Below are 144,179 nucleotides of genomic sequence, written 5' to 3'. Positions count from 1 at the left end.
AATGTAAGTACAAAGGCTTCAAGTAACACAAAATCTGGAAGAATGCCCATGACCCACTTTTACCTACAAACGTAAGGGAAAAGTTGTACCATGCTGTAGGATGCATAATCAATGAATAAAATGTTGGGCGAGGGAAAACTTCTGCATATAAACATTAAAACCAGGTAATTCACCCAACTTTTTGTTCACTGACTATCTGTCCTGTTGACATTATAGTTTTATCTAAGGCTACAAAATGTATTACCACAGCTGTGTACAATCAGAATGCAGTCATTTGCACCTAGTAATGTTTCTCTGTTAACAGACAGTTGCACACGTTGTGGTCAGCCTAAATCTTAATCTTTAATATGAAGCTAAAAGTAAAGCGACTGATTTATCTAAATGGCTTGGTTATTTAAGTACAGCATTGTGTGCTGCTGTTAGCAAGTTGTTGATGTGATTGCTATGTAATAATAGGCTGGTGTTGACAAAAGAGCTGAAGGAGACCATTCCCAGATGCCAGTAAGAGACATAAAATAAGCTTTAGCCTGGTACTGCAGTCATGCAATCAGAAACACAAGGTACCACCAAAGGCGATTTAATGATTTTTGTTAATCTGCATGTTGAACCTCATGCACAGATAAAAAGTACTCAAAAGCAAAACAAAAAAATAATGTGATTTGAGAGATTTTCCCAGTATGGCTGAGGAATGGTTTTTGGGTTTCCAGCCATGCTGACAATCCCACTTTAAAACATAATATTTCAGTGACTGACCAAACTGTTCTTGTCTTATGTGCATTAAAATGTCTGACTGAATATTAAGTTGGAATCATCAGTCCAGTAAAACCTAGAGTCCTCTCTTATTCTCAATTCATATATACCTTATAGTGTCATATGAAATTAGTGTCTCTTTTCTAAACCCATCAGACATACTAATGGAAGGTACAGGTATATTAACTAGTGTCATTATGTCTTCATCCATTGAAGGTGCTGCCAGCAAGGAGAACACAGCATCTCCAACTGACTGATCATGTGAGACTAGCTACCCAGTCAATTCAACTCTCAGCAGCCACGATATCATTCCCATTCTGTGCTAGTCAGCCAATGCCATGTTCTGGTCTAACCAATGCTTCCCAGTGTGACATATTCACGGACTCGATCAATTAGCAGTGTGCTGTTCTTACTGCTGTGCAAGTCAATCATGTCTGTGGGTGAAACTTCTAGAGATGCAGTTATGCTTCTGTGCCTACAGATTGGTATACTCATTCAGCTAAGCAAACTAACTATAACAGTGGTTTTCGCCACCCCGCATGAACTTTGCTACACTTGTATTAGTGTACTGCAGCTGTGCTGTATTTGGTGTCCACAGCACATCAGTTTGCTCTTATACGTGTGTAATAAATAACTGTTGCCACAGAGGAGCAAGTGACAATTACTATAGGAGCACTTGATGTGTAATATTTACTTGCAGAAAGACCATGGCCTTGAACTTCACACCAATTATATTTTCTCATATATTTTGTTATTTTTTAATTCTCTGCAACCCAGTTTAAAAAATGTCTACAGAAAGTAAATTCTGTCAAACCATCACAACACTAAGATGTGATTGTAATTTTAAGCATTTGCCACACCAAATTGTTTTGATAGCTAGGACTACATTCCATTTGCATTTATTAAGGAAGGGACATTAGGTTATAACCCTCCATTGATGATGAGGTCATTAGAGGTGGAGCAGAAGCTCAGATTGAGAAAGGACAAGAAAAAAAATCAGTCATGTCCTTTCCATAGGCGACATACTACTGTTTGCCTTAAGTGGTTTACATAAATCTGGATGTCATACAGAAACTCAAACTGCCATCCTCCCAAACATGAGCCCAACACCTCTGCACCACGCTTGTCCATTCATGTTTAGTTGTAGAAAATGGTGTATGAAAGTACAAAGGAATAGATACTTCCCACAAAGTCTTTAAGGTACATAGGAACAAATGAAACATTAGAGTATTAAGTACTATCAATGACAGGCTCATTATACATAGAGTACAAGCTTGGCAAGTATTAGGCAGAAATCCTAAAAGACGTATTCAATGGAGCAGACTTGACATTCACCTTAAGTGATTTAAAAGAACCTGAATTTGGATATCCTCTGTTCTCTCAGTGCTTAACTGTTGTGTCATCTAGCTTGTTTTACGATGTAAACCTATTAATGACACAGTGGTTGGTATGAATTTTGAGTCTAGAATGTGAGAATCCACATCAAGAATGAAATGGGCAACTGTATATAAGCGTACTTCAAAAAAGTAAGTTACACATCAATCCACACTAATACTGTTGTGCAACAAAAGTGAACCATTGTAAGAACAGAGTACACATTCTGGGTTTCCTGCAGTCACAATTCTGTTGCAGTATGGATAACCAGTGGATTACAGTGTGGGAGTGAAATGGCAAGATAGCTGGAAATTTACTCAAAAGATGAAGTATGTCTGAGAGTATGATTCTTGTGGGCAAAGCGTCTAAACTGCACACCAACTCACTGTAAAATTCTGGCATATGTGGAAAAAACACAACGTTGCATCCAGCCATAGTGAAATGGTGCCATCAATTTGACCAAGGTATGCTATTCAAAAGGAAGGTCATTGACATCAACCACAGACTGCAATAGCCAGGCAATTGAGGAACTGATTCCCAGTGACTGCAGAATTTCTAATGATGAGGATATTCACACAGCACTTCTTGAATGGCTCCATACCCAAATAGGGTATTTCTATCATTGAGAAATTGAAAGAGTGGTAGAGTACACACAGGTTAACAAAGAAAAACAGGAACTTTAGAAACATCCCATAAAAATAGGAAACAAAATTATTGACAGCAACTGAACCACACCAACTTGAATTTTAAAACTCAGAAACCAAATTATTGCTGTTTGGAAAAAAAAAAGTCCAATGATCCCATGTGACAAAATGCATACCACATTGTGACCTTTCTGATGTGTAAAGGGTGTTTTTGAACATCATTAAGGTTGCTGTTGCCCAGTAACAGTAGTTCTACTTACTTATTTTACTAATAAGACGAAAATGTGCCTCGTCTGACATCCATAACTTATCCAGAAATACATTGTCCTCGTTTACATTTGTCATAACTTGCTCGCAGAATTCTAACCACAACTGGTAATCGTTCCCCGTCAGTAGTTGCATGATGTGCAGTTTGCATAGATGAAATTTTATAACAGGGAATTCAGTTGACACTCTCTCGGGATACACTGCCTGCTTGCTTAACAAACTCAATGCCATGACCTCCATAAGACAAACACATACAGCTTCTATATTCTGTGGAGCATGAGAGCTTCTCAGTTGTCCTGTCGGTTTGTGTTAAAAAACAGTTCCAGTGTCTCCAAAATTTTTAGTCCAAGTTTTTATCGTATGTAAGATGGAATCCAACCAATATGCCCAAAGTTGAAAAACATTGGAACTCCCTCTGGGCACTTTCCAAACTATCATTTTCTAGTAAGAGCACACTTTAACTGTTGAACTGATTGAAGATTACTAAATGGTGAGACTATTTACAGCTTACAGTCCCTGTTCTGCAGTGATACCTATTGTATACGGCTGGCATTATGCATTTCAAAAGTTCCCATTTTTCTGTAACCCTTGGTATAAAAACAACAATATGTAAAGGATAGGTTGCTAATCACCAAATAGAGTAAACATTATTGAAACAGGCATAACAAAAAAGACTGCTAAAATATGAAGCTGGGGTGGGTGATGTGCATGAGGAGATGGCTCGGTGTGGGGAGGGATAACAGGGCACGGGTGGCGGACGATGCTGTGCTGCCTGAGGGAGCCCATGCATGGATGTGGTGAGGAGATGATAGAGCTGCTAGGTAGAGAGTTGGGATACTTGGGGGGGGGGGGGGGGGGGCAGTGTCTGTAGGAGAGAAGAGAAGTGGAAAGTAGTAGCAGCACTGGTGGAATTGAATGTGTTTGCAGGGTGGAGTGGAAAGAGGGAAGGGGTTAGGTGGATTGATAGCAGGGACTAGTGAAGGTGGGGGCCTGGAGGATTACAAGAATAAAGAATATGTTGTAGGGAGATTTCCCACCAGCAGAATTTAAAAAAAGCTAGTGTTGGTAGAAAAAATCTAAATGAGACAGGCTGCAAAGTAGTCATTAAAATGATGCACTTCATGTTGGGCAGTATGTTCAGCAACTTGGTGGTCCAGCTATTTTTGGCCACAGTTTGGCAGCTGCCATACATGTGGACAGATGGCCTGTTAGCTGTCATGCCCACATAGAAAGCAACACTGTAGCTGCAGCTTAGTTTTTAGGTCACATGGCAGCTTTCACAGACAGCCCTGCCTTGGGGTAAGAGATGTCTGTGACATGACTGAAGTAGATAGTAATGAGAAGATGACATGACAGCTTTTGCACCTAGGTCTATTGCAGGGATATGAGGCATGAGGCAAGGGGTTGGAATCATTGGTGGAGTAGGGATGGACAAGGATATTGCATAGATATGGTGGATAGTGGAATACCACTGTAGGATGGGTGGGAAGGATAATCCTTATTTCAGGGGATGATGATAGTCAAAACCCTGGTACTGAATGTGATTCTGTTGCTCCAACCCTTTGTGGTAGTGAGTCACAAGAAGAGTGCTCCTTTGTGGCAATACGGTGGGCATCTGGGTGGTGGGTACGTGACTAGAGACACAAGACGCAGAAGATCTGGAAAAGATTGGGTGTGTGAGACCCTCTGTGTATTTGGAGACTGCTGGTCTTTACAGGTGAGATGACCACAGATGGCTATGCTATATGGAAGAGACTTCTTGGAATGGAATGGGTGGCAGTTATTGAAGTGGATGTATTGCTGGTGGTTGAAAGGTTTGATGTGGACGTGTAGCCATCCTGAAGGTGAAGGTCAAATTTGAGGAAAGTAGCTCATAGGGTTGCAGAGGTCTAGGTGAAGTGAATGGGGGAGATGATGCTCAGCTTCTGGAAGAATCTGGATAGGGTGTCCTTGTCCTTTGTCCAGATCACAAAGATGTTATCAGTCAATCTAAACCAGGCAAGGGGTTGTGATTTTGGATGGGTAGAATGGGTTCCTCTAAGTGACCCATGAAAAGGTTGGCATGGTTGGTATCATGCATTTGCTCATTTCTGTAACACGGATTTGTTTGTAAGTGATGCCTTCAAAGGAAAAATAATTTTCAATAAGGATTTAGTTCATCATTGACATCGGGGATATTAGTGTAGACAGAAGTGGCATCAACAGTAACAAGCAGGATATTGGGTGGTAAAGGAAGAGGAACTGTGGAGAGTCGTTAGAGAAAATGGTTGACATCTTTTGGGTAATAAGGTAAGTTACAGGTAACAGACTGAAAGTATTGGTCCACAGTGTAAGTAGACTGTGAAGGGGACTGGAGGCATGGGCCAGGGGGATGACATGCTCTGTCATAGCCACTTACTGCATCCCCACAAAGAGAATCTCTGCTTTCGTGGACTAGTACCGCCAGCCTATTACCCATAACCTACCTGCCTGTATAAAAGAAACCATTCGTTGCCTCCACTGACTCTCCACAGTTCCTGTTCCTTTACCACCCAGCACTCTGCTCATTATATATTCCAAAATGGTGAAAAAATGTAATTTATTCTTCAAGGAAAGCATCTTCAAAGGCAGCAGACAGTCATTATTAAATAGTCTGTCACTTGTGGAGTAACAGCAATTTGAGTGTACGAGGAAGGTTTGAAAAGTTCTCGGAATCACCATAAGAGGTCAGCAATAGCACAACAAGTTGTTCACATGATATTTATTGGACTGTTGCCTGTAAAAATGTGCCATGTCAGAGCTCTTGGAAGAGAGAGGTGGCAATGATGTGGCTCTGTTGTTGTTCCCACATAGTGACTTGCGAAGATAGAAAAAAAGATATTGAGATTCGAGCAGTGATCAAGTACTTCATAAAGAAAGGTATGACAGTGAAGGACATTCATACTGATTTCCAGAATACACTGAAGGACTCTGCTCCTTCATATTCAACTGCTGCCAAGTGGAGAAGTGAATTTAAATTCAGTCGGGAGAGCTTAGCTGATGATCCGCACAGTGGTCAGCCAAGATGTGTCACTACTCCAGAAATCACTGCAAAAGTGCACAAAATGGTCATAGAGGATCGCCGATTGAAAGTGGGTGAAATTGATCATGCTTGCCATATGTCATCTGAAGGGGTCTGTCACATTTTAACTGAAGAACTAAAAATGAAAAAATTATATGAAAGATGGGTGCCACAACTCTTGACGCTGGATCAAAAACATGTGCTGTCACCATGACAAAATAACACAAACTAAAGTATGAATTGTTGCAACACCCACAATATTCACATGATATGGCTCCATCAGACTTTTATCTCTTCCCAAAAATGAAAATTTTTCCTGGTAGATGAAGATTCACTTCAATCAAAGAACTGATAGCCAGAGTTGACAACTATTTTGCAGGCCTGGTGGAACCTCATTTTTGAGATGGGATCAAGGCACTGTAACATTGTTGGACCAAGTGCATTAATGCACCAGGTGACTACACTGAAAAATAAAAAGAAGTTTCAGTGATGAAAGTACTTTTTTTTCTATTCCGTTCCAAGAACTTTTCAAACCATCCCCATACAATATTTGAGAAATGAGACTTATAAGCACATAAGTGTTTTCAAAGACTCTCTCTGTCCCGATTAGTCTACAACTGACAAAAGATTTTTTTTTTCTTTTTTTATTGCCTTAGTGTTGTTTCCTGAATATAATCGCATCATGTGAGGTAACAGTTTGAGAGCTTCTGATCCTACAGTAAAGTGTGGTAATATTAGATCAATATTTGTGATGGTAGTATCTGTTCCCGAAAAAACAATTACCATAGATGACCAAGCAGCTTTGCTAGAAATGAAATGATAATTAAATGGACACCTTAGCTGCAAACAGGTGCTGATTTACTTCATTGGGAACATCTTGAAAATGTGTGCCCCAACTGGGACTCGAACCTGGGATCTCCTGCTTACATGGCAGATGCTCTATCCATCTGAGCCACCGAGGGCACAGAGGATAGTGCGCCTGCAGGGACTTATCCCTTGCACACTCCCCGTGAGACCCAAATTCCCAACATGTCCACATCACCATATTCATAGTGCGACTAATAGATGTTTGCCCATCATACTCATTACTCATGGCAGATTAATCTACTAAGTCCTGGGATAACCATGCAGCCTTGCTAGAAATGAAATGATAATTAAATGGACACCCAAACTGCAAACAGGCGTTGATGTACTTCATTGGGGACATGTTGAAAATGTGTGCCCCAATCGGGACTCGAACCCGGGATCTCCTGCTTACATGGCTTTATTACCACAAGACTGATTATAAAACACACGCTACACACACTCAACATCACTGTGACTGACATCCTAACAGCGGCTAATTACGGTCATATCGAAAGGCTCCATGGTGAACTAAGAAAAGAAACATATTCGCACCTGAGACCATGCTAGTTAAAATGGCGCACTGTAGACGGCAGCTAGTCGCTTACTCCCTGCGTCGCAATGTGGCTGGACGCACGTATACTGACCAAGCAAATTGTTAGCATTCCAGATACATCGGCTGGTGAGTGCGTGTTACATACCGTATAGCTGTGTGCAACCCATGGACCCTTACATCACTCCCCCCAGAGAAAAAGAGCAACCACAGGTGGCTCAAAACGACCTTATGGGCATTATGAAGCCGTTTCGCCATTTGCAGCATCAGAAGACATTGCAACATGTGTTTCATTTGCAGACACAGTAACGTTCAGTACAGAGAAGTGTGGCTTCAGGATGACAGTTTCATACATGACAAATGCTATTGACAAAAGTCAAATTAATAAAAGCAATAAACACACAATACTGACAATCAAGTATACATTAAGTATAATTGAAGAACTTAATTCTATTTGCTGCTTCAATGAAGTTTAAGTCATTGGTTTGGTTTGGTTGTTTGGGGGGAAGAGACCAAACAGTGAGGTCATTGGTCTCATTAGATTAGGAAAGGATGGGAAAGGAAGTCGGCCATGCCCTTTCAAAGGAACCATCCCGGCATTTGCCTGGAGCGATTTAGGGAAATCACAGAAAACCTAAATCAGGATGGCCAGACGCGGGATTGAACCGTCGTCCTCCCAAATGCGAGTCCAGTGTGCTAACCACTGCGCTACCTCGCTCGGTTTTAAGTCATTGTTGGAAGAAATCAAATTTTCATGGATATCCTTAATTAAATTATTGTCTTCAGAAAAACTTGATAAGGAATGCTTTCCATATGTTAATATGTATGAATCATTGTAATAAACAGATAACATTCTCGTTAATGGCAAATGTCCAGTTTCGTGAAATGTAGTTGGCAATACATTAGGCATATCAAATAGTTCACATGATAAATCACAATGTGTGGCATTAAAGATTAGTCCACTATTATTCAATTTGAGTGTAAAGGGTAGCTCAGGGGTATCATAATTTTTACATGTAAATGTGGAGTTAAATGAGAAAATTACACCTTCAGAATATTGTTTAAGAAATGGATGATAAAAATGCATTAAAATTCTAGGGCAGTCATCTCTTGGGGGATGGTTCATAAACAATTCTTTCTCACAGCTGCACACTCTACTATCTAAGAATACTACCAATTCAGGGCAAATTAACTTTTGACTACGTTTTCACATATGCAAATCATTTTCATTTAGGGACACAAAATATCTTCAATCCTTGCTGATCAATAGATAATCATTCAGTATGTACTTCATGTGAATACCTGCCTGTCTCCATTTCACAGGGTAAGTATAAATCTTATGCATTTCAAAATTATGCTTTGGTATAGCAATGGGTATCGAAACAATAACAGTTAATTCGTCTTCAATTATTAAAGAGTGTGTGGTGGTTAACTTATAGTAATCATAAAAATTGTAAGAGTAACTGGATAAATCACAGTATAGGTTTCATTTAGCTTTCACTTAATTGATAGCAGGATCTGTAAAAATTGTTCTGGATTTAGTAGTACACTGCTCAAACAATAATTTGAACAACTTTCTAAGGCTGTTCTTAAGTTAAAGCCAACTTAAGAATCCATTGTTTTATAAAAACTTTAGCTATAGTCTCAGTGCTCTGATCAGGTATTGGTATCATAAGGTATGTAGAGAAATGATCTAACATTGTCAACGTGTATTTGTTTCCATCTTTAGTCTTAGGCAATGGTCCTACAACATCTAGTCCTACTCGTTTAAATGGATCACTTGTCTCTGGCAGTTCTTGCAATGGTGCTCTACTTTTTCCTACATTATTCCGCCTGTTACAGGAACCACATTGTGAAACAAAATCAAAAATGTCAGCTTTGCGGCTTGGCCACCAAAACATTTTAGCTATTTTAATGGTTGTTCTATTTTACTGCTATGTCCTGACAGTAAAGAATCATGTTGTTCTCTCAAGATTTGCTCTTTCATGCTTTCTGGAATAACGAGGCAGTTTACATTTTTCTAGTGATTTTGTACAATGATCCATCTACTTCAAGAAAACGTTGATCATTTTTCCATAATTTGCACTGGGGATCTTCTTCTTCTCATCTTATTGTAACACAAACATTGACTTTTCGACTCATTGCATCAACATTCACATGTTGTTTACAGGTAAATGAATAACTTTAAATTGGTACTCACTCAGTCTGAATGCCCATCTTGTTAGTCTGGAGCTTGGATCCTTTAAGGTCAATAACCATTTAAGTGCGGCATGATCTGTAATAACTGTAAATTCTATTCCTGTTAAGAAACATCTGTTACGTGTTATACCAAAAACCAAAGCACAAAGCTCCTTCTCAGTAGTAGTAGAATTACATTCTGCTTTGTTTAATAGTCTGGAAGCAAATGAGATTGGACGTTCATGACCATCAACTTCTTGAGACAAGATTGCACCTGTGGCAAAATTGGATGCATCTGTTGATAGAATAAATCTGGATAGGCTAACACTGGGGCTGTGGTTAGAGCAGTTTTAAGTTCTTCCATTGCCTTTTTGCACTCTGTTGACCAATTAAATATGGTTCCTTTCTTTAGTAGCTGTGTCATTGGACGTGCTATATTCGCATAACCGGCTATAAATAGTCCGTAGAAATTTGACAATCCCAAAAATTATTGTAGTTGTTTCAAATTTCCGTGGTTCAGGAAAATTCGCTACATCTCCAATTAATTTTGGATCAGGTCAAACACCTTCACTGGTTATAATATGGCCAAGATAGTTAACTTTACTTTGTGGAAAATGACATTTATCTATTGATAAACACAGGTTTGTGCTTCTTATATGCTCAAAAACAGCTTGTAGTCTCTCAGTATGCTGCTTCATATTTTCACCAAAAATTATTACATCATCAAGGTAAACAAGTGCTTGTGTTGGGGTGAGCCCTCGTAAAACTGAATCCATCAGGCGTTGAAATATAGCTGGAGCATTACGATGTGCAAATAGCATACGAAGACACTTGTGTACAAGTGTTGCTGTTACAAATGAAGTTTTTGCTTGATCATTTGGATGCATTGTTAACTGGTGATAACCACTTGTTAAATCACATTCTGAAAAAAAAATCGACATCTGCCCAAGTGATCCAAGGTTGCCACAAAATTTTGTAAGGGGTAAATATTGGGTGTGGTCACAGCATTCAAAGATCGATAAACAACACAAAAACGAAACTGTGGTTCTCCAGAAACTGATTTCTTCTTTACAATTACAACAGGCAAACACTACGGTGGGTCTGAAGGCTCTATTGGTTTTATAATTCTGGTTTCTAATTGTTCTTTAACCGTGTCTTCTACCAACTCTCTTTGACTGAATGGTATTCGGTAAGGTTTCTGTGTGATTGGAGCTGCGTTCCCTGTATGAATACGATGCTGAACTAAATGAGTGACAGGTAAATTTGCACATTCTCAGAATAAATCTGCATACTCCAACAAAACAAGCACCAAAATCTTCTGTTCGTCAGCTGTCAAACGTTCTGTCTTCAGTTCATTATTAACTTCGTCTCCTCATTGCAATTTTGGGATACTGTTACAAAAATCTGTGTTTATAACTACAGCATTTGTTACCTCATCTGGGATCTGTATTATGTCACTTTTACTTACATTCAACACTTCAGCAACTTTCATTCCTTGTGGCAAAACATCATCCTCACTGCTCATATTCGTTATTGTAACCAAGACTTTTGCAACATTCTGTCTCACCATTGCAGCGGCACCTACGCTTCTAGCAACATAACAATGCATTGTATCCAGTAACTCACTCTCCTCGGATCGCTGAATTAATAACAAAGTTCCTTCCTTTCATCGGGGTGACTTAACTTCAACGTAGATTGTCTTTCCTGCTCCCTTGGGAATTTGCTGAGGCTGATCAATTTGAACATTGACTCTGACGGTTTGAACTGATGCATCGTTTGGGTGGTCCATACCCACAATATCAGTTTTGCTGCTCCTTTGAGTATGATCTGAAGAATGATTTCCTAGGTTGTAGTTGCTACGGCCTAGTCTGAACTTATTTTCTGTGACAAATATCTATGCCTCATTAGCGGACAAGAAATCAAATCCAAGTACACCATCATAACGCATTTCGTTATTTGAAACTACACTCATGCTCATAAATTAAGGATAATGCTGATACATGGCGAAACAACACTGTGGTGGGCAGTTTGAGGGTTTAAATCACCTCGGGCTATGACCATGTGATGTGCTTAACCTGTGGTCATCGCACGGTGGTGCTGGCTCCACTCCACATATGCAGAGGTGTGTTGGTGCATGTCAGAGTATGGTGCAGCGACTAAGTCTGCAGACGTTTTCCGATGTGCTAATGGTGACTGTGTGTTGAAAAGGCTCAAATAACACATATTGCTGACGTTATGAGGGGTAGAATACTAGGGCGACTGGAGGCTGGTCAAACACAGCAGGTCGTAGCACGGACCCTCCGTATGCCACAAAGTGTGATCTCAAGATTATGGCAACAATTCCAGCAGACAGGAAATTTGTCCAGGTGCTCCAGTATGGGACGTAAACAGTGTAAAACACCACAAGAAGACTGATATCTCACCATCAGTGCCCGCAGACAGCCACGGAATACTATAGATAGCCTTGCTCGGGACCTTACCGCAACCACTGTAACAGTTATCTCCAGACACACAGCCTACAGACGACTGAACAGACATGGTTTATTCACCCGGAGACCTGCAAGATGCATTCCACTGGTCCCTGGTCACAGGAGAGCCTGTAAAGCCTGGTGTCAAGAACACAGTAGACGATCATTGGAACAATGGTCCCAGGTTATATTCATGGACGAGTCCAGGTATAGTCTGAAAAGTGATTCTTGCCGGGTTTTCATCTGATGTGAACCAGGAACCAGATACCAACCCCTTAATGTCCTTGAAAGGGACCTGTATGGAGGTCATGGTTTTATGGTGTGGGGTGGGATTATGATTGGTGCATGTGCACCCCTGGCAGTCTCTGACAGAGGAACTGTAACAGGTCAGGTGCATCGGGACTTCATTTTGCACTAGTATGTCTGCCTTATCAGGGGTGCAGTGGGTCCCACCTTCCTCCGATGGATGGTAACACATTGCCTCACCGAGCTGCCATCGTGGAGGAGTACCTTGAAACAGAAGATATTAGGCAAGCGGAGTGGCCTGCCTGTTCTCCAGACCTAAACCCAATCGAGCTCGTCTGGAATGTTCAGTCGACATATCGCTGCACGTCTTAAAACCCCTAGGACACTTCATTAGCTCTGACAGGCACTGGTGCAAGAATGGGAAGCTATACACCAGCAGCTGCTCAACCAACTGATCCAGAGTATGCCAACTCGTTGTGCGGCCTGTGTACATGGTGATCATATCCCATGTTGATGTCGGGGTACATGCGCAGGAAACAGTGGCACATGTTTCAGGACGGTTTTCTGAACTTAAATAGCATGGACTTACAGATCTGTGTCGTGTGTGTTCCCTACGTGCCTATGCTACTAGCGCTAGTTTTGTGTAGTGCCACGTAGTGGGGTACCACATTCTGCAACTATCCTTAATTTATGCGCACGAGTGTACTTGCACTCTTTCTGTGTATTTATCTTTATCTTTATCTTTATATTCACCTTCAACTTGATCTTGGCCAAGAATTAATTCTACGACAACTTCTCCATAGTTACGTAACTTTCCCCTGTTTAACCCTCGCACTTTTAATAGTGTCAGTTTCAATATATCTCGTTTATCTATGCCACATCAGATTAATAAGGTCAGTGCTCCTGTGTCAGTAAGTAGTTTGATGTTTCTCCCACAATATACAGCACCTACCATGAAGTCATTTTCGGTCTGATTTTCACTGGAACTAACAGGAATCACTGCCTCTGGCAAGGGGCAGACGGAGTGGTGGCCTTACATCCCCGTACTCGTTTAAAGATCTGGTAGATTGTCTGTTATTCGCATTACCTTTCTTCTTGTTGCGACAATCTCTTGAAAGATGAGCCTACATCCCGAATTTATAGAAAATTTGGTTCTCTTTACAGTCCTTACACTTGTGACCCAGCTTATTGCATCTGTAACATTGTACTGTTGTGTTGAAAACTCCGTTCTTGTTTCTGAATCTCATTCAATCGTCTTAGTTCTTCAACGAAACCAACCGCTGATTCTACTGCTTCCTGGAATGTTTTACATCATGCCAATCTCTGTGCAATCCATGAATGAGTGTGTCCAAGGCTCTCTGGTAGGCTTTGAACAACTGAAGGTGATTTTCATTTTCATCTTCTACTAAATCGTATGTTTGAGTGTTGATGTTTCGAATTCTGTCAGCAAATTGCTCAACAGATTTGTCTCATCGAATTCGCTAACTGTAAAGCTGCTCTCTGTAAAATCTGATCACAGTTTTACTTTTAAATCTCTGAATGACAATCGTTCCAAACTCATTGTAATCTTCTGTTCACACAAGCAGGCTCTACGCTAATGAAATCTTGTACTGCTCCCTGAATTCTTAATTTGCCAACCACCAGCTTTTCGGAATCTGTTCAGGATCCTAACAGGGCAGTACCTTCAGGTTTATGAAGAAACGCTTTCACATCATCTTCAGGTTTCCCGCTAAACACTGGTAGTGATGGCAATAATGAAAAATTCTTTATTGTAGTTGTACCTGTACTGCATGAACTATCATCTGACAAGTCTTTTGGGATGTTACGCTCGCTTCTTTATGCTTTTAACTGTCCCTATTGCAGATCATTAATAACAGTTTGTAGATCGACAATGTTACTCTGACTGGATTGTGACATTTCATCTAATTTAATGCCAATGAGTCACTCAAATGCAAAATAAAAATCCATCACCGCCTTTCGTATTCTAACCAAACTGAAGTAGACCAACCTGATTTCCAGTGTTGGATGTCCCCATGTAGTTGTAAGAGTTCATGCTGCTGCTGCTCAAAGTTAACATTGTGCTGCACCTCTTCTGTAGATTTTCCATAATTATCGCATGCTGACACCACTTCTTTAAGGGGGTTGTTTGTGTTGTTACCCCCGGATGATAATTACACGAAAAATTTGTCAGGATTTGTAAGTGGTGAGTCCTTGAGGTACAGCAATACGCGAACACCAAGAAGTAAGTTTAAACAGTTTTACTAAGAAAAGGCTTACTATGAAACATACACACTACGTGCAACCATCATCACTGTGCCTACAGCGGCTAATTACGGTTGTATCGAATGGCTCCATGGTGAGCTAAGAAAAAGAGACATATTCGCGCCGGAGGCCATGCTAGTTAAAATGGCGCGATGCGGACGGTGGTCAGTCACTTACTCCCTGCGTCACACTGCGGCCGGACGAACATGTACTTTCCAAGCAAATTGTCAGCATTCCAGATAGGTCAGCTGACAAGCGCGTATTATGTTCCGTACAGCTGCGTCAACCCGTAGACCCTTACAATTACAACATTTGTAGCTAGTGATTATGCTTTTGTTTTAAAACTTTGTGGATTAACATGTCTTGATCAAGTGGTTCAAATGAGAACAAAATGTAAAGACAGTAAATTAAATAAACAGGAACATTTAAAGGGAGGTGAAAAAAAATGGTTCAAATGGCTCTGAGCACTATGGGACTTAACTTCTGAGGTCATCAGTCCCCTAGAACTTAGAACTACTTAAACCTAACTAAGGACATCACACACATTCCTGCCCGAGGCAGGATTCGAACCTGCAACCGTAGCGGTCACGCGGTTCCAGACTGTAGCACCTACAACCACTTGGCCACTCCGGTCAGCAAAAGGAGGTGATAAAAAGTGTTAGATATGGACGTTAAAAATGTATTTCCGCAAAAGATCTACTTCTTTATGAAATACAACAGAACCAGACAATAAATATAAGGAAAAATGTGTGGCGGCATGAGGAAAGCAATACATTTTAATAAGCATATATATTGGAAAACTTGAAACTACAAACATACCTATTACGCTGCAGTTATTAGAAGATTTGACGTGTTGTCTTCAGTCCAAACACTGGTTCGATGCAGCTCTATCCTGTGCAAGCCTCACCATCTCCGAGTAACTACTGTAAACTACATCCTCCTGTATCTGCTTACTGTACTCATCTCTCCGTCTGCCTCTATGATTTTTATGCTCCACACTTCTCTCCAGTACTAAGTTGGTGATCCCCTGATGACTCAGAATGTGTCCTACCAACCAATCCCTTCTTCCAGTCACGATGTACCACAAATTTCTCTTCTTCCTAATTTTATTCAGTACCTCCTTCTTACTTATGTGCTCTGCCCATCTAATCTTCAGCATTCTTCTGCAGCACCACATTTCAAAAGCTTCTATTCTCTTCTTGTCCAAATTGTTTATTGTCCATGTTTCACTACCATTAAAATACTTTCAAAGGACATGTTGACACTTAAATTTAACTTCTATGTTAACAAATTTCCCTTTCTCAGAAACGATTTTATTGCATTACCAGTCTACATTTTATATCCTCCCTACTTCGACTATCATCGGTTATTTTGCTTAACAAATTGCAAAACTCATTTGCTACTTTAAGTGATTCATTTCCTAATCTAATCCCCTAAGAATCACCTGATTTAGTTCAACTACCTTTGCATTTGTTGATGTTCATCTTATATCCTTCTTTCAAGACACTGTCCACTTTCTTCAACTGCTCTTCCAAGTCCTTTGCTGTCTCTGACAAAATTACAATATCAGCAACAAATCTCAAATTTTTATTTCTTCTCCCTGGATTTTAATTCCTACTCCAAATTTTTCTTTTGTTTTCTTTAGTGCTTGCTCAATATGCAAATTGAATGACAGGGGGGATAGGCTACAACCTTGTCTCGCTACCTTCTCAACCATTGCGTCCTTTTGTGCCCCTCAACTGTCATAACCACTGTTTGGTTTCTATACAAACTGTTAATAACCTTTTGTTCCCTGTATTTTACCCCTGCCACCTTTAGAATTTCAAGAGAGTGTTCTAATCGACATTGCCAAAAACTTTTTCTAAGTCTACAAATGCTATAAACGTAGGTTTGTCTTTCCTTAACCTATCTTCTATGTGAAGTCATAGGGTCAGTGTTGCCTTGATTGTTCCTACATTTCTCCAGAATTCAAATTGATCTTCCCCGAGTTCAGCTTCTACCAGTTTTTTCAGTCTTTTATAAAGAATTCGTGTTAGTATTTTGCAGCTCTGACTTATTAAACTGGTAGTTCAGTAATTTACACACCTGTCAGCACCTGCTTTCTTTGGAATCAGGATTATTGCATTCTTCTTGAAGTCTGAGGGTAACTCGCCCATCCCACACGTCTTGCTCTCCAGATGGAACAGTTTTGTCATGGCTGACTCTCCCTAGGCTATCAGTAGTTCTAACAGAATGTTGTCTACTCCCGGGGCCTCGTTTTGGCTTAAGTCTTTCAGTGCTTTGTAACATTATTCATGCAGTATCATATTCCCTTCTCATCTTTCTCTACATCCTCTTCCATTTCCATAACATTGCCTTCAAGTACATCTTCCTTGTTTAGACTCTCCATATACTCCTTCCACCTTTCCGCTTTTCCTTCTTTGCTTAGAACTGGTTTTCCATCTGAGCTCTTGATATTCATACAGTTGGTTCTCTTTTCTCCAAAGGTCTCTTTAATTTTCCTGTAGGCAATATCTATCTTACCCCTAGTCATACATGGTTCTACATCCTCACATTTCTCCTCCAGCCCTTCCTGCTTGGCCATTTGCACTTGCTGTCAATCTCATTTTTTAGACATTTTTATTCCTTTCATTTATTGCATTTTTATATTTTCTCCTTTCATCCATTGAATTCAATATCTGTTTTGTTATCCAAGGATTTCTACAAGCCCTTATCTTTTTACCTACATGATCCTCTGCTGCCTTCACTATTTCACCTCTTAAAGCAATCCATTCTTCTTCTATTGAATTCCTTTCACCTGTTCTTCTCAATCGTTCCCTAATGCTCCCTCTGAGACCCCCCACAATTCTGGTCCTTTCTTTTGTGACGGCTCCCAAACCCAAGGTCCTCGGTGGTACTTTTGGGGCAGCCACCACAAATCGTATAAACATGGGTAGTGACCAGGATGCAGCTATGTCTGCTGGCCGAAAAACAATTAATGACAATAATTGCTCCAGCTGGAATGAAGAGATGACTTATCTTTATTTCTGACGAAACACGCACCAGCAATACAAGTCCAAGTAATATCCAAGAGTAATCTGTATACTGAGCCTAGTCGAATACAATAACAAATATCACACTGCAGTGGCTCCACTATAAATTCCACGAAAGGCTAGCAATAGACAATCGACAATAGACTGTCCGTCTCGGGGCCAGTGCTCCTCCTCACATGCAAAAGACAGAGGGCACTGCGGACCCAAGCTCAGCCATGGCACGACCTCTTCCGTCGGTGGTAATGCCCTGAGACGCCGACGGCCGCGACAGAAACTGTGGCCAGCAATGTCACGGTCAGCGCGCGTGTGCGTGAGTTGGTTGGTTGGTTGAGTCCGTGGATACAACACTTTCAGTTGATCCAGGTTACGTCTCCTTAAATTCCTGCCTATTTGCAATTTCTTCAGTTTTAATCTGCAGTTCATAATCAATAAATTGTGGTCAGAGTTCACAACTTCTGCTGGAAATCTCTTAATATTTAAAACCTGGTTCCTAAATCTCTGTCTAACTATTATATAATCAATCCAAAACCTTTCAGTATCTCCAGGTCTCTTCCACATGTACAATCTTCTCTCATGATTCTTAAGTCAAGTGTTAACTCTGTCTGAACAGGCCTTGGAAAGCCAAACAGCACCAACCGGCTGCCTTGTCATTCTCACCCCAGAGGTGTCATTGGATGTGGGTATGGAGGGCATGTGGTCAGCACACCGCTCTCCCAAGCCAATCCTTAGCTATGTTTAAATTATGCTTCGTACAAAATTCTACCAAGCGGCTTCCTCTTTCATTTCTATCCCCCAGTTCATATTCACCTACTACTGTTATTCCTTTTCTCTCTCTCTCTCTCTCTCTCTCTCTCTCTCTCTCTCTCTCTCTCTCTCTCTAACCCCCCCTCCCACCCACTATCAAATTCGTCCCCTACAACTATTAAATTTTTGCCTCCCTTAACTATCTGAATAATTTCTTTTATCTCATAACACATTTCCTCTCATCTGCAGAGCTAGTTGACTTATAAACTTGTACTACTGTGGTGGGTGTTGGCTTCATTTCTATCATGGCTACAATAATGTGTTGATTATGCCGTTCATAGTAGCTTAACTGCGCCCTTATTTTTTTTTAACAATGTTAAAATCCATCCTCATTATTAAACCTACTCCTGCATTACTCCTATTTGATGATGTATTTATAATCCTGTATTCTCCTGACCATAAGTCCTGTTTCTCCTGCCACCGAAATTCGTAATTCCCACTATATCTAACTTTAACCTATTCATTTCCCGTTTTATATTTTCTAGCCTACTTTCCCAATAAACGGATCTGACATTCCACACTGCAAACTGTAGAACGGGTTCACATAATGAGGTAGTATTAAGTAAAAAAAATTTTAATTAATGCCAAGTCACCAATGATATGGGACGAAAACATCAAAATTGTGGAAATGGGAGTGATGTCACCATGGTAACTGAAGTCGCTCAAGATACTCAGAAGACACTGAAAAACAACATGCTGCTTCAGCACTTCACTTCTTTTATAAAACTGGTAGCCAGCACCATGGCCAATTATTCTTGAAATGTGCTAACGAAAAACTAAATTCACTATCACTGTACTGCACTGTCATTTCATCACCTACATGTTCCAAACATTGCAGTCCCACTGACTGTATGATGGTTTTGAAAGCCACGTTCATCAGGATGTTCACAGAGTAAGTGCAAGGCTTGTCATGGGAAGATCACTCCTTCAGGAGTGGATCAGACTGCGCAGCTGCAGTCTCCATTGCAATCATACCTTAACAACATTTTTCTTGAATAACCTGCATTGCAGTGCAGTTGATTCCATTTCTACATGTTGTTAACTATTCACTGCAGAAAGAATGATATACACATGTGAGTGAGTAATTCCTATCCACAACCTTTTACACATTACAATACCAGAAATTCTTCTACAGAATAGGAGTTGTCAATGAGAAAATTTTGTCAGTTTGTTACCCAATTTTACTTTGCTGTCTGTCAAACATTTATATCACTGAGTAAATGATAAAAACTTTTTGTTGCGGCACTGTGGAGCCTTTTGTGCTAAAGACAACCTTAATGTGGAGTAATGAATGTAACTTTTCCTTCCAGCACTGTAATTCTGTACCTCACGATTCCTCTTGAACTGCTGTGGATTATTTACAACAAACTTCATGATGGAATAAGTACACTATGAAACAGTAGTAAGAATGCCCAACTCCTTAAACAGATGTCTACAAGATGATTGCACGTGTGTAACACACATTATTCTCACTGTACATTTTTGCAGAATGAAGACTTCATTCTTAAAGATTAGTAACCAGATTTGTCTCTCCCCAAGACCTGTAATGGTTCTAAGCTCAAATGTGGCTGAACTACGTTGTTTTAGGAGTTCTGAAATGTGTTTCCCCACCCCCACCCCAATTTGAATTCTTATCAATATCGACACCTAAGAAGTTGCTAGCCTCTTTATTATTTCCTCAGCATGTGTTACACTTATCATTGGTGTAATACTTCTACATAGGCAGAACTGAATATGTCAGGTCTTTTTAAAACTAACATTGAGACCATTTGCAGAAAACCAATCAATAATACTTTTAATAACTTTGTTTGCCGTTTCTTCTGTGTCTGTATGTATGCTTGGATTGATTGCAATACTAGTGTCATCTGCAAAAAGAACTAATTCTGCTTGTTGTATACTAGATGGAAGATTGTTTACATATATGAGTAACACTAAGATTGGACCTCGGGGAACCCGATACATGATTTCTCCCATCAGAAGTATGTCCCTGGACTATATTGCTCAAATTACTAAGTACAACTTTCCCCATTCTTTTGATTCACACAGTGGTTCACAGCCTTATTTGAGTGGTCACAAAAAATACCAACTGGTGCTATTTTATTATTTAATGCTTGTAAAATCTGGTGAGTGGATATGTATATGGCACTCTCGGTACAGCAACCCTTCTGAAACCAAAACTGTGATTTGCTAAGAATACTGTTGTTGCTAATGTGAGATACTATTCTAAAATGTATCATCTTCTTCTCAAAATTTCTGGAGAATGATTTCAGCAGTGAAGAGTGTCAGTAATCATCTTTTTATAGTGTGCAACTACTGCAGGACCCCTACTTGTTCTTGCCAAAAGATACATTTCCGTTTTCCTTTCACGGGATACTTTAATCCGCCTAATGACACATGGTTCTGACTAGCTTCTCTCTCTTGTCACCTTTCTTAGAAGGATTTAATAACAGTATATTTCAGCCTCTCTGGAAAAATGCCTTGAGTTAGTGATGCATTGTGTATATTAGATAAGACTGAGCTTATTACATGGGAACAAAGTTTTAGTGCTCTATTGGAAACACCATCAAAACCCCATGAGCTTTTATTTTTGAGAGAAAATATAATTTTCTTAATTTCAGAAAGAGAAGCTGGTGATACATTCATATGAATGAATTTTATGAGAGTTACATTTTAACATACTGCTGTGATTTTGCTCTTGAACTGTTTGTCCCTATGCTTTCTAATATATTTCAGAAATGATCATTAAATGCATTTGCTACCTGTGACTCATCATTTATAGCCCTTCCACTCAGTTCCGTAGTGCTGTTGTGTTGTTCTGTGATTGGTTGTCCTGTCTCTCACTTCACTATATTCCATATTGCCTTAAGTTTGTTGTTGGAAGAACTTATTTCTCATACTATGTACATGTTTTGATTTTTTTAGTAACCTGTTTTAATAATTCTGAGTATTTTTTATAGTGTGCAACTACCGCAGGACCCCTACTTGTTCTTGCCAAAGATAAATTTCCCTTTTCCTTTCACATGGTACTTAAATCATCCCAATGATCCATGGTTTTTTACCTGGCTGTTTAGTGCCCTTTCTGACTAGCTTACGCGGAAAGTTATTTTCAAATAATGATATAAACTTATTATGGAATAGATTAAATTTTACGTTAGCATTCGGTTCATTATAAATTATAACCCATGTCATCTCCTGTAAACTACTCTTAAAAACATTCGTCCTGGATCCATGAATTATTCTAATTGATTTCCACTGAGGAGTTTCCTTACTGTGTGCTGCTATGCTATTTATCGTAACCAACTGTGCATCATGATCAGAGAGAGATTTGTTATTGAGCAACCAGTTATTTTCTTACTTTGAACTTCATCAAAGAAAACATTATCAATTAAGGCCATACAGTCTTTATCCATTCATGTTGAAAAGTTAAATACTGATGGCAAATTGTAGGATCCAAATAAGGTTTCCAGATCATTTTTCCATTGGAATCCTTCAGAAAATCTACACTGAAGTCTCCAAAGACTGCGTGCTGCTGTCTGACAGATTGCACAGTAAGGAATCCAGAGTCCTCATAAATAGTTCAAAATTTGCCAGTGGGGATCTATATACAGTTACAATTAAAAGTGAATTATTTTTCACCATTAATTCACATTTACACACTTCTAAGTGCTCATCACTACAAAATCAACTTGTCTCAGTGTTTCTGAACTTGTGTTCTGCCTTGATCTACGTAACAAGTCCGCTTTATCCTATGTTATTTCTGCATGAGTAATCGTCTAATCTTTTATATGTAACTTATCTACCCCTATGGATATGAGGATGTCTATCTTTTCAGAGCTCTCCAAATTTTCCAAACAGACAAGAAGCTCATCTACCTTACTAATCAAACCTCAACTATTTTGATGAAATAAGCTAACCTTACTTTTCTGTGCATTACTGTGCATTTTGAGGGGCTCTTCTGTTATTTTCACTTCCTTCAAAACAGGGTGCCTGAATCCCGATTCTAACCCGAAAAAAAATGGCCCCTCTGATACCCATAACTACAGGGATCTTGCTATGTGTAATGGTGACCCCCACATATTATCTGCAAGAAGCTCAGTCAACCTATCTTCCCCTCTCCTATTCACGTGTAGGCCATGTCTAGTATATACGCATCTCCCAATTGTAATAACAAGCACTGCATTCACATGAGATTTCATTTCAGCCAGCAGCAGCCTGTTTAACTCAGTGTTCACACAGCTCACAGGGTATTTACACAGGGCTGCTCATGGTGCTGCATGACCTTCACAAAACTCACATTTGTGTGTGTAGTTCCTACTATGTCATCCAGGTCACCCCTAATGGGGAAAAAAGAAAGAAATTAATTTAGAAATCTTCAGAATGTAAACATATTTGCAAATTGATTTGTGATGTGAATGTATAATGATTATTTCTGCAAAATGATCCATAGAACATGTTACTACGTAATTGACTGACTGCTTTGTAACCTTATGATAATAAAACACCAAAAATCCAAGTCATTTTGTTACAGCATACACACACAGATATTTCATAGCTTTTGAAATAATTTTTTCTTTTATACATTCAGGAAATCAAGTTGCACCAATATTATACCCATGCTACACACTTACATAGACTAAAGGTGTTTGTCACTGGTTAATCACGGAGCATATGTTTGTATTCACCATAGTCTTCTCCCTCACCCCAACCCCCTCTGCTTGATAATGTTCTCGTAGCTTTCAATTCTAATTTTCTTCCTTTTATTGCAATTCCCCACTTTAGTCTGTAATTAACCTTTCATATTAGTTCAAATAAAGATGCTGCACAAGCAATACACATAATGAGTCCTTCCAATTACCACCAAATTACAATATTTACCCAAAATTTAGATCTAATTCGATAATGAGTCATGCAAACAAGTATGGCAGGGATTCCAGACAGCCTCTGTTCTGACAGTAGCCTTGTCCTCTCACACATCACTTCCGGTGAGAATTATTTTCTCATTTTTTCATTTTTACAGTTTTTTTAACATACTTCTATATTAGCCATATTTTTCTTACAGTCATCTGTCTCATTTCTCAGGCCCTCTGAATGTGTCTTGCTTTTTCTTCCATCTCCTGAACAATCTTTTTAACTGTAAAAGCTTCAGATTGGTTGTCTTCCTTGAGTATCTCATTATTCTATGGGATATGCACCCTATGAACCCAAACCCACCTATGGACAAAAAAAATATTTTATGTCGAAGGCAGCATACAATCCTAGACTTTCTTGTACGGTTTTTCAGTTATACATGGATCACAAGGTGATAAATGAAATCTCCCCCCTATAAAATTCATATGACATTTCTTGCTCTGAACAGCTGCACATATGTACAAGGAGTCTTGAGTCATGGACAAAAACAATGAGAAAAAAAGGTCCAGCAATATTTTTCATTGTGGTTGTCTGCAGCTCAACGACTCCTCAACACAATGAGTACTAATCTACCCTAAGTTGTTATTCCATCCTGAATTTCTTATATGTAACATGAAAACATGCACCCAAATTCATCAACATCTTGCCTTCATTTTGGTAATTTACTCATTGTACAACTGTCATCTGCATTTAATTACTTGGGAGTCTGTATGTACTAAACTTTCATATTTCTCAATACAAGCGTTTTGACTGCAAACATTTAGTAGTAGAGAATAGTGAACAAAGAATTGTGAAGCATCAAGACTCTGATGAGCTGTGCACTAGATGTTCATTTTGAAACACTCTGCGTAATACCTTAAACAATGGGAACGTCATCACAATAACTTTTTGCAATTTTGTTGCCCACCAGCATCGTCAAATTCAGGTTTACATCGGATTCATTGGGATCTCAGATATTCCAATTCTTGTGAAGAATGCTGTGAGATGTCATTGCCCCAGTCAGGCTAATAGCAATCTGGCTGGAAAAAAAACCACAAGTCCTACAATAATACTGTCCTCTTCAGCTGCGTCAAGTAAAAGTGAATCCCAAGTCTGTACAATATGGTCATTTATATAAAAATGTGAGAAGTAACAGAAACACATCAACATTTCCACTTCACATAGTACAACAGATAACGGACACACTATATACACATCGCAATTAAGTTCTTTTCCTCTCAAATAACTAACACGTATATTGTACGACAGACCAGTTATACTACTGCTTTGCACTATTCGAAGGAAGGGGAAGAAAGGTAAACATCGGCATAAATGTTTTGTATGATTGAAAATGAACATAAATATAATCCCAAAAAAGTCACTGCTCATCCTTCTTTATTCCAATTTAAAGTAAAAACATGAAAATACATATTATAACAATTAATACAAACTGTTGGTTCACTGAGATCCATTAGCATGTAGTTCATTAATGAATATTAAGTGGTACCACTAAAACATGGTAATTATTCAGGAGCAAAGCTTCAATTAAGCTTTTGAAGCTTACATTGCTGGGATAAAAATTGTTAGATTTATTTCTGTCACATCTTAGCCAAAATGAAGTACACAACTATAATTGTTATATAAACTAAGCTCTGAAAGAATGTTACAAGCCCTTAGCAGATGAATAGTTGATATCAAATAATGCATAATGAGGACACCAAATTACACAACAAAGACGTGTTTGAAAATGTCCAAGGACAGAAAGTGTATGAAGTGACCTCACATGTAGTTGCTGCTTCCTTCATTTGCTTCTGCTGGGGCAAGTCTAAAACCCTTTCAGAAACAGCCATCCTGCAATTAGTCTGAAGTGATTTATTAAAACATAAATCAAAATGCCTGTCTTGTAGTTAAATTTCTTCCAATTAGAAGCCTAGAATTAATGATGTGCTGCAGGGTGTTCAACAAAGAGTCCATTCCTTTTCATGCACAATATTACAATGACCAACCCAGCTGTGTTCTTCAGATATTGCGTGTCCAAGAGTTATGAAAGTTTCTTTAGTATTGCTAAACTATGAAATGCACTAACTGTAATAAGAAACATATTGTGGTGAATATCCAACCAATAAGGTACGAATCCTTCCAATGTCATAGTTATTCTCGTTATATGGCAAATAAATCACTCAGTGCTAGAATGTTTTCCTGGCCTGAGCTTTGTGTAATCATGCTCTTGATTTTCAGCATGCTATTAAAGGAAGTATATCAAATTGAATAATAATTTTACAGTTTTTCTTTTTTTCGATAAACAAACCACACTAGCATCCCGGAATATTATTTAAAGTAGAGATGCTACCGGCACAGCCAACTGTAAGCCCCACAACCAGAACATTTGCAGCTCCGGTTGTTTCCAGTGTAGTGCAATAACTGTTGCAAGGGACATCATCAACGAGAGCACTGCAAAGAAAATAAGAGAGGAAGTCCTACATGCTGACTCACAAAGTTAATAAGAGGAAGGTTTATCATCTCCTCTACAATCTCGGGTGCAGAGGAAAGATCAGCTTTACTGTACAGCTCCTATTTCACCTTCTACAGGCACGCGGCTGTCCTGAAAAAGATATGTATAGGGAATTTTGCTACTTGCAGTGCCTAAAGAAGACAGCTGAGTCAGCCATCAAACTACCGCGCATAAAATGGAATTAACAGCTCAGCTGAATACCCAAAAGAACATCACTAATCAATGACACCATGAAGCCCCGAGACAATCACAAAATCCTAGAACCTTCAACTCTGGGCTACCTTGATAGTTTGGAGCTGTGTACTGATAGATAATGCACAAGAGATACATGCAAAATTAATATGGCCATATTACAAATGAGGACGTAAACAGCTCATCTGTGAGATGGAATACCACTTTATTGACAGTGTATGGCTGCAACCCTGCTTCAAACTTAATCAGTTACCCCTGCACTTATCCAAAATACACAAAGATTATGAAACAGAAAGAGATTATACATATTGCCTCTGCCTGACATTCTGATTAACATAAATCTTAATCCTGGATGAGAGACAACGAGCAAAATGATACAATATTATATTTTACAGTTCTTTGAATCGAAGCACAAAGAGCATCACATGCTCAATGAAATCTTTCATCTAAACATTTTGTCAGACATCCGGTGTGGTTGGAAAGTTTTAAGAATGGATCTGCTACTGCTTACTGGTTTGGCTGGCAGGAACACAGAGGGTGGGAAGTGAGTCATTGCCTTGTTCTTGAATGCTCTCCGACACGAAACTCGTTTCCTTTACTCAGTTTTTGTGGCAGCTGGTTGAGTGTGGATCTGTTAGGGCTTGTTGCTGGATTCTGTCTGCATGAAAATGGATGTAAAAACGGAGCAACGAGTTTGTATGAAATTTAGTTTTAAAACCGGGAAATCGGCTTCTGAGACTTATGAACTATTAAAAACAGCTTTTGGAGATAATTGTATGAGCCAATTAAATGTTTTTGTCTGGTTCAACAGATTTAAAATGGCCGCAAATCATTTGAAGATGAACCACAGTCCGTTGAAGATGAACCACAGTCTGGCCGTCCTTCCACCTCAAAAGCGAATGAAAATGTTGTGAAAGTTCACGACTTAGTGCGCTCTGATCATAGATTACAATTAGGGAGATGGCTGATGAACTTAATTTAAATTTCTATACAGTTCAGTCAATTTTAACTAAAGATCTGACCATACGTTGAGTGTCCGCAAAATTCATTCTAAAAGTGTTGTCAAGTGACCAGAGACAATACCAACTTGAAGTGTTCCAAGAACTGATTAATCGGACTAAAAATGACCCAGATTTGTTAAATAGGGAATCACAGGTGACGAATAGTGGGTATATGGATACAGTCCTGAAACCAAAGTGCAGTCTTCACAGTGGAAGACTTCAGGTACACCACAACCGAAAAAAGCACGGCAAAGTCACTCGAAGGTGAAGACAATGTTGGTGATATTTTTTGATTCTACTGGTATTGTGCATCATGAATTTATTCCTGGAGGACAGACAATTAACAAGGAATACTACAAATGTGTTCTTGAGCGTTTGCGTGAAAAGGTGCGAAAGAAAAGGCCTACACTGTGGAAAGACAGGAGTTGAGTGCTACGCCATGACAAGGTTCCAGCTCATCGTGACTTCTCCATCGTTGAACTTTTGACCAAATTCAAAATTCCTGTTTTTCCAGTCGTCATATTCCCCTGATTTGGCCCCTACCGACTTCTACCTGTTTCCTAAACTGAAATTTCCACTTAAAAGGGAAGCGATTTGACTCAATTGAAGGCATCCGGGCAAATACAGAGAGCATCCTTAACAAACTTCAGGAAAAAAGGAGATGCATCACAGTACCACCATTGTATAATTACACGGCAATTCTTAAAACTTTCCAACTTCACCTCATATTAGAGAAATTGGATAGGAGGGTGCAGCAGGTTCTGCAAAGATCCAGTAGTGTCTTATTTCAGCTAGGTTGAATTATATGGCTAATTGATTACCTCAACATTTTCAATGGTAAATTTTGCTCTCTGTAGTAAATATTTCTAGTGGACACTAAATGAATGTCCTCTCTTCGTAAGACACTATGTGTTTATACCTTGTTGACCATTTAACAATTCACTCACTCTGGTCATTTCATAATTTTTCACATTATACATATGGAGTTAATTGAAACATTAGCTCATGATGCGTAAATCATGATGAGTTAATCACAATGGAATGACACAGACATCAGTGTTGTTTTCACAATCTCTCTGAATTCTATGATACAGGATTTATGTCTGTTCGAAAACTAGACAAAGTGTGGCATAGTGTAAGTGTCTGCTAGGGACCAGTAAGATTTTGTATAATGAGCTTGTAATAGCTCTAGTCATACCACACGTTCGGTTTCAGATGTGCTTATGTCAATTCAGTAACATCACCATATGTTTTATATTTCTTAATCATGAATATCATACTAAAAATACAAACAATCACAATCTAACAGTCTTTCAAGAAGTATCCTCCTCATTATTAATGATCAGAATTCCTAAAATGTACCGCAGTACATTCTCACCAAATCTGAATTTCACACACCATGAAAAAAAGAAGACACTTCATTTACTTAGTAACAGCAACAGCAAAGTGCTACATCATTTACTGTATATTAAAATAATTGTTTGTTGCAAATTAAAATATGGATTGAAAGCTTTATCCAAGAGCAGTACAACTCCTTACTCTTTTAATATTTGTCTTCACTATGAGACAAGCTCTGTGACTGCTGCCTGATGCAGGCAAAACAACCTTGGGTGAACTGTCATCACCTATGACCAAGTATATGTTCCATCACTGCAGTACTTTAAGCCATCCAATAACTCGACACTTTCTGGATCAGCACAACAAAAGTTCTGCAGCACTGATGGTTGCAGACCACAGTCACTTAGGTTCTCCTGACCAAAAGCACTAGGTGCTTTTGTTGGTGTAACAGGACAAGTCGATATCGCACTCTTACTGGGTGAAACTTCCGATGAGGTATTTATTCCTGCAACAGTTACAACCATGTTTAAGTGCAATACTCATATACTATTTCAAATCATTTCAGGCACATGAAACTTCATGAGCTCTGTGAATGAAGTAGTAACAAATACTGAAAAGAATTTACTATTTCTTCATCTTAACAATTTTTTAATATATTTTTCCCATGTGGAAGTTTCTTTCTATTTTCTTAACAAAGTAAAAGTGATTAATCATTATTGCATATCAAGAAATAAACACTGTTTAAAAATCAAAGGGAGATTATTAATCACTCTCCAGACATTGAACCCCAAATGTTAAATCATTGACTAAATGATTACCTAGCCACACAGCTAATGAATTCACAAACATTATGGCCAATGACACTTTTGACTTGAAAATTACGAGAACAATAGTTGCACTGTACATTGAGAATTTCTGCTTCTATCTCAACATCAGTTTTACCTTGAGTAACATGGCTAACAGGTGACATAGCAAGCATTAATATTGTTGGTCATTCTGTGCACGTGACACCCAAGTAACAGTTTACGATTCCTCACACAGGTTACACACTGCAACAGCTAAAGTCAGGTGCTGAGATGGTAGTTCTCATAACAATTTCAAAATTTCTTGCACTTGGGTTTTCTGGGAACTAGGCCATTGTCAAGACATATTTTTGTGCTTGCATTTCAGCTCCTACTGCAAGAGCGACCCTCTGAGGTACCACAATTGTAGGTAGCCTAGTCGATTTCCAATGTAAGCTACCTGAAACTGCCAAACTTTTTATTTGTAGATGCATAACAGTCAAGCCATGACATTATCCGAATACTGCCAAAGATAAAAGAGGGGTGAGAATGCATGAATTACAGAAGCGTCTGGTTGGTTGGTTGTTTGGGGGAAGAGACCAAACAGCGAGGTCATCTGTCTCATCGGATTAGGGAAGGACGGGGAAGGAGGTCGGCCGTGCCCTTTCAAAGGAACCATCCCGGCATTTGCCTGGAGCAATTTAGGAAAATCACAAAAAACCTAAATCAGGATGGCCGGACGCGGGATTGAACCGTCGTCCTCCCGAATACGAGTCCAGTGCGCTAACCACTGCGCCACCTCTCTCGGTACTGAAGCGTCTCTGGCAGAAAATTAGGTGGTGTGTGCTGCTTTTAGTACTAAGACCCCAACTTGTTTAATTTCTGTCTGCCTCCTTTTCTGTTAATGTATCTATGAAAATAATCAATGTTTGATGATATAATTTGGTTACCAAAAAAATCTGCCCACCAAGTGGAAACACGAGAAAAGATGATGTTATTTCTCCTTATGTAACCCCTTGCCAGTCTTTGTTAACACCTATCTTATTCAAACTGTCATCAGTTTTCATCCTTTACTATTGGGTTTCTGAGTTTCTACAAGCAGTCAATACATTCTAGCATATTAATGATTGGACTCTGAGAAAACTTAAGTGCTAGAGAATTAAATCTGATGATCCCTTGGTCCCAACATGTGATCTGCTAGTGCCGGTTTATCTGTGTTGCTTTTCTTAGTACTCCCTATGTACACTTGATTGCATGTGCAATAGGTTTTACATGCTCTTAATCTGACAAGTGGAGACACATACACTTTGCTGCATTCAAATATTTACACCTCTCCCTTGTTGGTTTACAGTCTCTGTCAATAACACATCATATTACCTCAAGGAAAAGTTTTCCCACTCATTCATTAAAAAAAAATCACAGATCACATCAGCAGAGTGCTAAGAAGACACAATATTGACACTGTATTTAAACCAACAAGACAAGTGTGTGAATATCTAAATACTGCAAAGAACTTTGTGACATGCCATGGCAGTAATATACAAATTCCCTAGCACATGCGGTTTAGGGTACATAGGGAACTAGTAAAAGAAATGTTAATATTTGGCTCAAGGAACACCAGACTAGCTGACTGGACATTGCAAATAAACTGGCAGTGGTGCATCACTCACTGGGACCAGAGACCAACAAATTAAGTTTTCTGATACTAAAAAAGTCCAATCACAAAAGCATGCCTTAGACCATGGTCTAGTTCCCAGAACAGCAATGTCACAATGTATCTAAACACCAACAGGGAAAGTCTACATTTGTATGATTTATGGCATTTTTGGAAACATGTTCTTACCCAGTATATCATGCCATAAATACATCTACTTCATCAAGGCCAACTCAAGAACTATGTGAAGAAGGAGTCTGTTGATGACCATCTGTCATTTCTCCATGTGAAACGCATGAAGCTATGATAAAGGACAGGGTCTCCAATCATTTCTCTGTCACAGCCATGCCATTTTCACACACTATCCACCGGCAACAATGACAACATCTCAATAATCAAAAATTTCCCTTGGACCAGCAAATGTATTCTACAACCAGGGGTAAAATACAAAGCTACTAGAATGATAGGCAGTGGCAAGCCTGTATGGCAAGAAGCAGTGACATTACACTGCTGTACCCATTAGTTTAGGTTTTAAATCACCTTCACTGATCACAAATTCGAAAACGATATGTCTGCTCTATATCTGAGGGTGGTAACGTCAATAACCCTGCAATGTTAATATCAACACATAGTATCACAAATGGGGAAAACGCGCGCGCAGGTACAGTTTTTTACACACACACACACACACGAGGAATAAATTGTTACCTTGCTCCAGTACACTTTCTTCAGGCTGCTCAGTTTTGGCTGCCATTGTAAATGCTCTCGTCTGTTCAATGTGGGCAAATGTGACAGAAAATTCTTCATGTGTGTGCTGAAGAATGCTACATAGGTCATGCAAAACATGGGGAAGTATTGGACCCCTGAGTTCCACTGAATGGTATGTACTTCCTTCCAGTTTCACTACACTCTGACGAACCTGTAACGTAGAAAACATTTGCCAACTTAATGATGGCAAATTTTGGATGCAGCCTCACATGAAGCCACTCAAAAGTTATTGTACAGTTTCATGGCAACCAGAAACAATGAATATTCTCATATTTGCAATAAATCTACGAATAAAACATAATAAATATGCAAAACACTGTAAATGAAAATAAAGTCCAATCTCACAAAAGATGTAAATAATTAACATGTTTCACCAGCATCATACGGTACTGTTAGCAGTACTTTGGGGATCACATAGTTCCCATTGATCTGTGTCCTGAATGAATATTTACTTGGTTCACTAACCCAATATGTTAATATTTTCTAATGTATTTTTACCTTATAACATTTTCCCTCATTCATAAAGTCTTCACTTCTTAAATGATTTAATTTGATTATATGTCCCATTAACATACTCTTTGATTACAACTTACAACAAACAGCACATCTGACTTCCACAGGAATGCAAAAAATGCCAAATGCTCACTATTGACTATAAAAAACAACTGCGAAGCCAACTCCAAAGGTTATAAATTACCTCCTCAATTTCAAGAGACATATTTAAAATATGCTGTGAGTGTAAAGAAATGCTACTTTCAGTAATGATACAGCACTAATATTATACATTGCCTACTCAATGTACACAAGTTTCTTCATCAGTAGAAACCACAGAAGGAGCAGTTGACCACAGCTTAAAAACTTAAAGACTACCAGCCACCAGGCCATCTACACCCTAACCTCGAAGTGTGCATTGGTAACACCCACCATTGATAGTCATGGGAAGTTATGATGGCAGAACAGCTGATTTGCATGGCAAATGGCATAGCAAGATTTTTGTTTTTATCAAGGGAAAATTTTAAATATTTAATGTAGCCGCTGCCTTAACATACAGGGAGTTATAACACAGTTAAAATGAGTTTTTGGAGAAAAACAATTTGTTTACAGGGGTCACTCACGCACGCACGCACGCACGCGCACACAATGCATAGTTTAACAAGATGAATTTTCATCATCTGCTTTTTCCAAGTAGTGAGGCATCTGTTATACATGAAGGAATCAAAACATTAGGACCACTACTTAATGCAAGGGCACTTCAAAAAGTAACTTGCACATTATTATGGCAGGACAAGTAACTTTTACTGAACGCTGCACTACACTTCGAAGGGACTCGGACACATTACACTACCTTCCAACAAAGCCATCAAGTCTCTGTAAACAATGGATAATTCTACCAATCATTCAGTTCCTCAATAATAGGAATCTGCTCCTTGTTCATGGAGCCACTGTGTGAATGTACTCATCGTTAGGAAATCTTTTTATCACCATATATTCTTTCAGCCTGCCAAAAATTACACAGTGCAAGAACGGGGCTTCCCAATCAGCATTACCCACATCTGAGTGCCCTTGGCCAAACTGTTGGCACCATTTCACTATGTCTGGACACGACATTGCAGTTGTTACATATACCGCCAAATTTCATGGTGAAACTGCAAGGCAATTTAGAAATTTTACTCCAAAGAACTGTACTTCAACTTTGGAGTAGGTTCCCAGTTGCTGTGCCACATCAATTGCACACAGTGATGCACCTGCTATCCACACCTCAGAACTGGCTGCAGGAAACCTGAAACATGAACTCTCTTCTGACAATGTGCCACTCTCATTGTACAATGTATGTGCCCCCCAAATGTCTGCCCACTGGTCATGTAATTCTTGTAAATTAAGAGCCAGTAGTCCATGGGTGCACAGCTGGCATATGTAAACATCCCAGTTGTGTTCCACGAGGTTCATGTCAGACAAATTGGGTGACCACAAATTCATTATCATGCTCCTCAAACCACTATAGCACCATCCTGATCTTGTGACTTCCTGCTGGAATATGCCATCACTATTAGAGAAAATATTAAGCATGGAATCAAATAACTCCACAATAATGTTCACATAATCTACAAATTTCATGTCTTTATCACCACAAATCCCATGGAAGCCTACATGAAAGACCTCAGTAAAACAATCCGGACCCTCAATGGTCAGCATCCAATTGTAATGGATGTTTCGAGCAGCCGTCAGCCTGGATGATGATGTTTCCAGACACAGTAACAAGAAACATGATACATCCAACAACTGACACATTTCCATTGATATACAGTCATAATAATAGTCTCATGTCCAATACAATTGTAACTGACAGTGTTGCTGGGTCAACATGAGAACCCACAGAGGTTGTCTACCGCAGGGACCCATGTTCAACAATATTTGCTGAATATTGTGCTCTGAAACACCACCACTGTAGTCTAAGATCAAATCTGCCACTGATCCCCATCTATCATTATTTACATAGCGGGCAAGTCTCCAAATTCCACTTTCTGTGATCTGGACATCCCACATCCTGTCATCTACTCTTTGTTTTGCTGTCCTTCAACCACATTCCATAAATGCTTATGACAACAGCACACAAACAGCTGACCAGATTCACTGTTTCCTAGATGCTCTTCCCCATATACTTGGCCATAACAATCTGCCCTTTGTCAAAGATGGTTATGTCAGGGGATTCCCCATTTGTTTCTGCTTCTCTTATATACTTTCCTTACTGAGGTATGTGCTTTCAAAGCCACCAGGCAGCATTCACTCTTACTGTGTTTATGTTTTCGTTTAGTGTATAAAACAGAAAACAATTGAAAATGAAATTATCAGCTTCCAAACTAACATAAATTTTTAGCTACACTACAGTGCCACATGTCACCTCAACCAACATTTCACCTATGCATTAGTTGGCTTCACCCATGAACAACCAAATCATAACCTACCAACCTAACCCAGACCTCAGGCTACACTACAGATCTACCTGACACCACAATGTAGATTTTACCTTTGAGAAGAAATCATTAACAATATTTCAACACAGATGGTGCAGATGTGCAGTATATAACAAAAGAAAAGGCTGTAAGCAGCAAAAGCTGTGGATCGAAGGTAGGGCAAGATAGCAAGAGTAATTCCTATCACTTTGTTACCACAATCAAGATTTGTATTTCAGAAGACATTGTGGCAAAACAGGACTTCGAAGGATAACACATCCACAAAATGTGATAGCGGCATAAAGATGTATCTACAGTGCAGTCGCTGTAATAAGATCCCCAACAGCTTGCAGTGCTATTGCCAGCTAACAATCTCTGCACTCAGCACAGCTGACACTGAGTCCATGCCATCACTGCTCCGTTATGCTCTATTTTGTTTTCATAGCATTCAGTCTTGACTGCATATCCTTGTTGTCTGCCACTAGCGAAGTGAGCTTTTTTGCAGATGTCAGTTCTGATAATGTCTGTGCAAAATGATGGCATCTCATATGGGATGCCACAGGGGAGTATTTTCTGAGAATGTGTACAGTAGATAATATTGTCTGCTGGGTTACTGGGTGGTCACAAACAGTCTGAAAAGCTTGTAGGGTTGGTTGTGCTGAGAGGTAATTGTTAACAAATTTGAGACAGAGTGCCATTTCTGAGTTAATAAGATTGAAGTTAGATTGAAGCTAGCCAATCAGGCCATTGCATCATCTCTTTCGTTTCTATGTTTTTCACTAATTCTGAAAGTTCTGGTATTTGCATATTCTGTTCTGATTTTATATTGTTTTCCTTCAACCAGACCAAAATTTCATCCTTCTTTGTGGGTGCAGTCAATGCCTTACTTAACTGAACAGAACAGCATTATCTATTACAACAAAACAACCTGATATTTGGCTGTAAGAAAGTAACATTTCAGCAGTCATTTCTTCTTGTTAATCTACAGATTTTTCTTTTTTCTTTTTTACTAAAAAAGTAACACAGTGGCAGGCATAAAAGAGTTCATTGCACCAGCAGGAAGAAGAATAAGTTGCCTGTCCTCTGTAAGCACATCCATTGAGTGGTGGAGGGGGGGAGGGGGGAGGGGGGGAGAGAGGTGGGGGAGGGGAGGGGGAGGAGAGGGAGGGGGAGAGGCAGGGGGAGGGAGGGGGAGAGGCAGGGGGAGGGAGGGGGAGAGGCAGGGGGAGGGAGGGGGAGAGGCAGGGGGAGGGAGGGAGGGAGGGAGGGAGGGAGGAGAGAGGGAGGGAGGGAGGGAGAGAGGGAGGGAGGGAGGGAGAGAGGGAGGGAGGGAGGGAGGGAGGGAGGGAGGGAGGGAGGGAGGGAGAGAGGGAGGGAGGGAGGGAGGGAGAGAGGGAGGGAGGGAGAGAGGGAGGGAGGGAGAGAGGGAGAGAGAGAGAGAGAATATGTGTGTTTTTGGGGTGGGGGGAGGTGTGAGTTGGGGGAAGCTGCCCAATGCCTCTTCTACACTGTGAGCGTCTGTCTTTCCTGCTATCGCAGATTATGTTAAGTTCAAGGCTTCACATTACATTATATTACTATTAACTTCTAAATTCTTTAGCTCTGTCATTTTCTTTTTTATAATGTTAAACACATGAAGAGTGGCAGTATGACTGATAGCAACAAAATAAATGCAAACAGTGGTTATATTACCACAGACTGACCTTAATTGGCCGAAGAGTTCCTCCTTGAAATGCAACAGGTGCAATAAGTGTGGGAGGAACACCAGCTAATGGTCCAGATGCTGCTACTGTAGACTTGCAGTTCATAAGGAAATTGAAGAATGCCTGAGCCTCCACACCTTCCACATAAATAAGAGACTCAGGTGTACGATCCACTTCACGCTCCTTGTTATGAACAGTCTTAACCTGGAAAAACAATAATTACTGAACAAAACACTCTTTGGAAAGAAATAAGAATAAAAAATTTCATTTTTACATGTCAAACTTGCAGGCAGCAGTAGCAGAAAATAATGTTGGGAACACACTATTCAGGGTAGAAACACACTGAAAAATTGTCAATCAGTGAAACAAAGCTATAAGATAAATTGTTAAGCACAAAGCAACAAGAATCGTTCATTGCACTTTATTGGCTCTTCCTCCAATGTGTTATCTACCTCCAGCTAGTCCATCTGCAACGAAGTAAAAGTTATTTTCTTAGTTAATATTTAGCTCTTTTCAGACATTACACTGCTTACTGCCACACGACAGCAAAATATGAGATGAAAATAAAATATTAAAATGATGAATACGGATCTTTATCTGAATGTGATTTTCCTTTTACTGGCCTGTTCACTGGCCACAACAAGCCCATTGGTACCCACCAACTGCCATGTAATCCTCTGCCAATGGCATCATCGGATGCGGTTTGGAGGGGTGTAGAATCAGCATATTGCTCTCCATGCCATTGTCAGTTTTTGTGACCTGGAGCTGCTACTTCTCAATGAAGGAGCTCCTCAATTGGCCTCACGGGACTGAATCTATCCCATTCCAGTCCTCCAAGGAAAAGTCACTGGCAGTACCAGGAATCAAACAACACAGGTCCCATGCATGTCAGTCACTCAGTCATGGAGGCAGATACTGATATCGGAACAAGAAACAAACTGCAGTGCCTTCAAAGTAATGAAAAGCAAATCTTGCAGTATTATTTCTACCTCAATCTTTGGAATCAGTGATACAACAATACTTATGACAACCATAATAAAAAATATAATTGCAATGCTTCTTATACATAACTCTATTTGAAGTTACCCTGGTTTACCAAAAATATAGCCCAGGCCTCTTGTCACTGCAGGTTGTTGCAGGAGTGATGTGACAGAATGATTATTTGAAGCATGAAAGTCTAGTAAACAAGCGCTCTAAAATGCATACCTTAAGAGCTATGAGCACTACATCTTCAATATCATGAAACAAATCCCTTCTACTGCAATCTCTTTGCTTTTTTTGTGTTTTGAGGGGTGGTTGTACAGAGAAAAACAAGAAACAATGTTCAGTAAATATGGACTCTAAATTGCATGCCTTAAGAGCTTCAAGCACTTTTTCATCTTCATTGGTGTGAAACACATCTTTTCTACTGAGCAAGTATTCATAGCTCTTAAGGTACACATTTTAGAGCCCATGTGTAACAGATTTTTTTTATATGTACGTCCTTACTGCCTCCTCCCAAAACATGTAAGCAAATGGCTTGCAATACAAGAGAATTTTTTCACAGTATTGAAGTGAAGAAGTACTCACAGCTCTAGGTATGTATATTAGATTCACTGTTTACTACACTTTCTTCAAATGATCATTCCTATCATATACTGACCATTCCTCCTGAGACACACTGTATTTACAGAACTTCCTCACAATATTATTAATTATTTATCTTCTTTATTTATAGTTTTAAAGAACCACTGTAATTTTGGCACATAATTATGCAACATGCCACTACAACCAACGAACAACACTAAAGACAGTGAATAATAACAGTAAAATAATGTGATTCTGTAAGATGTTAATTTCAAATTAATAATGATGAACAGGTGATGTCAAATATGAAAAACTTGGCCCACTGTTAGAAATCATCAAAGTATTTGTCCAATATGGCAACGGAAAACCTATAACTGAATGGTTATAAATGCTAACAAACACAAGTCCTTATTGAAAAAGCTATATTTTCCAAATGGTATTTCAGCAAGTTACAATAACAACAGTCATACTAAATAATATTATACATTTAGCCAAAGCCTTCTTCAGAAAAGAAAAAAAAAAAAAAAAAAAACACGTTCACAGAAGCAAGCACACATTACCACCATCCTGGCAAATCAGACTGGAATTCCAGAAAGGAAAGGCTGATTGTTGAGGACTGCACCACACAAGATTTTAACATCTGAGAGCTTGAAGATGGAAGACTGGGTAATAAACAAGACACGAGATTACCAATAAAACATCGTGCAACAGTTAACAAGAGGGAAAGCTGAGTGCATTGTATGAGGTAGAGGTGAGGCCAGGGAAAAATAGACAGGTCAGAAAATAAAGAGAGCTCAGCAGTACCAGTATTAGATGTGATAAAATAAATAAATGTCACTCAGTATTATCCTGTTCTTGAATATATCAGTCAACTACTTTGACATAGCTGTGACTTCCTAAAATCATGTCCTGAAATGAGGTCCATTTCCAATCTTCCCACCACACTTAGAATAGCTTTCTAGCACTCCCACTCCTCCCACCAAATATCTGCAATATCCTGGTCAGACCTAGACTGCTTCTGCATTCAATTTCCCTACCATATGGCTCCTACCTCTGCGAGTATCCCATGTGCCCTATTCATACTCCTACCACCACCTATACCAGTCCTGTAACTGGCAAAACATATACTATCACTGATACAGCCATCTATGATATGACAGGATGTATACTAGTTATTATGTAAACATTGTTTTGCCTTTTCACTGGTGTGTCTACCACCAAGTTATCAATTAGGGTGAATGGACAGACAGAGGTTGTTTACCGTCAATACACAACATACTGTTCCAGCTTGTACTCCACAACATGACAGCCATGACCTCAGTGACTGTTTCACCACAAGTGTCATCTGAATTCTTCCCCCAAGACACCAGTGTCTCTTACACCATAGGTGGAAACTGCCATTACAGCATGTCCTCACTTCTCACCAGCCACCTGGCCTTAATTTCTTCAGTCTCAGCATTTCTTCTCAGTAACAATTCCTTTCATTTTTATGTATCTTTTATGTCCTGGCTTATCTATTTTTCACTGCCCCTCACCTCTACCACATAAAACGCACTCAGCTTTCTGCTCTTATTAACTCTTGCACGATGTTATGCCAGTGAGCTCTGTCTTGTTTATTTCCCTATCTTCCACCTTCAAGCTCTCAGGTTTTCAAGTCACATCTAATGCAGTCCCCAACAACCAACTGTCCTCATCCCATCTGGTAAGTTTCCCGTGACCTGGGGTTCTGGGTACAACTTTTCCAAACTCTCCCACTGCCAGAAGAATGAAGCATTCATTCCAAGAGCTTGCATATTTCCTTATCCTTTAAATATGTTTTCACCTGCCCCTGCCTAGTTGGTAGACTTTTTATCAATCCATTTACATGAAGTTTCTATCAGGGAATTGGAGTTATAACAGAAGTGTTTAGTGAATCCTCTTTGAAATAAATATAAATCCTGATCAGTAATTAATACATACTCCCATCATTTACTCAATTACTTTATTGTTGTAACAATGTTATGAAAAGGAAAGTTGCCACTCACCATATAGTGGAGTTGCTGAGTGTTCCAAATAGAGCTTTCGGCCCATAACGCCTTCATCAAAAATCCCCCCCCCCCCCCCCCCCCACACACACACACTAAAGGCTACTGTAGCTATATTGCAAGCAGCAACACCAGTGCACGATGAGAGTGGAGGACTGGGTGGGGGTATGGAGGAGGCTGGGGCAGGCAGTGGAGGGATAGTAGGGTACGGTTAGGGGATAGTGCAGTACAGACAGCTAGGGCGCATGCAGGAACAAGGTGGAGAAGGTAGTGCAGCTTGTGCAGTCGGGAGGTTAGACAGAGGGCAGGGGAGAGAGGGCAGCGGAAGAGGACAGAAGTAAAAAGACTGGGTGCAACGGTGGAATAAAACTACCCATCTCCGGATGCCACCCCTCCTTCCACAATGACTTCCACCTGTTCAGATTCCACCAATCCTAAGCCCTCGCCAACATAGTCCTGCAAAACCATATAAACCTAGCCCAAACCTCCTTGCAGTACCTTCACTTCATCTGCAAAATTCTCCTGCTATGCAATCTGAAATTTCTGGAACCCACAACAACACACACTGAAACTCTTGCCATCCAGGAACTAGAGCAACATGGACAACGCCACCTGAAAAAGCTCTCCACCCTGCTCACTTCCTATTCCCGCCTTGCAGTACCACAACAACCTCCATACCTCCTCCACGCCGCCTCAGCTGACAAACCCTGTCTCGCAGACCTACTACATTTACTCCACCCTCCAAACTCACTCCCACGACCACACAATATTCTGAACCTGAAAGGACCTAAAACGGTGTCATGAATCCTTCCTCCAGAAGCCTTAGCCCCACAGAAATATTAGTCCTTTCCGAAGACCTCGCCTTTTGCCCCACTCCCAAATTCAATCATGCAGGACTTGTTAGATCATCTCACCTCACATTCTCTCCTCCTTGTCGTTACAGTAGAAATACTTTTTCCACCACCAACCCTACCAATCAGACTCAACCAAAGACCAATGTTGAACTCTGCCTAACTCAGTTCACTCCTTCATCAAACCGTGATCCACCCCCACTGCCCCCAAACCACCCCATTAACTTTCTAGAATTTCTTAACCTCAAACGTTGTCTCACCATCATTCCCCAAGTCCCTCAACATGTAAACTAACCTTACATCTGCAGAAAGAATTGCAGTCCACCATCTAAAAACTGATCCCGACCTTATAATTTTACCTGCAGACAATGATTCCACCACTGTTGTTTAGAACCGCATGCACTACCTGGCAGAAGGACTCTGCCAGCTGTAATATACATCTACAAACCTTGCCGCAGTGACCCCATTCCAGAAATCCAGAAGGATCTCCTGTCACTCCTCGATTTCTTACACCCATCCCAGAACCTCACACTGGAGTTCATCTCTCTGCTCACCCCTACCACTCCCCACACTCCAATCTTCTACATGCTTCCTGAAATCCATAAACCCAACCACCCATTATGCCCCATTGTGGCCAGTTACTGTGCCCCCACTAAGAGAATTTCTTCTCTTGTTCCTCCACCGACTCTACACAGTTCCTGTCCCTTTACCACCTGGTGCCCTGCTTGTCACTATTGATGCCACCTCCATTTCTCCAATGTCCATGGCCTTATTGAACACTACCTTTCCCAACGCTCGACGGATTCCAAACCAACGACCTCCTTCCTAGTCGCCATGACCAACTATATCCATATTCACAATTACTTCTCCTTTGAAGGCATTACCTACAAACAAATCCAAGGTACAGCTATGGGCACCAGCATGGCACCATCCTATACCAACCTATTCATGGACCATCTAGAGGAATCCTTCATATACACCCAGAATCCTAAACCCCTCACCTGGTTTAAATTCACTGATGGCATCATTGCGATCTGGAACATGGGCGAAGACACACTATCCACATTCCTCCAGAACCTCAACAACTTCTCCCCCATTTGCTTCACCTGGTCCTACTCAACCCAACAAGCCACCTTCCTGGATGTTGACCTCCGCCTCAAAGATGGCTACATCAGTACCTCTGCCCATATCAAACCTATTAACCACCAGGAATACCTCTGCTTCGACAGCTGCAACCCATTCCATACCAAGAAATCCCTTCCATACAGATTAGCCACCCACGGTTGCCGCATCTGCAGTGACGAGTGTTCTTTCTCAAAATATACCGAGGATCTCACTGAAGCCTTCACAGATCATAATTATCCTACCAACCTACAAAAACAAATCTCCTGTGCCTTACCTTTCCAGTCTTCCACCACCTTCCAAAGTCCCACCGTCCGGCCACAGAGCAGTATTCCCCAAGTAACTCAGCACCACCCAGGACTGGAGCAACTGAATTACATTTTCTGCCAGGGTTCCAACTACCTCTCACTGTGCCCTGGAATGAGAAATGTCCTGTCCACTATCCTTCCCACCCCTCCCACAGTTGTACTCCACCATCCATCGAACCTACACAATATACTCGTCCATCCATACACAACCCCTGCTTCCAGCCCCTTACCTCATGGTTCACACCCCTGTAATAGACCTAGATGCAAGACCTGTCCCATACACCACCACCACCACCACCCCACCACCACCACCACCACCACCACCACCACCACCACCACCACCACCTACTCCAGTCTGATCACAAACATCACCCAACCCATCAAAGGAAGGGCTACCTGTGACACCAGTCATGTGATCTACAAGCTAAGATGCAACAACTGTGCTGCATTCTTTGTTGGCATGAAAACTAACAAGCTGTCTGTCCACATGAGTGGCCACCGACAAACTGTGGCCAAGAAACAAGTGGACCACCCAATTGTTGAGCACACTGCCAAACATGAAATCCTTCATTTCGATAACTGCTTCACAAACTGTGCCATATGGATCCTTTCCACCAACACCAGCTTTTCAGAACTGCATAGGTGGGAACTTTCGCTGCAATATATCCTATGTTCCTATAACTCTCCTGGCCTCAACCTTCATTAGTTGTCGTCCTCATCCATCCACCATCCCTGTTCCCATTCCAGCACTATACAGCCCTCATTCCACTATCACACCCAGTCTTTTTACTTCTCTCCTTTTCTGCTACCACCTCTCCCCACCTGTCTCCGTCTAACCTCCCGACTGCACATAGCTGCCCTACCCTCTCCACCTTGCCCCTATGTGTTTCCTAACAGCACGGCACTGTCCACCACCCCAACTCTAGTATCCCTCCCCCTGCCTGCTCCAGCCTCCTCCTTACCCCCCACCCAGTAGCCACACCCATCATGCACTGGTGCCGCTGCTCGCAGTGTGGCTACAGTTAACTTAGACAGGAATCGTGAGCGCAAATTGCGCGCGTGTGTGCATGTCTGTCATCTATTTTTGATGAAGGCCCTACGGGCCAAAGCTTTATTTGGAACTGCCTTTTTGTTGTGCCTATCTGCAAATCAGCATCTCCACTATATGGTGAGCAGCAATTTTCATTTTTATAATATTGTTACATTCCACTGTGGATTTTCCATTGTTTAATTATGTTGCTGTAATATGTCCATACTGGAATTGTCAAAGCTACATCAGGGAAATTTTACTTAATACTTTATTCAGTATTCAATACATGTGAGGAGGGTAATTGTGACTTTTTGTGGGTGCTAGATGAGTAGCAAAGAGTACTTGGAAAGAAACTTACTACTGCAGACGCAGACATCCATTCAAACATAGGTACATCGTTTTAAAATCACCAGAGGATTTCAAAAGGCTGGTTTGTCTATTTGGAACTGAACAAGAGCAGGTTTGTATTGCATCATAGTCATTGGAACTGTGCTACACAAGAATTAGAACATTTTCTCATGTTATTAAAAAAAAATGTGGTGTGTGGCTTTCCCTTTGCTACGTTGCTTAATGAAGCGCTTGCTCAAAAGGATGAGTACCATAGCCAAAAAACAGGGATACACAACACTGCACGAACAGTCCTGTATGTTGCGACATTTCCCATACAACCGATTGCCATACTTAGTGCATGAGCTCTCAAAGATGAGAGAAATTTGCCATATCTTGCGTGTCACCTTTTGTAAATGACTCTGTGGAACCAGCAGAACATTGCTGCAATTGTAGGCAGCCTATGAAATTCTAGGGAGCCAAATTGTTTGTGAGGCAGCTGTGAATGAACCCACAAAGAAAGACAACTTTAAGAGTTGAATCATTTATCTAACAACATCAAAAGGGAAGACTGTTTACAGAGCTCCACCAGCTCAACAGACAGCAATTCTGGTACAATGAGCAGAGAGTGCTCACCTGGGAAAATTATTCAAGTGTACTGGAAGAAAAAACAGCACCCAGAATTTTGCCACCGATTTTCAGTGAGCTACAAATTATTAGCAAGTTTTGAAATTTGCCATAATCTCCCATATTCCCTCCCTCTATTCAAAAACATACTATGTAGTGATACTATAGGGAGAATAGAAATTTACGTCAGCAGTCTTGAGACACCAGTAGAGAGATAATACATTGAAGTATCTGTTTTCAATAGACATAGTGTATATCCTGATAAAAACTACTGTAACATGATCGAAGCATGAGTTATTTTAATAGTTTTAAGTATTTTGTATGGTGGCAAAATAGCACAATCTAAAAGATTCTAATGTATACTGAATGAGCCACCATTTGTCAAAACTGGGCTGAAAACTATGGGTTACATAAAATGAGACTGAAAGTGGTAGGTGGAGCCTCCTGTGTACATACATATCATCACACAAAAATAAACCACTGTGGATACACTTGTAGACACGTCACCTACCTTGGACCCTTTTAGATCCATAGAAACCAACAACTTTCATTTCATTGTTTCATGAAATAATAATAACTGAAAAGTAAATGTTCAGATTTCTACCTGTTTACTGTTTAGTTTCCGAATTTCTTCTTTCCCCATGCCCATACTGTGCAACCAGTCTTCTCCATCTTCATCATCAAAATCATCTAAATCCTCTTCTTCTTGTTCCTCAGCATTTTTTGTTTGTTCTCCCTGATTATCTTCTCCTGCTGAATCCTGGGTCTCGTAACCCATATCTGAATTTGTACCCTCTGAAGAAGAACGTTTGCTTCCACTTGTATTGCTTTTCTTCAGTGGCATTGTAAATACCACATCTGTGCAAAATTTCAAAGTATGGTATGAAAATGCTGAAATGTCAGCAACAAAGAACAACCCAAGATAACAATTTCAATAAATTATGGGCAATTGCTGTTCAATAATTACCTTCCAGAGGCTAAAGTTTTAGTACTGCTGACAAACAAATTCAAAATCAAAAGTGACCTGAAGTGAGAAAGCAGGTAATTCTGAAATTAAAATTACTTTTACACGTGCCTATTAGCAACACTAAACATTTCCCCCAGGCCAACAATTCCGTTTGATAATTTACTAGTTTTTTTTATTAAATGTTTTTGACATGAATACAATTTTAAGCTCAAAATGAGAAAGGGTGTTTAAGACAACTAATGATGTCATATTCGAGAAGTACTGCATATATACAAATGTGTATGACCTCTTCTTACTACTGAACTAAAACTTCTGAAGATTAATGAAATGCTCACAGATGCTGACTCGACTCGAAAGGTTAAAACTTATTTCAGACAAGATCCTCACCTTTTGAAGGTAATGAACTACCAAATGAAATAATGGAAACACCTAGTAGGAATATCAATGTAAATGTCTTAATTGTGCCTGTCTTCTTTACAGGAACAAGAAAATGAGCCAGATGAGAATGTTGTGCCTTTGGTTAACAATTGTAAGACAGTTATTGTCATTCAGGTCAATGTATTTAACACAATGGACTGGAAACAAAACTCTTCAAAAGAATCCTTCTATTACAAGTTTTAGCAAAATTTTGTACCAAAAACCTGATTAATGGAATACAAATGTGCTGCTTGTCTTTTAGTTTCAACAGTTTAATAAATGTGAAGGTGTTAATTCTAACAATACCAAGCACATCATCATACAATTTTTCCACTATAACACGACCGTGCGGTTTCACTGTTGTATGTCTGTTAGTTATTGTTCAGTGCTGTATTGAGTAGTAAGTTGTGTCGCACTGTTTGTGAATTTCGAGATAGCAGAGCTAAGGAGCAACATGCCTGCATTAAATTTTGTGTGAAACTTAAGAAAACCTATACAGAAAAACACCAAATGAAGCAGGAAGCCTATGGTGATTAGTTCATAAGCCATAGTAGTTGTTACAAGTGGTTTACGTATTTTAAAAATGCACAGATGGAAGTTAAGGATGACTCTCATTCAAGACGCTCTACGGCATCTACCGACAGTGCTCATGTCAGGACTGTCAACAAAGTTGTGCATGCCATTAGAAGACTGACTGTCGAGAAATTGCAGAAGAATGTAACACTTCAGTTGAGTCATTCATTAAATCCTGACAAAGCATCTTGGAATGCATCGTGTTGTCACCAGGTTTTTCCCATGGCTCATGATTCAAGACCAGAGAGACCTTCGCCTTACAATCTGTGAAGAGCTTTTGGACTGTGCAAATGAGAACATGTTCCTTAAGAGAATCATAAGAAGAGACATAGGCCTACACTTATGATATTGAGACCAAGGTTGTCTTCACAATAGGTCAGGAAAGATTTTCGAAGACCAAGAAAAGCTCGTCACATCAGGTCAAGTGTCAAAGCCATGCTGATAGAGTTCTTTGATTTTGAAGGATTAGTTCAGCATGACTTCGTGACACAGGGACAAACTATTAATTGACAGTACTGTTGGGACGTGGTGCGACATCTTTGAGAAAATTTGAGAAGAAAACAAAATGAAAAGTGGTGAGCCATTTTATGGCTCTTGCATCACAATAATGCACCCGTACATTCACTCCTGTCAATGTGCGACTATTGCATATAAAATGAAATCACTGTGCTGCCTTGCACTCCGTACTCTCCACACCTGGTCCTTAGGGATTTTTTTTTTATTTCCACAGCTGAACACCCCATTGAAAGGATGAAGATTTGCAATGCTACATGAGATGAAAGAAAACTCACAGATGATCCAGCACGAGGAGTACCAAGACTGCTTCTGGAAGTGGAAACACCATTGGGAGCAGTGTATCGAGTGTGGAGAAGAGTATTTCAAAGGAGACCATGCACAATAAGTAAAAGGTAAGAAAAATTTTGTGCACAAAGATCTGGAATTTGTTGAACACACCTCGCATTTGTTACCTTCTGTGAAGGATTGTATTCTACTTGGTAAACTAAAATACTGTGACCCTAATGGCATAGCTCTTGCATGGATGATGACTACACGAGAGAAAGCAGAGGGGTCTCAGGTTTTGTCACAGGCACTATCTCTGAATGAGCAACATAACAAGAGACGTTGCACAAGGATTAGTACTGAACCCCTCTCTCAAGCTTAAACTACATGAATAATCTTCTGATCATTTTCAAGGGCAATTCAAGAAGTGTAATGTATGCAGGTCACACAGGCATATTAATGAAGTGTCAAACATAAACTTAGGTGACACAGCTAATATTTATGTGTAAATTTCATGAAAATTCACATTATGTGATTCCTTTTGACACCAGAATATACATTAATGGTCATACCTAAACAAAACACACTGCATAAAATTTCTAGGAATACAGCTGGACTCCAAGACAAAATACAGTCAATACATACGTAAACTAATCAAGAAACTCAGTTCAGCAAGTTTTGCCCTTAGATGCATCTTTCACTGTGTTGAGGCAGAGACAAAAGTGTTGAGTTATTCTGCATATTGCAACCTTCTGTTGTCTTATGGAATTATCATCTAGGGCAGTGCATCTAAAGTGCATTTAAATTCCCAGCTCATCACTCCAAATGAACATTAAAGCGCTTAAACATTTGTTAATAGTGGAAGGCTGTTAAAAGTTCTGCAGAAAGCAGAGGCAATTGCAACAGCAATTCAGGTAAAAAGTTAATGAAATAACTCGCCAAAATGATTTCATTCTCCATGTACAAAAATAATGTGTTTTCTTTCTTTTTCATGCCCATGCAGTAACACAGTCGGAAAAGATGTGAATTGTTTACAGTTTTTCTTTTTTTTTTCTTCAACTGAAAGAAATTTTATGCTGGCTTACAGGAATCTACTGCAAAGATAAAAGTTAAGAGAGCTACTAAATCAATTGAAACAGAAAAAAAGAGGAGGATTTACTGATCTGAAACTAGGCAAATTGCCCGACTCCCTGTTCCTGTCCTGGGGAGGTGATACTGCAATCCAATAGCAAAAATGTTGTGCAAAATAGGTAAGTATAGGTCTTGCAGGAAGCTCTTAGTTCTTACACTGATTTCCAAATACTTTTGCTACCATGTGGTTTTGTCACTGACAACAATAACCAGTTTAGTTGAAATGCTAATCACACGAACGTAATACAAGACACAAAAATAGCTTTCATGTAGGTTTTGCCTACTTGTGTAAGGTTCAGCATGGAGTTATGTACTCTTCATGCGAAGATTCAACAAGATGCTATCTAATCCAAAACAAGAAATTCAAGATGTTTAGCAACGTGAAAGAAAATTAGAATCATACCTCACCTGCCACTCCGTCTGCAAATTATCTGAATCTAGACTCAAAGATTGAAAAGTTCTATCAGAAACATGGCAAATAGTTTGAGACTGCTGGGCAAGTAGTAGTGGGCTGTAAGGAGTTTACAACCCATGGTTTTTTATCACCATACTGCATTTTTTTATGATATAGGCCTATGTTTAGTTTTGGTAAAATAAGAGAGACATCAAGATAGATTGTTAGACATGTATATTCTTTTTTTATCTTGCAGAATGTTTAAGATGAGTTTTATGACAACAGGCCATCAGAAAGAAACAACATAGTGCTTGCACTGAAGAGAAATGACATTTCTTTGGTTAAAGTGCACTTCTGAAAGGAATAGTACCACAAAATGAGAAACAATGCCACTAAAAATATAATGAAGTTTGCAGTGTAGGAATCAGTAAATCACAATCTTGGTAAAGAAGTAACTTAGAGAAATCTTTCAATGTAAGCATAAGAAAGGTTTTCTTTTTTCCAGTGAACAGCCGACATCAGGTGCATTAGTTCATTATCTGAGGTATGAGGTGTCAAACAATAATGTCATTTCCTCTAAAATAAAAACAAGATCATTTACATGACAACCATACATTAATCTTTCTTAACTCTTACCAAAAGCCTCTGAACTGTCAAATAAAGCTTTTACAACAGAATATAGGTACTTACCTTCTTCTTTTAGCAACTGCCTAAAACCTCTTGTTGTTGGTGTAACAAAAGCATGTGTATTGCTGAAACCACCTATTCCAGCTGCACGAAAAAGGCACGTGAAGGTGTTTGTACAAACGTAAAAATATGGACACTGGCATGCCCGAACAAGCTGGAAGCAGAAAAGAGCTATATTAATGTTTATCAAGAAAGTTCTTAATACATTATGATGTTAATTGTGAAATCATTATTTTTTAGTAGGCAACATTATTAACAACAAGAAAACAAGCATTTTTGTGGAGAATGTTTACGGTATAAAGTCAAGTGCCAGCATGCCAGTCAGGAACTATGGAGAAGAGATGGCTGATAGAAGACATCAGCCAATTGCATGCTGACTGACCCCTCTCCAGGACGACAACGTGACAGCAGCAGCCCCTTTGTAAAGAGGACATAAGTGCCGCGGCCCAGTTTAGCTACAAGACTAATAACTTGTATAGCAGCAACTTAGGATTGTCTACACTGAAGACGATTGCTTGCTTTGTATGTCACCCTTTGCTTGTGTCACTCCTGTAGTAGTCAAAAGTTAAATATTGTCTCTTTTCATTTTGATATATAACTCATTAACATTTGAATTATTTATCTAGAACACCGAGTATGTAAGATTCCTAGACTCCGCATATTTGACAACGAGCATAGAGGCATAATATTTGATGACTAGACTGGATTTAACATTTGGCGACAAGGTGTAAGAAAACCCCACTGCTTGGCTGCCACACTTGTTTGTCACTGCTGAAATTTTCTTTGCTTGTGTGCTTATTTTTATGGCTAGCATTGTCTATTTATTGCATTCGCCTATTCCACAATGAACAACCCACCTCTCCCACCCCCAGCACAGGCACCACAGCTGCAAGTGATAAGTGCAACACAGCTAACACGGATGTTTCAGATTCAGACGTGGCAGATAGCTACGCTATTAAACACGGTACAGCTCCTAGTGAACGCTGTGTGCCCAACGGAACAACAAGTAATACCTGTAGCTCCAAGTGCTATACTGCCTTTTCGCCAGTTTAATGAAAAAAAAAAAGAGGAATGGCTTGAGTGGTTGCAACAGTATTAAGCCCACATCATTGCTCACAACATACCAAGTACTGTGAAATTACATTACTTTTTGTCAATGTTATGAAGTGCAGTCTTTTGCCTCATTCAGAAATTGTTCCCTAATGCAACTCTGAGGAATCTTTCCTATGATCAGGTTGTAGATTCGCTAACTAACTGTTATGACCCACAAGTGAATGTGTGGCAACTAGGTACCAATTCTTTCGTTGGAAACTTATTGCGAGTGGGTAACAGATTTGCAGTGTACGAACAAGGAAATGCCAATTCAAATGTGCTTGTGGTGCATTATATTCAGATGCTATATTGCGTGATGCGATCATGTACAATGTAACTGGTGTCAGACACGTAGCGCAAATTCTAGATCAGTATGATTCAGGTGCCGCGTCAGCCAATAAATAAGAGCAGGCACTAATTTATCAGGTTGAGTCGTCCCTTGCTTGTGACCGGCTTATCAGGCAGCAACAGCCCACGGCCACCAAGCCTTGTAAACAGTTCTCTACACAGGCGAACAGAATTAAGTCATGCCATCGGTGCTATTCATGGCACAAACATCAAAACTGCCCATTCAGAGAAGCGCAGTGGCAAGAAATGTCACATGCAATCTGTATGTTTGCAACGGAACAAACAAAAATTCTGCTCACTAACATAATTCTCGTCACAGGCCCCATGTAATCAATGCAGTGTATTCAAAGCCTGCTACAGGCTTAAGCAAAAGTAGCAAGAAAACACTTTCTTCAGTGCTACTCCAGTCCAACAAACTTTTTGTTCATTTGCGTATTAATGGAAAAGTATGGAGTTTCAGTTGGACACGGGTGCCTCTGTTACACTGCTGAATCGTACCACATATTAACTGGTAAGACTCCAAACGCCTGTCTAAAACTAGCAAGCACCTGACAGCTCATAATGGACAAGACATTCCCGATCTCAGAAACGGTATTTTACCTGCCATGTATTGCTCGTATATGCTAACTGTGACTTTCACTGTGCTACAATCACGCAATTGTGAGAACATATTTGGTCTTGATTCATTTGATTCTTTTGGCTTTAAACTTCAAGATAATGTGTTGTCAGTGACTGCAGTCAATGCTAAAGACAGAGTACCTAGATTGCTGAAAGATTCCCTTAACTCTTTTCTGAAGGTTTAGGCAAGACTAACCATTATGTTGCACATATTACTATGAAAAACAATGCAAAGTTGAAATTTTGCCAGGTCAGAACTATTCCCATTGCATTACAGGACAAAGTCGCTGCTGAACTTAAAGAATTGCAACATAGGGGAGCTGTTGTGCCCATCCAGGCTAGCCAATGGGCAAATCTCCTGGTTTTGCTCCCCAAACCTTCAAGTTGCATTCGCCTCTGTGTTAGCTTTAAGTCTACAGCCAACCCACAAACTGTGATTGCCATGCACAGAGGATCTCGTGCACAAATTAGGCATTGGTCGCTACTTTTCAAAAATTGATTTGCACGACACATATCTTTAAATACCACTAGAAGGCGGCTCTCAAAATGAGTGTGTTGCAAACACTCATTTGGGCTTGTTTAAATATTTGTGCTTGCCTTTTGGCAGTGCTTCAGCATCCACCATTTTCCAATGGTATTTGGAAAAGCTGACTGCCCAAGTACTGAAGTGTTCAAACTGTTTGGACAATACTCTCGTAGCAGGTTGTACACCTGAATAACATATTGAAAATCTGCATGCTCCGTTTCATGTGTTATCTGATGCAAGACTAAAGTGTAGACTTGGTCAGGTCATAAACAGTCAAGGTGTACATCCTCTTCCGTCACATCTGTTAGCCACAGGAGACCTGCCAGTTCCTCACGATGTCACAGAATTGCAGCCAATCTTAGGGAAAATGAATTATTATATTTGGTTCATACCGAATGCGGCACAAATTGCAGCTCCATTGCATTGCTAGGTGCATTGCTCAGTGATCAATGCTTGGTTCACATCGATCCTCACAAACCAGTTGTGTTGCAGGTTGACAATTCCTCCTATGGAATTGGTGCAGTGGTTTTGCACAAGTTTGGTGATAAAGACAGCCCTATTGCTTTTGCATCAAAAGTGTTGTCCAAAGCTCAGTGTAAATATTTACAAATCGAGAAACAGGCATTGGCTATTTTGTTTGGTGTCACCAAATTCCACCACTACTTGTATCACAGAAAATCCTACGTAGTAATGGATGACAAGCCATCACAGTCCTTGTTTCATCTGATGAAGCCGGTTCCTGTACAAACTGGCCAAAAATTGCAAAGATGCGCTTTGTTGTTGTCTCAATACCGGCATGAGATTGTGTTTCGTCCGACAGTTCAACATGGCAATGTGGGCACACTTTCACATCTTCTGATTGGCTCTGATACAGACTCTGACGCTTTTACTGCATCCTGTGATCACATCGATGCTCACAATTCTGAATTTCTTCAATCCTTTCCTCTGAACTACAGGAAAATTGCACAGGCCAAGGAAGTTGATTCATATTTGAACATTTTGCTAAAATACATCCACACATTTTGGCCTAACTTATTGCATAGTATAAAGAACCCTATAGTTCGCTGATACTTTGCACGTTGGCATAGCATCCATATACACCAAGATGTGATTCTTGTTAAAAATGACAGTGGACATTCATGTATGTTGATCCCCCAAAGCTTTGCAAAAAGAAGTTTTGCAATTGTTTCACCAAGGACACTGAGGGATTGTTCATATGAAACATTAGCACATCGACACAGTACTTGGTAGGGTATGGACACCCAAATAGAACAGATGATGTTACAGTGTCACACATGTCCAGAAAATCAGTCCGCTCCGCCACAAAAATTCTCTGCTTGGCAAGTCACAATCACCATGGCAACATTGCACATAGACTTCGCGGGACCTTTTTGAAACACTCGTTGGATGGATGTGGTACACTCCCACAGTAAGTTTCCTTTTGCTGTCCCAATGAATTCAACACCATATAGCACAGGTGGTGGTGGTGGTGGTGGTGGTGGTGGTGGTGGTGGTTAGTGTTTAACGTCCCATCGACAACGAGGTCATTAGAGACGGAGCGCAAGCTCGGGTTAGGGAAGGATTGAGAAGGAAATCGGCCGTGCCCTTTCAACAGGAACCATCCCAGCATTTGCCTAAAACGATTTAGGGAAATCACGGAAAACCTAAATCAGGATGGCTCAAGATGGGATTGAACCATCGTCCTCCCAAATGCGAGTCCAGTAAGCTAACCACTGCGCCACCACGCTCGGTCATATAGCACAGTTCAGGTGTTGCCTATTTTTTGCCTCGAAGGTTTGCCTGAACTCATAGTTTCAGACAACTGCCCTCAGTTCACACCACATAAAACTGTATCATTCTATGAATGGAATGGCATACGGCATCTACCTAACGCACCGCTCCATCCACAGTCAAACAGCAAAGCAGAACCGTTTTGTCAGAACCTTCAAGCAACAGTTGGCCAAACTTTGCACCAAATACACCAGGGATCAAGCAACTGTTTCTCCCCTCCTATCATTTGCATCCATTAGATGAACCATCACTGGCAAAATTGCTTCACGGCCGCCGCTATTGGACACTGCTTCAGCTGCTCCGACCTCCTCAGCAACCGGCACTGAAGGAAGACCGTAAGTATTGCTTTGCGCCGCATGATATCGTGTTTTTCAGGGTTTTTAGTGGCAGCAGACAGTGCGCGCGAGGCGAGATCCTTCATCAACTTGGCGCACGCATATATCTCATTTCAAGTCCCAACAATTGGCAGCACAGATACCACAATAAAATTTGCCACTGACATGTGTACGGTGATCCTTCTGTATCTCTTTCCCCAAATTCACGGATCCCGAGGACAGTGCGCCACAACAGCCACCAGAGTGTGGCAGCACGCCACCGCGGGATGGACCCATGGAGATGGAGCCTTCACCTCCTCTCATCCTACTGATGGAGCTGGACTCACCCACACTGTAGCAGCCGACGCCTTCTACATCTTATTATGGGTCACAGGAGGTGGAAGCGTGCCCTTCTGGGCATATTCTGGGGGACATTTCCACCAGAGTGAAGGCCGGATGGTGGGGTACAACTGGAACTCTGATGTCCCCTGAAGCCACACCTTCAAGTTGAAGCGTCGATGCTCCTGCCTTCCCCCACTGTTGTCAAGCTCCCTATATGACGACGGTCCACCACTCTGTGGGGGAAGAATGTTATGTCGTAAAGTCAAGCACCAGAACTCAGTCGGGAACGATACAGAAGAGATGGCTGTCAGAATCGTACACTGGTCGACCCCTATCCAGGAAAACAATGCAACAGCAGCGGCGCCTATGTGAAGAGGACATAAGCGCCACGCCTGACTGGCCACGGCCCAGTTCAATAGTAGCTTCAAGACCAGTTACTTGTATAGCAGTGACTTAGGATTGTCCATACTGATGATTATTGCTCATTTTGTATGTTGCCTTTGCTGGCAACACTTCTGTGTAACAGTAGAAGTTAAGTATTGTCTCTTTTCATTTTGTAATAAAACTGCTTAACACAATTTGTTTCAATTGTTTATCTAGTGAACCAAGTAAGTAGGAATTCTAGACTCTACATATTTGACAATGAGCATAGACACATCATATTTGATGACTAGGCTGTATTTAACAGAATGCATCAAGCAAATGAATACAATTAACAGCAGTGATGTTGAATATCTTCACTCATTAGCTCCCTGACTGTTATTTAATACAATTCCACAACTATTCTACGTGGGAAGACTTCCACATGCTAATAAATTACTCCAAGACAGTCAAAGACACAAATAAAAATTACCTTACTTCAGACTAACTAGTGTTAAAATCCTTTACTTAAGTACTGCATGATGTTTTGATACAAAAACATGAACAAGATAATGCCCAAGATTAGAATGTGTACAGACATGATCAAAGTAATGTATTGGACAATGGAATCACAGTACTAATTTAACAGCCGTTCCTCTTCGCAATTCATTCACTGAAATGGAAATAGAAGTAAATGGACAGGCATAAACATCATGCTGCTAGAACCCGAATCTTATTTCCTAGACAAGCCTTTCACAAAAATCTTCAACCACAATTTAAGAAGAGAAAAAAAAGATAGACTAATATACCTGAAAAAGGGAGCGCAGACTCTCACCCCACTCATAATGCAGAGAATCCCGAAGCTTAGTGTCAGAAGCAAAGGGACTGTTAGCAGTATCGCTGACTCGCCCTGTCGAGCGAGGGAACAACTGTAACCATGGCAGATATGGATGCATCCACACTAGACAGCATTGGTGAAATCTAGCACTTGGACTAGTGTCGAGCCGCTGATAAGCATCTGTTGACTTATTTGGGCTGACACTCATACATCTCACAAACCTGAAAGCAACATTTATACCAGTTTCAGTACTATCAGACACAGTTAAATACAAAATAGGGCCCTGTGCAAAAACTGTGATTACACATACTTAAACATGAATTACAGACATTTCATACAATACTGATTTACAACAAAGCAATGTCTGCAAACCAGCCCAATACAACAAGGCAATCATTACCAGATTAACACAAAAAGGCTGAAGAAAAGACTTCTACAATACCATTGTTAACATATGACAATTAAGGCTGTGCACAATGACAATGCATCTCATCTCAGTGCAAAATGAGATTAAGCTTTAACTCAATGTGCGTATTCCAGCAACTTCACTTTTGTTCCCACACAAAACCTTCATAGGTGTTGATCATAACAGACACCTTCAACGCACAAGGAGGAGGAAAGAAACACAAAAAATAGCATGAGACTCGGTTTTTAAGAACGTTTGAATTATAATTGTTTCAGCCAATTTTACTAGGCTGATAGCAAGCATTGAGCTTTTGTAAACTGATCAATCACCATGTGCAGGCATTACCTATTTATTGATTGATCAGTAGTTGACATAAACATGGACACTGAATACTTGCAAGTGTTTGTGCTCTGCTTATAAAATGAAGGCAGAAGAAACAGTCAATAAAATACTGAATACCACCAGTTACAAGTGCAAGACAAGTAAAATGTCAATTCAGTAGGTTATATAATTGCAAGAAATGTAGAAGGTCAAATCAATAAGTCCTTCAGAATTTTGGGAGTACACCACTGTGTCCATCAACAATTTTTATATCTTACTTGCAATTATTTCACCTCATATTATGTACATTGGAATGTCATTCATGATAGTATTTCAAGTACTGACAGACTTATTTGCCATGAGGTAATTTAATTTAAGAGAAAATATTCAGTGTGTTTCACAAAATTAGACTTTATTCATTAGAAATTAGAAACAAAAGTTCATAAAAGTCAATCCCTCATTCCCATCTTCCGATGTTCCTACAACATGCAACTCAATAGTATTAACCTACTGAAACAGCAACTGATGAGTGAGATCCATGTAAGTGATTAATTTGTTTGGCTCAGCATCAGAAATTAAGTACTTGGACTGGATGCTGTTCCTGAAACTGTGCTCCACATTTATGAATCAATATATACCCAACCTTAAGGCTCCTCTCTGTCTGAAGATTCAGCCATAATTGACTGTTCCACCAGCTTTGTCAGGTCTACAAAAATGTTTCTAGTAGTATGTCTTCATTTATGGCAGGCAAATTGAAAAGCCGTTGATTGAAGTACATATACTTTTTGTGTTTCTTTGCAGGTTGCCCCGATTTTATATCCCTCTGGTCATTATATTGCTTTCTGAAGCTTTTCTCAAATTCTGGAAGCAATTTTGTGGTTTACTTATTGTAAGAAACAAAATACATATTATGTCTTGAATTGCGCACAATTTCAACATTTGCAAAAATTAGTAATTTGATATTTTAACTTATTTACAGACATTTGGCTGCAAGGAACAGCTTCCAGGCACTTCACTTCAAATATTTTCCTAGATCTAAAAATGTCAGAGAAATAAGAGATGCATGCAATACGTTATGGAAATTCCTCTAATGTATTTATATGTCAAAAAAAATTACCAAACATTGGATAACTGCAGCATAGGGATTTTATGAACGAACTCATTTCCTAAATTCCTTGGAGCTATAAACGGAAAGCAAATACGCATAAAGAAACCAAACAACATGGGATCACTGTACTACAACTACAATCAATATTGTTCAATGGTACTAACGATGATTGTGGATAGTAACTATTGTTTTTCAATGGTTGGTATAAGAGCATATGATAGTTGCAGTTATTCAGAAATATTTAAAAACATGAATTTTTGGAAACAACTTTCACACAACAATTTAAAGAATCCTGACTGAAATTGTTTACCAGTAGACACAAGTGGAACAGCAATGCCTTTAGTTTTTGTTGGTGAAGAAAGAAATTTGACATCTGCAATGAATCTTCAATTATAGACTATGGGCAGCTCACAGGATGTGAAAGTGTGCTTTTGGCATTAAATATTTTATGGACTATAAGATGCAACAGACTATTACGACATACCTTAATTTTAAGCAACCTTTTAAAAAATCATCTTTTTATCAGTTTTATTATTAGTCTGCAAAGCCAGACTAAAAAAAATTCTTAGTTTATAAAACCAAACTGACCTATAAAATCGCTGAAAACTGTCATCTGAAATTTCTTCTTCTTCTTCTCCTTCTTCTTCCCCATCATTGTCCTCTTCTCACCCAAGACAGTCTTTGCTGCCATCAAAAGCGATACTTATGATGCACTTCTCAAAAGATTTAACAATAATGTCTCCTCTCACTCTAGACCATTACTATTTTATCCACCGTCACACTTGTTTGACTGTAGATTGTTTCAGAGCTCCCTTCGCCAGGAATTCATGTTGGGTTTCATCCATCATCCATTTTTTTCCATTCCTTTCTCGTATACACTGTAAATGGTTTATTTTTCGAGACATCCGGAGGTTGCAATTGTGAAGTAAGTCCTCCCAGAAGGACAGCAAGCTCTGTATGTCCCTGTCTCAAGTTTTCTTTCGCATAATTTTTCAGATGACTACTAAACTGATCTAGTACAAAAAGAGAACTCTTCTTCAATAAAACACATCTCCTTCTCTCCACTCTTTCTTAAGCCATAATTTCATACTAGTCTCATCCATCCAACCTTTGTCATGCACATGAACAACAACACCTAGCAGTATTTAGATGGTTTTTGGATTCTTTTGCACTTGAAAATGATCACTGGATTAAGCTTAGTACCATAAGCACAACAAGGCCTTCATTGGAATTGGACAAAGCGCGCGCGCCCACACACACACACACACACACACACACACACACACACACACGGCCACAGTGTCTGGCTGCTGAGTCTGGCTTCAGCACACTGTTGTCCATTTCCAATGGAGGCCTTGTTGGCCGAAAGCATGTTTTCTGACAGACTTTTTGTTGTGCCTATCTGCAATATGGTCAGCAACAACTACCCTTTTCATAACACTGAAATTCTGTCCTAAATTTTCCTTTTTTGTTTTCCTAGTTGCAGTTTTAGCACCTCTCATGGCAACATTTCTGTCACTCGGCACAACAAATGACATTGGAGTTTTGTCCAAATTTTCAATCTGGCTTAGTTCCACACTGGTTTTCTTTCAATGTTGAATAATAAGGTGATTGAAAGATACTCTTGTAGCATTTTTTGAGATATTTTGGTTTTGGTTTGCATGCTAAGTCCATGACACTTCAGAAACCTGTAGTACCAACCAACTCCAACCTTACATTCGGTTAAGTTCCACTGTACCATTAGCTAATGAGCACATATTTGAATCAATTTTTTATTAATTCCGATGTCATTTTGATGGTGACCTTGAATCTATTTCAATATGTCATCTGGTTTTGGCCATTTTGCTTTCAGTTCTCTGTTTACACATTTAGACTACCTCATTTTTTTCCACTTCTTCTTCATCAGCCCGCCAAAACGCGAATGGTTTTTCTGTTGATGGAGGGCCGATACTGTTAAGCTGGTCTGTTCCCATGTTGTTCTGCATTTGCTATTACTTTCAATTTATAACCCGCATCATATGAATACCTTTTATTCTTTTTTCCATTACAAAACTAGCTACCAACAGAAATATTGTAGTGTTACTTATAACACAAATCACTTTCAGTTCACTTTCACTGGCAGTGTATACTGCAATGGTGCATCATAGGCTAGACAGTCTTATGGGTTTGTGATGGTGGGACGAGAGGGAGACTGCATTAGCAAGCTTGTGGACACTGAAAACTTATGCTCAACGCATCGTTGTACTGTTGCTGTCAGTTGAATCCAATTTTGCCAGATAGAGAGAGGTTTCCCACGACACTGAATATATGGACACCTTTAACATTGGCAGAAATTTTAAACCAGGCACTGGACATTTTTATATTAATTTTGAGTATAAAACGCTTCTGAATTTTGGAGGAAATTTTTTGAAGGAAAAAGTGTCTTGTAGTCTGTAAAATATGGTATTACAAGTCACTGGAAATATCGTACTGACCTCTTGACAGAAATCCTGATTTTTACTTTGCAATACAACATGATGGTTAGCAAATAAAAGGCAAAGACAACATTTCTGCAAAAACACTATTTCTTGGATATTGCTGCAACAAATGAACGTGGCTCTCAATAATCATAAATATTTTAATAAGTCCTTTACTATGCTAGAAGTATCCGTTTCTTGGCAATATGGCCAGATTAGTCGCTTTCATTAGTAACATTTTATGATCTATGTTTAAATGTGCAATTACAGTATTTCAACATCCCGTGAGTACATATAAAATAAATTGGTTTGTCAAAAAATTCTGTATATATACGCCATTCATATACACTGTTGCTATGGTTAGAAAAAAATGTACTTACCTGTTTGCATTTTTCCACCAGAAGTTACATCTGTCTGTATGGCATCAAAGCTTCACAGATTCCCAGTCATAATCTCTCTTATACTTGATAATCACTACAACATTTGAAATTTTTGCCATACAGCACTGATCGATATTCTACCACATAAATTAATCCTTCAGAACTCATATTTCCCATTTTTAGAAAGAGTCACATTGTACACTAAGCAGCCAAGGAAAAACAACAAATGTTCATTACAGCATGCACCAGCCAACAGCAGACATTTTTTTGTATTGCTACTGTTTTCTTTTTTAAACAGCTAATTTTTCAATTGGCTATGTGCGTATCTCCACAGAACATCACTGTTGTCAAAACAATTCTGGTATCAGCTGATCAAAAAAACGTTCATGTGTGTCTAGCCTAAATCTGAGCAGCAGTATGATTTTCATGTTTTGTTTACCCACTGTTTTGCCTGGGGTAAGAGAGTCCTGAAAATTTCTGTACAGGTGAATAATGTCTAGCAGTCATGAAGCATGGAGTCACTTTAAACTGTAAATTGTCCTACAACTGACTTTCTGATGAGAGGAGCACATCAGAAGAATTCGTGGATGGATACAGATTCATTAATAAGAGTACAATGACGATTAATCTCACTAGAACTGAAATACTGCATAACTCTATCATGCATATCAGGTTTTCTAGCATTATACTTTTTACATCTAGCTGTTTCTCAGAGTGACGTGTTACATGAAGCATATCATACTCCTCTACCTGACATTAAATACAAAGCCATTATATGTCAATATCATCATTATTATCATCATCATCATCACTGTTACTATTACTATTATCATTACTATTATTACTTTTAGTGGCAGCAGCTGTAGTAGTACCAGTACTGCCAGTATCAAATTTATTAATTCATTGTCAGTATTATTTACACACACTGCCACTTCAGACACATCATTTTAATAGTTTTTGTCATGTTAAAATTGTTATTTCTTAGGTAACTAAGAAGTAAAATGTTATTGTATGTATGAAACTCTGATCTGATATAAGAAAGGGCCTGATGACACTAATCACATCAGGTTAAATAAATAAATACACAAATAACTCACTAAGAAACCACAGCAGGATTACAATTTTAAAAAAGGAAGCACGTCCTCTCAGTTGGGTACAAATTATTATTATTATTTCTTTCCTTTCTCAAACGTTATGTCTGGTTAAAAATGGAAAGTGACGCGGACCTCGATCAAGTGCGACTTCCTTTTAACTGTACGGTATATGTTACATTGCATTTAGGAACTTTCGAGTAATTGAACATGTATCAATAATTAAAGATTTCTGTAGTTGTATACATACATTTGGATGTAGCTGTATTGCGTTGATGTACTGGTGGATATTGTGTGGTATGACTCCTGTAGTTGATAGTATAATTGGTATAATCTCAACTTTATCCTGATGCCACATGTCCTTGACTTCCTCAGCCAGTTGGATGTATTTTTCAATTTTTTCTCCTGTTTTCTTCTGTATATTTGTTGCATTAGGTATGGATATTTCAATTAGTTGTGTTAATTTCTTCTTTTTATTGGCGAGTATGATGTCAGGTTTGTTATGTGGTGGTATTTTATATGTTATAATGGTTCTGCTCCAGTATAACTTGTATTCATCATTCTCCAGTACATTTTGTGGTGCATACTTGTATGTGGGAATGTGTTGTTTTATTACTTTATGTTGTATGGCAAGTTGTTGATGTATTATTTTTGCTACATTGTCATGTCTTCTGGTGTATTCTGTATTTGCTAGAATTGTACATCCGCTTGTGATGTGATCTACTGTTTCTATTTGTTGTTTGCAAAGTCTGCATTTATCTGTTGTATTGGGATATTTTATAATATGCTTGCTGTAATATTTGGTGTTTATTGCTTGATCTTGTATTGCCATGATAAATCCTTCCATCTCACTGTATATATTGCCTGTTCTTAGCCATGTGTTTGATGCGTCTTGATCGATGTATCGCTGTGTTAGATGATACGGATGCTTGCCATGTAGTGTTTTCTTTTTCCAATTTACTTTCTTCGTATCTGTTGATGTTAAGTGATCTAAAGGGTTGTAGAAGTGGTTATGAAATTGCAATGGTGTAGCCGATGAATTTATATGAGTGAGTGCTTTGTGTATTTTGCTAGTTTCTGCTCATTCTATAAAGAATTTTCTTAAATTGTCTACCTGTCCATAATGTAGGTTTTTTATGTTGATAAATCCCCTTCCTCCTTCCTTTCTGCTTAATGTGAATCTTTCTGTTGCTGAATGTATGTGATGTATTCTGTATTTGTGGCATTGTGATTGTGTAGGTGTATTGAGTGCTTCTAGGTCTGTGTTACTCCATTTCACTACTCCAAATGAGTAGGTCAATATTGGTATAGCATAAGTATTTATAGCTTTTGTCTTGTTTCTTGCTGTCAATTTTGTTTTCAGTATTGTTGTTAGTCTTTGTCTATATTTTTCTTTTAGTTCTTGTTTAATATTTGTATTATTTATTCCTATTTTTTGTCTGTATCCTAGATATTTATAGGCATCTGTTCTTCCATCGCTTCTATGCAGTCGCTGTGGTTATCCAATATGTAATCTTCTTTTTAAGTGTTTTTCCCTTGACTATGCTATTTTTCTTACATTTGTCTGTTCCAAAAGCCATATTTATATCATTGCTGAATACTTCTGTTATCTTTAGTAATTGGCTGAGTTGTTGATTTGTTGCTGCCAGTAGTTTTAGATCATCCATGTATAGCAAATGTGTGATTTTGTGTTGGTATGTTCCAGTAATATTGTATCCATAATTCGTATTATTTAGCATGTTGGATAGTGGGTTCAGAGCAAGGCAGAACCAGAAAGGACTTAATGAGTCTCCTTTGTATATTCCACACTTAATCTGTATTGGCTGTGATGTGATATTATTTGAATTTGTTTGGATATTAAGTGGGGTTTTCCAGTTTTTCATTACTATGTTTAGGAACTGTATCAATTTAGGACCTACTTTGCATATATCCAATATTTGTAGTAACCATGAGTGGGGTACATTATTGAAAGCTGTACCTTCTATTTTCACTTTTTTTGTATCTTCTAAGTCGTTTGACCAATGCTTGTAATTTCTGCTTCTTTTCATCTAATTGCTCTATAGCTTCTTGTTGTGAGATTTTACCTAACCTTTTTCATTTTTTGTCTGATATTTCATTTCTTATAAATTGTGTTAGCTGCCGATGTCTTTTCTCAGTTTTTCTATTCTGATCTGTCTCCTGTGTTGCTATGTTGGTTTTGTGGGTTTCTTCTGTGTGTTGATTGGTTCTGATCTCTGCCTAGTGTGTATATTTAGTGTAGTGAGTGCTCCTATATCAACCAGTAGCTGTAACTCTTCCATAGTTGCATTTTCATTTATTTTGTTGTGTATGATTGTGTTTACAGTTGTTGTTGTTGTTGTTTCGACTTGTGGATTATTTGGTGGTCTATGCAAGAATGGTCTAATGTCTGCATTTGTGTCTTTGTATTCTATATGTCAGCTGAAATTTTTCTTCTGTATCTAACATGTGTGTCACTTTGTGTCCTATTTGTGCTTGTTCTGGTGGCTGTTTTAAGATTTCGTTTTCCACTGATTGTTTAATTGATACATGTTGTTCTTTGTTTGTGTACTCTGGGATGTTTTAGTCCTTGCTGTATTTTCTTCTTCTTCTTCTTCTTCTTCTTCTTCTTCTTGCACATTATTTTGTTCCAGTATTTGTTGTACTTGTTGTTTGATGTTTTCTAATTCTGACTGGGATATCCTGTTATTTTTTATTATTACATGGATCTGATCAGCTAGTGATTGTTCTGTTAAAAATTTTCATTCTGAGTATCTGGTAATAAATGTTGTGTATACTTGTGATCTGTATCCAGTTGTGTTGGTTCATAAGTTTGTTGCTCAGTAATAACAGAACATGATGTGTCAGTCAACTTCACCTGACCATCTCATCCTCCGTCCTTGTTTTCCTTCTAGAGTGGTTGCAGGAAGCATATCCTGCAAAACACCTCTATTTGGATTTAAATCATTTTCCATGTGGCTAGCAGTGCAGTTACCATTGTGGACGGGCATAGGGTTCAAGCATAGTCCCCGACCATGACAGCACTTGTCCGAGGCTTCATTAAATCTGTCCTGAACCAACTAATCACACTAAAAGGGGGGGTTCGCCATATTAATGGTTTGTTCTTTTCATCCCCTTTTACGGCTGGCACAACATACCGGAGGCCTATTCTTTTCCCGGGCCTCCACAGGGTTTTTTATTATTATTATTATTATTATTATTATTATTATTATTTTAAAAGTTAATACTAACATTTTAGTGTCTCAAGAACACATGAAATTGAGAATCAAATACCAACCACATTCTAAAAGGAAAATGCTGCAGACAAGCCCAAGGAGAAAGACTCAGAAAACATGACTTTTGTCATGATGACAGCTGAAGGAATACATTATGGAGAACTACCGGTATTTACTTAATCTTTAAACATTAATCAAAAATTAAAACTTTACCAAAATAAAATTGTCCCAGGCACTTGAGGGAGCAAGGTTAGCTTTGATGTTTGAAAAAATTACTGAAAGACAGTAAACTTGATTAATTCTTGAAGAATGCTAAACTTGTCTCAGTCATACAAGGCAATGTCCACTCAATGTGTTTCAAGAAATGGAGTGTGAAGCTGGACCACACATAAGATAAGAATAAACACCTCGAAGGGAACGCTAATGCTTCACAGGAGTGTCACAGAGCTTCTGAATGGAATAATTAAAATTTATACCAGGACAGCATTCCCCAGAAAAATAATTCTCACACTGAGGTGACAAAATTGATGAGATAGCGATATGCACATGTGCAGATGGTGGTAGTATTGCGTGCACTAAGTGTAAAAGGGCAGTGCATTGGCAGAAGTGTCATTTGTACTGAGGTGATTCACGTGAAAAGTTTCTGACTTGATTATGACCACAGAACAGGAATTAACAGATTTTGATTGTGAAATGGTAGTTGGAGCCAGATGCATGGGACATTCCATTTCAGAAATCATTAGGGAATTCAATATTCTGAGATGCACAGTGTCATGAGTGTGCTGAAAATATAGAGTTTTGAAAACTAATGAGTCACTACTTTTCACCATGAATAAAGCAGTAACCAATGGCCTTCACCTGAACAACTGAGAACAGTGGTGTTTGTCTAAAATTGTCACTGCTAACAGACAAGCAACATTGTGTGAAATAACAAAAAACAATGTCGGACCTCTGATGAATGTATCCTGTAGGACAGTGTGGTGAGGTCTGGCATTCATGACCTATGGTAGGAGATGAGCAATGCGAGTGCCTTTGCCAACAGCACAACATCGCGTGCAGCGTGTCTCCTGGGCTTGTAGCCCTGTCGGCAGGACCCTAGACGACTGGAAAACTGTGGGCTGGTGAGATGAACCCTGATTTCAGTTGGTAAGAGCTGATGGTAGGGTTCGAGTGTGGAGCAGATCCCACAATGCCATGGACCCAAGTTGTCAATAAGACTGCAAGTTGGAGGTGGTTCCATAATGGGGTAGGCTGTGTTTACACGGAACGTATCAATCACTGATTGAAAATGATTATGTTCAGCTATTTGCAGACCATTCAAGTTCCCAAGCAACAATAGAATTTTTATGGATGGCAATGTGCTGTTTGAAGAACATTCTGGACATGAATCCCTTTGGACATTTATGACACATAATCAAGAGTTCAGTTTGTGCACAAAGTTCTGCACCAGGACCACTATTGCAATTACAGACAGTTATAAGACAGTAAGTCTTAAATATTTCTGCAGGGGCTTCCAATGACTTGTTGAGTCTATGCCACACTGAGTTGCCGCTCTACACTGGGCAAAAGGTGGTCTGGTACGACATTAGGAGGTATCCCAAGACTTTTGGCACATCAGTGTAAATACCATACCGTATTTACTCGAATCTAAGCCGCACTCGAATCTAAGCCGCACCCAAATCTAAGCCGCACCCAAATCTAAGCCGCACCCAAATCTAAGCCGCACCCAAATCTAAGCCGCACCCAAATCTAAGCCGCACCCAAATCTAAGCCGCACCCAAATCTAAGCCGCACCCAAATCTAAGCCGCACCCAAATCTAAGCCGCACCCAAATCTAAGCCGCACCCAAATCTAAGCCGCACCCAAATCTAAGCCGCACCCAAATCTAAGCCGCACCCAAATCTAAGCCGCACCCAAATCTAAGCCGCACCCAAATCTAAGCCGCACCCAAATCTAAGCCGCACCCAAATCTAAGCCGCACCCAAATCTAAGCCGCACCCAAATCTAAGCCGCACCCAAATCTAAGCCGCACCCAAATCTAAGCCGCACCCAAATCTAAGCCGCACCCAAATCTAAGCCGCACCCAAATCTAAGCCGCACCCAAATCTAAGCCGCACCCAAATCTAAGCCGCACCCAAATCTAAGCCGCACCCAAATCTAAGCCGCACCCAAATCTAAGCCGCACCCAAATCTAAGCCGCACCCAAATCTAAGCCGCACCTGAAAAATGAGACTTGAAATCAAGGAAAAAAAATTTTCCTGACTCTAAGCCGCACCTGACATTTGAGACTTGAAATTCAAGGGGGAGAAAAGTTTCAGGCCGCTTCTCCAAATGGAAACAAAGTTGGTCCATTGTAATATGAGACACAATTTAGGTCGAATGAATGACGATACAGCTACAGTAGTTTGGTTCGAGTCGTAAGCTTAGCAGTTAAGCTTTACCAGGTAGCCATTGCTAAGTGTCAGGCACTCCATCTGTATTTATACAGGTACCGGGTACCCTATAAACATGACATGATATGTATATTCTTCCATGTTTGCTGTTATCTCACTCTAGTTTCGTAGCTTATTAGGCAGACAGGATTTAAATGACGTAGCAGCAAACACGAAACAATACATCGCAAAATGTTTATATTTGTATTATTCTTATGGTGAAGAGAATACTGCATGTGATTCACAATTCATAAAAGTTCCTATTAGCAACCATCTCTTCTCACAGGTAGGAAAAAATTCAGAACATAGAGTTGGCCATATTGACAAACATCACAAACAGTCTTGCCAGTCGGATTTTCGTAGTACATTGAAATGCTGCTAAATTCGAAGATGAACAGTACGGAATTTGTATTTACTTCATTGGATAATGTATGAAAATGCAGTGGTCAAAACTCGGGGCAGAGAAAAAACCTCGTCTTCCACCTTTTTTTTAAATTTATTTACTGACACAGAGGATTTGGTGCTAGTATCTATCTTTGTGCCTACAAAGCATGCCTGTGTAGCGCTACATATATTCAACGGCAGAAGTTAGTTGTGGCGGCACACACCAACATTTTTCAGAACTTCCACTTGCTTTGCACTCTATTCTAAGCCACAGGCGGTTTTTGGATTACAAAAACCGGAAAAAAAGTGCAGCTTAGATTCGAGTAAATATGGTATTTTTTTGTATGGAGACCTCTGTTTTTAAGCAGAGTAGTTAGGAGGCCCATTCCACCTTTCAAAAATCATTGTGACAGTCTCACATACAGTTACCACACCTGAAGTACAGTATAATATCCTATTACATTCCCAAATTAACATTTTACAGCGTTCTTACTGGTACTTTCAACTGATCAAATTCGGACTCACTTTTGTGTTAATATAATTATAAATTTCCTGCCATTTACACTTAATTAAACCATGTTCATGGAGAAAAATTGTAATTGACATAAAATAACTCTGGAATGGCATGGGTCTTTCAAGCAGTGTTTACAAATATTATGTGCTTAACTTTGCCAAGCAATGAGTTCCCTAGTTCTGGATCAGTAGAAGTTGTTACAAGTTGCATCACTACTGCTTTACCTCTAGTTTCACTGACCTAACAAGAACTATTTCAAGGCTACTATAAATGACTCATTAGTTTTCAAACCCCTATATTTTCCAAAGTATGACATGTACAAATGTGACTGATGCTTGAATAGAACTGTGAAGCATTTGCACTCTACAAGTATACTATGAGTGCTCCTCTGCTCAAATACAACATACGGCATTACGGTAGTCATGTTTGTTCCATACCTCATGCAGTAACATCCTGTCAATCACCACAGCAGCACTGATGTATCTATGATGGAAATGGGAGATGCTCTGTCGACAGCTAATTTTAAGTGAACAATAACTGAACTGCAGCAGACAGCGCATTTATAGCTCCACACTTAAACTTGTGTCCTAACCTAATCACAAACTTGTGATGTGCAATGTATTTAAGCTAATGGCAATGATCAATTTATGGCAGAACTAAAACCATCATTGGTTAAATCTGCAATCAAACTCAAGACAGAAAATTTTCATAATATGTTTGTTTGCATGGCCATCTTATGCAGCAAAACTTCAGTTTCAGCAGTAACAGCAAACTGCCATTTCTCCTTGTCATTGATTGCCTGAAACTATCCTCACACTAGATACACGGAATTCCGCATTACATACCAATGGGCAGTCCTGGTTGGCACTTGGTTAAAGATTACAGGCTACACAAAAGCAGATTCCAAACAAAACAAAAACAAAAAAGATAGGAAGAACAGTAAGAACAAATAAAACAGTCAATATGATAATGAAAACAAGGCAACAAAGTATTAGAAATAATAAACAGTACACTTAAACCAATTAAACCAAACCAATTAAAAATGATATGATGATCAAAGTCTTTTGATTAGATTTCAGAAAATAAAAAAATTTGCTGCCTTTGACAAAATTTGAACTACAACCTGCCATACATGGTGTTTATATGCTAACCACCATGCTATGCCACTAAACTGTAGAAGTCTGTTGTATTTACAACTTAGGTTACACAGTTGCAACGATTAATTGCAACATTCAAAAATTCAGCTTCACATAATATCATAAGAAGTTTATCTAATGTAAGCCAATCTCTGTGAGTATAATAACTGTATATATTATGCTGAATTGTTTTGTGCAGAAGGATAGAGTAGTGTTTGGCTAGTTCAGTGTACGAAATGTGTGTATTTCGTTGGCACTGTGTGCGTGTGCGTGTATGTGTGCGTGTGGGTGTGTTTGTTGTTTTTGGTGTGGTTATAATTTGTGATGAAATACAAAATGTAAGGTTAAGGACCACACCAGGATTCAGGATCCAAATCAGGAAAGAAAAGCTGGACAGTAATTAGAAGTGAACTGACTGACTATTTTGGCAGTTTGGCAACAGCAACCAGTTTGAGCATGACACTGAGCATTGTGGTTGGAGGAAACCAGGCACAACATATGGGGTGTCAACTATCGTGTAATTTTAACTAGACTATAGTTCCAAACAGTCACAGATGTGGCACTTCTTGCAGAAAATATATAAACTATATAGGTTTTGCTTGAATGTTATTTTGTATAAAAATGCACTAACTTATTTTTACAGAAACATTAACAAGTGGTGTATTTGCAGCTCTCTCTCTTTTCTTTCCCCTTAAAAGGATTGGAGAGTGCGTACTTTTTTTACAGAGTGCAACAATGTAATTGAACTATCAGATACAGGACATTTTCATGGAAACAAGAACATAACCCATACCAGGAGATGCCAGTTTCTTTTTAATTAAAACAGTTTCTTAAGAAGCCTACAATATACACCAGTTTTGTTAACGCTGAGTTCAACTCTTTATCTTGTCTATAGCTTTGATCAAACCACAATATTATAGCCATATAGCGGGGATGCTGAGTCGCAGATAGGCACGACAAAAAGACTGTCAAACAAGTAAGCTTTTTGCCAAAAAAGGCCTTCATCGGAATTACATGAAAAAAAAAAAAACACTCACACACAAAATGCAAATTACACATACATGACCACAGTCTCTGGCTGCCAAGGCTTTGATTAAAATCAAATTCATATCCAGTTCAAATTCACATTTGGTGATTATATGAAGCAAATAGCAAGAATGAACACACGAGTATTCGATTCTTGATATGGAAACAGTCCTGGTTCATTCTATGCAATGCCTACCCCCTTACACGCTAAAATAGTATACGATCTGCTGGTTTAAATTCAGTTGGTTTTGGTCATCTGAAAATGCTTATCCAATGCTACCATTGTTAAAAGAATTTGGAAAAATTTCTCAGAGACCTCAGGAACATTGAAATGTAATTAAAAATGGAGGGGAGGGGTTATACTAAACTGTATGAACATTTTTACTCTTTATTGACAAATAAAACCATCTGCTTTGTTCTTTTATGGGTCTGGTTATTTATAGATTTCTTACAAACAGGGCTCACTCAACTTTCTGTTTCATATGAATTCTGATTTGGATATATTATAATCCTGTACCACCAGCTATATTCTTAAGTTTAATCAACATTTCAGCCTCTGTTTAATCAACATTTCAGCCTCTCAAACACAAACTACATAACTTCGAGCAATAAGGCAATGAAAACTATAAAAGTAATAATGATGACATGTAAATCACTTATGGCTGTTGTTTATGCTCTATTTCCTGGATTTGCAACCCACACACATTACCTTTCATTCTCTCCTGAAATCTTCAGAAGTCACCCAGCACTTTGGGGCAGTAGTACAAATTTCTTGTCACTTTAAAATCAACATCCACATACAACTATATTAATTTAAATACTAACCCTGTGGTTCCTGATGCCTCTTCACATGTGCGAAGTTGCTGTGTCCATGGAAAAGGTTTCTCTGACATAAACCTCATTTTTGTTTTAAGGGACCAATCCACTGGAATGTACTTCTTTCCTGCTGCCTTCAGTTCTGGAATGTCATCCTGCAAATTGCATTTTTAATGTTATTTTGAAATTACCTTTCATGCCGTATAATAACTGCTGCACTTCTGGTTCAAAGGAGATTGCACAAATGACAACAAGCAAAACTAGTACAATTTGTGTGTCTGCAAAAATATCGATATGCAAAGCATAGAACTATCAGCATCAAACCTTAGTACCTCTAAGCAGATAAAAGGCTTCTATCCAACCAACCAATGACCAGTCCAGCATGGCAACAGAAGAAAGCAAAAGGAAATCTGAAATTATAAATTTCCCACAGGAGGATCACACAAACATACCATTGCTCAGACTCCAATATGGAAGACACGGTAATAAGCACCCCTGTCACAGAAAAACAACTGCAAGAGTTGAAAGCAATTAAGTTGCCAGGTCTGGGTGGAACCCCAATTTGTTTTTACAGAGATTACTTTATGGCAACCTTACTTAACTTTGCCTCTCACCCAATGCAAAGTCCCAAGCTACTGAAAAAAAAAAGTGCAGGTGATTCATATTCTTAAGAAGTGTAAAGAACAGACCCACAGAATTGCAGACCAATATCCTTAACATACTTTCCTGCAGAATTCTTGAACATATTCTGAGTTCGAATCTAACACATGGTCCAGTCACATTTATGTGACCACCACCTATGTTCGAAGTCAATGTGCAATAACCACTCACAGGTTGCAGGTGGCAGCACTAGCTACGGAGGGTATAAAAAAATACAAATATTCGAATTGCCTTTCAAACTAATAACAACCTTTCAGCAAAATCATGTTCTGCCACCAGTAGAACATCAAAATATAACTCAGGCATATATAAAAATCACGTGTAGCAGCTGAAACAAGATTTAACATTGTGCAAACAGGAAGAAATTTTAACATCAGATATAAGGAATACATTAGAAACAGTGAAAATAATCACTCAAGCTTCATTTCATATCTGAAAAATCAAAACCACACTGCTAGTACAATCAAAAACACACTCCAGATTCTGCACAGACTACCAAAATGTTTTTCAATTAACATTCTTGAAGAAATGGAAACGTACATACACACACAAGAAAATACCCACAAGAAATATTAAACAAGCTTACAGAATTTTGACACAAATACTATCTAAAAAACTTTATTGAACTTCTAGAACATGAAAATGGATAAATCTGAAACAACATATGCAACAACCAGAGACAACCATGACAAATTTTAGTTAATAATACCACTGTACATCTGAACAATATTTGTAAACATATGGTGCCATAAGAGTTGAATTGTAAAACTCCCCTCAAACCATAATTAAAATATTATTTCAATATACTTACATCATTTACCATTTTATCAAAATGGCGAGTTACACGACAGTTGTATGATTATAAGATAGCGGAACAAACACTGGTAGCAGTTACTTCTGTAAAATATCTGGGAATATGCGTGCGGACCGATTTGAAGTGGAATGATCATATAAAATTAATTGCTGGTAAGGCGGGTACCAGGTTGAGATTCATTGGGAGACTCCTTAGAAAATGTAGTCCATCAACATATGAGGTAGCTTACAAATCACTCGTCCGGCCTATACTTAAGTATTGCTCATCAGTGTGGGATCCGTACCAGATCGGGTTGACGGAGGAGATAGAGAAGATCCAAAGAAGAGTGGTGCCTTTCGTCACAGGATTATTTGGTAATCGTGATAGCGTTACGGAGATGTCTAGCAAACTCAAGTGGCAGACTCTGCAAGAGAGGCGCTCTGCATCGTGGTGTAGCTTGCTCACCAGGTTTCGAGAGGGTGCGTTTCTGGATGAGGTATCGAATATATTGCTTCCCCCTACTTATACCTCCAGAGGAGATCACGAATGTAAAATTAGAGAGATTCGAGCGCGCTCGGAGGCTTTCAGACAGTCGTTCTTACGCGACTGGAACAGAAAAGGGAGGTAATGACAGTGGCACGTAAAGTACCCTCCGCCACACACCGTTGGGTGGCTTGCGGAGTATAAATGTAGATGTAGATAACTAACGACGTAATACAGACATCACTTCAATCTAGACACGAGTACAACATAGTCACTTTAATGTAAATGACACTCATATTTACACACATTCTCACTAAAACTGTATTCACAGGCAATAAATGCCAAAACAGCCTGTCGTGAACACAGGTTAGGTATTATTAGCAGCTATTCTGGTGCATCTTCCTGACAACTGACTTATAATATGCTGTTGGCCCTAAAGAAGAAAAACAGGTGGAGTTGGGTGGACAGTGGGAGGGGGCGGGGGAGGAGGGGGGGGGGGGGGGGGAAACAGTGCAGTAATGTGGAAACAGAGTGACTTATTTGGTGTTCAAAATGGCACCATCACTGGCTTTCACGCCAAGGGTGGAAGCATTTCCGAAACAGCCAAGTTCATAAACTGTCCTCGTGCCATCACGTGTAAAGTATACTGCATGTGGCAAAATGGTACTATCCAAAACCAGTGCCAAGGTAACTGTGGTGCATCATGGACCGTAGATGACAACTGCGAATGATGGGTGTGGAGATGTGTACAGGGGAACAGACATGCAACTTAAGCACGTGATCAGCCAGATGAACCAAGGGGCAAGTAACAGGTCTCCTCAATGACCGTTCAGTTAACACTGCCGCGTAGGGGCTCCCGTAGCAGGTGACTGGTTCATGTTCCTATGCAGACCGCAATTTATTAGCACCAAAGACTGGAATTTGCATGCAAATACTGCAAATGAACATCCAATAAGTGATGGTAGGTGGACTTCTGAGAAGAAACAAGTTTTATGCACCATCGGACAGATGGCTGTTGGTGTTCACAGCATGAAAAATCTGTTGAAAGCAAAAATCTCCTGCTATAATTGCTGGAAGGATCCAGGCCAGATGGAATTCCCTGGATGATTTTGTCATTCTGGAGGGCACAATGGATCAACACAAGAATGAATCTATCCTTGGGGACCATGTCCAGCCCTGTATGCAGTTTGTTTTTCCCTGACACGGTGGTATCTACCAGCAGAACAAAGTATCACTCATGTGAAACTCAGCTTGGCCTATGCTTACATAGTAACTAGTGAACCACAGATGAAGAGCAATTGGCAGATTACATATTCCTAGATTTCTGGAATGTATCTGACACTGTGTCCAACAGTATCTTATTAATGAAGGTACAATATTATGAAATTGGTTCCCAGATATGTGAGTGGCTCGAAGACGTCTTAGGTAACAGAACCCAATATGTTGTCATTGATGAAAAGTGTTCATCAGAAACAAGGGTGTCATACGGATTGCTCCATGGCAGTGTGACACGACTGCTCTTATTCTCTATACACGTAAATAATCTGACAGACAGTGTGGGCAGCAATCTGCATGTTTGCTGATGATGCTGTGGTGTACGAGAAAGTACTGTCATTTAGTGACTGTAGGGGGATACAAGATGACTTAAACAAAATTTCTAGTTGATGGGATGAAAGATAGCTTTCTCAAAATGTAGAAAAATGTAAGTTAATGTAAAAGAGTAGGAAAAACAATCTTGTAATGTTTGAATACATAAGTAATATGCTGCTTGACACAGTCATATCAATTAAATAGGAGGGTATAAGGTCGCAAAGTGATATTAAATGAAATGAGAACACAAGTACAGTAATAGGAAAGTCGAACGGTTACTTCAATTTCCCGGGAGAATTTTAAGAAAAGTGTGGTTCAACTGCAAAGGGGACCACATATAGAACACTTGTGCAACCTATTCTTAAGCACTGCTTGCATTTTTAGGATCCCCACTGGATTGGATTAAAGGAAAACTCGGAAGCACTTCAGAGGGGGACTGCTAGATTGGTTGTCAGTAGGTTCAATCAACATGCGAGTAAAATGGAATGTTTTGCGAACTCAAAATGGAAACCTGTAGAGGGAATACTATATTCTTTCCATGAAACACTGTTGAGAAGGTTTACAGAACCAGTATTTGAAGCTGATCAAAGAATTATTCTACTGCCACCAACATGTATTTTGCATAAGGACCACAACAATAAGAGAAATTACAGCTTGTACAGAGACATATACAAAGTCATTTTTCTCTCACTCTATCTGCAAGTGGAACAGGAAGGGGAATGACTGGTAGTGGTGCAAGGTATATTCCATCAGGCAGCACACAGTGGTTTGTGAGGTATGTACATAGATGTAGATTAGTTAAACTATAATTAGTGAAAATACTGAACATACAGATTATATAGTTTAACGCAAACAACATATATTACACTCGCAATTGAACTTCCTGTACCCAATATTTATTTCCAGAAGATAAGAAACCATCTCCAGCTGAAGATACACCTGTCCTGTTGTTCAACAATCCCAAAAAAAAACCTGAGTTTAAAAGATAAGGAAGTATGTATAATTTTTGAAGTCTATATTTATCTATCATCTGTCTTACAATTCTAGTACTCCATTTTCAATTTACACTCTTATTTACCCTTGTGATAAATTAAATTTCTGCATGGTATATTCAACTCCGCCATAGCGGTCCCAAGCCCAGTTGAGAAAGGAGGAGGGGGACGAGTAACACCACGTTAAAAAACCTTGGTTCACTTGGCCCGGGCGATAATACCTCATGAGGGCCCCTTGCCAGGAATACAGTGAAGAACTCAACGGCAGCGAAGGCGAAGAAGATGGACTTCGGTACGGCAGAGCTGGCGGAAGAGGCACCTTTTCTCTTTGGGTACAAAAAGAGTACAAGTAGCGACTGAACCTGAAAGGGGCCGCTACAGAAGGCGTCTGACTCATGGTGAGTGGCTGACTTTAGGCTGGGCATCCTACTGCCTATGTGGAAAGTAAGGGGAAATTACCACATTACATTCCCAAGCAGTACATGGTATGTCTCTCCATGTGAAATATTCCGGAGTTAAAACTTCCCCTCATTCAGATCTCTGGGAGGAGAACACATTGAGAGTAAACGTGTGTGAAAGGAAGAAAGGGACAGAGAAGGAAGGAAAGGTAAGGAATGGAACACGGAATGTGAGGGCACTACTTCAAGCAGGAAAGCTAGAAAATGCAAAACAGGAACAGATTAGATGCCCTCGGTTTGTGTGAAATGAGATGGGGAGAGAATGGGGAGATAGAAAGTGGAGATTATAAGCTCTTTTACTCAGGGGAAATCAAGAGTGGTGAAAATGGGATAGGAATATTGATAGAGCAATAGTTGAAAAATAAGAAAATGAAGGTACAATATATTGATGGAAGATTGATGATGATATGACTGAAGGATAGTTCACAAGATTTGGTATATCAAGTATATATGCTAACCAGCCAGCATAGAGATGAGGAAGTGGAAGAATATTATGAGAAAATACAAGAACTCATCAAGAAAGAAAATAAAAATGCTTGCATTATCATGGGGGACTGGAATGCAGTGGTGGGTGAAGAAAGAGATGAAGATGCAGTAGGAAAATTTGGATTAGGAATAAGAAATGAGAGAGGTGAACGATTAATTAGTTTCTGTAAGGAAAATTCATTTGTAGTGTGTAACACATTATTTGAACACCACAAAAGGAGACATTACACATGGATATCAAATTTGAATAGGGAAAGATATCAGTTGGATTACATCCTGATACAAAAAAGGTTTAGGAACTGTTTGAAAAATGTTAAAGTTTATCCAGGAGCGGATATAAATTCAACTTAGTAATGGGAGAAATACAAGTGAAGTCTGGAGAGGTAAAGCAAAGGAAAGGCTAAACATTAAAAGATTCAAAGAGGTAGGAAAGGCATCAGATTTGGAGAACAGATTTATGGAAAAGTGGCAAAGCAGTAGTGTTGATGAAAGTGTTAATGACAAATGGATAAAAATGAGAGAAGGGCTCATGGACTCTGCCAAAGAAGTACTAGGAATTTGAGTATCCCAAAGCACCAGGCAAGAATGGATAACAGAAAACATGTAGAAAAAGACGGAAGAGCAGAAAAAGTAGAAAACTGTAGAAACTGAAGAAGGCAAAAAGAGGTACAGAAAACTGAATAATTAATTAAGAAGAGAAACTGAAGAAGCAAGAGAAAAATGGGTGTAACAGAAATGTGACGAAACAGAGAAAATGGAGAAAGACGGAAAGTATGAAATGATGTATAGACTGGCTAGTGAGACAGTTTTTGAACGTAAAAGAAAGAGGAAAAGCATGGAAAGAGAAGGAGCGGATGGTACTATAGCAGAAGAACAACACGAAGTTGTGAACAGATGGCAAGAATATATCGAATGTCTGTATAAGGGGTATGAAATGCAAAGCAAAATTAAAGTTGAAGAGAAGCAATATGTGCCAGAAGATGGAAAGGGATTTACCATCTTGGAAGCAGAAGTAGAAAAGGCACTGAAGGAGATGAAGAATAGGAAGGCATGTGGAATTGATGATTTGCCAGCAGAACTGTTGAAGAGTCTGGGAAACAAGGCAGGAAAAGAAATAGTCTACCCCTGTAACGAGATATATGACAAAGGGGAATGGCCTGAGGACTTCCCTGCAACATTTATGACACCAATAGAGAAAAACAGAAACACTAAAAAATGTGAAGAGCACCGAACCATCAGTCTAATTTCTCATGCAGCTAAAGTCTTGCGGTGAGTGTTGAATCGAAGGATATATGGCAAGCTGGATAGAGGGATTGCAGAGGAGCAGTTTGGATTCAGAAGAGGAAAAGGAACAAGAGATGCATTTGGCCTGTTAAGAACTATAGGGAAAGATATATGGAAAAGGTAGAGAAATCTTTGCTGTTTTTATAGATTTAGAAAAGGCTTTTGACAGAGTTCAGTGGAACAAGCTGATAGATATTTTGACGAGGAAAGGAGTACATTGGAAAGAGAGACGACTGATTCAGAATCTATACTTTCACAGAAAGTAAGGGTAAGGATTGGAAATGAAATATCAGGAGGAAGTAGCACTGGACGAGGTGTTAGACAATGTTGTTGCCTTTCCCCACTGTTGTTTAATGTATACCTTGAAGAGATTATTGCGAAAAGCTTAGATGGGAAAAGAGGAATATATATTGGTGGAAAGATAATAGAATGTATAAGATTTGCTGATGACATGGTATTAGTGGCAGAAAGTGAGCGGACAGTGAATAACATGCTGAAAGATCTGAATGAAACACAGCAAAAACAAAGAGGATGGTCATCAGTACAAGACACAGACTGTTCAATATTAAAATAGGACAATCTACCACTAGCCAAGTAAGTGAATTTAAATATCTTGGAAGCACAATAACTGAAGACTTGAGATGTCACCAGGAGGTGAAAACTCTAACTGCCATAGCCAAGGAGAAATTCGACAGAAAGAGGCAAATTCGATAAAGGACTAAGTAAAAGGCTTGGCAAATGTTTTGTCTGGAGCATGGCACTATATGGGGCAGAAACATGGACGCTGAGACGAAAGGGTGAAAAAAGATTTGAAGCATTTGAGATGTGGATGTGGAGGAGAATGGAGAGAATAAGCTGGATGGAAAGAGTGAATAATGAAAGAGTATTGGAAAGGGTTGATGAGAGAAGATGTCTGCTGAAGGTTGTAGGAGAAAGGAAAAAGAACTGGTTGGGACATTCATTGAGAAGGGAGTGCTTGCTAGCAGATGCTTTGAAAAGATTGGTTTGTGGGAGAAGACGGAAAGGAAGGAGGAGATACAAGATGATAGATGACATAAAGGGAAGAGGAAATTGTGCAGACCTGAAGAGAATGGCAGAAAACCGGACAGCCTGGAGAACTGCCATGTGAAAACCTGCCTTTTGGCAGAACACTGATGATGAATGATGTGGTATGTTCCACTCTAACAATGCCTTGTTTTCATTCATGTCCTGGCATGCAACAACATGGTCCAATCAGAAGGTGCAAGAAAGGGACCAAGTGGGACCAATCTTGAAAGCATAAGAGCACACAACTCACGAGCAAACATCAGTTCAGGATATATACGCAGACAAGAAAAAAAAAATTCCTGGATTTTTCCCAGATCTCCCGGTTAAAAACGCACCTTTTTCCCACGTGAAAATATAGAGGGGTCCAAAAAAATGTATCCACTGTTTAAAAGTCCATAACATGCTAACTAATTGATGGAGTTGTCTCATTTTTGGTGTAAGTGTAGCTTGAAGTCCAACTTAACGATATCACTGTAGGTGTTTGAAATGGTCACCATTAAGTTCCACACACAAATGATACTGCCAAACTGCACCACGAACTACTGACTGCAATGTGTTCAGTTGGACTCTCACACGCAACATAAGTCATCTTGCACAAAAGGAAATTTCCTCCCTGCGACCTCTTTGACATTGGTTTGTTTCAGCAGGTGCCAGAGAGCGCCAGAAAACAGGCGTTACTGCACATGGGCAATTACGATGATGCAGGAACCCAGTATGTTCGTACACATAGAGCACTAAGAGTTCTTACATGATGTCATAAAAGAAATAAGGCACCAGACAATACTACAAGACCATAGGAATTTCGTAAACTGTACTAAAATGCGTAATTCAGCTTAAAGGACACATTCACTATGTTCAGATTTACAATGAAGTAGGCCCCAACCTGATACTAGGTTTTTCAGTGCACTTTTTGTGATGCAAATTTTCTTGGAGTACCAGTACTGTATTGTCTCATGTGTGGTTTGTTATTATGGCATAATGCCATACACGCCAGGGATTGGTCTCAGGTAGCATCTGAAGAAGACAGCGAGGCACACTGTTGAAATATCGTGCAAGAACGATGTGAATATCCGGCTGGATTCCCGAATATCCAAGATGTCAAAGTATTTGTGTCAGTGACAACACTAAAATTGAACAAGACTCCAAGCACCAACAGTAACCCTGTCAAATTCTACACTGAATTTGCAGCTGACAAAGAGACCACATTGCAACTGGATTTTTCTAATTTTTTATATTTATGGTACTTTAAGTTTAGAGTTCTAATATTAATCTGACAAGGCAGTTCGACGCAACTGTCAATAATTCTCAAGAAAACCAACTTTGAAGTTTTTCAAGTTAAATCAAGATTGATATTTCAAAGGGCCACATGGATATGTGGCCCAATACTTGCTTGTGATTTGGGTGACCAGAGTTCGATTCCTGGCCAGTGTAAATTTTTAATCAAGATGCATGTCTTATGAGCATTTCTGTGAAGGGTAAGATATATAAAGAAGAAGAAAAAAATTGGCAACACGCAAGATTGGTAATCGTCATCCTTCCAGGAATCTAACCCAGTCTGTCCACATGGTAGACGAGCATACTATCACAGAGCCTCGTGGCCCACTGAAAAATCTGCTTTGATTAATGGAACAAAAGGGACTCAGACAACTTCAAAGTCAATTTTCTTGAGAATTTGAGAATTTCATCGAACTGCTTCGTAGATTGAAATCCTAATTCTGAACTTAATGTACCATAAATACAGAATGGTACAAAAATCCAATTGCTATAGGGTCTCCTCGTGAGTTAGCTCCTATGTCAACAATAACACACTACAGATCAGCTGAGCAAAATATGTGCCCAGTGATTGAACAAACCACAGGTCGTGCCCCTATACGACGAGATAGCAGAAGTGATCCACAGAACTACCATCCTATCTCAATGATGTCTTTTTTTTGTAGAATCCTACATCATATTCTGAGCTCAAACATAATGAATTAACTCGAACAGAATGACCTCCTGCATTCCATCCAGCATGGATTTTAAAACATTACACCCCCATTTGTTTTTTCTCACGCACGACATCCTGAAAGCCATGGATCAAGGCAGTTAGCTGGATACAGTATTCCTGGACTTTCAACAAGCATGTGATTCTGCACAACATCAACGATTACAAAGGAAAAGGCGATATCATTTATGAATGGACTGAGGATTTCTTGGTAAGAATGATGCAGATGTTATCGACAGAAATATTGGGTGGTTATAATCGAAGTGTAGCTACTTACAAAGTTCCAGTACAGGCTGTAATTTTCGTATTGCAGAAAAACCTGGTATATACAATAATGCAGAACTGATTTATGTTAGAAAATCATTAGTTCTAATTTTGGCCACCAGGTGCTGATCTGGTACTGTGAAAGCAAAAGAAACATGTAGAAATGTTTCCATGTGTAATGGATCAGGAACTCTGTGTGGGCAGAAAAGATCACCCAAGTGAGAAACGCTTAATGTTGATTTTATCTTTAACCAGATCTTACACAATTTATTCAATGCGGGCACCAGAGACATCAACAAGATACTACACACAAAACAATTTGATCAATAGTTGCTCACAGAAATTCTGGCTGAATCTGAGCAACGTGTTCCAGTATACTAGCCTTCTGATCAGGTAGAGACTGAACATGTCCATGGTAAATGTGTCCTTTCAGACATCCCCAGAACCAAAAGTCACTTGGTTCAGATCAGGTGATCATGCAAGCCATGCATCTGGAAAACCTCTGGTGATAACATGTCCGTGGAAGGTTGCATTAAGTAGATCTTTCACTGGGTAACTGAAATGAGGTGATGCTCCGTCTTGCATAAAAACGCTAAATTTAGCACATTTGCTCTCTTCCACAGTAGGAATCATGCTGCACAAGGAGAACTCGATAATATGCAATAGGCACGGTACACTTAAGAAGCCATCTGGGTACATTCTCTTCAAAGAAGAACAGACCTTGACTAAAGGTGCTTGTGAATCCTCACCACATAGTCATAACGGCACATGCAATGGCACTTCATGCACAACACATGGGTGTGTTCACTGCACCCTGTAGAGTAAAATGTGCATCAACACTCCATAGACTAGTGTCTAACCACATGCCATCTACTTCGATCTGTGCCAGAAACCGCAGAGCAAATATAGCAAATGTCACTGCGAATCATGAGGTTTCAGTTGCTGCACTGTCCGCATATTGTGTGGGTACCATTGTAAAATAGACCAAAAAACTTTCCGTACTGCTGACAAAGGGATGGACAATTCTCATGACACTGTACGAGCACTAGCACTACTAGCTGGGGCATGTGCTGAATTGCCAATTACAGCAACATTGTCCATAAATTTCACCACAACAGGACACCTTTCTCTGCTAGGTACCACACCAACTTCAGCTGTCTTTTCAAACTTCATCATCATCATCATCATCATCTTTAAACCATTTAATGATATCAGCCATCTCCTCAGACCTTTCAGCTGACACTATTCACTCAATGCAGTACTGTAATTGCTGCCACTCACATAAAACAGTTTGACTAACAGTACATCGTTCTGTCCTCTCGACAGCCATTACTGCTCTCTCATGTTATGACTTGTCAAATGACAGTGTGGATGCCATACTGTCACTCAAACAAGTGTAAGAACCAAACTTCCATCTGGTAGCCACAATTCAAACTAATTGTTTTTCCAAAGTAAATTGGCTTCCCATTAAAGCATTAGCATGAATACCAAGTTTTGCTGCCATACAATCATTACAGCTTACATTAGACCTTTGACAGTAGCTGCACTTTAATTATAACCACACAGTGCTATCCGAAATGAAATAAGCATATGGCATCGTTGGCCAGGAGGCCCCTATTCGAGGAAGTTCGGCTGCCAAGTGCAAGTCTTATTTCATTCGACGCCACATTGGTTTCAATAGCTGCTACACAAACACATCTACCATTCCTTCCTCTGCGTGATAGCAATGGAAATACTATCGACGATAGTGCTGCCAAAGCAGAGTTACTAACACAGCTTTCTGAAATTCCTTCATCAAATAAGATGAAGTAAATATTTGAGAATTCAAATCCGAAAGAGGTGCCAACATGAATAACTTAGAAACATATGTCCTCAGAGTAGTGAAGCGACTTAAATCACTTAATAAAAGCAAGTCTTCTGGTCCAGACTGTATGCTAATTAGGTTCCTCCAGGAGTATGCTGATGCAATAGCTCCATACTTAAACCATCTTATACAAGTGCTCGGTTGAAGAAAGATTTGTAGCCAAAGATTGGAAAGTTGCACAGGTCACACCAATATTCAAGGAAGGTAGTAGGAGTAAGCCATTAAATTACAGGCCCACACAATTAACATCGAAATCCAGCAAGATTTTGGAACATATATTTTGTTTGAACATTATGAATTACCTTGAAGCAAATGGTATACTGACACACAGTCAACACGGATTTAGAAAACATCATTCCTGTGAAACACAACTAGCTCTTTACTCAAAGAGCTGTGTGCTATTGGCACGGGATTTAACACTGATTCTATACTTCTAGATTTCGAGAAGGCCTCTGACAGTGTACCACACAAGTGGCTTGTAGTGAAATTGGGTGCTTATGGGATATCATCTCAGTTATATGATTAGATTCGTGATTTCCTGTGAGAGAGGTCACAGTTCATAGTAGCTGATGGAAAGTCATTGAGTAAAACAGAAGTGATTTCCGGCATTCCCCAAAATAGTGTTATATGCCCTCTACTGTTCTTTATCTACATGAATGATTTAGGAGACAATCTGAGCAGCCATCTTAGATTGTTTGCAGATGATGGTGATGTGTATTGTCTAGTAAAGTCATCAGAAAATAAAAACAAATTGCAAAACAATTTAGAAATGATACCTGTATGGTGCGATAATTGACAGTTGACCCTAAAAAAAAATGAAATGTGTGAGGCAATCCACATGAGCGCTAAAAGGAATCCACAATAAATCAGTCAAATATAAAGGCTGTAAATTCAACTAAATACCTAGGAATTACAATTACAAACAACTTAAATTGGAAGAACACGTAGAAAACATTGTGGGGAAGGCGAAACAAAGACTGCATTTTATTGGCAGAGTACATAGAAAATGTAACAGATATACAAGAGAGACTGCCAACACTGTGCTTGTCCATCTTCTTTTGTAGTACTGCTGTGCAGTCTGGGATCCTTACCGGACAAGATTAACGAATTACATCAAGAAAGTTCAAAGACAAGTAGCATGTTTTGTATTATCACGAAATAGGAGAGAGAGTGTTTCTGACATGATACAGTATTAGGGGTGGACTTCATTAAAACAAAGGCGTTTTTCGGTGCAGTGGAATCTTCTCATAAAATTCAATCATCAACTTTCTTCTACAAATGCAAAAATATTTTGTTGACACTGATCTACAAAGGGAGGCATGATCATCATAATAAAATAAGGGAAATCAAAGCTAACACAAGCATGTAGGTGTGCTGTTCGTGATTGGAATAATAGAGAATTATTGTGAAGGCGGTTCAAAAAACCCTCTGCCAGGGTGTGATTTGAAGAGTATCAATGTAGATGTAGATCTCTCCCCAGCATCGGCTTTTCTGAACTAAACAGATGGACCATCACATCCTATGTTCCCATAATCGTCCAGGTCTCATCCTCTGGTAAGCCCTGCATCCACACCCTCTTTCACAAGGTCTCCCATTCCTCCACCTGCCAACCTCGCCCACGTCATTGTCATCATGTGCTGTAGGATCTCACCAGTTCCCGTGCCCTTTTGTTACATTCCTATCCTGTGCACTTGCTATCTTATACACCTTGTGCCTCCCTCCGAGCAATGATCCATGCTTCATTCAAAAATTAATCTGCATTAAGTCCCTACATGAAACAACACGACTAAAATTCAAGTGTTTCTTTGACTTTAAGGTTTCTACAAGGCCTTAAAAACTTTGAGCACGTAAAGTGCAAACCATCTCAAAACAAATCATCACGAAAATGCTCTGTACGAAGGATTAAATGCTCCTATAAAATTATGGCACATGTATGAGAAATTTTTTATGCTGAATAGTTAAAACATTTCTTTGTAGGGAAGGTGTTCTGCTAGCCAACTGATCACACAAAATGGCAGGAGTGTTTTTATAAGGGATCTTCGCTGAGGTTTCATACAGTGCTCAGAAAAAGTATGTCTATTAGATGGAGGTTTACAGATACAGATAAGTCTAATTACAACTGGAGGGCACCAAGTGCCCTAAAGATGTTGCCCAATCGTCACACAGCACATCCTGAGGTTAACTAATGTTAAAAGAGATTTCTACATTCTTACAATTTAGGCAGTTAAAACAAAATTCCCAATCTCTAAGTAATCCAAAAATTTTACCAGCAGATCCCAATAGTGTTCACAAAACCATGTCCCAAGTTTACGGTAACACAGGACTGGTAGCATTTGATGGTCCTTAGGAACCCTGAGTTCAGCAAGTTTAAACAATCCATTTAGATTTTCTGCTGTTTCACTAAATCAGTATCAACCTAAATAAGAGTCTGGAGTTTTAACCAGATATACTTCTCACTCTGTAATGCTTTTTCCATTATGTTAAACACATTGTCAACTTCAGTCCTTACCTCTTTCTTCATTTTTCATCAGATACTTTCAAGTCAGCTGGACATCATAATATGAGCAATAACCAGATCAAATAAAATATTTCTGCACAGATGTAACTTATAACATTTTCATATGCACTTTTCAAAGAACTACTGCTTCATGACTACAAGAATAGTCTTGATAGCTATTTCTTATACACAACTTTTGTAAGAAAATAATGACATATCAGAATTACTGCTGCTGTTACCTTTATGACAGTTGTTTGAAGTCTGCTGAGTATGCTGGAGAACGAAGTTTCAGTAAATGACATGGAAGACGACGACTGTGGTGCCGTTAACAGTTGAAAGAGAGAGTTATCACACGAAGTCTCAAAATCAGCAGGAAACACAGCTGTTGCATTATCTCGAGATCTCTTTGTAGGTACATCCCCACACCTGTTAGACAGTTATTTTTCAAATTTTTAATCATAACGCCTAAGCAAAGAAGATACAACACACATTTTTAAGTATTAATTACTAATAATATGTAAGTAAAAGCATATTACTTCACACCCTCATTTGCACAACGTAAACAGATAATAAACTATTGTGATGATTTGAGTACCGAGGCCAAACAAACTGGCTAGGATGGAGTTAAGCTACAATCATAAAATTATAAATATACACCAAACTGGTGGATAATAGATACGTTCAGTAGGTGAATTGCAGAACAACCAATATACACATTTTTAAGTTGACAGAACTATTTCTAGCTTTGGAAATGGGTCCGGGAAGGTTTAAAATTAAGAGCTGGTCACTCAGACTCCATGAAGAGAGGAGCCCACCTGTTGAAAAGACTAGGGGAGATAATGATATCTCTGTTTCTACTCATACTTACATTATATGCACTTCCTATAAACTAAACTAAGCACAGACTGTGTTAGGAGCTAACCTCAGAAGAGCAATGGACTTAAAAAATAGTTCTCAATTTATTTCTTCATGATAGTCACTTGTTTCCTCTGACTTATAAATGAGAACAGAATTTGATGCAAAAAGGAGGAAGCCACAGTGTACAGGACAATAAATCCTATGGCTCTTCACACAGGACCAGGAAAACTTCCACATACTCTGCCATCTGTCCAGTCTTTTTTGACAGAATGATAGGCATTAATTAACATTATACTTACATACATAATCATTATGACAAACTGTATCTCGCTGAAATGTGGTAAATTTCATTATTCCTTGTTCTGCCTTCCTCCTCATTTCCAGTGCCCAAAATTAAGGCGAGCCTGCCTCTTCCTGTTACTCAAAATATTTTTCTCTGTAAACCAACATTAATGTTAAGTGTATCTTCACGGCATCTGCAGTCGTTTCCACTGCCCTTTCTATAGACAGTACAACTGTTTCGTTTTGTTTCCCTCTCTTTCAAACAATTCCTGCACTGAACACACAAATTCATATGTACTATCAGACAAAACATGAACAGCAGCTTACTGAACTAACCATTTCACAAGTAATTCTTTCTCCTCCCCCCCTTCCACTCTTTCGCTGTCAGCTTCAGACTTCCTGTCATATAAAATTAACACACCACACACACAGATACGAAAAATCTAATGACAACAAACCACAACAGTTAGGTTATTGGCAGTGAACAATGTTCACAACTGACTTAACAGGCACCCAAGGTGGCTGGGCAGAGCAATATGGCACCAATGAACAGAAGACAAGATCACATATTTTCTGACTGGCTGTTGCTAAGCAGCTGCCTTGTATACAACTTGCCATTAATCACTATTATTTTGATCAAGGTGTAGTTAAAAATCAGCAAAGCTTTTAATCTCACAGTGTACACAGAAAAGTTCACCAGTGCATGTAATATTAACACTGCAAGAATTTATTCAATCTACATAAAAGGCAAACCAAAGATAGCAAATCAAAGACTGCTTTCATTGTTTGAACACTTTAAAGATGCAACACGCTATCCTCTGCAAAAGTACTGCTGTGTGGTTGGGATCCTTACCAGATAGGGTTGATGCATTGAATGGTTTGTGGGATTAAAGGGACCAGACAGCTACAGTCATTGGTCCCTGTTTCCAAATACTAAAAACACCCACAGAGAATAAAAACGATTAACAGAATAGAGCACAGACGACACAGAACAAGAGAAACTTAGATAAAGACCAGACAAGACGAACTAAAATCGCACAGAGTGTGACGGTGGCTGGCCGACCATAGAAACAAAAAAGGAAAAGCCAACCACCGAGAAACACATTAAAAATTCAGACTAAAATCATAGGCCAAAGGCCAGAATCACCACAAAAGGACATAACAAACACTCAGATTAGATGATAAAAACCCCCTGCCCGAATAAAACATAAAACTAAGCCAGCCATAGCAGGGTAATCAGATAAAAGGGCAGGGAGCGTATCAGGCAGCGCAAAGGTCTGCTTGAGCAGAGCTAAAAGCGGACAAGACAATAAAATGAGCACCACCGTCAAAACCGCCCCGCAGCGACAGAGGGGCGGGTCCTCACGGTGCAATAAAAGACCGTGTGTCACCCGGATGTGGCCAATACGGAGTCGACAAAGGACAACGGAGTTGCTGCGAGGAGCTAGCATGGAGGAATGCCACACAGGCATTGTCTCCTTTATAACACAAGAGTTTATTGGGCGTGGGTAGATCGCGCCACTCAGCGTCCCAAAGCGAGAAAATTTGTCGATGGAGGACTGCTCGCACATCAGTCTCTGAGAGGCCAATGTCCAGAGGTGGTTTACTGGTGGCCTCATTCGACAGGCGGTCAACAATTTCATTGCCGGGTATCCCAACATGGCCCGGTGCCCAAACAAAGACCACTCCTGGATAGCCATCACCAGACGAGAACGAAGGAAACACTGGTCGAGAGCTCGTGAACCACTCAGGAAATCGCTACAGATCACGAAGGACTCATCTGAGCAGGAGCGGATATACCCTAGGGTACGAAAGATGGCGACCAGCTCAGCACTGTAAGTGCTGCAGCCAGCCAGCAATGAACGTTGTTCGGAATGGTCCCCTAGAGTAAGCGCATAACCGACATGACCAGCAACCATCGAGCCGTCAGTGTACGCAATGCCAGGGCCCTCATACATTGCAAGGAGGGAAAGAAAGCGGCGGCGTAAGGCCTCCGGAGGGACTGAGTCCTTCGGGCCCTGTGCCAATTCCAGCTGAAGGCGAGGGCGAGGCACACACCATGGGGGTGTACGCAGAGGTGCCCTGAAGGGAGGCGGAAGAGGTAAAGCCCCAAGCCCGGAGAGAAGCTCTCGGATGCGGACCACGATCGTACTGCCAGCCCTGGGTTGATGTTCTGCAAGATGGACGTGTGACTCTGGGAATAGTAGCCTATAGTTAGGATGCCAGGGCAAGCTGAAAACATGGGCAGCATAAGCGGCCAGCAAACGCTGGCTCCGTAACCGCAGTGGAGGGACACCTGCCTCCGCTAGTATGCTGTCCACAGGGCTGGTACAGAAAGCACCAGTGGCAAGGCGTATCCCGCTGTGGAGGATTGGGTCCAGCACCCGCAACGCAGATGGGGATGCTGAACCATAAGCCAGGCTCCCATCATCTAGACAGGACTGGATTAACGCCTGGTAGAGTCGTAACAGGGTAGATCGGTCGGCACCCCAGCGGGTGTGGCTCAAGCATCTCAGAGCATTTAGATGCTGCCAACATGCCTGTTTAAGCTGCCGAATATGAGGCAGCCAAATCAGCCGGGCATCAAAAACTACACCCGAAAACCTGTGGGTCTCCACCACAGCAAGGTGTTCGTCAGCAAGATAAAGCTGCGGCTCAGGATGGACTGTTCGGCGCTGGCAGAAATGCATTACGCAGGTCTTGGCAGCTGAAAACTGAAAACCATGCGGACTGTGCCTTGCGGATAGCGCCCTGTAACTGACGTTCAACAGCTGCAATGCCAGTAGAGCTGTAGTAAAGGCAGAAGTCGTCAGCATACAGGGAAGCGGAGACAGAATTTCCCACCGGTGCAGCGAGCCCGTTTATTGCGATTAAAAACAGGCAGACACTGAGAACAGATCCCTGTGGTACCCCGTTCTCCTGGACTCGAGAGGAACTATGAGAGGCCGCGACTTGCACGTGGAAGGTAGGATACGACAGAAAATTTCAGATAAAGATCGGCAGAGGGCCCCGAAGACCCCATCCATGAAGCGAAGAAAGTATGTGATGCCGCCATGTCGTATCGTACGCCTTCCGCATGTCGAAAAAAACAGCGACCAGGTGCTGACGGCTGGCAAAGGCAGTACGGATGGCCGACTCCAGACTCACCAGATTGTCAGTGGCAGGGCGGTCTTTACAGAACCCACCCTGAGACAGAGCCAGAAGGCCCCGAGACTCCAGTACCCAATTCAAGCGCCGGCTCACCATTCGTTCGAGAAGCTTGCAAAGAACGTTGGTGAGGCTAATGGGACGGTAGCTGTCCACCTCCATAGGGCTCTTGCCCAGTTTCAAAACGGGGATGACAATGCTTTCCCACCATTGCGACGGAAACTCACCCTTGACCCAGAGACGGGTGTAAAGGTCAAGGAGGTGTCGCTTGCAGTCCACTGAAAGGTGTTTCAGCATTGACAGTGAATGCGATCTGGCCTAGGAGCGATATCAGGGCAAGCAGCAAGGGCACCGTGAAATTCCCACTCACTAAATGGAGCATTGTAGGATTCAGAATGGTGAGTGCGAAAAGAAAGGCTCCGACGTTCCATCCACTCTTTAATGGAGCAGAAGGCCAGTGGGTAATTGGAAGAAGCGGAACTAAGAACAAAATGCTCTGCCAATCTGTTGGCAATTTCGTCGGAGTCTGTACAAACTGCTCCATTCAGTGAGAGCACAGGGACGCTGACAGGGGTCTGATAGCCATAGAGGCGTCGGATCTTGGCCCAGAACTGCGATGGAGAGACATGGAGGCCAATGGTGGACACATACCGCTCCCAGCACTCCTGCTTGCTTTGGCGGATAAGGCGGCGGGCCCGTGCATGCAGCCGTTTGAAGGTGATGAGGTGTTCAATGCAGGGATGTCACTTGTGACGCTGTAGCGCCTGCCTGTGATCTTTAATCACCTCAGAGGTCTCAGGCGACCACCGAGGCACAGTCCGCCGCCGAGGGTGCCCAGAAGAACTGGGAATGGCAGATTCTGTGGCAGTAACGATGCTGGTGGTGACTGAGTGAACCACCGCATCAATGTCGCCATTAGAGAGAGGCTCAATAGCGGCAATGGAGGAGAACAAGTCCCAGTCATCCTTATTCATAGCCCATCTGCTGGGGCGCCCAGGAGAGTGACGCCGTGGCAGAACAGAAAGATTGGAAAATGGTCACTACCACACAGGTTGCCATGCACACTCCATTGGACAGATGGTAAGAGGCGAGGGCTACAGATCGAAATGTCAATGGCGGAGTATGTGCCATGTGCCACACTGAAGTGTGTGGAGGCACCATCATTTAAAATCGAGAGATCAAGCTGTGCCAATAAATGCCCAATGGTGGCCCCTTTACCTGTTGCCACTGACCCACCCCACAGAGGGTTATGGGCGTTAAAGTCGCCCAGTATCAACAAAGGTGGCAGCAATTGGGCTATCAGTGCAGCCAGGACATGCTGCACGACATCACCATCCAGTGGAAGGTAAAGACTGCAGACAGTAACAGCCTGTGGCGTCCACAGCCGAACAGCAACAGCCTCTAAAGCTGTATGTAAAGGGACAGACTCGCTGTGAAGAGAGTTGAGCATATATGCAGACGCCACCAGACTACCTTTCATAAGCTGCCCGGTTCTTATAATAACCCCGATAGCCACGGAGAGCGGGGGTTCGTGGTGCTGGAAACCAAGTTTCCTGAAGAGCAATGCAGAAGAAAGGGTGAAGGCTGATAAGTTGGCAGAGCTCAGCTAGATGGAGGAAGAAACTGCTGCAGTTCCACTGGAGGATGGTATTGTCCATGTCTGAGAAAGGCGTGACGGGACTGGGAAGGCAGATTACGCCGCTGGGTCACCTGCTGCCTCCGATTGAGCACCTGTGCTAGTGCTTTCCATGCCGTCTGAGGGGCCGGCGAGATTGAGGTCCTCAGCGAATGCCAGAGTCTCCACCTCGTCCTCAGACATAGAGGTTGTAGGAAGTGGTGGGATGGGTGCCACTGCAATGTCGTTAGCCTTGGGGACTTTCTTCTTCATCTGTTTCTCTCGCTGTGCCTTTGGTGGTTCAGGCTTGGAGTACTTCACTGGGTCAGTCTCAGGAACGGACGACGACCATGAGGCCCTATGACCAGGGACTGGTGGTTGTTTCAGCCACTTGCGGGTGTCCGCTTTTCCACTGGTCGGAACTTGCGAAGGTAGGTCCCCAAGGGACCTCTTCCTGGCGAGAGTAGCCGATGAAGTCATAACCGTCTCCGGCTGGGAAGGGGGAATTGATGTCCCCGATGTTTGGGGGTTGGGGGGGGGGGGGGGGGGGGGGTTGCTCCTGAAGAAGATTTAGCAGGTGCAACAGGGAGTGAAGTGCCCCCACAACCAAGGGGGCCGGTGTATTCTGACCAATCTTAGAGCCAACGATACGTGACGATGGGAGAACCGTTGTTGCAGCAGCGGCGTAGGTCGATGACATTGCCACAGGACGGAGCCTCTCGTATTTCCGTTTAGCCTCGGTGTAGGTCAGGTGGTCCAGGGTCTTATATTCCATTATCTTCCGTTCTTCCTGGAATATCCTACAGTCCGGCGAGCACGGGGAATGGTGTTCTCCGCAGTTAACACAGATGGGAGGCGGAGCACATGGAGGATTGAGATGCTAAGGACGTCCACAATCTTGACATGCGATGCCGGAAGTACAGCGAGATGACATGTGCCCGAACTTCCAGCATTTAAAACACCGCATCGGAGGAGGGATATATGGCTTCACATCACAGCGGTAAACCATCAATTGACCTTTTCGGGTAAAACATCTCCCAACTTGTCGCAAGTGAGCAACCTCCGTGACTGGGCAGAGGATGCTGTTTTGATGAGAACTGACCCAGAGCGCATTTTGGACAAGCCCTCCACCTGCCAGAACTTGTCCTCTAAATGCTCCACGAAAAACTGGGGCTTGCTCGACATAAATGATTCCCCATCAACTCGCGTATACACGAGGTACCAGGGTGAATAATCTTCACTGCCTTCTTTGGACAAACGTTCCTCCCATGGAGTGGCCAGGGAGGGAAATGATCTCTGATCAAATTTCTTTCCATTGACGTTAGACCTCGATCGCTTAGAGACTGCTGATGGAGGCCCACCAGCGAGAGATGATGTACCACTCTTCATTGCGGGTCATCCACCCTGATGCCACCCACTCCGACCAGGGGCTCTCCCCACGGGTGCCACCCAGCCACAGCAAATACCACCTGGCAGGATGGGCTTTGCCGGGAGTCCCGATGCCCCAAAGGGATAGGCATCTACTCCTTGGCATACGTGGGGAGGTAGCAGCTCAGGCATCAGCAGTGCGATCCCTGTGTAGTCAGGGTAGTCAGGGGGCTACCACCAAGAGTGTACATGACAATTCCACCACAACGGTCTGGTCACAACGGACTGGCTACCGTGCTGGTTGTCGGGTGTCAAACGTCCATTAATAAAGGGAGCAAAGATGGAAGTGTACAATAGAGGGAATGTAGGCTACCCGGAACACACTGCAACCTATGTGGCCGGAAGCTCAGTTTAAGTCCAACTCCATGAAAAAACAAATATGCCAGATCTTAGGGCAAGATGCATAGAGAATGCACCACGTAAGGCATCCTTCCCCAAATGGTACGCACTAACGGAAAAATTTGGAAATAGAGTGGTCAAACCCCTCAGGGGACCACCATATTAAAGGCCGAAATGGCTGAGACTCCTTTTAGTCGCCTCTTATGACAGGCAGGAATACCGCGGGCCTATTCTTACCCCCGAACCCGCAGGGGGGAGGGTTGCTCGAAGACACTGAAAAAGTCTAAAGAAATGCAGCTCATTTTGAATTAGCACAAAATATGGAAGAGAATGTCAGGGACATGAGTCAACTGAGGTGAAATTCATTAAAACAAAACTATTTCTCATTGCGGCTAGAGCTTTTCATGAAACTTCAATGACCAACTTTCCCCTCTGAATGCACAAACATTTTATTTTGCCAACCTATGTAAGGAGAAATGATGATCAAAATAAAATATGAAAAATCAGAGCTCATACAGAAAGATTAGTGTTCATTTTTCTCCATGCACTGTCAGAGAAATGCTCTGAAGGTAGTTCCGATGCATCTTCTGCCAGATACTGAATTGCAGAGAAGTCACGTACAAGTTTAAAATCAAGTGGTTGATTATTTTCAATCTGTAATTAATGCGCATAAAATCAAAGTTGTGTAACACCACAGATGATTCGCAGTGAGTGTCTTTCAAACAACAATAGCTGAAACATATCTAATGTTACCAAAATCAACATTGCAACACGAAAGACTGGTGATACATAGAAATCTTTGTATTGTTGCTATAGTCAATGACCACACCAACACACTTCTGAAAGACGGCAAGCAAATCTGGTATATATTAGTTGTTATATGTATATCCGTGAGTGTGATTGACACAATGGTGGCAAATGTCACTGGCACCGTGCAAAATAACATTTTTTGTTGTGACAATGGTGACATATCATTGGCACTGCGCAAAATATTTTTTGTTGTGCTGTGTTTCCAAGTATTTTGTGTAAAATGAAAGGACGCAGCACCTTGTTGAACAGGATAAATACACCTTATTACTCCATGAAATAGTATCACTTTAAACAAAACTAAATATTTAAACTTTCCATTTTCTCTATTAGTCAATTTTTGCTCAGCAGGTACCTGATACAATCTATACAACACACATCATAATTTTCTTGATGATAATGGTGATGATATTTGTTTTGTGAGACGCCCAACTGCGTGGTTATCAGAGCTTGCACAAATTCCCAATATTTATACAGTCCAGTCTCACCACTTTCATAAATGATGATGAAATGATGAGGACAACACAAACACCCAATTCCCAGCCAGAGAAAAACTCCGACCTGGCCGGGAATTGAGCCTGGGACTCCGTAATTCAGAGGCAGCAGTAATTTTCTTGGTCATATTAAATGAGAAATTGGAATTATCCAATTCTATAACATGCAACTTGATCATGTGGCGTGTAGCTTCCTCCATTCACTCCTCTGGATGTGGTTAAGCAAAAAAAATGTGTGGACATTAAGTCACCATTCATAATACAGAGCCAAGGTGAGGTAAAATCACAGTTAAATCATAAATGAACAGCATACAGTGAAGAGACACATCCTTAGCATAAGTATTTTTTTCTTACTCTCATATGTTCACCTGAAAGGATTCTTCCTTTTTGCAGTACCAGTAGAGGCATTATCTTTGCTTAAAACACCAGAGTCCTGTGACAGAGTACGAGATAGATCTTTCCCTCTTAGTCTTGCCTGTAGTGCTCTTTTCTTCATCTTTAAACGATGCATCCGCATAACATCCTCTGGCAGCTTCCATGATGGAGATGTTGGGAAATGGTCTTGAGAAGTGTTCATTGTTCCTGTGAAGAAGAAAAAAGGAAAACAAAATTCATTAAAATTACGACAAAAAGTACTGTGTCTGTTTACATGTTTAATAAAGAATGTCCTGCAATTTGTACAAACTGTGAATGGGGGAAACATTTACAAATGTCCATTATAATGCTAAATACTGGTCATTTCATAACAGCCAATCAGATTTTTAAGACTTTTTCCACTTCAGGCAGCTCAGGTTATGATTACATTTGGCCTAACAATTTCTCTGAAGCCCAAACAAACCTACAAATAATTTTTTGCTCAGCACATCACTGCCCTCTCACCTTATGGACAGCTCAGTAACCTATTGATACAACTGGGAACTTTCCCCCAGATCACACCAACCCAGCACATACATCTACAACAGATAGCTTTCTTAAATTAAAATCAAGCAATGGAAAATCTAGGGTGGAATAACAATATGAATTAAGAAAGATTGCAAATCAGAACACGGAAGAGGCACAGAGCAGTGGACAGGCAACAGGCACATTTAAAAGTAGATTTCTGGATGAGCTGTTGAACTACATCTTTCGTCAGATGTGCACATGCACAGTATCAGGCCTTAATACCTGGAGACAATAGTGATCTAACACACGCACGCACGTGCATGAGAGAGAGAGAGAGAGAGAGAGAGAGAGAGAGAGAGAGAGAGAGAGAGAGAGAGAATGTCTGACTAGTCATTCTACATTAATTTGGTATTTGCATTTAGCATTGTGTGAGAGTATTCTTAAAATTGCAGTGAAGGGCACAGCCATCAAGACACCAGTCAAATAAATATAGCATTTCTACTTGTTTTGTAAATAAAACTTCCTTTCCGGCTGCCACTTAATTTATTTATCCCATACATGTTTCGCCTTTTTTTTTTGCTCTAAGGCGTCATCAGTGGGATGATTTGCTGATCTGCGTTTCCTCACATCTGATCTGGATGTCACACTACCACTTTATTACTGGCATATAAACACAAGTTTGCGTTCTGCCCTTCTTTACACTGTTCACCATGTTTCTCCTTGTTTTTTGTGGTGTACTATTGTTCTTTTGTGACTCAATATAACTATTTCGTCAGACATTGCTTTTCAAAATGTAAATATTGCAACTCCATTACGTGTTAATGTTAATATAACATTTCATTGCTGCTTCTTCAATAAAAGTTTTAAAGAACATCAGTTTCTGACTTTGAAGGGTCTCTCTGAATCGGTTACTGCAATAGCAAAATAAGAGAAGTGTCAAATTTTTTTCCCCCTATTAAGAATTACATGTTTATTGGTGGTTTTCTTCAAAATTTTAGATGGTTACAACAAAAGTAGCAAGTTGCTTATGATCTTTTTCAGTTGTTCACCATTTCTTCCACACTGCTAACCCGTTTTACATATACTGCATAACTAACGGAATAAATGTATTAACAACTACATGGACAACAGCTGTACCACTATTGATAGGTTATTATATGACCAATGGAGTACAAATTATATATTTTTGTGTTGCACTAAGGGCTTACTTTTTTTAGAGAATTTTAATGCTGTACAGTGTTTTGTTATATACAGGTTGAAGAATATAAACAGGCCATTTGTGATATCACCCTATTACATTCACATAATTGGAAAAATGGTGCCGGTTGATGTTGTAGGTAGTGATTCAGATCCCAAAAACAACAGGTTCCTCCACGATATTAAATGTGTAAAATGTAATAGAAACATGAGAAATGGTATTTTGTGTGATTCGTGCGATTGTTGGAATCATTTTGTGTGTGCAAACATTACCAAAAATGTCCTCACTGAAGAAAGTGCTGAACGGATCTGTCCAAGGTGTGCTAATGGCCACTTTAGTCTAACAGGTAACATTTTAAAACCTCACACGGTATCTGATGATGATAATAATTCTTTATTGTTAATTATTGCTGAGCTACAAGAGGATTTAAAAATTCTGAATGATGAAAACAGAAGACTCAAGCTGTACTTGGAAGACAGTGATCAGCAGTTGTGTGTTAATATGTCTAAACATGTGGAAGGGCTGCCAGAAAGTGAGGTTAGGACTACAATGGCTCGCAATAACAGGCCAGACAGTAGATTGAGTAACTGTAAAATTACCAATTAATACCAAATATGATTCAATTCAAAACACAGATGATACAGAAACTGTATCAGCATGCTCATCTAAGCAACATCGACACTGAAGAAGACCCTCTAAGTGTAAACCCACACTAATGTGATTATCGTTAATGTGCCTCATTGACACGATTTGCCTCAGTGGTCATGTGTGAATACGGAAGTGGAACAAACCAACAAGCAGTACAAAGCAATTGATACACACTTTAAAAATGTTATCATAATTAACACCAGTATTTATAGCAGAGATTGGTATAACATGCTTGGCAAGCACTTCACAAACTAGGTAAACGTTTAAGTGATACAGTTCTCAAAGTAATATCAGACAAGCTTGCGAAGGACGAAAGACCAGTGCTCTGTTTAGATAATGTCTCAACTGAAATGACAAAAAACTTGTAGACATTGACCAGGGTGGATATTCCAGTAGTACAGGGACACTATCTGGTCAGCTTTTATATGGTAACATTATGCTGCATCGATTCAGTAAAGATGCAAATAAAGCAATGCCAAAGGTAGAGTTTAAAATAGGCTTCCTCAACATTCAGGGTATGGCAGATAAAAATGATATATTTAATGAATTTTCCAATGAAAACATAGCCCCTATTGTGTACTTAAGTGAACATTGGGGTAAAAAGGATGAGCCTGAGTAAAAAGTAGTGGATGATTACACATTATTTAGTTGCTACAGTACAGAACATCACTTACATGGAGGTGTAGCAATATACGCAAAAACACCTCTTGCACCAAACTGTGGCACGGTCGATCTTAACACCCTTTTTGCTGAACTACATTTTGAAATATCATGACTAGTAATTGAGAGTATTAAGCTAGTGGTAGTGGTGGGCCACCTACTGGTGACCCACACATCTTTCTTGAGAAATTTGAGGACCTCTTAATGTACTTTGGTATACCAAAATGGGAGAAATATAACATTGTCATTGGAGGGGATGTCAATTCAAGCTTTGATGTTCTGCAGGACAGAAAAACTGTGAGAGCTCATAAATTTGCTTCGACAATTTAACCTATACTATGTTAACTGTAAACCTACAAGGGGCTCTGCCTGTCTAGACAATATATTTTTAAACATTAAGAGAACTTTTATGTACACTGATGTAATTAGTTTCCCTTTCTCAAATCATGATGCAGTATTAATTAGTGTTAGTAATGTAACTTCAGATTGCACCAACCCAAAAGCCAAAATTGTGACAGCTAGACCAATGAGTAGAGAGGGGATGGATAGGTTTAGACATGCCCCCCTTGTTTCAGCTGGGACTCCCTTTTTAGTAGGCTTCATCATTGTTCCTCTGATATTGTTATCACTGATTTATTTGTGTGTTTTTAAATATATTCAAAAATAACATCCCTCTGAAAAAATGTACAGTAAATATTAGCAGTGATCACAAAAAAAAAAGGAAAAACAAGGAATGGTATGCTCCACAGTTAAGGCAACCAAACAATAGTGTTATGCTATATTCTGGCACATACAAAAATGGTAAATCAGAAGTGTACAAAGAATTGTATGCTATAGCTAAGCATACGTACAAGCAGGCAATCAGTGAACCAAGAAACTACATCATATAGTAAACATTGAAAAGTCCAAAAACAAATGCAATAAAAGCCTAGAGTGTAATTAATTCTATTATCCACACTAAGCAAAAATATGATATTGCCATAACCCCAGAAGAATTCAATAAATTTTGTATCCAATTCATTGCAGAAATTAGCAGTCCAATAAACAAACCTAGCGAAACTACACTTAGTATCATGGACAAATGTTTAGAAAAGCCTTTCCCGAGCACTTTCACAGAAGTGTGTCCATATACTATCCTGGAAATGGTGAAAATTTCAAACCTTCAGCTAGTGTTGATTACTATGATTTGTCATGTAATTTGTTGAAAGATGTTATTGACTGTATAATTTATTCTTTAACTTATTGTGAAAATAAATGTCTTGTGGTAAGTTCCCTGATAAACTAAAAATTGTTGTGCCCATATATAAAAAAGGCGAAAAGAACTGTTTCACTAGCTGTATGCCCGTATTCATCACATTTGTTTTTTACAAAATGTTTGAAACAATAATGTACAATCAAGTTAGTTTTTGCTTGGGCAAATAAAATGTAATCAGTGATAAGCAATTTGGATTTAGGAAAGGTACATCTACATGACTACTCTGCAATTCACATTTAAGTGCTTGGCAGAGGGTTCATCGAACCACAATCATACTATCTCTCTACTATTCCACTCCCGAACAGCGAGCGGGAAAAACGAACACCTAAACCTTTCTGTTTGAGCTCTGATTTCTCTTATTTTATTTTGATGATCATTCCTACCTATGTAGGTTGGGCTCAACAAAATATTTTCGCATTCGGAAGAGAAAGTTTGTGACTGAAATTTCGTAAAAAGGTCTCGCCGCGACGAAAAACGTCTATGCTGTAATGACTTCCATCCCAACTCGTGTATCATATCTGGCACACTCTCTCCCCTATAACGTGATAATACAAAACGAGCTGCCCTTTTTTGCACCCTTTCGATGTCCTCCGTCAATCCCACCTGGTAAGGATCCCACACCGTGCAGCAATATTCTAACAGAGGACGAACGAGTGTAGTGTAAGCTGTCTCTTTAGTGGACTTGTTGCAACTGACACAATGGATTCCTTAGTAACATTTGTCCTACATGTGTTTGTGGCTGGGGGCTACGCTCAGGCTACATTTTGTGACCTGAGCAGAGCTTTTGATCGTGTGAAGCATAATACTTTGTTAAATAAGCTACTCTATTATGGTTTTGATGGAAACAGTGTAGATACATTTAAATCTTTCCTAGAGAACCACCAACAAGTTGTGTGCATTGGTAGAGAGAAATCAAATTTAGTTTATGTTAGGTCTGTAGTGCCACAAGGGTTGGTGCTTGTGCCTTTATTGTTTCTATTGATGATCGATTATCTACCTTTATTCATGAATTCACACGCATTATTGTATGCCGATGACAGAAAATACACTTGCTCAATATTCATTATGTTTCAGAACAAATGGTTTATTCTTAAACGAAAGTAAAACCCAGAAACTTTATTTATGCTTGAAGGAGATCCCTAACCACCATGAATTAGAAACCATTAAATTTTTAAGTGTTACTATTGACAACAAATTGACCTGGGAACCACACATCAAAAATATATTGGTTAGACTTTCAAGAGTTATTTATCTAATTAGAAATTTAAAAAGACATGTTCCATATGTGGGGTAGTAGTAGCCACAAAAATGACATTCTACTTTTGCAGAAAAACGTATTATGAACAATTACTGATTCTGGTAAATCAGAACACTGTAAACATCTGTTCATTAAATTGCAAAGTCTGACAGTAGTAAACCTATTCATTTATAATGTTCTAATGTACATTAGAAACAATGATTCAAAATTTGTATTGAGAAGTGATATTCATAGCTACAATAGCAAAAATAGAATACTAGAAATAGAACATGTGTAGTCATGAAACATCGTAAACTACATAAATCACAGAACTCCTACCTAGTTCTTGGACAAAGAATGCTTAACAGACTAAGCAAAAATTTTAAAGAAATGACTAAATATTTTTAAAGCTAAATTGTATAAGAAACTAGTAAACAATACTCAGTACACTGCTGTATTTTTGAAGATCAAAGTACTGCTTTATAATGTGTGGTTCCTACTTTTACCCATTTCATGCAAATGAAAATACATTGAGAAATGTATGCTCTTGACTTTGTCTACTGCTGTAACAAGCTGAATGACAGTAAAATTTTATTATTATTTTTATTATTATCATTCATTGTGATTTACAGACATAACATTTTTTCATCACTGATGTTGAATTAGAAGTTGGTCAATCCAAATGAAGTGGTCCAATAAAAACAAAGTTGGTTGCTTGACCATTTTTAAATATTTTAGTTTTTTTTTTATACGTGATTACCCTATAATTGAGAAGTTCAAAAGAGTTTTTAAGAACATTTTATGTTTCACCTTTACTGAATGGCGGCTATTTTCGTTTGTAAGCGCATGACAATGTTAAGAGACATTAGCAAAAATGTTAATATCTATGCGCTGGGTTAAGTTACAACATTGAAATTGACATGATTTTATTTAGAAAAGCGTCCTCTACAACACTGTCTATTACACATAACACCCTAAATTCAAAAATAACCAGTCAGAATGACCTCCAAACTTTGGTATCCAAATTTTCAAAAATCCACTTTTTAGGCCCAAAAATAACAAACAAGGAGTGATTTATGAGAGTCTATTTTTTTTCCTGTACTTAGATATCATACACTACTAGCCTCATATAGAGCAAGAAATGCTACAAATGTTTCCTTTTTTTATGAATTTTTGAAATTTGAAAATTTTCATTTTTTGTTATGTTTGAGGATAGTTATCTCAGGGGGGACTGAATATAAAAATATGATTTTTGCAGTTTGTACACCTATATGGTAGCAACGTACTGTAAAAATTTCAACATTGATATCTGACTGTGAACAAAGATATGGTTTTTGAAAATGAGGAGATAATTCACATTACTCTACAACCGATCTTATGGCTGTTGCCCATTTATGTGTGATATTGGCGGGATATAATCGATTATTATTGAAGTAAGGTACTGAGTTACATACAAAAAGTGGAAACATCACTAAAATTAACATTTATATTATTCTGACATCCTTAAAATAAATATTTTCAATTAACATCCTTCGAGATGCGACTGTTCCAAAGCCTGGCAATGAATGTTAAGAACACTTCAGACAGCTTCTGTGATATAGAATAAGACCTGTCAGTTGCTGTGTAAGGTCAAGCACTGAAAGTTTCCTTAAAACATTTTTCATTGGTATCCAAACCTTCTCACTAGTAGATTTCTTGAATGATGTTCTCGGGCCAGCAGGAGGGTAAAAATGATAAAAACATCATTGTTTTCCAAACTTATTCTTCCAAACTCTGACAGCCACCACTGTTGTTCATGAACACATGCCACTCTGTGATTCAATGTTAAAGACAGATATGTAATTTTATTAACACAATGATCCTCATAAATTTTGGTTTCTGATGTTAGATAGCATCAAACTAAGTTTTCTGCAGTGCCACGGAATTTGTGGAAATGCCTTGTTCCTTTTATTGCTACACAGTTTTCAAATCTTGTTTGAACTATTGTTTTCACATGCAGAACCACTTCTTTCTTGATCAGAAAATAGGCAATGCCTTTAATATTATCCTTGCAAAAGGACATACATGTATGTCCTGTACTGTGAGAATTTGGTCTGTGGTTGGTCTCTGTAGGCTGGCTTTGCTTTACTTCATGTTTTGTTGTACCTCCTACTCCATCACATGCATTTTTACCATGGAAAGGATGCAAAAAAGTGCCGTTCAGCCTCCAACCCAAAATCTACTTTGTGGTTGCACAGATTTAAAAAATTCTTTTAGTTCTTATACTGACTACCACTTCCATCTGAAAAGCATATCACCTTCTCAACCTTGGAAAAATTCTATTTTATGTAATTTATTAAATACTTTTGAAATGCATGCACAGCCAAAGTGTTGTGGTCCAAGTAGTCACTTAGAATGCAAATTGAAGAACTGAATACTTCATCCTTCTCATTCTTAAAGTAGAGGATAAATGGATGTACTGTTGCCTGGTCATTGACCCATGGTACCCTTGTATTGCACCCTGAATCACAAACGTAAAATTTTCTGGAAAATCAGCTGGTACTATGCATTCAGTTTCATGAAGTTGAGCTTTTTTGTCCTCCAAAAACTTACTTTGGACTTGAGAAACACAGTGGTGACTTGAGTTTTTTGTAAGCTATCAATTAAAGATTCCAAGTACTCCTCCTGAGATTTAACCACTGTTATTTCTGCCCTGCCAATTGTGACCCACTGTTTGAAGGTCTGGGATTTCCTCATCATATCTGTGAAACAATTCAGTACTGGTTTCCTTACCAGGGCATTTATTACAGAAACTCATCATGCAGTCATAACTGTTAGTGCAACACACCATTAAATGTAGTAACTCTTTTTCATTAAGATCATTGAGTTTTGCACCCACAATCATCAGTTTGACATTTTGATGATAGAAACAAACACATACGGAGAGTGTCCCTGAGGGCCAAGCCAAAATACACAAATTTTGCATTCAAGATGAGAATTTTTGAATGTTACAGAAAGTTCATTTAAATTTGACAGCACTAAATGTTTCTGCTTTGTTACTTTAACTCCATTTATAATAACTCATTTGCTATCTTTGCAAACTGGGCACATTCTACTGTATCTTTTTAATTGTTTTATTTACTTCTACCTAATCATTTCTTCTTTCCTAAAACTGAAAGAATGCCTTGATCTTTCACTAATTTTCAGGTTAGTTTAACCAAACGATGAGACACATTGAATTCATGAACTATTTTTTCTCTTGACCATGAGTCAGGAAGCAAACATAAAATTTTAACTTTTTCCTCTTTAGATGTCACTGAACATATAATTTTTAATTTATCTATTAAGCTCAAATATTCAGTGTCAGATGATGCTGGTGGTAAGTTTTCTTCTTCATTAGAAATAATGTTGGTATCTGTATTACTAAAGCATGATTCCAAGTCTTTTCTAATTTCGTCTGAAATTTGTTGTACCTTATTTTCAATAGCTGCTTTTCTTTTTCTGCTACTTAATTTTATTATTTTCGAAGCAGGAGATATGTCTAACTTAGAACAAGCAAAATCCAATACGTTAACAGCTTCCTCATTAGGACTATAAATGTCACTAACAAGGTTACACGATTCTGGTTCTGGATTCACAACAAATGTTTTTGAGTAACTATTTAGGCACAGGGAATTTCTGGGAATAACATTACATTTCACTTGGGAAGCTGTTTCACTCTCACATAACAAGGACAAATGTCCCTCAAACCCTTATTAGTAGGCTTTTTATGATCTTTAAGTGGATCACAGCACTTTCTTCAAATAATGTGGTTGCACTTCAGAATATATTTCTTCTCATGATACTCACAGACTGACATTACAGAAGAACTTACTCGAAATTTAAACATAGTTGGTCTAACTTCATCAAAATCACTGCCATTTTTCAAGTTTTTTTAAACCTGAACCATAAGCTGTTTTGTGACACACTTCACTTGCTATCTGTTCAACAGAGCATTGTTCATCCATGTTATTGCATACCAATTAATCTCTCAAAATTAATTACAAATTACACACAGAATGATGAGACACTTTACAACATGAGGCACCCTGAATACAACCCTCTCCTGTAGCAAGGAATTAGAGTGTTACAATGAGTGTGTCTTTTGCAGATATAGCAGTTCTTAAGTGAGTATTGTGCTTTGTGATAAGAGGATACACTTCACTGAGCACATACAGATGTATGCTCATCCATTCTTAAGTAATTGATGTACGACTTGATGTCCTCCACTATAAGCTCACGTAACAAGTTTTGTTGAATGCTTTTATTGTATCATCGTAAAACCCATGGCTTCACCCAGGTATGTTTCCTTTTTTTTCCTCCGCTTCTCTTCCGCATGTGCACACAGTGCAATTGTGGTACATGCAACTGCTGCAGTTAATAAGAAGTAGTTGTTGTCCGCCATCTTGATCTTTGACGAAAAATATAACGACAGTGTAATATCCCTTTTTAGCGCCACTTCAAAGATCTTTGTCAAATATATTTGAAAAGTATTTGATCACATCTTTGATCAAATCTTTGACAAAGAAATTTGATAGTTTAATACTGGCCTAACAGAGGTTTCAGAAAAGACTGACTACAACAATGCCACACCCAGCAATAATGTACTTCTTTACCAACAATAAACCTAAATGTAAATGGGCATTTTTATTACCATAAAACAAAAGCAAAAGCTCCTACTGTTTAATATTGCATTATTAAAAATAAATAAACTAGATGAATACGGGGTGATAGTGTTGACTAAGTAATTGTCACAATTAAATTTTATTACAGGTGAAACAATAAACCATTTAAATAGGCAACAGTCATAAGATCAGTTGTATAGAAATGTGAATTATTTCCTCATTTTCAAAAATTCATAACTTTGTTCACAGTCAAACATCAATACTGAAGTTTTTACAGTACATTGCTATCATATAGGCGTACAAACTGTGCCAAAATCGTATTCTTATATTCAGTCCCACATGAGATAATTAACCCCAAACTCTACAAAAAATGAAAATTTTCAAATTTCAAAAATTCACAAAAAAATTCAAATTTGCGCTAATGTCTCCAGACTCAAATATTGTCACATTCTTACAAACAATAATGGCTGCCATTCCGTAAAGATGCAAGATAAATTATTTTAAAAACACTGTTTTGAACTTCTCAAATATAGGGTAACCACAAATAAAAAAATTAAAATATTTAAAAATGGTCAAGCAACCATCAATAGACAACTTCATATGGATTGACCCAAGTGTTTGATAGCTTCATGTATGATTTATTCTTCAGACTGTAGCACAGTGACTATGTTAGTCACATTAGTGCACACTTATAACTAATAGTGCAAACACACAATGTAAACAGTGAGACAAGGGCACAGCTTTTGTCATCCTGTTTAGGGACTTTCCAAAGGGCTTCTTGAGTTTCAGATGACGGTCTATTGCACCAACAATAGGCAACTGTCAACCACTGAGTTACCTACATGTGCTACTTCACATAGTGGTGACTATTTCTGGTGTGGGTGTGATGTTTAATTTTTTGTACTTTTGTTCCACTTACAAAATAAAATCTGTAGAAATCAAAATGTTCAACCTTTTCTTTTAATCTGGCAGCACAGACAATCTTCAGAGTCCAGATGGCTGAGTTTCTGGTCAGTTTTTGGAAGAACAATAAGTTCTGTCATAACAGTTAAACCGTGTAAATACTTTTTGTTAAAGATTACAATTACTATTCTATTTTTATGCAATAAGTCATGAAACAGGGTACAACATGTACTGGTAAGCTGAATGTTTTTTATTAATATCTGGAGTCTTGGCACCATTTTCGAATGGTGTAACCATCTACACATTAGCACACCACTATTAAAAGTTTTATCATGTTTGCTTCCATAGGGATACTGTTGTGCCCAATGATTGGACACCACTGCTTGCATTGCAAAAGTGTTTCCCTGGGAAAAAATATTAGAAGACATATCCCCATAAATAGTTGAGGATCTTTTCCTACAGCACCTTACCACTGTTCTAGTACATAAATTCCTACAAGCTCTCTTAAGAGAGAGAGAGAGAGAGAGAGAGAGAGAGAGAGAGAGAGAGAGAGAGAGAAAGAATGAAATTTCTCCACCATTTTACAGACCTGTTGATTCATTGAGCTTAGCAGTATGTCATGACTGTAAACCTTCTTGTACTCGAGTTTTAATCACAAATTGCAGAACTTTGACAGAAAAAAAGTCTTCAGCATGTCTATGACACTGCAGTCATATCTCACTTCTGTCACACAGATATCCCATCACACAAGGACCATCTTAATATAAAAATAAATCACCATAAATCCATGTTCAAGCAAAACCACTCTCACACATGTGACATTTGATATTGGTGTGGGAAAGTCTGAAAACTGGAGATGATGTACACTGTCAAAGCCCGGCTTCAGGATGAAAGGTATTTACAACATTCTGTATGAATATCTTCATTATCATTGTCACTGATGTTGCTGCTACTGATTTGATGGATAGTATAATCAAGATTTTCCGGCTGATCAAACATGAGACAGACCACATAATGCTCCTGATGCTGGGCCAGCATTTGGGTCTTCCACCACCTCACTATTCAGTGTACCTCTCCATCCAGTGTTGGTACTCCTGTGACAGAAGTTCATAAAACAGGAACAAAAGGTCCACATTTTATGCTGTGATAGCCTAAGTCCTAACAGGTAAGACAACTGTTCAGAAAAAGCAAGAAATCTTTGAGTCTTCATTCTAGTGTGTCACATTATATGTATATGAATGCAGTCTCTGTGACTGAAATTCCTATGTTTGTGTAAACAGATTAGGCCTATACATAATAGAAGTGCACCACTCTGAGTGGAGCACATCCTCCCTCCCCAAACACAAAATAGAAAAGTAGTTGACTGAAAAAAAGAAAAAGATTAGTTCATGATTGTCTCTTTTTAGCTAGGCCTAAATGATTTTTGAGCTTTCAGTTACTCCTACAACCTTCATTAAATATACATATGGAGTTACCAGCAAATTCCTGCCAACGTGGTCACCAGGGATGGAGCACAAATTCAGTGGATCAAGTGTAACCTTTCCAGTTGACTGACTGTAGTTTTTCTTGCAGTGTCCTAATAACAATGGCTATTTGTACAAAACAATATTAACTAAAATTTTCTGACATGGATTATGACTATTAAAGGTTCCTACTTGAATAGTAAACAATTTTTGTTAGCCAGTTTATTGAAAGACAAACTCCAACAAATTTTAACAGTATAATTCAGAAGACTGTTCACCACACTGCAGTTTGGTACCTTCCTTGACAGATGTACAAATTGAATTCATTAATTAGTTTAACATCAAAATGCCTTCCACAAACACAGGAGCAATTCCAACCATATCCAAGTCATGTGTCAACCTGTCTCCTCTTTGATTTCTGCTAGATCCACTCTACACAGCTAGCACTTATTAGTATAAAAATAGCTTGTAGTGTTAGCAGCAGTTACTTCTTCCACTGTTCTGGAGTATTCTGCCCACACGGCATCCACAATAAAATACGCAAAAAAAAAAAAAAGTTTTAATTTTAACATGAGCATCGAGTGCTTATACAACGATGGAGCCCATAGGAATTTGGTCTTGATCCTTTTAAAGGAGCCACTCTGACATACACTTGAAATAATCTATGAAAACCAGAAATGTAAAAGCTATTAATAGCTTCGGCTTTCTCACCAAGGCTGACCATGGTCCCAACTTGTGAAAAAACAAGAAGGTAGAAAAGGCATATCATCTTTAAATATGTATTACCTGCATAGGATATTGTGTTGTCTGAAGACCTTCATGTCAAAACCCTGAAAACAACTGCATTTAAGAGACCAATCTTTTCAATCAGAGGCGGCAGTACATTTAAAAAGTATATGTAATAGTATGAACAATAGTCACAGGAATGTGATCATTATAGTTAATACCATCAGCGTAAAGTCCAAAGAAACTTTATCTACACCACATGTCTGGCATTACAAGCACCGATTCTAGTTATTTCAGTGCAGAGTAATGCCCCTTACGACCAATTAAATTGGCATACATAAAATCACAATACAACAAAGCACAATGCCCGATACATCAGACGATCAACCAGAGAGCAGATGTTAAATTTTCATAGCAGAAACAAACTCTAGCAACTATTAGCATGTGATAGCTCAAATGCCAACAGATGCATTCAATTGCAACTATAATGGACGAACCATGGCTCTTGTGTGCTACAATGGTACAGAGAAGTCATATATGTACAATCACATAAAAGGGGTATCTACGGCTAGACTTGACTAACGTATGGTTTCTTGAAGAGGGAGAGGCCTTTTCAGTAGTCGAAGGGGCAACAGTCTTGGTAGTTGAGTGATCTAGCTTTGTAACATCAGCCAACACCCTTGCAATGTTGGTACTGTGGAGAGCTGAAATTTCCATATATTTCCACAGGATATGGAGCTCAACAAAAGTTACATATTGGACCCCCTTGCACCTAGAGCGTGGGCTGCACTAAAGCTCAGTCTGTCACCACAAGCAAGATTTCAGTGCGGAATTCAATACGTAACCTTAGCCTACACCACCAAGGCCTAACTTTATAGTATTTACCTTTTTATATTATAGCATCGTTATAATAAATAATTTATCAATGTAACTAAAGGTTTTTTTAATGTTGATATAATCCTTACCAGTGTCCATTGCAACTATCATTTCATAATTTTATGTCGCCCATAAGGTACGTCTGCCTCTCTAGACTGAATCGGTCAAAACGAGAGAGGCTGATTTTTCTATGCATATCTGTATAAACCATGCTGAACGAGCAAAATAGAACTTTTTTTTTCTTTCATTTTCTGTCTTAAAATTCATATGTCCTCTAATTTAAAACTTACATGATGCCACTTTATATATGCTACATCAGAATAGACTGCAAGCAGTAGAATAATTTGAAATATGTTTTTACAACACGGAAGATCTATATTTACATGTGTCATGGTAAAATCGAAAATGTATCGAAACGTGACGTCCTGATAAACATGCTATCAAATTTACGTGTCTAAAGGCTTTGAAGGGGCAAGTCTGATGAATTTGAGTTTCCACAACACCTCTGTGAGATTTGACTGGGGAACTAGACTTATTTACTGTTACATTCTGAAGAACATCATACCAAGCGATGGAAATTTTTTTGTGGCACCAAGTGCTTTAATGACAACCACTCTGCAATTCGTATTAAACACCGAGCAACATATCGCTGCTTAAATGAGTGTGAAACACTAGTTTGATTTCCACGATAATACGACGATTAAACTACTCAACAAAACTTACCTTATCTCACTTGAATAGTGTGTTTTTAAACAAACTGCATCTCCCCAACGGACCTTCCGCCTGAATATGATGTTTGATTCTCACAGATGTTTCAGTACTACCAAATACGTCATGACTCATGAGAGTTGCAGCTGCACACGGAATTCTGCAGTGCAAACTGCATTCTTAGAAAACGTGCTACATTACGAGTTCAAGCATCAGCAAAAATAAAAAAACAAATATTGTATTTTGTCAATAAATACCATTGTGGTCGCCTCCCCCTTTATCTTAAATATGCTTGACTACAACATCAGCAGTTAAATGTCTTTGTCGTTATGTGATCATATGATCCACCTCATGATTCACATCAGTTCTCTGTTGTTGGTTGAGGGTGGAAGTGTGTTTGTCGCTCTTGTGAGTGAAGTTACCAAAACTTGGGTACCTGCCCAGTGTCGTTGAAGCTTTATTCAAAAACAATCTGCTGATTATGGAGAGAAATTTGGAAAGAGTGTTGGAAGAAGTGATGGAAGTTCCAGAAGTTACGGGATGTGTTCTAACAAACAGCCAAGGTTTGTGTCTTGGTGTTAAAGGAAAGGCTTCACACGAAAGCGCTGGCATAATTAAAGCTATAGCGAGTCAGGTATCCCGATTAGAGCCCGACTCGAAAACTCCAGTGATCCTCTTCGAAAATGATACAAGACAGTGTCTCATCCAGAGTCATGGAAATGTGACAGCTGCTATATATAAAGCCCATACTGCCACGGCCTGAGAATTAGTGGGGTAAGATCGAAGCAGGTAAGATATTCATTAATTTACGAGTAGTTTTATAAATATATACGTACCTTTTAGATTATAAAGTGTATAGTTAGTTGTATGGATATTCACAATTGAAATAGTTAATGCATTTTGTAGATGTACTGCAGCATAGAGCATACCGTTCCAGAAAGTGATAATCTTTTATTGTAATGACTCGATAAATACGAAATGCGGTTAGTTAATTAGTTTCATGTTTTATGGATCTTTTGCACTATAAATTGTAATGATGTGGATAGTCATTTTACATTCACGTCACAAATTGATTTGTAAAATATTGCCTCAAGGTGAACATAAAAAAAAAGAAAAGAAAAAAACATGGAAGTGAATTAGCAATTCCAACGCACCACCTTTTACACATTACAGCAATAGAAATTCTACGGAATAGGAGTTGTAAAGGAGACAAGATCTACTCTCTTGCATCTGCTTTGATTTTCTGAACATTCCTTTTATTCTTTTACCTGTAAGGCTTGTAAAATCTCTACCTAAATGACAGGAGTGCTTCTGCGTCAGCAAACAGCACAAATCTTCACTGGTAATATAATAATGTTTTTAGCTTTGATGCCTGTTTTAACGTAAGGGGGATGGAACATAATATGTAGGTTCCCATAAGAATTGATTCTGGATCCTCTCTTGGTTCTTACCATCAATCTTCCAATGATTTTAAAGTTCAAAAACTATAATATTTGCCAATGACACAGGCATACTGATCAAGGGTTGAACTCGCCATTAAAAGATGGCACAGCACAGCTGACAGTTCATGTCTTAATGTCGCAAAGACTTATAGTGAGATTTCAAATAGGCTAAGCAGTAATGAACTGTCGGCTTCAGAAGTAAACATTATGGTTAAGTATTTTAAATGGAATACACTGTGTAAAATACTATGGGGTCTAGTTAAGTTGAAACTGAATCAACACACGTATAAACTAATGAATCACCTCAGTTTGATGTGGTTTTACATTTAGAATAATCTTTTATTGGGCTGACTTAGATAAATTTGTGTTGGCTTATTTTGCATATTCTAGAGTTATCTTCTGGGGCAGTGCACATAAAGCAAATCGTTTTTATTCCGTGGAAGCAGGCAATAAGATTATTGTGTAAATTAGATAACTATAATTGTTTTAGAATCTTGGAGTTCTTACTTACTTCCCAATACATTTACTCCTTAATAGTTTTTGTGGCTGACAATAAAAGAAACAGTTCTGTCTGAACTGCCTTTTGCACTATGCCAGTACAAGACCCAAAAATTATTTTCATGTAGACTTTTGCTATCTTGCCTAGAGTTCAGACTGAAGCTGTGTGTACTTTAGTAGGAATATATTCAAAAAGCTCTAGCCTATATAAAACAATAAATTGGGAATCCATACCAGTTCAAAAGGAAATTAGTAATATCTCATTAGTCACTCCCACAAATTGTCTAATGTGGAGAATAGAAAAGTTCTATTAACTAAATGGCAAATAGCAGTCTTTGCTTTAAAGTGGAGGGACAAGTAGTAATGCACTGTGAACTAGATGCAGTAGCATGTGGACACTATATTGTGGCAGCTGTCGTTAGTACAAAAATGAGAAGTTGCACCCCCTGATGGAATAGGAGAGGAAAGGAATGGAGTGGGGGAACAAGGCCTGCCCCTCTCGCACAGGGCTGACAGCCTGCGTTAGGTTCTGTGCTCCAGCAAAAGCAGAACTGACACAATGGTCATAAGAGACCACCAATACCTTTTGGTATTGTGAGGATCGTACTCTAACCCCATTATGGACCATAATTAGTCTCTTCAGTCATCGCAAAATAAGAAAACAATGAGCAATCCACAACACAAAGTGTAGAACATAAAGCATACACTAAAGGCTGCAGGACAATTGTTTACCCATGTTGGCAGTGTCATAAACATGGTAGATCTGACCTGATCTCTACCAGTATCTTAAGCAACCGTAAATCAAACACCCTCCACCCAAAAGTGTCACAATAAAGTGTTTGCATAATATTTACAGATGTTCTCACTGAAAAATACAACTGGAATCAAGTGAATATTAAGCTCCCAATAGTAGAAAAACAGCAGCTATTTAGGGAAATACGGAAGCGTCCGATCCCGCCCATCTGCTTTGACCCATGACATCACAAATATGGCGGAAACGACCATAAACCACAATTCCAATATGGTGCATATAAAGTCATTACGTACACATTATGAGGGCGAAAATACATCCAAAAACAAACACACGTTCCACAAAAAGTCTAATGACACTAATGGGACAAGTGCAGGAAATAGGGGGTTTTTGGTTGGGGACAAACTAAATATAAACAAATTTAGACACCCAACTCCATACAAAACCACGCAAAACGGCGAAAAAAACTGACATCGCAAAACTCTCCAAATACCACTAAACACAAATCATCTGGAATCTGACACTTCCCTTGACCTATATAGCTCAAAAACATCCCCCGATACCAATACCAACATTCACAACCACACATTGGGATCCAACACTTCCCTTGACCTGTTATCTTTAAGGCATGTCCCTGGTCCGATACGCCGGAACTTTAAGTACGCCTCATTTCTTCACGACATACTGAACACTTCACGACTTCATCCAAAAATCCGAATAGTTGAAGAAATTTTATTAGAGACAACGCACTGTCCCCCATCATCGCTGACAACCGAAAACTGTTGACCCTGTCAGTCATATCCGTACGTACCAAAGACATAAAAAAAGCAACTTACCAAAATTCACACACGACGCCACACTCGCAAACTAAACCAAAAACATCACCAACACACCACCAGAGAGCACCACCGATCGCATCAAAATGACACCTACAAACACGCCACTCTCACAAACTAAGTTCCACACCGTCGTGACGTCACACACAACAGCCTTACGTCACGGGTCAAATCCGACGGGTGGGATCAGACGCTTCGGTCGACCCCTATTTAGTATAATCAAAGAGGCAGCAGGTTTTTTGAAGTAGCAGCTTTCTTTTTAAGTTACTTGATTGAATTTAGTTAGCATAAGAATAAATAGCATTAAGTAGTATAGTGATTATTTTAATATTGTACACAGAATGACAACAGACAAGGAAATTCATGAAACTTAATGTATATTTTGGTACTTTGACTCATTCCTCATCCCTGAAGGTTCTCCTCCATGATGGGAGCCATGGGACTCTATGCATGGAAAAAATATATATATATATATATATATAACAAGACGTAAGACCTGGGAATGCAAAATGTAGGACCTTGCTATACAGTAGAGCTCTAGTCTCAAAGCAGAGTTCAGCAGCAGCAGCTGTTTATTGTTAGTACACAGATTATATAGGCTACACTGTTTAGTTTAGTGGAGTTCTTGCATGCTTCAGAGCAGAAGTGAACAGTAGTTGTTTATTTATCTGTCTGAGTGGAGCTAATTTTTATGTCATAAAAGTTTGCATATTTTTCTGTCGTTTGTGTTGCGTAAATTCAACTTCTTGGCTAGTGTTGCATTACATATGGTACAGACTGTAATTGATTGAAGATGGATAGGAACTACACCTGTTGTGTACAGATGCAGGGGGAATTGGCCACTATCTGTAAACAGTTAGCTGTTTTGGCCATGCTCAGCAGGCTTCAGGCTGCCACCCTGGGCGGTGGTGCTCGGACATCTCTGGAGCCTGTAGCATCATGTGCTGATGCTGTTGTGCCTTCCAATTCGTATGTCCCAGCTGGTTCACACATGCCTGAGAGTGATTGGTGAAGGGATGTGAATCTCTGGGTGGGAGACAAAAGTGGGTACCAGTTGCTGTCCCCTTATGTCTTGAAAACTTGTTTGAGTTGTTGTCTACCTCTGAAAACACAACAAGCTTGTCATTGGGAGCTTCAGTGATGGTGATGGAGCCCCTCAGGCAACAGTAGGCAGGTCGGGAAAGGCCAGAGTCTACTGTTTCCTAGCCAGGAATCTTATCGAAGATGTGAAGGAGCCTCTCCCAGGAGTGATTCAGTCAGTGGGTGCACCCAGCCACAAATCATAACTCATGTAGGCATAAATAATACCTGCCGCCTGGGTTCAGAAGCCATCCTTGGTTCCTACTGGCAGCTGTGTGATTTGGTGAAGACAGCAAGCCCAGCCCCTAGGTTGCAAGCAGAGCTGTTGTTTTTGCAGCATCACTCCTAGAACCAACCATGGTCCTCTACTTTGAAGTCAAGTGGAAGGATTAAACCAGAGGCTCTTGACGGTTCTACAATATTTCTAGTTGTGGATTTCTTAACCTGAAGAATTATAGGGTCTCCTTAAAAAGTCGGGCACGCACTTCTTTCAGGAAGCATCTGCTAGGGTAATGGAATACATATGGTGTGAATATGTGGGCTTTTTAGGTCCGATACGACGCGCAAGTCGCCGAAGTGGCGTCAAATCAAAATACTTGCACCAGGCGAACGGTCTACTCGACGGGAGGCCGTGGTCACAAGACATCACCAGGTTCATTATGATTCCAGACAATGTAGCATTCATTATAGTACTTTGGAGAAAGAAAATGTTAATATAGTACTGTATTAATGAACTGTTGGAGCTTTTTGGAAAATGTCCCAGAACTAGCCTCACTTACAAACAGTAACAATGCCCGCACAGAGCTAGGGACAGAAAACTGGCAGAAATCGTATGTCAATAGCAATGAAATTCTGAAACATGGAACTATTGATGATAAAAAAGTAACAAGGTGGAGCAAACATGGTCATTGGACACTTTAATAGACCCCCCTGTCTCAGGAGCAGAAGAGGTGGAACATCTGCAACTTGATGAAAATTTCCCAGTCATGTTGTAGAACTGGGTAGAGGTTTCAACTTGTCAGCTATAAACTGGAACACTTGAGCAATTTGGTTGGCTAGTAGGGATAGGGAATCATGTGTAATTGTTCTAAGCATCTTATCTGAAAATTACCTTGAGCAGTTAATTGGAGGACTGACTCGTGAACATAACATCTTAGATATGCTGGTAACAAACAGAACTCAGAATTTATGACTCAGTTAACATAGAACAGAGGAACAGTGCTCAGCATCACTGAATGTGGCTGTAAATAGGAAACTAAGAATGGTAGGAGGATCTTTCTGCTTACAAGGGAACCTCCCCATCGCACCCCCCTCAGATTTAGTTATAAGTTGGCTCAGTGGATAGGCCTTAATAACTGAACACAGATCAGTCAAGAAAACAGGAAGAAGTTGTGTGGAACTATGAAAAGAATAAGCAAAATATACAAACTGAGTAGTCCATGTGCAAGATAAGCAACATCAAGGATAGTGTGAGCTCAGGAGTGCCGTGGTCCCGTGGTTAGCATGAGCAGCTACGGAACGAGAGGTCCCTAGGTTCAAGTCTTCTCTCGAGTGAGAGGTTTAGTTTCTTTATTTTCCCAAAGTTATGATCTGTCCGATCGTTCATTGACATCTCTGTTCACTGTAATAAGTTTTAGTGTCTGTGTTTTGCGACCGCACCGCAAAACCGTGCGATTAGTAGACGAAAGGACGTGCCTCTCCAATGGGAACCAAAAACATTTGATGGCAAGGTCATAGGTCAACCATTTCCTCCACAGGAAAACATATCTGATATATTCTATACGACACTGGTGACGGCATGTCCATCGCATGACAGGAATATGTTGTCGACCCACCTAACTTGTACACTTGGCGAATGGGCAAAAAGATTCTTCTTCCTTGCCCAATTTAGGTTTTCTTGTGGATGTGATAATCACTCCCAAAAAAGTGATGAAAACATAAGAGTTGGTCACATAAACTGCAACAAATGAATGCAAGTTTCACAGTCGCACAGTTTTCCCTGTGCTCTGTCAAAACATATGTTTTTAACGTATTCAAATTTTTCCGTGTGTAGACTGTCAAATCCTGCATATGTCCAAGCAAATCTGAACATATCCTGGAATTTTGGAGAGCGAAGTTGATTGTGTGATAATTGACACACGATCACATAAACAATACTGCTCTGTGTACCTGTGCAGCTTTGCAAAATTCATAGAATCTTTTCACAAAGTATTTCACTTGCCGAAAACCAAACACATATAACGGTTGCACAAGAAGTGTACAACCTGGAGGAATGGTAATCACATCTACTCCCACACTAAAATTGTACAATGCCTGATCCTTCTGTCCTGTATAGCTGTCAAGGAGTAAGGCAAAACCTTTGCCTGCGTAAGGAGCAATCACACGTTCATTAAAGTCTTTCACTAGTCTCTTCTCAATTTTTGCTGACACACTGCAATTCACAATGACATTCGGCGTTTGCGCAAGTACCCTATTCACCTGTTGCTGAACTTGTGGTCCAAATACACCATTTTATTCCTGCAAACATAAATAAAATGTAGGTAAAATTAATCTTGCTTCGTTCAGAGCATATTGTGTGGTATAACTATGTAAAGTGGCATGCAGCTGGTCTACAGTACATTCCGTGTCGCCTTCTCCAACTAACGATAATGTGCGGGTCGATTTCATTTCATAGTTAAAATCAGACTGATCTGTGTTGATAATATATGGGTCTTCACGCTGTTGGAATCTGACGTTAGTTTCTGTAACAAACGTCTTGGAACACTCTAAAAGTTCTTCCAGTTTATTCGCGTAGTTCTTGCTTACATATTTTGTAATCTTCCTGCTCGTAATTTTGTATTTTCTTTTGAATGTGAAAAGCCAATGAGATGAAGCCTTGAAGTCCAGGCCGATTTCTTTAGCATAATGCAATCCCCAAATCTGTAGGTCTGTATCATGCACTGCACTTAATTCATTTCTGGCTTTAATAAATTGTCGGTATACATGGTTTTCTAGTTCACTGAACTTCTGTCTCGGGTTCCACCTCGTTCCATGACTTCTTTGCAATATTTAATTGTGCTTTTTTCCTCGATCCCTTTAAATTTCATAAATTTATTTGTTACTTCACTCCATAATCTATATTTGTGCCTATTAATTGGTTTGGACAGTAACCTGTATTGAAGCATTTCCTTCATGTAACCCAAAGAAATACCATCAGATTGAAGTCACAGTATTTCCTCTTCATGTTCTTCATACAGATCGTCAACAATCTCATCATCTGGTACATACAGCAGCCGCGCAGCAATCAGCAAGGTATCGTCATCACTACACGTACTCTCTATCAACAAATGTAGAAAATAATCATACAAATGTTAGACAGTCATTCGATCCCTTAAGGAACTTTCAAATTCCTTACAGTTCGGAAAACATTTGTTGACCTTGTTTTTGAAGTCGCGAGCTATATTTGCTGGGTTCATATTGCCCACGGAATACATCTCGTGTATTTAATGCACTCTCGTCCAAAATAGCGAACAGTCAACTGCCAGCCAGGGAGCCTCGTTAGCAGGAATACTCTCTCCTCAGTGCACTGTAGTTGACTGACATCATGTGTTTCGATGGTTGTTTAGGTGTAGGGTCCCCATACTACGGCGCAGTTACCTTGCATCGGACGGACGGGTGGACAGACAGATAATAATTGTCTGAAAATAAAAAATTAAATTTTTCACTCGAGGGAGAACTTGAACCTAGAACCTCTCATTCCGCAGCTGCTCACGCTAACCACGGGACCACGATGCTCCTGATCTCACACTATCATTGATGTTGCCAACCTTGCGCATGGACTACTCAGTTTGTATATTTTACTTATTCTTTACATAGTTCCACACAACTTCTTCCTGTTTTCTCAATTGATCTGTGTTCAGTTTTTCAAGGCCTGTCCACTGTGCCAACTTACAACTAAATCTGAGGGGGGTTGGATGGGGAAGTTCCCTTGTTAGTAAGAGTGACATGGAACAGGTTCCAGATTACTTGTAGTCAGCAAGAAATTTTGCCTCCAGCACTAACAATATTAAGTATCAATGGACAAAGTTAAACAGCATTGTACAATACTCTTTAGACAGTATGAGCGGAGCAAACTTGTGAGGGTGGAAAAGAACCACCATGGTTCAACAGACATGTTAGAAAGCTGTTAAAAAAGCAAAGAGAGCTACACTGCAAATTGAAACATATTTAAATCCTCACACAAAAAAATTAAATTAAGCCGAAATTAGCGTAAGGAGAGCAATGTGTTAAGTATTCAACAAATTCGAAAGTAAATTTCTGTCATCCAACTCGACAAAAAAAGATCACGTTGTAGTATCTCCTTTAAATCATTGCACAAATGACAAAATGGCTGATATCGAAATAAGTGACCATGGGGTAGAAAAGCAACTGAAATCATTCAATAGAGGGAAGGCCTCTGGACCTAATGGGATACCAGTAAGATTCAACATGTTGTTGTTGTTGTTGTTGTTGTGGTGGTGGTGGTGGTGGTGGTGGTGGTGGTGGTGGTGGTGGTGGTGGTCTTCGGTCCTGAGACTGGTTTGATGCAACTCTCCATGCTATTCTATCCTGTGCAAGCTCCTTCATCTCCCAGTACCTACTGCAACTTACATCCTTCTGAATCTGCTTAGTGTGTCCATCTCTCGGTCTCCCTCTATGATTTTTACCCTCCACGCTGCCCTCCAATGCTAAATTTGTGATCCCTTGATGCCTCAGATGATGTACTACCAACTGATCCCTTCCTCTAGTCAAATTGTGCTACAAACTTCTCTTCTCCCCAATCCTATTCAATACCTCCTCATTAGTTATGCGATCTACCCACCTAATCTTCAACATTCTTCTGTAGCACCACATTTCGAAAGCTTCTATTCTCTTCTTGTCCAAACTATTTATCGTCCATGTTTCACTCCCATACATGGCTACACTCCATACAAATACTTTCAGAAACGACTTCCTGAGACATAAATCTATATTCGATGTTAACAAATTTCTCTTCTTCAGAAACGCTTTCCTTGCCATTGCCAGTCTACGTTTTATATCCTCTCTACTTCGACCATCATCAGTTTCTTTGCTCCCCAAATAGCAAAGCTCCTTTACTGCTTTAAGTGTATCATTTCCTAATCTAATTCCCTCAGCATCACCCGACTTAATTCGACTATATTCCATTATCCTCATTTTGCTTTTGTTGATGTTCATCTTATATCCTCCTCTCAAGACACTGTCCATTGCGTTCAACTGCTCTTCTAAGTCCTTTGCTGTCTCTGGCAGAATTACAATGTCATCGGCGAACCTCAAAGTTTTTATTTTTTCTCCATGGATTTTAATACCTACTCCGAATTTTTCTTTTGTTTCCTTTACTGCTTGCTCAATATACAGATTGAATAACATCGGGGAGAGGCTACAACCCTTTCTCACTCCCTTCCCAACCACTGCTTCCCTTTTATGTCCCTCAACTCTTACTACTGCCATCTGGTTTCTGTACAAATTGTAAATAGCCTTTCGCTCCCTGTATTCTACTCCTACCACCTTCAGAATTTGAAAGAGAGTATTCCAGTCAACATTGTCAAAAGCTTTCACTAAGTCTACAAATGCTAGATATGTAGGTTTGCCTTTCCGTAATCTTTCTCCTGGGATAAATCGTAAGGTCAGTATTGCCTTATGTTCCAACATTTCTACGGAATCCAAACTGATCTTCCCGAGGTCGGCTTCTACTAGTTTCTCCATCCGCCTGTAAATAATTCGTGTTAATGTTTTGCAGCTGTGACTTACTAAACTGATCGCCTGTCTCAAACATCTTGTTCACCAGATGGCAGCGTTTTGTCAGGACTGGCTCTCCTAAGGCCGTCAGTAGTTCTAATGGAATGTTGTCTTCTCCCGGGGCCTTGTTTCGACTCAGGTCTTTCAGTGCTCTGTCAAACTCTTCACGCAGTATCTTACCTCCCATTTCGTCTTCATCTACATCCTCATCCATTTCCATAATATTGTCCTCAAGTACATCGCCCTTGTATAAACCTTCTATATACTCCTTCCACCTTTCTGCCTTCCCTTCTTTGCTTAGAACTGGGTTTCCATCTGAGCTGTTGATATTCATACAAGTGGCTCTCTTTTCTCCAAAGGTCTCTTTAATTTTCCTGTAGGCGGTGTTTATCTTACCCCTAGTGAGATAAGCCTCTACATCCTTACATTTGTCCTCTACATAGAGTATGTGAAAGAATCTGCCCCTCTTGTAGCAGCAGTGTACTGTTAGTCTCTAGAGAGCCGAAGTGCTCCTGATGATTGGAAAAGAACACAGGTCATTCTCTTTTCAAGAAACATTGAACACACGCATAACTACATCTCTGATGTCAGTCAGTCGTAGAAGTTTGCATCATCTTTTTCATTTGTGTATCTTGACATACCAGCACCCAAGTAGACAACATGTTCCTTGACTTCCATAAGGCATCCAATACAGTTACAGACTACCACCTAATGAACAAAATATGCTACGGTCGCAGGGTCGAATCCTGCCTCAGGCATGGATGTGTGTGATGTCCTTAGGTTAGTTAGGTTTAATTAGTTCTAAGTTCTAGGCGACTGATGACCTCAGACATTAAGTCGTTTAGTGCTCAGAGCCATTTGAACCATTTGAACATACATGAACATACAGAATATCAGATCAATTGTGTGACTGGATTGAAGAGTTTCTAGCAAACAGAACACAGCATGCCACTCTCATCGGAGATAAGTCTCCTGATGTAAAAGTGACTTTGCGCATACTACAAGGGCATGTTATGGGTATCTTTTACTATATACATGGTGTCCCATTTATCTTAACCATTCTAATAACTGGTTGTCCAGGTACAACTTATAAAATGCTTTAAGCAAGTGTTCTTTAGCCATCAGGGGTACATCAATCAGCATGATTGCTTTCATTGTAGCTTTGTTTTTTACAAAGATACGAACAGCAGTATGACTTTTTTAAATGGCACCCTGTATTTTTTATTCAGTAATTCATTACCTCTCCTAAAGGCCTATTCAAACATATCACAGTTTACCATTCACTGAAATACATCATCATTAATTACATAACACAATGTTGACTTTGAGCCGGGAATCACAAACTCGTCCACTTACTGGAGTTGTCAGAAAACAAATGAAAACCAAGTAAAAACATAACACAAAATTGACTTTGACTCTCCTGTACCATTGCCCAAGAGCAGAACACTCAAAGGCAACACTTCCAGTGTTGCCTGCTGAAGAGAATTACAAGCAAGCATGGTATGTTCCTGCATGTCCTCTGGAGTAGTTGGAATATCACAATAGACAACATCTTTAATGCATTCCTGGAGAGAGAGGGGGGGGGGGGGGGGGGGAATCCAGAGTATTTAAATCGGGACACTAATCTGGCTGGCAGAATACCTTCGGTTCAGAACAAGAGATGCACACAAGGCATTATGTGCTGGAAGTGTTGATACCACATAAGCATTCTCATTCTTAGTGGCACTTCATCCAGAAGAGGAGGAAGATTGCGTCAGTGGAAGTTGGCATACGCTGTGCCGTTTAGACTACCATTGATGAATAAGGGCCAATAATTGTAGTACCAAGCATCCCACACCAGACGTTAACTCTCCATGGAAGCTGATGTTCCACCTGTCTAAGTCATTGTGGGTTGCCACTAGACCAATAATGCATGTTCCTTGTATTTACCTGACCTTCATTTGAGAAGGAACATTCATCAGTAAATAGACATTGTTGAAGAAGTTGGGTTGTCGAGGATTTGCTGCTGTGCCCACTGAGAGAACTGTACACGATTTTTGAAATCATTTCCATGCAATTCTTGATGTAGGTGTACATGGAAAGGATGAAACCTGTGACATGTAAGAATACGATGTACGCTGGTTTTAGTAATGCCATTCTCGTGTTCAAGCTGTCATGTGCTCACCTGTGGATTCATAGCAACAGAAGTGAAAACAGTAACTTTGGCAGCTTCATCTGTGCGAGTGCTATGACGATTGTGTTGTCATGGGTTGAAACTTCCCATTTCCTGAAGTGTCGCAACAAGATGAGAAAAGATCCATCGGGAAGTTGGGTTCTTGTCACGATATCACTCTCTGTACAGTTCCGCTGCCTGCATAGCATTTCGCCTACCTTCAACAACAACAACAATAAAAGAAACATTATGTCGATGCAGTTTTGTAGAAAGGACAGCCTTAACTTATGTGCACTCTGCACAGCAGTATTTAAAAGGACTAAACTACTGTGCTAAATGAACCCGTAAATAAGAAAACAGTATTGCAGTTACTTTTATGTTAAGTTACATTCCCCATGCATCCACGCGTCAGCTTGCATGTATGACATTCACTCCCTCTCGCAGATAGGGGTAATGGCATTCCAAAATGTTAAGCAACAAAATTAAAGAAAAACATTGCATGCATCACTTAGTGTGCCTGAATAGGCTAGGTAAATTTCATTAATATTTATGCTATGCTTACCCAGAAATGAGAAGCTGCAATGTGACAACTTTTAACATCGCAGTGCATCAGCGATCATGAATAATTTAATGATTATAAAGATTCCGCCTCGATTGCAAGTTTAAACCGGATGTTGACCTAGGTTTCGGCGCGGATAACCATGTCTTGTTCGCAACACACTAAAACTACAAACTGCCTAAAGAGGTATGGTCCAACATCAATACAGAATGCCCAAAAGGACAAAAGACTCGCATAAAATGTAAAATAAATGGTACATATGTACCATGTCAATAGCTGTACTTAGCTCAAACATCAGAAACGTGCTTCTTCAATCCAGCCAAAGTTTGGTGGGCCGTGGGCTCTCAGGTAAACCCAGTTTTGGGCGTTTTGTATTAATGTTGGACCATGCCTCTTTAGGCAGTTAGTAGTTTTAGTGTGTTCCGAAGAAGGCATGGTTACCTCCTCCGAAACCGGAATCAACATCTGGTTTCAATTTGCAATTGAGGCAGAATCTTTACAGTCATTAGATGCTGTCAGAAAAGGAAGAAAGGAAGAGTAGGCTTCACTGTCCCATCAACAATAAGATAATAGCTGATGAAGCACAAGCTCAAGACCTAGTATTTTCCTTAAGCAATTTAGGAAAACCATGGAAAGCTAAATCTTTATGGATTTATGGGATTTGAATAGCTGCCCTTCTAAATACAAGCCCAGTGACTTCTAAAAATTTTGGTAAACCTTTAACCTCCACTGCTTTGGGTGATAACTGCAGTGTTTTGAGTGTGGTATCTCGCTTCTCCTGTCAAATCAGAAGGTAATAAAAGCCTTGTCAAAGAATATAATTGAGTAATTCTTCAGTCTTTCCCAGCAATTTTATGATATTTTTGAGTTATTGAATGTACTGCTGTATGTCATAGTCTTCCTTTAAGAAACAATTTGATGACATGATACTTTGCCATCATGCTCAGGTGCTACCTGAGACTGATCATTGGATGAAGCATGCCCATAATATATATCCTCTGCCTTCTCACTCCACCTGTGGTCCACTCCCAAAGGCACTGCCCTTGAATGTCCACACCACCTGACATTCCGAATGCCATCTGCTCCTGCAGGCACTGCCCTTGAGTGTTCCGTTTTTTATTCACGTTGACGGGTTGTATTCTGTTTGTGGTCCGTTCCCTTTTGCGTTGTACTGGGACATTCTGGGGCCTGACTGCAGAATGTAAAAGGATGACCCAAATGTGACCAATTGGTTTGGACTAAGAACGCAATACTTCAGAAAGGCACCTGCTAGAGTGGATCACAGATTGAGTGGGAAGGCAGAGGGTACATGCTCCATGCTCCATCAATCAGTCTCAAACAGCACCTGATGGAGGCAATAAGTCACACCACCAAGATACCATGGAAGGAAGACATCACACCAGACAACTCAAATTTCAGTGTGATTGAGTTCCTGAAAATGTGGATGATACAATAAGGGAGCACTAGCACTGTTTAATTGTAGGTTCACATTAGCAATAGGTTTGTCGGTAGCATAGAAAGAAGTGGCATGGGAAATATACACTCCTGGAAATGGAAAAAAGAACACATTGCCACCGGTGTGTCAGACCCACCATACTTGCTCCGGACACTGAGAGAGGGCTGTACAAGCAATGATCACACGCACGGCACAGCGGACAAACCAGGAACCGCGGTGTTGGCCGTTGAATGGCGCTAGCTGCGCAGCATTTGTGCACCGCCGCCGTCAGTGTCAGTCAGTTTGCCGTGGCATACAGAGCTCCATCGCAGGCTTTAACACTGGTAGCATGCCGCGACAGCGTGGACGTGAACCGTATGTGCAGTTGACGGACTTTGAGCGAGGGTGTATAGTGGACATGCGGGAGGCCGGGTGGACGTACCGCCGAATTGCTCAACACGTGGGGCGTGAGGTCTCCACAGTACATCGATGTTGTCGCCAGTGGTCGGCGGAAGGTGCACGTGCCCGTCGACCTGGGACCGGACCGCAGCGACGCACGGATGCACGCCAAGACTGTAGAATCCTACGCAGTGCCGTAGGGGACCGCACCGCTACTTCCCAGCAAATTAGGGACACTGTTGCTCCTGGGGTATCGGCGAGGACCATTCGCAACTGTCTCCATGAAGCTGGGCTACAGTCCCGCACACCGTTAGGCCGTCTTCCGCTCACGCCCCAACATCGTGCAGCCTGCCTCCAGTGGTGTCGCGACAGGCGTGATTGGAGGGACGAATGGAGACGTGTCATCTTCAGCGATGAGAGTCGCTTCTGCCTTGGTGCCAATGATGGTCGTATGCATGTTTGGTGCCGTGCAGGTGAGCGCCACAATCAGGACTGCATACGACCGAGGCACACAGGGCCAACACCTTGCATCATGGTGTGGGGAGCGATCTCCTACACTGGCCGTACACCTCTGGTGATCGTTGAGGGGACACTGAATAGTGCATGGTACATCCAAACCGTCATCGAACCCATCGTTCTACCATTCCTAGACCGGCAAGGGAACTTGCTGTTCCAACAGGACAATGCACGTCCGCATGTATCCCGTGCCACCCAACGTGCTCTAGAAGGTGTAAGTCAACAACCCTGGCCAGCAAGATCTCCGGATCTGTCCCCCATTAAGCATGTTTGGGACTGGATGAAGCGTCGTCTCACGCGGTCTGCAGGTCCAGCACGAACGCTGGTCCAACTGAGGTGCCAGGTGGAAATGGCATGGCAAGCCGTTCCACAGGACTACATCCAGCATCTCTACGATCGTCTCCATGGGAGAATAGCAGCCTGCATTGCTGCAAAAGGTGGATATACACTGTACTAGTGCCGACATTGTGCATGCTCTGTTGCCTGTGTCTATGTGCCTGTGGTTCTGTCAGTGTGATCATGTGATGTATCTGACCCCAGGAATGTATCAATAAAGTTTCCCCTTCCTGGGACAATGAATTCACGGTGTTCTTATTTCAATTTCCATGACTGTCTTTCTAGACTACCTAGGAAGAATGGTGTCTGTTTATTAAAGCTCTGTTGAGGAAGTTGACTTACTTGCGTAAATTGTGCTTCCCACAGCAGATGTCATGCCAAAGTCTGTATGGTAAGGACTATTTGTCATGGGATAGTAAGGGCTTTCAAAACCACACTGAGTCCACATTATCAAAATGTCAATGAATCTGAACGAGACAATGGTTTTAGGTGTTGAGTGAACAAAGTGGATTCCTTGAAGTAACCAACTTGCCAAAGGACGTTGCTTTGTAACTTGTCATGGCAGTTAGCACAGCCAGTCTCCCTTCTTTCCTCCAGAACACCGTCCATTCCCATATCTCTTAACCTGGTCATTCTCAAGTCAATGGGATGCCTTTCTAGTTCAGATCTTTTCTAGTTCAGATCTCCACATCTCAGATGACTGCATAAAAGTTTCTGCCTGTTTCAAATGCAGTAAATACCAACTTTAACTCAATATTGACATCTTCCAACTTTTCAATGTCACAATGTCTCTCTGATGCAGTTTGGCACCTGTTCACACCACATCTGCAGTAGGAAACTAGAATTACAGAAATACACTGATAACCTTATTTATCTCCCACAAATCATGCCAAGGTGGGACGAGTTGCTCCCCTCAGCGACCATAGGTACAACCACAATGGAGGGGTATTTGTGGAGAGGTCAAACAAACGTGGTTCCTGAAGAGGGGCTGCAGGCTTTTCAGTAGCGCAGGGAATACAGTCTGGATGATAGACATCACTTTGTAACATTAGCTAACATGGCCTTGCTGTGTTGGAGTGTGAAAGAGTGAAACGAAGGAGAAACTACAGCCAGCCATTATTTTTCATACAACTCTACTGTGTAACTTAATTATGATAACTTAATGATGATGGCTTTCTCTTGGGAGGTATAATAGTCACCAACTCAGATCTCTAGCTGGACACATCATAGAATGTTGTCATCAGGAGAGAGAAAATTGATATTACTCAGAATGGAGTGTGGAATGGTAGAAGCATGCATTAGTAGGCAAAGATACAGGGTGTTTCAAAAATGACCGGTATATTTGAAACGGCAATACAAACTAAACGAGCAGCGATAGAAATACACCGTTTGTTGTAATATGCTTGGGACAACAGTACATTTTCAGGCAGACAAACTATCGAAATTACAGTAGTTACTATTGTCAACAACAGATGGCGCTGCGGTCTGGGAAACTCTATAGTAGGATATTTTCCACATATCCACCATGCGTAGCAATAATATGGCGTAGTCTCTGAATGAAATTACCCGAAACCTTTGACAACGTGTCTGGCGGAATGGCTTCACATGCAGATGAGATGTACTGCTTCAGCTGTTCAATTGTTTCTGGATTCTGGCGGTACACCTGGTCTTTCAAGTGTCCCCACAGAAAGAAGTCACAGGGGTTCATGTCTGGCGATGTTTCGGATAGCCCAAAGCAATCATACGATCATCGAAATATTCATTCAGGAAATTAAAGACGTCGGCCGTGCGATGTGGCCGGGCACTATGTTGTATAAACCACGAGGTGTTCGCAGTGTTGTCTAAGGCAGTTTGTACCGCCACAAATTCACGAAGAATGTCCAGATAGCGTGATGCAGTAATCGTTTTGGATCTGAAAAATGGGCCAATGATTCCTTTGGAAGAAATGGCGGCCCAGACCAGTACTTTTTGAGGATGCAGGGACGATGGGACTGCAACATGGGGCTTTTCGGTTCCCCATATGCGCCAGTTCTGTTTATTGACGAAGCCGTCCAGGTAAAAATAAGCTTCGTCAGTAAACCAAATGCTGCCCACGTGCATATCGCCGTCATCAATCCTGTGCACTATATCGTTAGCGAATGTCTCTCGTGCAGCAATGGTAGCGGCACAGAGGGGTTGCCGCGTTTGAATTTTGTATGGATAGAGGTGTAAACTCTGGCGCATGAGACGATACGTGGATGTTGGCGTCATTTGGACCACAGCTGCAACACGGCGAACGGAAACCCGAGGCCGCTGTTGGATCACCTGCTGCAGTAGCTGCGCATTGCCCTCTGTGGTTGCCGTACGCGGTCGCCCTACCTTTCCAGCACGTTCATCCGTCACATTCCCAGTCCGTTGAAATTTTTCAAACAGATCCTTTATTGTATCACTTTTCGGTCCTTTGGTTACATTAAACCTCCGTTGAAAACTTCGTCTTGTTGCAACAACACTGTGTTCTAGGCAGTGGAATTCCAACACCAGAAAAATCCTCTGTTCTAAGGAATAAACCATGTTGTCCACAGCACACTTGCACGTTGTGAACAGCACACACTTACAGCAGAAAGACGACGTACAGAATGGCGCACCCACAGACTGCGTTGTCTTCTATATCTTTCACATCACTTGCAGTGCCATCTGTTGTTGAAAATTGTAACTACTGTAATTTCGAAAGTTTGTCCGCCTGAAAATGTACTGTTGTCCCAAGCATATTGCAACAAACGGTGTATTTCTATCACTGCCCGTTTAGTTTTTATTGCCGTTTCAAATATACCGGTCATTTTTGAAACACCCTGTAGATGATGCCTAAGAAATCTTTGGAGAAGAGAGGAGCAGCTGTATGATTATCAAATACTCAGACAGCAAACCAGAGCTAAGTAAGGAAGGGAAAGTTGAAAGGAGTGAATGAAGATCTATACAATGGATATGAGCATCAGGAAAATGTTATAGAAAGGATGGAAGAAGTAAATGAAGATGAGATGGGAAATGTATGAGGGTCATTCAATAAGTAATACCCCACTTTTTTTCTCGGAACATATTTATTGTTAAGAGTCAGAATTTGGTGACAATATATGTCGTCTTGTTCCTGTCCTATTTTTCTAAGTAGTTTCCATTACATTCTATGGCCATACACCAACGTTGTGGAAGAGCATGTATTCCCCACCAGTAAAAGCTCTTGTCCGGAATCGTAGCCATGTTTTCACTGCATGACTGGTACGCTCATCATCTTCAAAGTGTCTTCTGTGTAGAGAATCCTTAAGTGGCTCAAAGAGGCATTCTGAGGGTGCCAGGTCTAGACAGTATGGTGGATGAGGCAATGACGTCCAATCCAACATTGTGTTCCCAGATTCTCAGGATTGTGTGTGGGTGTGCATTACGGTGTTGGAGCAAGATTTCTGCTGGATTCTTGTCCGATCAACATGTTGGAAATGGTTCATGAGTTTATTCGGATTCTTCATGTATGCCTCTGAATTGGTGGTTGACCCTCTTGGCATGACATTCATGAGAATGACACCATCATAATTCCAGAAGACTGTCACCATGACTTTTCTGGCAGAGGGGGTTGTCTTGAATTTCTTCTTTTGTGGTGAATGAGGATGATGCCACTCCATGGACTGCCTTTTTGTTTCCAGCGCAAAGTGGTGCACTCAGCCTTCATCCCCTGTAACAATCCATGACAGAAAGGCCTCTTCATCAGTCTAAAAATGCTCCAACAATTCAGTTGAAATGCCCTTTTTTCTAGTCCTTTAATAAACTGTGAGCATTTGTGGAACCCATCGTGAGCACCTATTTGAATACCCAAGAGTCTCAATCATTGCAGGCGCACTTTCAATGCTGACCGACAACTGTAAAGCCAATTGTCAAGTTGTGTTGCACCAGTTACCATGAATAATGGTATCTGCATACATGATTCAATGTGTCTGGAGCACTGACTGTGACAGGACATCCCGAGCTTAGCTGATCATGGAGCTTCGGTTCTGCATTTCCTGAGGCTGCAACTTTCTTTACCAGTCGCCCAACTGTACTCCCTATCAACTGCATCATCACCATAAACTGTACACAAATGTTTATGGATGTTCATCACAGTTTCTTTTTCTGCACACAAGAATTCAATAACAGCACACTGATTGTAATGTGTGTCGTATCTAGATGCCATTTTGACACTGTACTACAGCACTGCCACCTATCAGAACAGTTCGAAACTTCACCGGCGCACAGAACAGACATCAGATGTGACCAACAAGGACACTTGTCCATGTATATTAATGGCTTTTAGAAAAATGTGAGACATTACTTCCTGAATGACCCTCATACTTGCACTGCCGAAGAATTCATCAAAGTACTATGAGGCCTAAATATGAACAAGTCTCCTGGAGCGAACACACCTCTCAGAATTATTGAGATTTTTGGTGATGTCAGTTGCAACAAAATTATTCCATCTGGTATGTGAGATAGAAGATAGGTCGAAGAAAGACGAACCTACATCTATAACATTTGTAGATTTAGTTGATGCTTTTGACAGTGTTGAGTGGAATACACACTTCGAAATTCTGAAGGCAGAAGGTATAAAATACTGGGAATGAAAAGTTGTTTACAATTTGTAGACCAGACCAAAGTTATTTAATTCTGTCAAAGATGGCAAGGCACTTGGAAGAGCAGTTGAATAGAATGGGTGATGACTTGAAAAGAGTATATTAGATGAATATTAACGAAAGGAAAACAAGGGTAATAGAATGTAGTCACATCAGGTGATGCTGAGGGAACTGGATCAAGAAATGACTCTAAAAGAAAAATAACTGATGGTGACCAAAGTAGAGAAGATATGAAATACAGACTGGCAATTGCATTATTGCAAAGAATAAATGTGTTACATGAAATATAAATTTAAATGTTAGGAAGTCTCTTCTAAGATCTTTCTTGTGTGTACCCTTATACGGGAACGAAATACAGGTGATAAACAATTCAGGCAATAAGAGAATAGAAGCTACATAAGAATGCTTGAAGAAAGATGTGTAGGTACAGATACTAATGAGAAATACTGCATTGAATTGGGGTAAAATGGAACTTAAAATAAAGGATCGATTGATAGGACACATCCTGATTCATCAAGGAATCATCAATTTGGTTATGGAGGAAAACGTGGGTGGCAAAAATTGTAGAGAAAGACTAAGGCTAAAAGACAGTAAACAGGTTCAAATAGGTGTAAGCTGCAGTGAAGCAGCAGCAACAGCAGCTCACCGTGCAAGATGTAGAATATCTTAGTCAAATTCATATTTCATCACTCGGAGTAATAATTCAGTTGCTCACCCAATCATCCTATAGTCCATCCCTCAACTAGTCCTGATTGCTGTGCTGCAGATTAGATTAGATTCAGTTCAGTTCGGATTTCATTCCATAGACCCAAAATTGAGATGATTTTTGCTGGTGTGGGACATGTCAGAAAGTGTAACATAGACATTTGAATGTAATACTTGCTACCCTGATCATTTGTCTGGAGATTGTCAAAATAAGTGAATACATTACAGTAAATTGAAACTTCAAATATTTACAGAATTAATACACTGTCAGAAAAAACATTATTATGCACTTTTAATAATAAATTTATGATAAACAAAATACCTAATCTTGACTGTTGTGACCAAGTGCTCTCAAAATTGAAATCTAACAGACATTTTTACTTAAGTTTGTTTAACAGTCCCTGTTAAGATATTCATCTGTAGAGTGGAAGGAGTTGTGTATGATAGTTTTTCACTCTCTGTTTACACTGTGCTTTATCTGAAACACAGTTTTTAATGGTTGCCGGTAATTTATTGAAAACATGTGATCCTGAATACTGGACCTCTTTCTAGAACAAAGTAAGTGATTTTAGGTCTTTATGTAGATCGTTCTTATTCCTAGTATTGATACTATGTATTGAGTTATTGGTTGGAAATAGACATATTACTTGTAACAAATTTCATCAAGGGATAAGTAAACTGAGAAGCAGTGGTCGAAATACAGTGTACCTTGAACAGGTTTCTGGATGAAGTTCTTGAATTTACAGTACAAATGATTCTTATTACATGCTTGCATGCTTAAAACTTTTGCTTGGTTTGATGAGTTACCACAGAATATGATACTGTATGACGTAATAGAATGAAAGTAAGCGAAGTATGCATTTTTTAAATATTTATATCTCGTACATCTGACATCATTCTGATTTGAAATACAAACTTGTTTAGGTGCTTTAGCAATTCTGTGGTTTGCCCTTCCCAACTGAATTTACTATCAAGTTGTAATCCCAGAAATTTAACACTGTCGGCCTCTTCGATCGGCGTGTATTCATATGTTATACACATGCTGAAGGAAATCTCTTGCAGGTTCTGAACTGTATATAGTGGATCTTTTCAAAGTTTAATGACAGTGAATTAGCTTTAAACTAACAACTATTTCTAAATCTCTACTTGACATGCTACTTATTGCAATGTTTGTATCATCTGCAAACTAAACAATCTTAGCACCTTTTGAGTTATTCCCCAGATAGACACTGCCAGGTGCTAGAGACTTACTGTACATTTTCATACCAACTATACTGCATTTGCATTTAGAGTGGAACCGTTCTTGGAATCAAATACAGCACATGCCTACTATGTTGCAGTTACTGTGTATACACACAAAACTGCCCCTGTGATTGTGGGGAGGGCTTAGTTTTTCTTTTAAAACAAGGAATGTAAATAAATTTCTGACTCTTATTGTTTTATAAATATCAGAAGAAGGTGCAGTTCATTTCTATTTAAGGTAATTCCTGAGATACATAAGAGCTTTTAGTGGAAGCTGGTAGAACTAGATGTATTGTTCTAGTTTCAGGTAAAAATTTGCTATCTATTAAACTGAATGGAAATCATTAAAATATAAAATTTCTATTGTTTTTTTTAACAGTGAACCTTTTGAATTCTATAATTTACAAATTTTCATTTTCCCCCCAAAAAAGCAGAACAGAAATACAAATAATGTCAGCTAATTTTATATTTATGTTTAAACTTAAGACCTTGTATATTGCATATGAAGAAACTTCACCAGTAAACAGTTAAAAGTTCAGAAAATTTGCCATGAAAGTAATTGAAAATTGATAAACATTGTCAGCATTTTTGTTTATGTAATTGAAGACCAAAGTGCTAAATTGTGTGGGATACAAAAGAGAAATATTCTATTAATAAAGTTGTATATAGTTCCTGTAGTTGTTAAGTATATGTATTAACAATTTTTCCTTTGGACAAAATCATTATATTGAAAATTTTCCAGCCTGTGATTAGCAGATAGCACTCAATATATTGTTCTTCATGGGATGAAATAAACATACATAAGGTCTTCTGTGGTGAAACAATTTTGGGGTACTGAATTCAGTATTTTGCTGTAGACAAAGGCACCCACATTGATGCTGTGCTCCTTGACATTCAGTACAGTTCTGTACATTCATTTTGTGACTGGATTTAGAACTCCTAGAAGTTGGATTCTTTCTTGAAAAATTCCTACATTTCAGATATATTTGTACCAACTAGGAAAAATCTTCATACTGAAATCAGCCTCACATTCTCAGTTATTTCAGAAATGGTTCATTTGCAGCTCCATGTCTCTTGAAACATTTTCATTTCTAGTATCATATACTTTCACTTGTCTGTTTTTGTCACTAATTTGATACACCCAGATACTGATTGGTGCCCCAAGTGACCACATGTGTTGCTTGTGGCTTAATCCTGCCCTGCCTATGGATATAGCAATTAACCAATTGTCTACATACGTGACTTTCTGCAGTCAGAGTGTGATTAACCGTCTACTGTGCCCACTAAGTTGCTGAATGTACTGCACAGCACAACAGCAATTACCAGAACAGTTGCTTCTGCACCCATGCCCTTCTTGTCATTCAGCCAACACCACTTTCTCTGAAGAGCCCCTCCGCTCCAGCAAATGTGTCTTCAGACAGCAGCAAAATGTATCTTTAGACTAGAAAGGCCACCCCCAGGGGGGCTAACAACACTTTTTGTTTTTGTGAGTATTTGCTTGGCTACCATGGGGCCCCAGCCTTTGCAGAATTACTTCCCTTTCTGTGCTGCAAGCCCATACTTCAACTATCTCTTTCCCCCTTTTCCTTTCCATCAGATGGTCTGACTAGTGTATACCCTGCTTGGACCTGGTACATGATTTAGGACCCTGGTTTTCCACTTCAGTTCCAGTGCTCTCTACACCGTGGTCCCGATCATTGGGTTTGGCCTGCTACCACTTTTGCACATTTTCAGAAATGTGGAGCATGTAGGGAAGATCACCCACTGTGGTGGTGTCTGTTGCTCCTTTGTGTCTTGTTACCTTAGCACTCTTCGTTTTCGATAAGGTAGTACATCCAAAACCCATCAATGTAACCATCCCACCATGGTGAGTGGTGGGGGAGGGGTTGTCCAGTACCTGCATGGTGGTAGCCCTCTGACCATGCAGGCATTGCACAGTTGGTGCCTGACCTGATGCTTCCCCATCTGTGCCAAAGAGTTTGTACCCATCATGACTGGGGCACAGGGACTCAGAGCAATGGATTACAGATTATTGTGACTGGGTGACGACCAAGGGGAGAGCTCCCTTTTGGAGTTGTGATAACATGGCAGATGACTTGCATATGAAGTGGACGAAGATAGATAAGACTCCCAAATGTTTCCCTCACTGGCTATGCCATGAGAGGAACAAATGACTAAGTGACAAACAGGTTAGTACTCCTACAATACCTGGTTTGTACAAGAAAAGATGGTGATTCTTTTTTGGGCACAAAGTCTTTATTCTTTGCAGTGACTATAGAGGTCTACTCTGTGAAAGTTGTAGCAATCTCCAAAATGAAGAGTGGCTCAGTTTTGATTAAAACAGCATGCAGGAGATGCCTTCTTGTGAAAAACTGGGTAGTGTTATGCTGACTATCACTGCCTATAATAGTCTAAACATGCTTTAAGGCATTTTTTCTATCATGACATCCTCTTGCAGTCTGATAATAAGCTATATGCCAACTTGGAGTGACAGGGTGTACGCTTCACTCATCATATCCATCGGGGGCCGAAGGACAGTACGGTTGCTCCTAGAACCTTCAGCTCACCCTTTGAGGGAGATTCCTTGCCTGGAAAGGTCAAGGTGATGGTATACCAATGTGATGTGAAACCGCTTGTCCTCAACATGCGATGACCTTCAGACACAAAATTTGGGCACATGTCTTCGCATTGTGACACCAGCCTAGGTTGTAGGGATTGCAAATGACTGTTGCACTCAGACTTTCCTTGTGCTCCCGCCCCCCCCCCCCCCTCTCTCTCTCTCTCTCTCTCTCTCTCTCTCTCTCTCTCTCTCTCTACTGTGAAGAGCAGCAGAGAGAGGAAAATATAAAAGGATATTAGACTGGACAGACAGAGACAGCTATACCAAGAGGCCAAGGTGAAGTATGAGCATCTACATCCTGCACACTTGACGATGTCATACACAACATCTATGACGACGTCACCCTCTCTGCTGACAGTACTCTTCTCCATTATTGATCCTACAGCGAGCCCTCAGGATCACTTGACAGTGCCTGTTCTCCTGATGGTTGGCTCTCCTCCTGCTACTTCCCCCACACTCACTTCTGGAGCAATGGCTCCACACCCACAAGTGATGCCAATCCTTATCCCCCAGCCAGAGATGCATCACCCTCGTTTGGCTTCTCACACCAGGAAAGAATCCCTCGGGACACTCCCCTCGAAGATTTCTGTCATTCTGCAACTGTATACCAGCCAGAGGCTGAAGAATGCACAAGCTGCTGGTTAAGGACTTCATGATCTTCTTCAGTTCCTTCAACTAATTCATGGAAATCCCCCCCCCCCCCCCCCTCAGCCATCCAAACCCCCTTCTGCTTCTGTGGCCATGTCAGTGATCCTGTAGTCCCCTGAGGCTCCAGATTGTGCCACATGTCATGTCTCAGAACCCCTGTGTCATGATATTGTACCCTCTCAATCAGTAGCAGCAGGTGAGCCTGGGACATAACTTGCCTCCTTGGTCCCTCCGCACCCTCACAGTATATAGACAGAATGATTCTCCAGTGGAATTGTAGTGGATTTTTTACACCACCTGGCTGAGCTACAACATTTCTTAAGCATTTCCCTTCTTTCTACCTTGTCTTTCAGGAAACTTGGGTTTCCAGCCCTGCAAGGCTGCCAGGCATATTTTGAGAATCGTGCCAGTTATTATAGGGTGTCAGGTGGAGTTTGCACATAGGTTCTGATCTCTCTCTCTCTCTCTCTCTCTCTATATATATATATATATATATATATATATATATATATATATATATATATATATATATAAAGCCGGCAGACAGGCACAAGAACAAAACGCACACACAGAATTACTAGCTTTCGCAACCGATGGTTGCTTCTTCAGGAAGGAGAGGGAAAGACAAAAGGATGTGGGTTTTAAGGGAGAGGGTAAGGAGTCATTCCAATCCCGGGAGCGGAAAGACTTCCCTTAGGGGGAAATATGTCTGCTTGTGTCTGTGTATGTGCGGATGGATGGATGTGTGTGTGTGTGTGTGTGTGTGTGTGTGTGTGTGTGTGTGTGTGTGTGTGTGTGTGTGTGTGTGTGTGCGCGCGCGCGCGCGAGTGTACACCTGTCCTTTTTTTCCCCCTAAGGGAAGTCTTTCCACTCCCGGGATTGGAATGACTCCTTACACTCTCCCTTAAAACCCACATCCTTTCGTCTTTCCCTCTCCTTCCTGAAGAAGCAACCATCGGTTGCGAAAGCTAGTAATTCAGTGTGTGTGTTTGTGTGTTTTGTTCATGTGCCTGTCTGCCGGCGCTTTCCCGCTTGGTAAGTCTTGGAATCTTTGTTTTTAATATATTTTTCCCATGTGGAAGTTTCTTTCTGTTTTATTTACATCGTCATTTCTTTCTATTTATATATATATAATTTGGTCCTCATGATACAACTTTGTGGACTGTGACTCTTCAGGTAAGGGCATTTCAGGATTTTACCAATCTGTAATATGTATCTCCCTCCCATTGGTAGAGTGCCTCAGAACATATTGTCTGCATTAATTTCTCAGCTCCCCCCACCTTTCCTAATCTTGAGTGACTTTAATGTCCATAACCCTTTGTGGGGTGGAATCATGATCATAGCCAAACGTTTTGTTCTGCATTGTGCTCAGGCCTCTGCATGTGAGACCTATCAACCTGCCTTTTGTGTTCTTAAACAGCAGATAGTGAGTGCACTTATTTTTCACTACATGCTTTCTGGAGCCCTTTAATGCTCCATTGAGTGAGTGGGAATTCTTCAGTCCTGATACAGCCCCAAGACCCAACTGCATCCACAACCAAATGCTTAAACACCTATCAGGTGATCATCTGCATCATCTCCTTGCCATCTTTAACCATATCTAGAGCAAGGGTAAGCTTCCATCTCAGTGATGGGAGAGCATCACCATCTTGGTACTGAAACCCAATAATCATCTTCTAGGTATGGACATCTGTCACCCCATTAGTCTCACCAATGTTCTCTGTAAGTTGCTCAAACAACTTGTAAGCCAGTGGCTGTGTTGCCTCCTTGAGTCTTGCGGCCTTCCGGCTCTGCCCCAGAGCAGTTTTTGTGAGGGCCATTCCGCTGCTGATAATGTGGTATGCCTGTAGTCTGCCATCTGGACAGCATTCGACTGATGTAAATACCTTGTTACTGTTTTCTTCGACCTACCAAAGTCTTGAAACAACACATGGTGACACCACATCCTCGCTACCTTCCATGAGTGGGACCTCTGGATTTTTCTCCAGAACTTCTTGTCACACCATACTTTCTTGACTTGGTGCTTCTCACAGTACTACTCAAGTCCGAGAGAATGGGGTCCCGCAGGCCTCTGTTTTAAATGTCCCTCTTATTAGTGGCCATCAGTGGTCTAGCAGCAGCTGTAGAGTCTTCAATATCACCCTCTTTGCATGGCAACGATTTTTACTTTTACTGTTGCTACTCTAGTGTGTATGTTGCTGAACACCAACTGCAGGGTGCCATTTAAAAGTGGCAGTCATGGACCTTCACTCACAGCTTTCAATTTTGCACCGCAAAGACTCATGTCGTGCAGTTCTGTCACCATCGTACTGTTCATTCACTACCAGAACCTTACCTCCATGGACAAAATACTCAATGTAGTGGAGACTTACTACTTTTTGGGACTGGTCTTTGATGCCCGGCTGAACTGGCTTCCCCACGTTTGCCAGTTTGAGCAGAGCTACTGGGCTACCATTTAATGCACTTCGCTGCCTCAGTAACACCAGCTAGGTGCAACCACACTACCCTTCTGCAGTTTTATGAAGTCTTGTCCGGTCTTGATTATGAGAGTCTGGCATATCTTTAGGTGTGGCCCTCAGCATTGCGGTCACTGGACCTGTACCATCACTGCGAGGCCCAACAGGAGCCTTTCAAACGAGCCCTTTGAACAGCCTACTCACAGAGACTGGGATCCCGCCACTATGGATGAGGCACCAAAGCAGCTACTCAATTATGCTATACACATTCGCATCTTCCCTAAGCATCTAAACTAACATGTCCTTTTTCCTAGTAGGGAGGTCCCCCTCCCACAACTGAGGTCCAGAACTGGGTCACAATTAGTGATCTGAGCCAGTCAAATGCCCAGTGGGCAAGACGTTTATAAATGGGCATTTCCCTGAGAATTTGTGCAAAGCAATTTTAAATGTCCAGAAACTGAGCATTATATAAAAAAAATTCTTTAAATGTTTTACTTCTACAATGTATAATTTACCAACTAAAATAAGGGATGGGATGATAATCCCAATATTAGAAGCAGATAAATGTTTACACTTAAACATACATGTTATTCATTACCTTTATTACTAAGAATGCTGCCCCCCCCCCCCCCCCCCAACACACACACACACACACACACACACACACATGTTGAACAGCTGCGTGGTTAAAGAAAAAGAAAAACCACCCCCCATTGTCCTTATGTCATTGCTTTGTACTGTAACACACTTTATAATGATTATTAGCAACAAAATTATTACAGAAAGTAGTAAACAGCTGCCACCTGTCTCTTAAATGCTAAACAGTCGTCAATGAAAAAACAAAAACAAAATGCTGTATTGTCATATGTAGTTATGTTTGAGGCAAACAGTAGTTTTCTATTCTATTCCTTTCTTTTTGTACTTTTGTATGACTGCTCCGTTGTGAAGATCAAAATGAGACGCTAACATAAAAAAGATTTAATAAAAAAAAGATTTAATAACAAAGAATCAATGTCAAAGATGCTGAAACTGTTCGATTCTGATACTAGCTGATTTCTAGAGAATTGGTGAGTCTTGGAATTGTAGAATCGGAACATGACATTTCCCTAATTAAATTAATTATGGATCGACTTTTTAGTGTATAAAAACAAAGATGGTGTAACTTACCAAACGAAAGCATTGTTATGTTGATAGAGACAACAACAAACACACAAAATTCAACCCTGTTTTAACCTTTTTCTGCGGGTTAATCTTGGTTTGGTATGGTATAGGATGAAGGGACTGATGACCTTGCAGTTTGGTCACTTAAACTCCAAAAACCAACCAGTCAACCAAGATGTGCAAATAAGGAAATGAACTAGTTGAATTAAGGGAGAGTATAGGTTTGGCTTCTGTTTTTATTTCTGTTCAACAATCGTATCACTGCAATGTCAGTTTGCTACTCACAAGAATTCTCAGTAAATTGTGTTAAAGAGGAATTATTATGTTGGGAAAGTCCATTAAGAAGACATGAATAAAATTTACTTCAGAAGCTTTTTATTGATCCATAAAGGCACAGATTTTCAAAAGAAATAAGGCTGTTTTTTAGATGACATTTGGTAAGTTTACATTCAATTTTCAAATGTCCATAGAACTGCAGTGAAATAAAACTTGGAGATAAAGATAGAATCACCTCCAACACAGGGAAAGTAGGGAGGTGGGGCTGTATTAAACCAATATTATGTCTACATGAGCAATTTCCAAACATTTAAACAATGTTTCTTTCAACTTAAGTCTGCAACAATTTAGTTTGAGCTATGAAGCTCTCAGGATTTTTGCCAAGAGGTTTTTGTGAATGAAATGTTTCACCACTGTTGTCAGTGGTTGTTCCAGGATTCGGATAAACTGTAGACAAAAATAAACAACACATTCCCACCTATAATAATGTGATAATTTAAAAAATCTGTCCTTAGAAACATGTAAGCTAACAGATAGTAACATTCCCTTCCTTTGTTTGGTGGAGTTAGAGTGAAATGTTTTCATTATTAGCTCAGGCCTTGAAACATTGTTAATACATAACCTGACGTGTATCTCCTTTGCCCATCAACACCAAGGTCTCCAAAACAAAGGATGTCCCAAATGGAATACCACTGGTGTCAAGAAGTTCAACACTAAGTTTCAACTGAAGAAACGCAACACTAAGGGATGTGGAATTTAATTCATATTGTGTGGCTGACTAAGTGCCACATAGAAAATTCTCCTTTGGACAATATAACAAATAACAGGCATAGACAACAAATTCAGTTTACAAAACAATAGTAATTTTTGGATGTTGGGGGTCCCCCCCCCCCCCCCCCCCCACACACACACACACACACACACACACACACACACACAAATATAGACCTTTTCTGTGAAGATACTGTATTTTAGCATGTGGCTAATATGAAAAATAAATTAACTTGAGATTCAATAAAATGAACCATAGTTTTACTAACAGTGCTCAATGCCCTTTGAATCCTGTTTTAGTATTTATAGAAATCACTGAAAATTGGTGTTAAAATTTAGGTGTGGCCAATATTATGGTACTTCATTGATGTAAGGAATATTTCACATAGTACTGAAACACTGTAGAACATCATCAAAATATTTATACCTGTATTTTTTGTTCAAAGTATTTTACTTTGACTCAGTGTGCAGCCAGATAAAATTACTACAGCTCTAATATTTTTATGTATTTGTAAATGTTGCCTTTACTCCATGACCACATGCTAGGAATTCAGACATTGAGAGATACAGAGTAGATAAATATAATCTTCATAAGTTTCTGTCTGTACAAGTAAACCATATTTATTTTAAACTGTTAATTAGACAAGTTTCCAGTTAATAAGCTATACTGTTCTCTTATTCCAGGTGTCCTTTCCAGACATGGTGAAGGATCCTGCTTCAATCTTACCTCATTTGTCATTGACCACTGATCTCACTGAAGAACGATAACCCAAAAGTAGCCACAACACGGAGGAAATCAACCAGATTTGGGCAATGCTTGTCTGTGCTATGTAAATATGTTCTCTTCTGTGCTGGAGATGTTTGTAATAAATGTTTTTTTATCAGTCAAAGAAAATAAGTTTGGTCATTTGAGAATCCATCCTACATAGTACAATGTTATGGGAGAACAAATTTGAAGTAATTAATCCACTATCATTACAGTACAGATGTTGTGGTGTAACAAGTTGTTTGATCTCTTCCTCACAATCAGTGAAAGCTATTTTCATGAAAACATTGTTTAGTTAGTTACCAAGTAAAGGATATCCACTGTGCGCACTTCACTACTGGTTTGTGCGGAGACAATGCAAGAAGCGTGAGCACAGTATGTCGACAAGGTGTGGTGTTGTCAATGTCTCTCTACCTGCTCTGGAGCTGGCATTTATACACTCCTGCAAATGGAAAAAAGAACACATTGACACCAGTGTGTCAGACCCACCATACTTGCTCCGGACACTGAGAGAGGGCTGTACAAGCAATGATCACACGCACGGCACAGCGGACACACCAGGAACCACGGTGTTGGCCGTCGAATGGCGCTATCTGCGCAGCATTTGTGCACCGCCGCCATCAGTGACAGCCAGTTTGCCGTGGCATACGGAGCTCCATCGCAGTCTTTAACACTGGTAGCATGCCGCGACAGCATGGACGTGAACCGTATGTGCAGTTGACGGACTTTGAGCCAGGGCATATAGTGGGCATGCGGGAGGCCGGGTGGACGTACCGCTGAATTGCTCAACACGTGGGGCGTGAGGTCTCCACAGTACATCGATGTTGTCGCCAGTGGTTGGCGGAAGGTGCACGTGCCCGTCGACCTGGGACCGGACCGCAGCGACGCACGGATGCACGCCAAGACCGTAGAATCCTACGCAGTGCCGTAGGGGACCGCACCGCTACTTCCCAGCAAATTAGGGACACTGTTGCTCCTGGGGTATCGGCGAGGACCATTCGCAACTGTCTCCATGAAGCTGGGCTACAGTCCCGCACACCGTTAGGCCGTCTTCCGCTCACGCCCCAACATCGTGCAGCCTGCCTCCAGTGGTGTCGCGACAGGCGTGATTGGAGGGACGAATGGAGACGTGTCGTCTTCAGCGATGAGAGTCGCTTCTGCCTTGGTGCCAATGATGGTCGTATGCATGTTTGGCGCTGTGCAGGTGAGTGCCACAATCAGGACTGCATACGACCGAGGCACACAGGGCCAACACCCGGCATCATGGTGTGGGGAGCGATCTCCTACACTGGCCGTACACCTTTGGTGATCGTCAAGGGGACACTGAATAGTGCACGCTACATTCAAATCGTCATCGAACCCATCGTTCTACCATTCCTAGACCGGCAAGGAAACTTGCTGTTCCAACAGGACAATGCACGTCCGCATGTATCCCGTGCCACCCAACGTGCTCTAGAAGGTGTAAGTCAACTACCCCGGCCAGCAAGATCTCCGGATCTGTCCCCCATTGAGCATGTTTGGGACTGGATGAAGCATTGTCTCACGCAGTCTGCACGTCCAGCACGAACGCTGGTCCAACTGAGGCGCCAGGTGGAAATGGCATGGCAAGCCGTTGCACGGGACTACATCCAGCATCTCTACGATCGTCTCCATGGGAGAATAGCAGCCTGCATTGCTGCGAAAGGTGATTATACACTGTACTAGTGCCGACATTGTGCATGCTCTGTTGCCTGTGTCTATGTGCCCGTGGTTCTGCCAGTGTGATCATATGATGTATCTGACCCCAGGAATGTGTCAATAAAGTTTCCCCTTCCTGGGACAATGAATTCACGGTGTTCTTATTTCAATTTCCAGGAGTGTACATTGGTGTTGCAGCTAAGTCATGTTTTGGAAAACACAGAGAAAGCACCTCTGCTGACAATATAAACACTCAGAAACTGTTAATACATGCTGCGGAAGAAAATCGTTCTTTTATGTGATGTTCTGAGATACACTTCAGACATATTGAGTTATAAGAGATTTGTCACCACATATTGTAATTATGGAATAAGAGAATAATTAATTTTTAAATACAGCTGAAAACAATGTGGCACTGCATAGTAGATCTGCTAGAACTGTAAAACTCCAGTAAAGATAAAAGTACTGTTGAGCAACATAGAAGTGACAGATCAGTCGAGAGGGGACAACTTAGTGACAACCCGTAACTAGGAACCTTTTTAAAATACTTAAATGTAAAATTAATTTGTTGCTGAATGATGATCTTATACCAAGTGATTATAATTAAACTTCCCCTATTTAACACATTATGGCATGTGTCACAGTCCAGTTTCAACTATGGCCACCAGGTGCCGTGATCAGTCATCATGATTCATGGTCTCTCACACCTGACCAGTCGCAGTGCACTTGTTGCCGCATCAGTATGAACTTGGACAAAAGGAGCCGCTCTCTTATCAAAACAACAGTAATGCTGCAGCTGCTGAAAGGATTTCAGAAGGGTCCTCTTTCTCCACCTGCAGTGCGTAACATGGTGAACTAGTTCAACTCAACTGTATAACTGGCCGTCGTTTTAGTAAGAGGCCGATGACCAGCTGCACCACAGGTGGTTGATGAAATCACTGTTGTGTTGACTTCACTCTCCACTTTATCACAGCAATTGAAGTTGACGAGGGCTGGCCCTGGACCATCCTATGGACAGATGCAGCTCATTTTTCTCTAATGGGTGAGGTGAACACACAGTTGCCGATTGTGGGGATCTTCACCTCCAGTCACTGTGCATGAAGTTCCTTTGTATGGTCAACGTGTCACTTCATGGTGTGGCTTAACGGCTACATTCATTACCCCATTCTTTTTTGAACAGGTTGGTGCTCAAGGACCAAAGACATGAAGTGTGACTGGCCGGTGTTACTGTGATGTGCTATGCCAGCATGTCATACCTGCCCTAGAGGAAAGAGATGCATTGAACTCAATAGTTTTCTTGCAAGATGGGGTCCAACTGCACATCGCTTGTGAAGTTCACTCGCTTCTCAGAAACACATTTGGAAATGATCGAATTATAAGCCAATCATTTCCAAATGTTAGGCCAGCACATTCACATGACCCCACTACCTGTGATTCCTGGTTGTGGGGCTAACTGAAGGACTGGGTTTACCAGGGAAACATTTTCACATGTGCTGTTCTGAAGTGGTGCATATTAAGAGAGGTAGCATTCCTAGGGACATGCTTTGTTTTGTTGCACAGAATGCAGTCCTGCACTTGCAGACTATTCTGGACACATAGATGCCATATTGAGCTCTTTTTGTAGCAGTAATGGCACCAGTATGATGTACCGTACCATAGCAGCACATTAAAAGTGTTTCAGTTGAATTGATTCTGCATTATCTCTCTTCCCCAAGTTTGATCCTAATACATTTTTCATGTTAAATAGGAAAAGTTTCATTATAACCACCCAGTACATTCAAAACTCATAATCTTGGACGAAAGAAAGATAAACGTTTACTGCCCATCGATAAGGGGTTCATTACAGGCAGAGTACTTGCCAATGTCAAAATATGGACAAGGATAGAGAAAAAAAATAGCTGTGTTGTGTTCAAAGGAACCATCTTAGCGTTCAACTTAAAGTAATTTAGAGTAATCCTGGAAAACTTGGGCACGGGTTTGTATCCATCTCTCTTCATAGGAGTGTGTGTCCAGTGCAATAACCATTGTGGTGCCATACTGACACTTTAGGTGCCCTGATTAATAACTGAAGAATATTTTTCACCAACCATTCCAAACAAAGACAAAAAAAGTTCGAATAGGGGAAAAACATCATGTAGTCAGAAATTTTTCTGCAGTAGTAATATAGAGTTTCATGAACAATCCCCATTAGTGGGGGTGGAGGGAGAAGGATAGGTGTTTAAAGATCACATTTTTATGCAAGGTGGAAATTATTAGTCATATAGAAAAAATGAATAGGACCTTTCTTCATAGAA

General features: G+C 40.1%; 1 protein-coding gene and 1 long non-coding RNA gene across 2 annotated transcripts; one reads left to right on the top strand and one right to left on the bottom strand.

Annotated features, from left to right (window-relative positions):
• Window positions 1–24,726: 24,726 nt before the first annotated feature.
• Window positions 24,727–109,250, bottom strand: LOC126284247 (protein downstream neighbor of son homolog). The gene is made up of 10 exons (XM_049983044.1): window positions 109,172–109,250; window positions 94,326–94,539; window positions 85,227–85,413; window positions 70,595–70,740; window positions 55,254–55,503; window positions 49,057–49,207; window positions 44,709–44,962; window positions 36,250–36,453; window positions 31,536–31,746; window positions 24,727–28,896 (listed from the first exon to the last, which is right to left on the bottom strand). The coding sequence occupies exons 2-10, from the start codon at window positions 94,532–94,534 to the stop codon at window positions 28,679–28,681; spliced, it is 1,830 nt and encodes a 609-aa protein (XP_049839001.1). The 5' UTR covers window positions 94,535–94,539; window positions 109,172–109,250; the 3' UTR covers window positions 24,727–28,678.
• Window positions 109,251–109,639: 389 nt separating this feature from the next.
• On the top strand, window positions 109,640–140,322 carry LOC126284248 (uncharacterized). Its single transcript, XR_007551455.1, has 2 exons — window positions 109,640–109,945; window positions 140,127–140,322. It is a non-coding gene; the product is annotated as an uncharacterized LOC126284248 (long non-coding RNA).
• Window positions 140,323–144,179: the final 3,857 nt, after the last annotated feature.

The sequence above is a fragment of the Schistocerca gregaria genome, chromosome 8, assembly GCF_023897955.1.
Source record: "Schistocerca gregaria isolate iqSchGreg1 chromosome 8, iqSchGreg1.2, whole genome shotgun sequence".
NCBI lineage: Eukaryota > Metazoa > Arthropoda > Insecta > Orthoptera > Acrididae > Schistocerca > Schistocerca gregaria.
Note: the sequence above shows the minus strand (reverse complement) of the source record. Positions and strands in the feature narration are given on the sequence as shown.

Excerpts from the sequence above, each read along its gene's own strand:
- LOC126284247 (XM_049983044.1), bottom strand. The coding sequence starts at position 94,534 with ATGAACACTTCTCAAGACCATTTCCCAACATCTCCATCATGGAAGCTG. Across the intron at positions 55,504-70,594 it reads GAGGCATCAGGAACCACAGG|GTTTGTGAGATGTATGAGTG; the intron begins GTTAGTATTTAA and ends TGTTGCTTTCAG. Across the intron at positions 36,454-44,708 it reads GGAAACTAAACAGTAAACAG|GTTAAGACTGTTCATAACAA; the intron begins GTAGAAATCTGA and ends TTGTTTTTCCAG.